Source organism: Phyllostomus hastatus, unplaced genomic scaffold (assembly GCF_019186645.2).
Source record: "Phyllostomus hastatus isolate PE091 unplaced genomic scaffold, TTU_PhHast_1.1 phas_scaffold_317, whole genome shotgun sequence".
Lineage (NCBI taxonomy): Eukaryota > Metazoa > Chordata > Mammalia > Chiroptera > Phyllostomidae > Phyllostomus > Phyllostomus hastatus.
In genome coordinates, this window is record NW_025334023.1 from 2,663,099 (window position 1) to 2,784,994 (window position 121,896).

The following is a 121,896-nucleotide window of genomic DNA, read 5'->3' on the forward strand; positions in this document are numbered from 1 at the left end:
ATGTGTAGCTGTCCAGTCTGTCAGCCACGGCCCTGCAGCGCGTCCTCTCCACCCCAGCTGCCCACCCATCTCCACCCCTCCTCCTGGTCTGGATGAATGTTTCTTCTTTAACTCCTTAGTTGTCAGACTTCCATACAGTTTGATTTTCAGGCAGTTCTGGTTGTTTTCTTATTTTTAAATTGGTCATTATCCTTCTTCTGGTTGTTTGAGGAAGAAAAGCATATCTACCTACCCTCCGTCTTGGCCAGAAGCTCTGAAATAACTTTTGAAGCAACATATGAAGATTGAAATTATAATTACATTATATTTCCTTCAGAACTTGATGAATCAATTCCTCTCTGCTGCTTTGCTTTCTGTAGTCACCTAGACAAGATGCTATTACTATTATTTTGAAGAGAAGTGTGGTATAATCCACCTTATCTGAGAAGTTTTAATGTTTTAAGGTAGCATTTTGCATTGACACATACAGTCTCATTCTCTTCTGAAGCTGTACTTCCATAGTTTGTTCTCTTTTCCCTTCCTTTCCGTTAAATTCTTACTCATCCTTCAGACATCATCTTTAAAAAGTCTTCAAGAAGACTTCTCTTTCTTCTCCCATCCAAAGCAATAGTGTAAGTACCCCTACATGTCCTCCCATTGTACCTATTCTTCCTCATTACTTAATTATTATCAGTTGTCAGTCTACCCCACCTGACTGTGAGCTCCATGAGGTCAGAGTTCAGGTCCTGCATCTCCAACACTTCAAAATGCTTACTACACAATAAGCATGCAACAGATATTTCCTGAATAAATGAAATAAATAAGAGGGATTGTTTTTAGCTTTCTTTAAAGGGTTGAGTGGAATTCGGGCATGTGGAGATAGAAGGAGAAGGGCACTTTGGAGAAAGCGAACACCACTTAAAATTGATGGGAGAGGACAGTGTTCTGTTGTTGTTGTTGACTTTTTAATTGAACATATTGTGATGACACTGGCTAATAAAATTATATAGATTTCAGGTATACAATTCTATTGGGTTGGCCAACAAGTTCGTTTGGTTTTTTTCCATAAGATGGATCTGGTAGCACTTCGTTGTCTTTAACTTCATTCTAAACAATTTTGTTCATTTGTATTGTGACAGCTGTCATATCAGCATGCATTTTAAAAAATAACTTATCAAAATTGGTGAATTTTTGTGTAGCCACTTTAATACCAAAGATGGAAGAAAATACACAGTATTTTCAGCATATTATGCTTTATTATTTCAAGAGAGGTAAAAACAGAACTGAAAGGCAAAAAAAGATTTGTGCAGTTTATGGAGAAGGTGCTATGACTGCTCAAATGTGTCAAAAGTAGTTTGCAAAGTTTCATGCTAGAGGTTTCTTGCAGAATGATGCGCCACTGTCGGATAGACCATTTGAAGTGCATAATAATCAAATTGAGAAATTAATTGAGATCAGTGTTGTACCACATGAGAGATAGCCAACATGGTCAAAATATCCAAATCAATAAAGCTGTTGGTGAAAATGAAAAGTGTCTTTTATTTTATGGAACTAAACGGACTTTTTGGTCAATTCAATATAATACATTATCTGTCTATTGTATTGTGTATTTACTACCACAGGTGAGAGAGGACAGCTTTTGGAAGCTCCAAATTGAAAATACCCAGAGCATATTTCTTTTATTGATTTAAAATGGATTGTTAATTTGAAGCCCATTAGTGTGTCCAGGAAGCTACCACACAGAAATTGTAATATTACAGCTTTTCTTTCTGCTCCAAGAGACACAAACCTTCTTGAAGGAGGACTGAGATTTCATCATATTCCTGTGGCAGACACAGTGGTTGTCTCTCCAACAATACATACATACACATTTCCACAATATGTATTGGAAATGACAGATACTTTTCAGGTTCCCTTCAGCTAAGCTACAGGCACCTAACTTGATCTGAGCCATTGGCAGATGAAGGAAGTATCCTGGAGACTTCTAAGATAAATTTTCTTCCCTGATGAAAAAGGATACATGAGGAAAAACTGCCATTTTTCTACCATTGGATATGGTTATATAAGGCTATATAGAGAGAGCTAAGAAATCTTGTGAACATTAATATGTAATCCTGAAGGAAAAAGCCAACCCATTGATGATGGGTAAGCAGAAAGCTTTTAAAAGGCATTGGTGAGCCACTGTACCACCCCCGGAACTGGCCTTCCTCTGGACTTCTTTTTAGCAAAGTAATAAATGTCTTTATATTTAATAACATCTTCGGAATATGTCTTTGTCATTGTTATTTGCAGCAGAAAGCACCTGACATTCTCATCTTTCGATCCCTTAAAACACTTTGCACAGTTCCTTGCACATTAGGCACTCAATACTGTGTATGTGTGTCTAATACAGTAGACTTTATCAAACTAGAATTGCCTTTTTTTTTACTACTCCTTAAAAAAGGATTTATTATTCTTGAAGAGGTAAGAAATCAATAGGAGAAAAACTATCCAGATAAAAGGACTGAAATCATATTGCTCATATTGGAAACAAAAATAGCTTTGGCAAGAATTCAAATCCCATAAAATGTGAAGCCCTTCTAACCCACTATGCAGGTTATTATAATCATTGATACTAAAAATAATGGTGGGTCAATATATAAAGCATAAAAATGACAAATGCTCAGTAATTGAAGGTGACCAATTAAAAGAGCACTACAGTATGTTTAAGCAACTCTTATTTTTGAAAGATTAAAAGAAAAAAAGGGGGGGAGGCCTTTTGGCGAAACCCATTTTCCAAATACTTTGACCTACATGGTAGAAGTACATTTAGTTAAGGACAAGGAGAAGGAATGGTCCTTCCTCTGATTATAGACAATTTATAAAGTCAGTCAGAAGGTATTTTTGTTACAGATTGATCTACAGAATCTATTTTTTGATAATTCCATTTCTGTTCATGTGAATCATGGTCCTTTTTATGAATAATTTGATTTCTCAGAGCCTTAGATGTGGGGTGTTACTTCCAAGCTTTGAAATTGCAGTGGGGGAAGAGGTTCTTCTTTTTATACTAGCCTAGAATGTGTAATACCTGAGACATTGCTGGAGCTCTCCTCTCACACTCTCTCCCGACAAATAATAAAGTCTCCCCGAAGATGTACATACAAAAGAGTGAATCATTCCATCTCCTACTAAGAAATATCACTCCCTGAATAGAAGAGAACAATTGCTTTCACTGTTGTTTGTGTAAAGAACAGTGCATCTTAGGACAGAAACATGAGACCAATATTGTTTGCCCTGAAATGCCAACAGACCATACAGCCAAATGGTTGTTTTCTAAGATGCCAAGAGAAACCATCCTTTTGTGAATGTTTCTTCAGATTGTTGGATAGCATAAAGTGATGCAAACTTTATTTTATGTAAAAATCAAAAGATATCAAAATTATTTCAGTAGTTTATTATCCAGTGAGATAATAAACCACAACATTATTCAGAAAAATTCAGCAAACTTCAAGTTTTAGGATGGTAGATGAAAGATGTTTCTGCCTCTTTCCTTTTCTGAAATTATTCCAAAACAAAAGTAAAAAATAAAAATGGAAACTCTGTCTTTGATATCTGTAACCCAGAACCATAATATTTTAAGTTGGGAGACAAAGATAGAGCAGTGGCAACTGACTAAACAGAGCATAGACAATGCTTACTGAAGAGGAAAGTAAAAAGAAGCAACCAAATCTGCCAAGCAGAACACCAGAAAGACTCTGGAATGTGAAGCACCAGGTACCACAAAAGGCAGAGGTAAGGAAAGGGGTCAAAAACAAGGGAATTGTATCAAAGACTATACAAACAGTAGTTATAAAATCCCTCTCTGTGGGGGAATTGAATGCAAGAGGCTCTGGACTCAGATAACTAAGTATACTAAAGTACTAGGGTGAGGTGCTATCAGAAGATAGGAGGATTAATCATTAAAAAAGAGAGAGTTTAACAACATTCTATACTAACAGAACTATACTAGCCCTAACAGACATCTGTAGAATGCTACATCCAATCACAGCAAAGTGTGTATAATAACTCAAGTGCACATGGAATATTCTCCAGGATAGACCATATCTTAGGTCATAAAACAAGGAACAATGCATTTAAAAGGACTGAAATCACACAAACTAGGTTCCCTAATCACAATGGAATGAACAAAAGGAAGTTTGGGAAACCCACACAAATGTGAAATTAAACAACACACTTTTAAATGAACAACAGGTCAAAGAAGAAAGCACAGGGCAAACTAAAAATATATGAAGACAAATGAAAAAGGAAACATAACATACCAAAACTCATGGGATGCAGCAAAAGTAGTACTTAGAAATTTACAGCTGTGGATTCCTGTATTTTTTAAAAAGGCAGACCTCAAAACAATAGCTTAACCTTCTACCTTAAGAAACTAAAAAAAGCCCTGGCTGCTGTGGCTCAGTGGTTGAGTGCTGGCCTGAGAACCAAAGTATCCCTAGTTTGATTCCCAGGAAGGGCACATGCCTGGGTTGCAGGCCAGGTCCCCAGTAGGGGGTATGCGAGAGGCAACCACACATTGATATTTCTCTCCCTCTCTCTCCCTTCCCCTCTCTAAAAATATAAAATCTTAAAAAAAAAGAAACTAAAAAAAAGGACACACGAGGAAGCAGAAAGAAGGATATAATACTGATTAAAGCAGAAATATGTGAAATAAGAATAGAAAACTATAGAGAAAATCAATGAAGTCAAAAGTTAATCTTTGAAGAGTGACAAAATTAACCCTCAGCTAGACTAATCAAGAAAAAAAGGAGAAGACTCAAATTGCTAAAATCAGGAGTAAAGAGGGGACATTATTACCAAAACTATAGAAACAAAAATGATCATATAAATTAGATAACCTAGATGAAGTCCCCTACCGGGAGCACACCCTTGCCTTTCCTTTCCCTTTCCCCGCCCCCACTCCTAGGTGCCTTATTGTACCTTTTTCCTAAACTCCCAGGGCCCCTCTTTTGTTTCTGTAACTTCTTTCCTGAGCCTGCTCAGCCCAGCTGGCTGATTTCTACTACCCCTGCAACTCTCTAAATAAACTTTTTCTTATAATTTGAAAAAATAATTAGATAACCTAGACGAGATGACCAAATTCCAAGAAAGACACAACTACCAAAACTGACACAACAGGAAATCTGAATAAAGCTATAACAAGTAAAGAGATAAAATTAGTAATCAAAAACATTCCAAGAACCAGATGTCTGCACTGATGAATTCTGCCAAATATTTACATTTGAATTAGTACTAATCTTTCACAGATTGCTCCAAAATCTAGGTGATGAGGTAACACTTCCCAACTCATTCTATGAGGCCAGTATTAACCTGATATAAAAGTTCATGAAGACTTCTAACGAAAAGAAAAAGAAAACTACAGAACAATACTCCTTATGAATATAGACACCCATTCCTCAAAAAACCACTAATCCAGCCACATGTGAAAAGGAGTATGCAACATGACCAAGTAAGATTTTCCCCAGGAAGGCAAGGTCTGTTGTGTTGAAATATGAAAAATCAATGAATGTAATATACCATATGAATTGAATAAAGCACAAAAACACAGAATAATCTCAATAGACACAGAATAATAATTTGACAAAATCCAACACCCTTCCATAAGAAAAATACTCAACAAACTAGTGATAGAAGGGAATTTCCTCAGCTGCATAAAGCATGCCTATGAAAAACCCAAAACTAAAATCATACTTAGAGTTTAAAGATGGAATGATTTCCATCCAAGATCAGGAACAAGAATGACCACTCTGACCATTTGCATTCAACCTCATAGTCAAAGTTCTAGTCATGTCAGTTAAGGAATAAAAAGAAATGCTAATTGGAAAGGAATAAATATAAAATGTAACTATATTTGCAGATGACATGATCTTGTATATATGCAATCCTTACACACACACACACATTCTTTCAGAGCTGATAGTAAATTAGTTCATGGAGGTTGCAGAATACAAAAAATATACAAAAATCTTCTATTCACTAGTAATAACAATAGAATCTGAAATTTAGGAAACAATTGTATTTACAATACATCAGAAAGAATAAAGTATTTAAAAGTAAATTTAACAAAATAATACAAGATAGTTATACTGCAAACTACCACTGCAAACAATACCATTGAAAGAAATGAAAGAAAACCTAACTAAATGGAAAGAGGTCCCTTGTTCATTGATTGGTAAACTTAATATTAAGATGGAAAGACTGCCCTGACTGGTGTGGCCCAGTGGATTGAGTGTTGGCCTGTGAAACGAAGGGTCACTGGTTTGATTCCCAGTCAGGGCACATGCCTGGGTTGCAGGCCAGGTCCCCAGGTTGGGGTGAGGGAGAGGCAACTGACGGATGTTTACCTTGCACATTGATGTTGCTCTTCCTCCCTTCCCCTCTATCTAAAAATAAATAAAAACAAACAAAAATAGATTGAAATATTCTCCAAATTGATCTACAAATTCAACACATTCCCTAGCCAAATATCAGCTGCGGAAATTTTCAAGCTACCCCTGCAATTCATATGGAAATTCAAAGAACCCAGAATAGTCAAAACAATGAACGGTGTAGTAATGCCATAAGGACACACATATAGATCAATGGAATAAAATTGATATTGCAAAAATAAACCCATACACTTATGGTCAATTGATTTTCAACATGGTGCCAAGACAATTTACAGGGAAAGAGCATAGCTTTTTCAATAATTGGTGCTTTGACAACTGATGTCCACTTGCTAAAGAATTATCTTGACCCTCTACCTCATATCATATACAAAAATTAACTCAAAATGGATCAAAGACACCCAGCCAGCTAGCTCAATTGGTTAGAGCATTGTCCCAATACACCAAGGTTGCAGTTCAATTCTCAGTCAGGGCATGTACAAGAAACAATCAGTGAATGCATAAATGAGTGAAACAAAGTGATGTTTCTCTCTCTCTCTCCATTCCTTTCTCTTTCCCTAAAATCAATAAAAAATATAAGAGCTAAAATTATAAAACTCTTAAAAGAAAACACAAGTGTAAGTGTGAGCTTAGATTGGATCTCTTAGATATAACACAAAAACACAAGTAATGAAGAAAACTGATAAATCGAACTGCATTATTAAAACCTTTATGCACCAAAGTATCCTGTCATGAAAATGAAAAGAAACACTCAGAATGGGAAAATATATTTACAAATTGTAAATCTGATAAGGGTCTAGTATCCAGAATATATAACAACTTTTAAAAAAAGATTTTATTTGTTTACTTTTCAGAGAGAGATGAAGAGAGGGAGAAAGAGAGGGAGAGAAACATCAATGTGCAAAAGGAACATCAGTTGGTTGCCTCTTGCACACATCCAACAGGGGACCTGGCTTGCGACCAAGGTGTTGCGCGTGGGTCACCGGCCAGCAGTGACCACGGAACGCTGTGGATGGCTCGACAAAACACGCGAGAAAAAACAACACATGCACAGAGACAGACTAGTTTCTGTGGGGAAGTAGGGACGAAATGGCCACCCCCCCTAGTGGGGAGCGTGCCGATTTACAGTCTATACCTGCTTTTATTGGGCTCATTCTGCATAATAATTCAGGTAAAGTACAGTACTCATTTGGGGGAAGTAAGGAACCATAGAAAACAAAGAACTCTGCCGGGTCTATTGAGTTGGGGGTCAAAGAGCTGTAAGACTGAGGAACAAAATAACTTCCTCCTAAGACCCTTCTCATTCAACTGAGAGCATTCTAAACAAAGGAGGTTTCACAGTAATTTACATGTTCTTTCTTAGGCCTGATCACCCCGGGAAATCCGCACTTCTCAGTACCGAGCTGCACCACCCTGTCATTGTTTCAGGCTTAGGTGGAGCAAGGGAACTAAGGCAACTGGGAGACAAGGAGGTTTTTTTTCCCAGACGCTGAGAACTCAGGCTATGTCAAAGCCGAGGAGCGAGGGTCCATCACCCCCTTTTGCTGCAGCCCTCCAAGTCCTTCTTTTGGGGGGGCCTCCCAAAGTGATCGTGTCTGTCTTAGGTCGTTCCCCGTGGGGAATCTTACCCGTCTTTGGCTAACCGACCAAGCTTTTTGGGGGTTCAGTCATGAATAAAGCAGCAGAAGCAGCATTCCTGCCAGGAAGATAAGCTTTTGTCTCCTTGCTGGCTTACAGTTCCAAGGGCGTTCCCTTAGCCTTAGCCTAGGCGGGGGTTTCAGCCTCTGATACCAGTCAGGGCAGTTCCCAACACCAAGGCATGTGCCCTCGGTATCGAACAGCAGCATTTTTCTTTGCGGAGCTACACCCAACCCACTGAGCACCCAGTCATGGCCAGATTATATAAAGAACTTTTACAACTCAACAATAAAAAGAAAAACAACTCAATTAAAAACAAAAATAGGATTGAATAGACATTTCTCCAAAGAAGACATTAAATGACCAATAACCAAATGAAAAGATGCTCAGCATAATTATTCACTAGGAAAACATAAATCAAAACCACAATAAGTATTACTTCAAACTCACTAGGATGGCTGATAATTAAAAACACAGGTGATAACAAGTATCAGAATAGATGTGGAGCACTCATACATTGCTGTTGGGAATATAAAATGGTGCAACCTCTTTGGAAATCAGTTTGACATGTCCTCACAATGTTAAACATAGGGCTATCAGCAATTCTACTTCTAGGTACGGACCCAGGGAACTGAAAACATATGTCCACACAAAACCTTGTACAGAAATGTTCACAGGAGCATTATTCCTACTAGCCAAAAAATGGAAACAACCCAAATATTCCTCAACTTCTAGGTGGGTAACCAAACCCAGCATATCCATACAATGGAATATTATTCAACCATAAGAAGGAATGAAGTGCTGATACATGAGATAACATGGCTTAAACTCCAAAACAGTATGCTAAGAAGCCAGACACAAAAGGTCACATGTTAGTTCTTCCATTTGGGGGTGATGAAATTATCTGGAATTAGATAGTGATTGTAGTTACACAATAGTTGCACAACATTGTGACTATAATAAAACCCACTGAATTGTACACTTTAAAAGGATGAATTTTATGGTATGTGAATTATATCTAAAAAAAAAAAAAGTAAAAATAGCCCTGGCTGGTGTGGCTCGGTGGATTGAGTGCCAGCCTGCGAACAAAAGGGTCACCGGTTCGACTCCAAATAAGGGCACATGCCAGGGTTGCAGGCCAAGTCTCCAATAGGGAGTGTGAGAGAGGCAACCACACATTGATGTTTCTCTCCCTTTCTTTCTCCCTCCCCTCCCTGGTCTAAAAATAAATAAATAAAATTTTTTTTAAAAAGTAAAAATAAATAACTACCAACGTATCATGTTATGTACATTGTCACAGGTATGGTTTATTATTTTCATTCTGATAGGGTGAAAAAGATTTTAATGTTATGTTAACTGGATGTTTATGTTGAATATTCATGTTTCTAGAAAAGCCAAAACTATGGAGACAGTAGAAGGATCAGTGTTGCCAGGGTTTAGAGGAAGGGAGGGTGGGTTGAACAGGTAATTTTTAGGACTAATGGTGGATACATGTCATTATGCATCTGCCCATATCCATAAAGTGTTCAACATCAATAGTAAACTATGGTCTTTGGGTGACAATAAGGTGCCAATGTAGGTTCAGCAATAACAAGAATTACTGCACCCTGGTGGAGGGTATTGATAACGAGAGAGGCTATACGTGTGTCGGGGCAAGAGACGTGGGAAATCCCTATACTTTCCTTAAAACTGCTATGAATTTAAAACTGCTCTAAAATAGAGTCTATTAAAACATAACAGTACAACAAATATGCATGAACCTATTCCCAAGACTGTATACATTGTTTAGTATGTTTCAACATTTGTTACAGACAAATGAAACATGAGGCAATGTGCTTTGTTTTAAGGAAGGGGGAGAAAAAAATAAACTGTGGGGGTTCAACTTCATATAAACACTTAAACAAATACTGTCTTATTTGATTCCCATACCTATTACCATTGAATTTCTATACACTTCAGGCAGTAAAGTAAGGATGTTTTTGAAATCCCAAATATCTGTTTAGCTCTCAGCAACAAAATACAAAGAAAATTTCTAATGAGATTTTTAACTCCTTTGCTAAATTTCTTCCCTCTAAACACTCTTAACAGTGTATATTAAAAATGTACAACAAACAATGATTTGTTTATTGGATAACTTAATAAATTGACAATTTGGTTTTCAATCAATGAGGTACTTTTGGGGGATACCTTGACATATATTCTGCCACAGAGGAGCTTACAATGTAATTAAACAGGAAAGACATATGAAAGTTAAATAATAAAGATTTGAACAACATTTCAAAACAATAAATAGAGATTTCACAAAGCACTGCATGACCAATTGTCAAATAATTAGTGTTGTAAGAGTAATTAGAGGAGAGAGAGGTTACATCATAATCGCTGTGCTTATGACAAGGGTGAAATCTCAGCTGTTTCTATACTGACAGAATTGAGTAGATGAAAGAGGCAGAGAAAAAGGTAAAAATACTGAAACTTGCATAAAATATTATAATAACTACAAAGAATCAGTGTCAACATACAGGGCCTGGCACGAGTAACACTCCTTTTTTATTACAAAATCTTTTATTACAAAATCATAAGCCCATAATTCTGTAACATAACAATATCACACTCAAGCACACCATATGCCATTTTAGGTGAAATATTCAAATTAAAACTATACATTATTACACCCATATTATTACCCTACCAACCACACTCAAGCTGGCCTTACTTCTGCTTGCATATCTTCAAGTGTCCTGAAACTTACTAGCAGGACTCTTCCCTTGGGTTGAAATGTCAGCATTGGGGTAGCAGAGGCAGACTGAAAATTCTCATTAGTTTCATCAGTAAAAGCAATTAGTTTCTAAATCACTGGTCTTAAAAATCTGTGTTTCTGGCTTTTCCTGACATGCTAATTGTTGCTTTTTGTTGCCAAGATGTGAGACTACCAAGGTTGGTGTGTGCAAACAGTCTTCCAGAGGAGGCCTGCAGGGACATCTACGCTGCAGCTGTGGCCCGACCCAGACAACAGATAACCACAGGACTGACACGCGCCCTTTGTCCAGCTCCACCGTCATCTGCTGAGGAAAAAACAAAGGCATAAGTTGTTTGCTGTGCTATCTACTTACTAACATGAGCACTTAGGTATTTTTCAGCTTAAAAAAAGAAACAGAAAATCCAACTCTAAATAGTTTAAATAATAGGCAAATTACATAAAGAAGTCTCGAGCTAGGACAGCTTCAGTTGGTTCACTTCCACTCAGCAATGTCCGCAAATACCAGGTGCTGCTATCTTTCTGCTGTGCTTTCCTCCTTGTATTGACTTTGTTCTTAGATACCACCTTCCTCAACAATCACAAGATGGCTGTCATAATTCAAGTTGACACATCTAGACACTATAAAGTCCAAAGAAAAAAGATGCTTCTTAGTATCTCTGTTTATAAGTGGAAAACGTCTTCCAGCACTCCTCCCAAAGGCTCCCCATGACACCTCTTTGGCCAGTTCTTCATACACCCATCCTAAATCTGTCACTGGCAAGAAAAATGGGATTACTATTACTGGATTACAAAAGCATACTGCTGTGTGGAGGAAGATGGATCATTATAATAAAGTTCTAATTTTGTTATAAAGAGGAACACATCAAAAATGATAGTTAGCAGCCCACCATCAATGTTCACTATAATAACACCAATTCAGGTTCACGTAAGCTCTGACTCAGTGCATTCATTTGTTTATTTATTCACTCTACCATCACTTTTGCCTACCTACTGTGTACCAAGCACTGTGCTTTCTTACTGGAAATGTTGGCAGCGAGAACAGCACCAGGTGTTACACTGGTAGGGTTAGACTGGACCTTGGTTCGGCAATCTGGTTACTTGAGTTCTTGCTAAGAAACAATCAGAGCCAAGACTCAAACTATAAGAGAAAGTTGATTTAGAAAGTCACAGAGGTGGAAGAAATGAGCTCAAGAAACAAGTTACAGAGGCAAAAGAAGGGCCCTTGGAACTCAGGAGAGAGAAAGGTGAATGTAACAAGCCTGGTAGGGCAGGAAAGCTGTAGGCATGCTTTGGAGAGGGGGAGCACACTGGGTTCTCTGTCATAAGGGCTCCTAAGTGTGGGGACATTAAGGGCGGTGGATCTCAATAGATCACAACTGAGGCCTACCTGTATTCAATGTGGGTCAGAACCTCATTGTCCTGGGGGCTTAATGCTTAAGGGCTAGTCTCTGTTCCCTTGTCTGTTCCCCCTCTAAGGGGGTCTAACCTGCATGATTAGCAACATGCCAGAGGAGGAAAGGTCAGGGGAAGGTCTGAACCTCATGACCAGTGATATGAAAGGTTGGGGGTTTTAAACTGCATGACGAGTGATATCTCAGAGGAAAGGTCACCCTGGGGGCAAGGTCCTTGTTTTCCCAGTTTTGTCTGTTGCTAGGCACCCTTGGCTTTCCACCCTGGTGACCTTCTGTACCTGGCCCATGATCCTTGCTTTCCTCATATCTGCCTAACTGCCCACCACAGAAACACAAACTAGGAAAAGACTTGGTTTCTGCTCTTGAGTTTACATCAATCTCCCAGTGAGACAAAAAAAAAATTTAAGTAAATTAGAATAAAGTAAATAATAGAGATGCAAATAAATTAAAACTCTAACTTATAAGATCTACTAAGAAGAGTATATTATGGTCTATAGACTTCAGATATCATCCACCACTTGAAATTTAATAAGATATAGGCAAATCTTAATTCCTTTAAGAAGAACAGATTTTGATATCCTCATTTGGTGAGTTTTCTATTTTTGCATTTTATTATAGACAGAACTCAAGAGAAGAATCATTGCTGATAGTAAGTATTTTTACTACTATACCAGCCTGGAGCCCACAGCACAAGTCCGAGCTGGAAATAAGAGATTTAGGAGTCATCCGCTTACAGGTGGCAGTTGTGGTCATGAGGATGGATGTGATTACCTAAACAGAACATAGGCTGAGAGGTCAGGACAGAACCTTACGGAGCAGCAACATTTAAATTGAGGCAAAGAAAGTAACTTCTGAAGGAATACTAGAAAGTTAGGAGGGAAGCAGAGAGAGTGGTGCCCAGAAAGAAAGGAGGAGAAAGTTCCAAAGGAAAGGAGTGGTTAGCAGTGCTAAATGTTAGAGCAGTTATCAAGTTGTGAACTGAAAATTGTTCACAGATTATGTTCTTAAAAAGTGAGTTACTACAAAGGGATAATAAAAATGTTCAGAAATTGGATTGTGCCAGTGGTTGTACAATTCTATAAATTTGCTTCAAATCACAGAATTAAACACTTCAAATGAGTGACTTTTATCATATGTAAATTATACCTTATTAAGGTGTGTTTGTTTTTTTAAGGGTCACTGGTGGCCTGAGTTAAAGAAGTTTCAATAGAGTGAGGACAGAAGCCAGGTTTGATTTTAGAAAGAAATAGGAGATTAAGAAATGGAAGCAAGGCCAGTGTGGCTGGGTTGGGCACTGTCCCGCAAAGCAAAAGGTCGCTAGTTTGATTTCAGGTCCAGGGCACATGCCGGGGTTGCAGGTTTGGTCCCTGGTCTAGGGCATGCGTTAAAATCAGTCAGTTGATTCTCTCTCTCTTTCTTTCTCCATCCCCCTCTCTTTAAAAATAAATACATACTTTTTTTTAGGAAATGGAAGGAAGAAGTGAAGACTCTTTTATTCAAAGAATTTGCTTCTGAAAAGAAGAAAAAAATGTAGCAACTAAAGAGGCATATAAGGCCAAGACAGGGAGAAAGATAGTGAGTTCAATTTTAAACATATTCCATTTGAAGAATCCATACACCTAGAAGTAGATAATTATTACTCTTTGTTTTAGAAGTAGAAATTGAAGCAGATTGCCTAGTACAAGTTTCCATAATAGGTGGGAGTGGAGTTGAAGCTAGAAAAAGCAACACACAGCAGATATACATCCCCTTTTTGATCTCCAGGCAAATGTCTTTTCCCGGAATTAATGAGGTCAGAGAATATCTGTAGGGCTTATTCATCTCTACCAGCTGCTAGGCATAGAAATATCAACTGATTTTTCAGTATGTATAGTGAAAATCTCCCCATTCTTCCTGTTCCAGTTCTTCAATATCACAAAGTTTTCCTAAATATTCAATCTCAAGTTCATAACTGGGTCTTTAAAACTCTTTAAAACATTGTTACATATGTTGTGTTTTCTATTACTAGTGTTAATAAGGTCACCAGAAATCTTCTAAAAATATAGGACCAGACCTCTAACCCCTCCAAACTTGGTTTCCCCATTAAAATTAAATTAAATGATGTTCATAAAGCATTTAGCACAGTACCTGCATAGAAAAGAACTCAAGAAATAGTCACTATCATTGAAAGGAGAGAGATGAAATAAAAAAGTTTCTGTGCAGTTGTCATTCTTCCCATCACCCTTGGGATATTATTCCTTTTATATTATTTGATAGAAAACATTATTATCTGAAATACTAAATAATTTTACTTGTAAATTCATAAGTTAGAGATAAAATTACTCACTTTGCAAAACAACTTGTTAGTTGCAAAGGTGTCACAGGGTTCCTGTAAGTAGCACCTTCCTGTTTATTTAGGAATCATCAAATTTCATTAAGACTTTACCAGAAGGTAAAAACCAAAAGTATAACAAACACTGTTTATTAAATATCAATCATAAATCAAGATAAAGCAAGTTTGAAATTATAATGAAATAAGTGTCCAGTTTTCTAATTTTTCACTTTATTGTACAGAGCAGGGGTGTCAAAACTCATTTTCCCTGGGGGCCTTCAAAGGGCCGAATGTAATTTTAGGACTGTGTAAATACAACTACTCCTTAATAGTTAAGTGGGAGCTCGGCACTGCCTCTGGGTAGAAACAAGGTGCCGGGCCAGATAAAACAAGGTGGAGGGCCGGATTCAGCCCTCGGGCCGTGTGTTTGCCACATGTGGTACAGAGAGTTAAAATATTGGACAATCCTATTTAATAGTATATGTTTATGCTTGGTGGTAATGAATGGGCAAAGCCACTCGGATTCTAAGACACAGCTTTACTGCAGAGGAAGGATTCTGTTGATCTTATAAATAAATACAGATTCCTGGAAGGGATCAAGACTCAAAATTCAAAGAAATAAACTACATAGAGACTGGCAGTCAGCTCTATGTAGTAATATCATTATACATGCAGTTTTCATTTATTTACATATAATTTCAGTGTCTTGCTTTATATCTTCTAATAATCACACACTTCTTGAGGACATAAATTTTTACCTTCAATCTGACCTACAAAGCCTAGCCCAATGTTTTATTCTAATGGTGTTCAATTAATACATGTTAAATTGAAATAACAAATGCATAATATTGGTGTATTACGGACTGGGTTGCCAAATAAACTACAGGGTGCACAATTTAAACTGTTAAGATTTTGTATTCAAAATTTAATCGGGCATCCTTATTTTTATTTGCTAAATCTAGCAACTCCAATTATAAGTAACCTTTCATTAGTAAAAAATCATATCTTGCAGCTCCACAGACTAAGGGCTTCTCTCCTTAACAGCAAGTCTACCCCAATCTGAAAACTTTAGAACAAAGTGACCTAACTTGCTCAGCAAAGAGACATAGATAGAAAACGCATTATCTGGAATGGTCTGATTTTTATAGGAAGGATAAAGTACACTACTCATTATAGTTCTTTGCAGAAATTTTGGGAAGGAGAAAAAGAGATACTTGTTAAACCTTTTTGTGTTCCTGAGAAGAGATATGCTCTGTAGATACAAAAATCTTTATACACACTTTCTCCCCCAGGTTTGTTTATTTTTAAAGGCAGTTCTAATAGGAGATTAGCTTAAGGTGTAGGCAAGTTGGTGGGAAGATTTGAAAGAGGGAGAAATAATTGGCAATTTCTGCACTTACAAAATTAAATGCTTAGTGAATTCAGTTTCTGTTTTGGATAAAAGTTTTTTTAATTTCCAAAAGTAAAAGCTTCCATATTCTTTTAAAAAACACAACATAATATGTGAATGACCCCACTGCCATTACCACCTACTCCGGGAAGGGTTTAAGAACTCCTCCCTCTTAACCTATGATTTCTAATTAATTGCTCTCTATCTTAAACCTTAGAGTTTTAAAGGGGGAAAAAATGATGCTATTTAAAACTGTCCAGGAGCATTTGAAATCTTGCTCCCTAGCATATGTCATCAGTTTGGCTCAAATAAACTATTGGGTTGGCTAAAAAGGTTTTTTTGGGGTTTTTTTTCTGTAAGTTGGCTCTAGTAGCACTTAGTTGCCTTTCACTTCATTTGAAACAATTTTGTTAGATTGTGTTGTGACAGCTGTCATACCAGTGTGCAATTAAAAAAACTTATCAAAATTGGTGAATTTTTGTGCAGACATTATAATATTGAAGATGGAAGAAAATACGCAACATTGTCGGCATTTTATGCTTTATTATTTTGAGAAAGGTAAAAATGCAACTGGAACACACAAAAAATTTTGTGCGGTTTATGGAGAAGGTGCTGTGACTGATTGAATGTGTCAAAAGTAGTTTGTTAAGTTTCATTCTGGAGATTTCTTGCTGGATGATGCGCCATGGTCAGGCAGACCGACTGAAGTTGATAATGATCAAATTGAGACATTAATTGAAAACAATCAACGTTGTACCACACTGGAGATAGACGACATACACAAAATATCCAAATCAATAAAGTCATTGGTGAAAATTTAACAATGTGTCTTTTATTTTACAGAAAACACTAAATAGATTTTTTGGCCAACCCATAAAAAATTTTTAAATAATAAAAATAGTAAGAATACTAATGTCCAGAAATGAACATGATGGAGAAGCACTGGCATTATTTACACGGCACATTCATCTGGACTTGCATACTTGATACAAGGACCAGCCTTGTTCAGGCCTTAACAGAGTGTATCATGGACATCTCACAGAAAGAGAAAATCCTAATATTTACTTTACAAATTAATGTATAAAGTAAGAATGAAGACCTTAATAAACTAAAGTTATCTGTAGATAGTTGTTGAGTAAAATAATTTTAAACTTTACATGTGTGTTCTATTAAAAAAAACAAATTTTGCAAGAGTATTTCTATTAAAGTACACTGGTGAAAAAAAATTCAAGTTAAATTGATATTTGGGCTCTTGGTTTCAACAAAGATCTATTAAGGTAACTCAGCCAGAAAAGATTCAGATTTCTAAAATCCTAGTATCCCAGGCCATGGATTAAAAGGCCATTCTATAAACTTTATGTTCTGTAATAAGGCAGGATTCTGTATGTTTCTTTATCAAAGACATCAACTTTTGTTTCTTTGTTACTTTAAAACTAACCCCAACATTATCCAATCAGAGTTGTGTATTGGTCCAATAATTTGAACTATTTATATAACCTTCTTTGTTTATTCTAAGAGCAAAGTTGTTCTGAAGGTTTACTCTATTATATTGTTTTTATTCTTAAAAATAAAATTCCACTTGATAATTTTTTAAAGTGTATTATCATTATTTTCTAATCACTGGCTGTAAATAGAGCTCTGGGTTTTAGTCCCAGCTGTCATTAACTTCCAGTGACCTTGAGCCTTCAGGCTTTCCCCCCACAGGCTTCAGTTTCTCCACCTGTAAAGTGAGATGGGCCACATAACTTTAGATTTGGTAACGGTTTCTTAAATATGACACCAGAACCACAAGCAAGAAAAGAAAAAAATAGATAAATTGGACTTGGCTAAAATTAAAAACTTGGTGTATCAAAGGACACAATCCACAGAACTGGAGAAAATATTTGCTAATCATATATACGTAAGGGTTTAATATCCAGAATATGTAAAGAACTACTACAACTCAACATTTCAAAAATGGACAGATGATTCGAATAGAAATTTCTCCAGAGAAGATATAAAAATGACCAGCAAACACAAGAAAAGATGCACATCATCTAGTATTAGTCATAAGGGAAATACAAACCAAAACGTGAGATACCATTTCTCATTTATAGGATGAGTTCTCATCACTAGGATGACTATAAAAATAAAAATCAGAAAATAAGTGTTGGTGAGGATGTGAAGAAACTGGAACCCTTGCACCGTGCTGGTGGGAATGTAAAAGGATGCACTATAGTCAAAAAGTTAAAATGTAGAATTACATGGCCCAGCAATTGCACTCTTAAGTATATACTCGAAATAATTAAAAGCAGAGACTGACAAATACAGGGTGGGGCAAAAGTAGATGTACAGGTGTTCACATGAAAAATAATATAGTAATTAATAAGTAATACTACAAGAATAAACTGGGTTTCACATACTCACCACGGTAAATCTACTTTTGCCTCCACCCTGTATACATATAGGAATGTTCATAGTCGCATTATTCACAAAGCCAAAAGGCAGAAAATCCAAGTGTCTATCAACAAATGAATAAATTTAATAACTATGGTATATCCATACAATTAAATATTTTTCAGTCATAAAATGGATCAAAGGGTTCTGGAAGTTGATACATGCTACAACAAGAAAGAACCTTAAAGACATTCTAAGTAAAATTAAACAAGAGGACAAACATTGAAGATTCCACTTACGTGAAATATCTAGAATAGGGAGATTTAAAGAGACAAAAGTTGACTAGCGTTTATAAGGGGGTTGGCAGGAGGGTTAATAAGGGAGTTACTGCTTAATGCATACAGTTTTGGTTTGAGATGATGAACATTTTTGGAAATGATAATGGTAATGACTGCACAATATTATGAAGTAGTTAATGCCACTGAATTGTACATTTAAAATGATTAAAACAGAAAATTTTATGTTATATACATTTTACCACAACTAAAAAAAGTATAACTGACTGAGGCTCAGGACCTGGTGATTCCTAAGTAGGGTGGCTAGGAGCTCCACAACAGTCCTCGTTTATGATTGTTGTGCCAATTGTAATTAGTAGTATCCCCATAAACTCCCAAAGTTGTCCTCGTTTGAACAATAAATTGTATGGTCACCCCATGTCTAAGGATCTCTGATTTTCAGCGGTTCTGAGACCTTCACCACGGGCATTAGGACCTTGTAAAAGTTTTGTAATGACATCACCTCTGGAAAACCAGGCCTCCTTCGCACAAAGGCCCAGCTTCCTAGTGGCAAACCTTCTCTACTAGAGCCTGAGAGCCCGCGAGTAAGGAGAAACACTGGAAGGGTACCGGCGAGGCGGCGAGCGAACGGCCCCACCCTCTCGCGTCCCCGGCACGCACAGCGAGGCCAGCCCCCTCAAAGTGGGGGCGGAGGCCGGGCCGCCCCTTTGGGCTGGCGAGAGTGGGGGCGGTCCCTAGTAACCAACCTTGGCTCCGCGGACCAATGGGGAGAGGCAAGGGATGGAAACTATTGGAGGAGGGGACATCAACCAGAGGGCGTTGAGGGTGGCCTGGACCGGCAGCCCTGTGGGCTCTTGGGAGCTGCCACGTAATTCCCGGTTTTTGCGACTGGATTTTGTCCAGTGGGGTGCCACCGTCAGCACTTCCGGGGTGAACTCGGGCGGAGCAGATCAGTCCCCACACTGTCCAGTGCTTCCAGTGCACCCTTCAAAGCCCTTGTCAAAGCCCAGCTGTCCCCGCCTCTCCTTTTAGATGACTGTCTACCGCGCAGCTCGGAGGTGAACTGGCGGCTCCAGGTTGTTCTGACACGTTTGAACTTGTTTTTATTACAAAATAAATGCATAATGTAGAAGATTGGGAAATTGAGAAAAACATTAATGTTAAAATGAAATAAAAATTGCTTATTATTTTGTCAACCATAAGCAATCGTGATAACCTTTGGTCGTTGTTGCTTTTATTTTTTCTTCTGTCTAACACAATTGGGACAATGCTGTAAGAAAGTAGTGTATTGTTCGTTATATACTAAGTGTTTTTCCTTGTTACTTTAATTATATGCATAGTATAAAGTATTCCATAGATGAATGTGCCATTATATCACATTTTCCCAATGGGTCTTTTTTTGTTCTTCCTCCCCACCCCCAACCAATGGGCATTTAAGCACTTGGAACGTTAAGTGAATAGTTGATTGGGGGTGGGGTAGGTAGAGTAGGAGAGACAGATAAGAACTGGCTAGTCCACAACTTCATCCTCCCTTTCTAAAGTTGTTCTACAAGAACCACAAGAATTTAGAGCCTTTATAGACTTCACAGTATTGGGTTTCTAGAGTACAATCTTGAGAAACTCATAATCATAATATTGTGGGGGTTGTAAGGACCTCTAAAGAAACAAGTCCAAACTTTCACCAAATGTAGGTGTATCTAACAATCAGAGCTTTTTCCAAAGTTGAGTACTTTACATCTAGAATGTCACCTCTTACTAGCTGTACTCAGTCTCTCTCCTGTATCAGAATGGCTCTAACAAGTCTTCACAGACTGGTAAAGAAATATGTTGGGACTTCCAGCCCCAACTTCTTTTTCACTAGGAACTAGATATCTAAATACTTTGTATCTTGCACTACCATTTCTAATTAAGTAAATAAGCAGGACAGGGAAGGGTGAGTTTTATATGGATTTATTCACTTATTTATTTGCTAGAAGAGAAAGAAATTTTGGTCTCTTTTGGTCCGTTCCATGAAACCATGGAAGGAAAGGGACTGGTTGCTCAGGGATTTTGTAATAATGAAAAATTGGCCTAAATGTGTGTGTCCAACTAACAATATTCAAATGAGGTAGCGTTGAGTGGAAGTTGGATAAAAAGAGCGCTGGGCTAGGAGACTAAAGCCTGGGTCCACTTTCTAATGGTGTGATGTTGAGCAAGACACTTTAACTCTCTGAGCTTTAATTTCCTCATCTTATGAAAAGGATATTAAGTCTTTCTCTGTTTGCTTCAAAGACTGTTGTGAAGAGCCATGGAGAAAATGTTTACGGACATGTTTTAGAAAAAAGAAGGCACTGTATTTTGTTATTATTGGATGGCATAAAATTTTTCAAAAGAATGTTTTGAAACCTTTAAAGAATCATTATAATTTATGTAATCGAGAGAGGAGATCTGGCAAAAGTCAAGTGATATGGTAAATTCCTAGACCTATATAACCATTTCTTATGCCACGATAGCATTATCAATTCAGGTAACTTGTTTTATTCAGAAGAATTTGTCCCTTTGGCTTGGAAGGAAGAGAGTTCTCAAATGATTCAGGGTGGAGATTTGTTGAGCATTTTGTTAGGATTATATGTACTGGAGGACCAGAAATCTGAGCAGCCCAGTTTCAGCAAGAGAACTCAAGAAGAGAAGGTGGTTTGGGGTTCAAGAAGGACCTCCGGACCACAACAGAGTTGGAAGGTCTGTCTTCCTCTTACTCAGACTTGAAGAATAATGGGTTCATTTGGGTTGAGCCTTAGTTTCCATTCGTAAATGGAAATAACAACAATAGAAATGTTAGCTAATTGTGTTTTACTGCCTATTTGTGGCAGAATAGTGGCATCCAAGATCATTAGAGATGAAAGGGCCTTAGAAATTTTATATATATAATTAAAGCAGGAGGCAAAAGTTCTGGATGATAGCCTGATCCACTTGGCCTGTCCCTTGATCAGAGAGCTCCCAGACCATCACCCCCAATTGTACAGATTTGCATGCTGAGGTCTGAAGAGAAAAAGTGACTTTATCTAAGTCATTCATGTCACATAGTGGTAGTGGTGGACTTGAGCCCAGATTTCTTAAACCCTAGTATGAGGTACTTTCCCTGAATATAAGCTGCTTCTTAAAACATAATCAGAGTGTGTATAAAAGGCTGAAATTGCCAGGAATAAAAGTATTAAGAATCCAAAGGTATACACAGGTAATGGACATGATCAGGCAATTCACAAAGGAACTACAATTGGATAAGAAAAAATGGGGAAAGGTTCAATCATATTAACAACAGAAAATGAAAATTCTTTTAACTTATAAACTACCAAATTTGCAAAGATTTTCGATATGCAATTTTTTACTTATCACATGTGGAAAATTTTCAAATACATTAATATTCAATGATTGTGAAGATGTGGTAAAACAAGAAATAGAAATAAAGTTATAGCAATTTGGCAAAATATACCAACAGCCTCAAAATTAATCTATATAGAACCAATTCTATTTCTCATGATAGCTATCATAAAGTAATATTAACAAAAAATTTAGTATAATGTGTAATGCTGAAAGTAAAAAAGTTAGGATCCAATGATATATCTTTACAACACAATATTGTGCAGCTACAAAATGTTATTCGCCATAAGTTTCAATAAACTAGGGAATAGTTTATGTCATAATATACTGGAAACAAAAATGCCTCTAAAATTGGGTGCAGAATATATTGCAACTATTTTTAAAAGACATGGAACATGGAGAACTATAATGAAATGTTAATATCTTGGCTGTCTTTGGGTGGTGTAGATTTAGATTTTTTGTTTTGTTTTACTTTACTTTTCTGCCTTTTCTACATATTTTATAGTAACTATGTTCCTCCTTTTTTTTTTTTCAAGGAAAAGTGCTGAGAGACTCAAATAGGAGTCGCTTATCATGAGGACCATTTGCATTTTGATTAGCAGTCTTTGGGCTCAAATGTGCTAGTGTTCTTCAGCAGTCCCACTGTTCATCCACAGATACTCTCTGGTGCCTCCCATGTGCGCCAGCTGTAGGGGTGCTGAGAGAAACACAGTGCTGAATCACAAGGATTTTAAAATCAAGGAGCATGGCCTGGTGATCAGGAAAAAAACATCTGCAAATAACTATAATACAAATGATAAGTTCCAGAAGGGAGGGATAGGAAAATGTATTGAACAGCATTATCAGTGTAGTAGAAGCCAAGGGTAGGTGAATAGCAGTAGCTGGAATGGTAAATTGGAGGTGGATCATAAAACCTATGAATGATGAGGTAAAGACTGTGTTGTTAAATTGGAGGACTGTATGCAGCTATTGAAGGTTTTGCTCTGTTTCGGTCTATATTGTTTTTGAAATCATGACCTTCATGACATGTGCTTCAGGAAGCCTGCTTTTGGAAGTAAACTGGAAGGTGGATGAGACTGAAGGCTGGCAGATCAAGCAGTAGCTAGCACAGTAGTTCGGGTGAGAGGCAGTGACTGTGGACTCAAGAAGTAGATTGGAAAGTAAAGAGGAGGAGGCATTCAAATAGAGACAGAGAATAGTCGGAGATGAAGGTTAGAAGCTCTTATTTCAGTAGATCAAGGAGGTATTACCATCTCCAAAGGAATTTATTTCAAAATTGGCCTCTCCATCATGATTTTGTAAAATCTGCACCTGTGTCTCCTAATCTCAGACTGCCAGGCAGGATAACTCCACTAGTTTTTCAGAGTGAAATTATGGTTTTTTCTGTTTCTATTTTTTTTCAGTACACATGTGATATCTGGGGCTTGCATAACAGCAACTACAAAGGATTCTTCCTAGTTTATTAGAAAAGTTTTTCTTATGTCACGTCATGGTGTAAGCTATAAAAGGTGGTATAAGCTATAGAAGGGATGGGACCTTGGCTGAGTAGCTCAGCTGGTTAGAGCATTGTCTTGATATTCCAAGGTTGTGGGTTCAATCCCTAGTCAGGGCACACACAGGAGACAGCCAGTAAATGCATAAACATGTGGAACAACAAATCAGTACTTCTCACTCCCTTCTTCTATCTCTCTAAAATTAATAAAAACCTTTTAAAATGAATGGGAAGAAGAGGGAGAGGATAGCCTCTACAGTGTCCAACTATTCCAGTACCCCTATTCTGGAGGGGCTCTGTGCAGCAGGTGCTCTCCCAGTAACCCGAACACAGGTTGTGGGCTTCTAGAAAGAGTCTCAGTGGAGTTGCACATGCTGCTGCTTGACGAGTGGTTCTTTGTACAGTTTCTCCCTCCCTTCCTACAGGCTCCTGTGATCTCACCAACCACTTGAGCTTCCCTCTTGCAGCCTCTTTCATCATCCTTTCTCCCTCTCTCTGGTGTTAGGTAATCCCTACTCACCCAGCCTAGGCCTGCACAAGCAAAAAACTCCTAGTAGGCTACAGTCTGGGGAGGCAGCACCTTTCTGATTTTCCCTAGGTAACCAGCTCTCTTGCACCTATGGCCTTGATTTTTTTAAAGTATGGCTTTCTTTGTACTAAAACCACACCAAAACATAGAAGCAGAAATGCCCTACCGAAGCTAAAATAGTTTCCAACTGGAGTTAGTTTAACACATATTTTCACTTAAGCCATACATTAGAGCTATTGTGTCACCCTTGGGAAACTTTTTATAATATAATAGGTACCATGGAAGGATTACTTTAAAGGAAGTTTAACTTGGGATCAAACATATTCTTCTAAAGGGCCTCCCTTTATTCTCTCTTGTTTCCTAAAGCTTTCTCTGATGTGGTTGTGCTGAAAACTGAAGCAGGTTTTTTATTTTAAAAAAAGCTTTTTAAAGAAAGTGGGCCTGTGAAATAAAGCCAGAAAGGCAAAGGTCCTTTATTGCTTTTATCTGTGGTTCAAGATCTTGGAAAATCTAAATTCCATAATAACATCTAGGAACTTTTAAATATTCACTCATTATTTCATTCAATATTTATTTATTTTATTTTTTACTGACTTGATAGAGAGAGGGAGGCAGAGAGAGAGAAACATTGATTTGTTGTTCCACTTATTTATGCATTCATTGGTTGCTCCTTGTGTGTGCCCTGTGACCAGACATAGAACCTGCAACTTTGGCGTATCGGGTCGATGCTCTAACCAGCTGAGCTACCAGGCCAGGCCCATTCAATGTTTATTGGAGCCTCATTGTGTTCTATGACCTGTGCCAAATGCTAGGAATACAAAGAAAAAGGAAGGATACTCCTTTATCAAAATTTATTTATTGATGTTAGTAAGAAGAAGGAAGGGAGAGGAGAGAAAGTGAGAGTGAGATTTGTTCCTCGTATTTATGCATTCATTAAGTGATTCTTGTATGTATCCTGGCCAGAGACTGAACCAGCAGCCTCGGTGTATGGGGGTGATGCTTTAGCAAACTGATCTACTGGGCTAGGACAGGAAGAATATTCCTTTAAGAATATGCTACCAGCTAGGGTTATATCCTAAGAACCCTGAAACATCAATGCAAAAGAACCTATGCACACTAATGTTCATAGCAGCACAATTTACAATAGCTAGATGCTGGAAGCAACCTAGGTGCCCATCAGTAAATGAATGGACCTAAAAACTATGGTACATTTACACAATGGAATTCTATGCAGCAGAAAGAAAGAAGGAGCTTCTACCCTTTGTGACAGCATGGATGGAACTGGAAAGCATTATGCTAAGCGAAATAAGCCAGGTGTTGAAAGACAAATGCCATATGATCTCACCTTTAACAGGAATCTAATCAACAAAACAAACAAACAAGCAAAATATAACCAAAGACACTGAAATTGAGAACAGGCTGACAGTGACCAGAACGAAGGGGGGAGGGAATCTCAGTGGAAGGGGGGAAGGGTTTGCAGGAACAAGTATAAAGAACACATGGACAATAACAAGGGGGAGCGTGGAGACTGCAGGGAGGAGGGGGTGGGCTGGGCTGAGGGTAAAGGGCAGAAAACTGTACTTGAACAACAATTAAAAAATAAAAAATATGCTACCAGGACTAAATTTAAAATCAACAAAGATTGGAAAACATCTGTTTGGAAATGGAGGAGAAATGTACAGGATTGAAAAAGAAGTTGGTGCTTCAGTGCATTAAGCTTCCATTATGATCTAGGAAAGGCTGATTCCATCATCAATTTCTCAGTAAAATTGCTAGTGGCCCAAGTTCATGTGTGCTGTGTAAATGCCAATTTACTGGTTTGAGATTTAGAGTTGGCAATGGGAGGATACCAAAGCTTCTAGTTTGCTTTTGGTATTGTTGACCATAAGAAGGGACTTCTAGAGCAAAACATCTATTGCCCTTACCCTGGTCATGTACAAGTCGTTTAAGCTTAGGGAAGCCATGTATCTTCTTCCCTTCAACTACAAAGTGAGAAAATATACCCACCATCCATCTTTTGGTAAAGTTTCATAAGGCTCATGTAAACAAATAGTTACAAGACACTGTGTTAAGAGCATGAATAATGGGCTGTGCAGATTACAGTGGAGGGACCACACCACACCATTCCTGTGAAGTGGGTGTAAGAGGCTAAATAGAAAAGGCAACATTTAGAAATGCTGATAAGGATGTGGAGAAAAGAGAACCCTTGCACACTATTGGTGGGAATGTAAATTAGTATAGCCATTAAGGAAAACAGTATAAACAGTACATATAAAAAATGGTAGATTACACCAGCCTTTAAAAAGAAGGAGAATCTGTCATTTGGGACAACATGGATGAACCTGAGGACATTATGCTAAATGAAATAAGCCATGGACAGAAAGACAAATACTCCATGACCGCATCTATGTGTAGAATGTAATATAGTCACACTCACAGAGGCAGAGTATAGAATGGTAGTCACCAGGGCTTGGGGAGTAGGTTGTGGGAGGGGAGAATGGGAGATGTTCAAAGGGTACAAAGTTCCAGTTATCCAGGGTGAATATGTTTAGAGATCTAATGTACAATGTTATGTCTATAGTTTAAAATACTGTATTGAAAAATGGAAACATGCGAAGACAGATTTTAGATGCTCTCATCATACACAAAAAAGGAAACTATGTGAGGAGAAGATATGTTAACTAGCTTGACTGTAGCAATCATTCCAGTATGTATATCAAATCATCTTATTGTAAACCTTAAATATATACATGTTTAAAAAGTGGCTCACAGAAATTAGTGAGGAGACTGAGTCATAAACAGACAGCTATAAAGTGATGCGGAATTCCAATCACAGAGATACAAAGAGTCCGTGTGTGAAGGGAGTACCTGGTCACATGAAGTCACTATCAAGTGAAATAACATATATGCAGTTATTCTTATTGCTGCTGTTACTGTTTTTAGTATTGCTGTTGTTTTTAGCAGGAAAAGGTGTTAAAATTGGTAAATATGAATGGGGCTTCAGAGATAGGGGGTTTGCTTTATTGTCAGAAACCTTGTCAAGATTTTTTTAGCCTATTGTTTTATCAATCCTTCCTATGATGAAGTTCCAAGGAGCTTACAAAGGGCTATGTAGGTAAATCGGGGCAGAGTTGCTAAGACACCATCTAAAGAGACAAATTCACAGTTAAGCCATGCACTGAGCATAATGCATTGCACACAGTGGTCACGCAATAAAAAATAGTTACTACCGATTTATTATGGGGCAATTGAATGACAGAAAAGTTCACTTAGGATCCATCAGCTTCCCTTCCCACCCATTCAGCTTTTAAATAGTGGTTAGAAGTCAGATTTCCATGTTCTGTGCTAGATGCTAGAATGAATTAATCAGACAGGATCTCAATCCTTGAGGAGCTCACACTTAAATACGGGAAAGAGATAGTAACAATATATAGTATGGTCCTGTCTGATTAATTCCGCTGTTTCAGAATTGTGCGCCACGTGTCTGGGCAACAAGAGATGGCAATTAATTCTGCCTGGAGAAAGCCGTTAGGGTGACACTTTAGCTGTAGTGAGCGCGGAGACTGCGAGGGATTTCTGGACAATGAGTCTCAGAAACTGCCGGAACCAAGGTGCTGCGGCAGTAGAGTGAGTCTCGGTCGGATATAGTTACTGGACCCGACCAAGGCCGTCCTGCCCGAATTGTCCGCCGATCCGGGAGTGCGGCTGCTTGCATGGATCTTCAGCTTCCACAATAACAGGCCGCCGCCGCAAAGGATGAACGGAGCTCTGGGAAAGGTAACGTGGGTTCTACGCACGCCAGGCGCAAGGGTTTCAGAGTAGAGCTGGGAGATGGCCCGCGCGATCGCCGCCTCTGCAGACATTCGGATGCAGACACTGGCAAGAACCTGGCTCTTCCCGGCAGCACATGCGGCGTCTTGTAATCAAAGGGTTGTGTTCCCCCCTCTCCACTCCGGGTGCACTCGGCCTCACACTCCCGCGCGCCGCGTACTTGCTGCTATCCACCCTCCTCGCCCATTGGCCTGGCAATAGAAGATTCCCACTATGGCAGTCACGAAACCAGGAGAGGTCCCAGTATGACCTTGAGCAGGTCACTTGATTTTTGCGTTAACTCATCAATTTCGATTTTTTTCCCCTAAGAATACCGTTTTGACTTGCTGAACTGATTGTGATGTGAGGCTACTTGGCGATGAGGAAAGGGTGGTGATAAAATATATTTTACTTATAAAACCTTATTTAAATGAATGCGGTAAAACCGTATGAACCACCATAAATGCATTCCTTGGCCTTCCCTTGTCCTCCTAACAGATTGAACAAATTTCAGTTGTGTTCTTTCAGTTGTATTATGCTGCTTGGTAAATTAATGACTTATTTTTAGCAATTTATGTTAAAATTTTATTTTATGTATTAATTGTAGAGACTCTTATCTCCATGATGCAAAGATTAGCATGCTCATGATCTACTAGTAGTTATCTTCTGGCAGCCCCTGAATTTCTATAGCTTTGTTTCCTTAAGGGCCCAAACTTAATCTGTACAAAATAACTCGCTGTTGTTCACCTTAGCCAAATTTTGAGAGTTGGGCCAGATCTGGTGAAAGAATAATAGAAAAAAAATCACGTTTCAAAAATCTATTGTTAAAGATGGTCAGATTGTTGACTCCACACTTCTGCTTTATTTGCCTTGATCCTGAGGAATGCTGAAAGGGAAGGATCATTTTTCAAGGAATGCTTTTTTTTTTTTAACAGTTCCATACTCCAGGAGAGCCCATAGAAATATGTCATTAGGCTATTACCTGAAGATACAAAGACAGATGGGGCCCTTCTAAGTCTGATGCCATTTTCCCCTTCCAGACTCCTTTGTAGACTACCCTTCCATTATTCTGCTGCTTTGTCCAGATAGTTTCTCATTTATTTTCCAAATGCTGGCTTCCTGATTCTAGATCCTGTGCAGTCTTCTCACTTGGAGTGCCCTCACCCTTCTCACCACTTATCCAAATGTTCCTTCCTTCAAGGCCCAGCTCATCTCATCTTTTCCAGAAAATGTTTCTGACTACTTCAGCTAATGTGCCTGTTTATTTTCTGAACTTCCAACTGGTATTATGTTTTGGTACTTAATCATGTGCAGTCTTATGGCCATCCTTGTCTCTGCCTGTCTGAAGTGTTAGTTAATACTTTACAGTTATAAGGAAAACCAGTGGGATTTGCATCAAACCTAGGTTCTATCTCTTGCTACTCATATGACCATAGGCAGGTTATTTGACCTCACTGTGCTTCAGTTTCTCATCTGTAAAATGCAGATCATGATGTTCACTATATGAAATTGTTGTTTATACTTTAAAAGATTATAGAAGACAATGTAAGAGTAGTTTGTAAAGTATGAAGGACTGTACACATGAGAATATTCATATTCTATAATTAATAAAATGCCTCATTTGCATAAATTAATTTGATCTTCATGATATTCTGAGATGATCCTGGCAGATGCAAGATGAGGAAATGGAAGCTACTGGCAGTGTCTGGTACCCAATAGGTTCTCAAATGTTCTCCTGAGTGCCTGAATGAATGAACGCCTTGCTTATAGGGCAATAGCCTCTTAAGTGGTAGTGCTGACACTAGAGCCTAGATTTCCTACCCCTCAAAGACATCACTGCCTTTCCTTTTCTGGGTATTTCACATCTCTCTAATTTGATCATAATCTTGGTTTTCCTCATCTGTGGAATGAAGAATGAAAGGCTTCCTTGACCTCCCAGTTGTCAGTCCTTTTATTTATTTGTTTGTTTATTTATTTATTTATCCATCCTCACCCCAGGATATGTTTATTGATTTTTGAGACAGGAAGAGGGAAAGAGAGAGAGAAACATTGATCCATTGCCTCCTGTATGCACACTGGCCAGGGATCCAACCCTCAACCTGACCAGGGATTGACGCTGCAACCTTTTAGTGTAGGGGACAATGCTCCAATCAACTGAGCCTCTCAGCCAGGGTGTCAGTTCTTCCTTTTTTGTGACCTATGGAGTCCACCACACTGCTCTCACATTGTAATACAATAAGTAATTTGCACATCTACTATCCTCACTAGAAATATATGGGGATAGTCAATTATATTTTCTTTACATCTGTATGCACTCAATCTACAGTGTACTTGGCTTAAAGTAGGTACCTGATAAATATTTAATGAATAAGTGACTGAACAAATGTTGACATTACATGGTATGTAGATGGCAGAGCTGATACTAATACTTCAAACTTTGAGTTCTCTTTCTTTGGGACCCTAAGATGTTTTTAGCTTCTAATCATCTCAGATTTTAGATGAGTGAGAAGCCCTGCTTTACTGGAATAAAACTGGGTGGAATCATGTACCTCTTTGGGTCAACAGGAGTAGTAGAGCAGAGTAGGCACTAAGACACTAATGCTGATTTTCATCAAACCCCAGAAAACATATTGACTGGCCAAGATGACAGCCCAGAAAGAGCAACTCTGGGGACAGATCTCATAGTTCAAGTGAAAATATTGAAGGCTAACATGGAGCAGAGTTCATATTTCATATGAGCAAGTGACAGACCAACAGATATGAATTAGGAGGACATAAGAGGATGGAAATGGGAAACAAATTTACAGTGTCTAGGAGGGTAGGGTGTCCAAAATCCCAGTAAAATTGTCAAAAAGTTCACTGTGTCCCTGGTCATTACTAGACTTTAAGTGGAGGACAAGGACATTTTTCTATTTTGTTCATGGTTTTGTCTTCAGCACCTGTCACACACTAACATATATATTGTTTAATAAATGAGGAGCTGGACCATCACCACCACCATCATCACTACTATGACCTTTAACAGTGTGTATTACACTTGCTAAGCCCTTTTTATATATTATCTAATTTATTCATGTCAACAACTCTGAAGTAAATATTTTTATAACTTCCATAGAGATAAGGAAGTAAAGTTTGAAGGCATTTATTAATCTAATCAGTAAGTAATTATTGAACACTTGATACGTTTAGAGAGTGTGCTAGATGCTGGGATGTAGCAGTTTTCTGTTTTCCTGGAATGTGTATTCCTAGCAAAAGAGACAGACTGATTATAACTCATTCTGATAAATGCCACAAAAGAAAGTTTCTGAGTGCTGTATGAATGTGTAACAACAGAATCCAAGCAAGTCTGCATAGTCAGAAAAGTATTCTTGAGGTTGTTACATGACTAAGACTTAAAGAATGATAGCATTTAGACAGGGATAGCATGTGCAAAAACCCTGAAATGAGAACACACTGGGAGTTGCAGAAGGCCCAGAGGAAGCTGGGAGGGAGAGAAGCTCTGGGGCTTGGATCAAGGAAGAGTGTGCAGGGAAGTATAGAGATGAGAGTTGGGGTGAGTAGGACAGTGGACTTAAATTTCAGGAGATGACCACAAGTATTTTGAAACTGAATTTAGTCCTGGATGAAGTTAGGGAATTGGGTTCAACAGAGCTCAGCTGTGGCCTAGAAGTATGATCTAGAAGTTATGATGTAAGACCAGATATTTCTTTTTTTAAGAAATTGACATATTGCTATGGCTGGTGTGGCTCAATGGATTGAGTGCCAGCCTTCGAACCAAAGGGTTGCTGGTTCAATTCCCAGTCAGGGCACATGCCTGGGTTCTAGGTCAGGTCCCCATTAGGGTGCATGTGAGAGGCAACCACACATTGATGTTTCTCTCCCTCTCTTCTTCCCTTCCCCTCTCTCTAAAAAAAAAAAATTAAAAATTAGAAATAAGTGAACAAAAAATATTGAGATATAATTTATACATCATAATATTCACCCTTTAAAGGTGGAAAGTTCAGTGGTTTTTAGTATATTCACAAAGTTGTACAGCCATTTCCACTATCTTAATTCCAGAACATTTTCATCATTCAAAAAAGAAACCCTGTACCCATAACAAGTCACTTATTCCCCAATCCCCGTGTCTACCCTCTGGTAGCCACTAATCTACTTTCTGTCTCTGTGGAATTGTCTGTTCTGGTCACTTCATATAAACAAAATCACACAGTATCTGAGGTCAGGTATTCCTTAACTGACTCGCCAAAGATCATACAGCTAGTAAAATGCAAGTGCTGATATTCACACCCACATCTTCGGAGATCTTTAACCTGTGCTCCTAACTGCCATAAAGACTCAGTGCAAAGACAGACTTTTTTTTAAAGGATTTTATTTATTTATTTTTAGAGAGGGGAAGGGAGAGAGAAAGAGAAACATCAATGTGTGGTTGCCTCTCACAATAGGGTTGCCCCCTATTGGGGACCTGGCCCGCAACCCATGCATGTGCCCTGACTGGGAATCGAACCGGCGACCTTTTGGTTTGCAGGCCAGCACTCAATCCACAGAGCTACACCAGCCAGGACTGAAGACAGACTTTGATAGTCAATGTATTAAACATCTTCAGAAGAGAATGACTAAAGGAAAACTACAAACAAAAGCAGGTTTGAAAGAACTTAAGAAAAGATCAGCTAGAACACATTTACTAGCTATGTACATTGAACAAATTAATTCACCTTTCTGAGCTTTGGTTTTCTCACAGTAAAATGGGAGCAAAAATATTTACCTAACAGAATGGTTGTGAGCATTAAAGGAAATGATGTTTGGTAAATAACAGGTGCTCAACAAATAGGATTATTTAGGGTATTATTAGTATATGAATTTTACTAATATAAACTGGTATTACTCTTTCAAGAGGTAGTGTGGCAGAATGGAAAATGTGAGCTTTGTATTCAGTCAGACTTGGGTTAGAATTCTAGGTACCTCTTACCAAGCCTGTAACTTTGGGCAATTTACCCAAGCTTCTGTATTTTCCTCTATAAAACAGAGGCAATTATGTCAGTAATGCTCTATCAAAGGATTGGTACAAAGATTAATTGAAATAGTATGTGTAAAGTGCTTAGCACAAAGGACGTACTCATAATAGTAAAAAAGGCATTTTAAATAATAGTTGTTAATATACAAATATATTGTTAACTTTCATAAAACAGCTTTCAGTTGCTTGCCTTATGGGCTCCTGACCCACCGCTGGCAGCCCCCACTCTGGAGCTCTGGTGTCTGAAGCTACTCAGGAACTGTAGGCTTTGCCTCGTGACTTAGCATTGGTAGCTGTGAAGTCCTTTCTCAGTTCTTGGCTCCCAAGTTCCTGCGAGAAGTATTTTCAAAACCCAGTGTAGCAGCTGTGTCCTCATTCATTCATTCACTAGCGTCACTGCCCTCCTCTTCCATTTGCTCCAGAGCTAGAGCTGCTCTTCCTTTGCTGACTGGAAGGAGGGGGTATTTGTGGGTACAGTCCCAAAATAGATTACTTTGGTCCTGATAAATACTGCTGATCATTGCAGGGAGAGGAAGCACATTTCTCAGCTGAGAGTGTTCACACCACAGTTTGAATGTCTTCCAGAAAATTGTCAACCTTTAAGCCTGGCTTTTAGATAATTAAATCCTTTGCTATTGTAGAGACTCAAAAATCTGAACAATTAAAGTGAGGAAAAATTAGTCTCATCTAGATCTTTCTTCCCATCCAGTATTTCCTCTGTTTGAAGTGACCCATTTAAGAATATATTCTGTTCACTGGTTTTCTTTTTATTTTTTTAATTTTATTTATTTTTTAGAGAGAGGGGAAGGGAGGGAGAAAGAGAAGGGAGAGAAACATCCATGTGTGAGAGGAACATCCATAGGTTGCCTCTTACACGCCCCCAACTGGGAACCTGGTCCCCAACCCAGACATGTGCTCTGACCGGGAATCAAACTGGCGACACTTTGGCTTGAGGGAAGATGCCCATCTCACTGAGCCATACCACTTAGGGCTGCACACTGGATTTCTCTTCTGCTTGTCATGGTTGGTATGTAGATCTTGGGCCTGGAGGACCCTTAGAGTCACTTGCTCTAATTCCAGAGATGGGAAGTACCAGCCAAGGTATGACAAAAGGTTGCTGCTACCAATCGAACGCCAATAGGAGTCCCCGATTTGGGGCACGGTGAAGGGCTAGAAAGCTTATTCACATGAACAGTTTGCAAACCCGGGAAACACAGTCTCTGATGGAAACTGAAAGTGTGCTCCATGAACACAAAGGAGAAGCCCATTTATATAAAGAAAGTCCTGGCCCTGCCCTGGCTGGTGTGGCTCTATTGGTGCATCATCCTGTGCACCAAAAAGTCTTGGGTTTGGTTCGCAGAGGCAACCAATGAATGTTTCTTTCTCATATTGATGCCTCTCTCTCTCAAAGCATTAGAAAAAAAAAGTCCTTAGGTGAGAATTAAAAAACAAAAAGTCTACCCTGGCTGGTGTAGCTCAGTGGATTGAGCACAGGCCTGTGAACCAAAAGGTTGCCAATTCAATTCCTAGTCAGAGCACATGCCTGGGTTGCAGGCCAGGTCCCCCATAGGGGGTGCATGAAAGGCAACCACACATTGATGTTTCTCTCCCTCTCTTTCTCCTTCCCTTCCCCTATCTACAAAAATAAATAAATAAAATCTAAGTCCATGCCCCATCCCTGCTTGGTCCTTTTTTATGCAAATGAGGACTCCAAATCCTCACAGTCTGATTGGTCCAAATAGCTTGTCCTGATTGGTCAGAATTCTGTGTTCAGATTGGTCAGGAAATATGCAAATGAGGATATAGTTGTGCAGTTCTGATTGAATGAGGCAGGTCTCGGCCCATTGGTCAAAATACAGTACAGGCAATCCTTTATAAGGGTTGATTGGAAAGTCAGGAACACAGTGCCAGAGGCTGGCAGCTCAGTCTATGCCTTTTCCCTGAAGCGTGGAGGGCATCAGAGGCCTCTTTCACTAGTGGCAGGAATTTTGGCCCAGTTAAACACAAGGAATCGTTTGCAATTACTGTCCTTCTGAAGGTCCACAGTATGGTGGTCAGTGGTGGGGGAGCCAGCTGGCGTTCCTGTCTCCTGGAGCACACAGTTGCCTACTCTCTATCTTTTATGTTAGGTTAAGCACTTTATATACATACATACTTTACAGTCTTTTAGTATCTGATTCAGTTGTGATTTCTAGGATTGTCTATATACTTTGCCCTTCCTACTGCCTATTTATATCCTTCCCAGTCTTCATGACCTCTTATTCTCTGGGAGAGTTTTCCTAAATGTAATCACTTCCAACGCACCAACACATTCATTTACGAGAGAAAGGGTGTAAAATAGTTAGAAAATTATTTGCTTTGAAGTCAGAGAAACCTAAGATCCTTTGCTAGTTTTCATAGTAGCTATTTGCTTTTGGGTAAATTATTTAATCTCAGTTTGCTCAACAGCAAAATGGGATAATAATACTTAACCTGTAAAGGAATTATGATTTAGAAGTGTGGTAGGTACTGAACAAAAGATATGTGTGTGCCCTAACTGGTGGGGCTCAGTGGGCTGGGCGTCATCCCATAGGCTGAAAGATGGTGGGTTTGATTCCCAGTCAGGGCACATGCCTGAACGGTGGTCCTGGTCCCTGATTGGGGGCATGCAAGAGGCAACTGATGGATGTATCTCTTGCACATCAATGTTTCTCTCCCTCTCTCTCCCCCTTCCCCTCTCTCTAAAAATAAATAAATAAAATCTTGAAATAAAAAGATGTGGGAGCATAGGAGAGGGTAGCATCGATTATCACTCATTCACTTCTTTCTAATCATATTTATTCAGCAAAACATACCTTGATTGAATGTCTACAATGCCTGGGAGGAACACAACATGACCCCTGCCCCTGAAGATCTCTTGGTTTAGCATAGTGGTCTATGGGTGATGTTAAGAGTTTCAGTCAATCTTTTGAAGTAGCATGCAAACTTTTGTATATCCATGTCTGTGTGTGTTTGTCTGGGGAGAAGGTTCATGACTTTGAGCAGATTCTCAGCAATGTCTGTAACAGGCCAAAAGCTAAGAACTTCTGGCCATCTTCACCTGGGTTTCCTGCCAGAAGTGCTGGTTGTTCATACCATTTATTGTGACTTAATCATATAATGCTTATACTATTGCTTAGCTCTTTGACAGAAATGTATACCTATATCTCCAATCTTTTGAACTAAAAATTAAGGAGTATGTTTATGACATCCTGTAACAGCTTTATTGAGATATAGTTCAAGTACCACACAATTCACCCATTTTAAGTGTACAATTCAATGGCTTGTAATATTCAGAGTTGTGCAGCCATCACTACAATCAATTTTAGAACATTCATCACTCCGGGAACAAACCCCCTATCCCTTGGCTGTCATCCCCAGCTCCTCAATCCCTCGGCACCAGCCAGCCACTGATCTGCTTTCTTTCCCTTCAGATTTGCCTATTCCCAGTATTTCATATAAATATAGTCATGCATTTGGCCCTTGTGACTAATTTCTTTCACTTAGCATAATGTTTTCACATTTTTGTTTTTATATTCCTGTTAATATTTATTACAGTAGTTGGCACATAATAGTTTTTTAAAAAATAAACTTTATTTTAGAATAGTTTTAGAAGTATAGAAAAGTTGCAAAGATGATACAGAGAATTCCCATATACCTCACATCTAGTTTTCCCTATTAACTTATATTAGTATGGTACATTTTTCATAATTAATGAACTAGTGTTGATATATTATTATTAATTAAAGTCCATTATTTATTCATATTTCTTTCTTTTTTTAACTGATGTCCTTTTTGTTTCCCAGAGCCCCATCCAGGTTATTATGTTACATTTAGTTGTCCGGTCTCCTTAGGTGCCTCTTGTTTGTAACAGTTTCTCAGACTTTGTTTTTGTGTAAAAGGCTTTTAACACATACATGTTGAAGGAATTGAAATTGTTACCCACCGTGGACAGGATTTTCTCTTTATGTTATGGGACCTAAGGACATTTAGTATTTATTATCTAGTTACTTTATAAAAATAGACTTCCTCTCTGTTAAACACTCCCTTAGTAAAGCTACACTGGTGATCTTTAGAGTGGGTGCCCAACAGGACAGGCTAAGATGGAAATAACTGGGGAGGGGAACCTCAGGGAGAGAAGCTTCTATTGTTACTGTCTCTCTCATTATTATTGTTTTGTTGATGTCATAACACTATTATTACTATTGAGAGAGACAGTGTGTTGTAATAGAGCAAATAGCCTTTGGAGTAAAACAGTTCTCTTAGCTACTTACTGACTATAATTTCTTGGACTATCACCTCCATGGGCCTTACTTGCCTCATCTATAAAATTGCTTTGCAGTGTTTTGAGAATTAAGGAAGAAGTTAAGGAAGTCTGTCGTATGGTATCTGTGCTTGGCAGAAGCATAATAATTGTTGACTGACGTTAGAAAAAAATGGAACAAATTGGAAAGGGGAAATAAGGTTCTTTTTTTAAAAAAGGCAGCATGGAAGTGGGGGGCTTTTGTTTTTTAAGCATTTTCTGTAGTGGATGGAATAAGAAAAAGAAGACGACCTTGGTTTGCCTGCACGTTTGGTATTAACTACGGACGGCCTCTTTGCTAGACAAGAGCCTTTGGGTCCTTTTGTTTGTGTTCATGGGTTTCTAGGCTCTCTGTGAAGAAGTGCTTGGAAGTTTATTAGTTTGTAAGATTTTCCTAACATGGCTGTTTTGCTGTAGGTGCTGTGTTTGAAGAACGATGTCATTTTTAAGCAAGCCTTTCCCCTCTTAAGGTAAGTATATTAATTAATAACAGTACTTAAATATAGCTAATATTTGCATTCTGCTAGGTAGTTCACACAGCATTTTTCTTTCATCATCTCCACTTCCACGCCTGCCGAGTACCTGCAGTGTGAACTCCCCTGCCATCTTGCTCTTTCCCCATTTTCAGAGAGTGACAGTTCCCTTCATCTAGTTGCTTGTGCCAAAATCTTTGGAGTCAGCCTTGACATTGTTATTTCTCTCACTCTACATCCAATTCTTTAACCAATCCTGTTGGCTCACCTTTTGAAATATTACAGACTTAAACCATTTCTTACCTCCAGTTTCAGGCCTCATACTTTCTGTTTTACTAAACTACTAGGGACCAGCTCCTTATCTTTTTTTTTTTTTCAAAAAACCACTTCTTTTTTGATGTATGAGAATTTTCTTCTTTATTCTTACCCAAGGATATGTTTACTGATTTTAGAGAGGGAGAAAGAGGGAGGAAGAAAGAGAGAGAGAAACATCAATGTAAGAGAGAAATATCAATCGGTTGCCTCCCATATGCACCCTTACCAGGAATCGAACCTGCATCCTAGGTATGTGCCCTGACCCAGGACTGAACCTGGAAACTTTTGGTGAATGGGATGATGCTCCAACCAACTGAGCCACTTGGCCAGAGCAAGCTTCTTATGTTTTTAACTACCATCATCCTTCCTTCTAATTGGTCTTCCTGCTTTTATTTTTGTCTTCTATTCTTAGCACTAAAATCAGAGTGATTCCTTTAAAATCAAGTTAGCTGATGTCACTTCTGTCTCAGAACTCTCCCATTGAAATAAGAGCTGCAGTCCCTACCATGGCTTTCAAGTCTTTATATAACCTATTTCCTCATTGGGTACTACTACTTACTCAGCTTTAGCCATGCTGGCTCCCTTTCTATTCCTTGATGATCTAAGCATCCTCCCACCTAAGAATCTTTGCATGTTCTCCCCTCAGACACCCATGTGGTTTGCCCTCTGACTTCATTCAGGTTTGTGCCCAAATGTCATCTCATTAGAGAGGCCTTCCCTGACTACCCCTCCGTGAATCTCTATCTCCTTACCTTGCTTTATTTTTCATAGCAGGTGTCACCACCTGACACATTTTATATATATGTATGTGTATATATATTTAAATCATCTGTCTTCCTCACCCTGCCCACTAGAATATCAGCATCATACGGATAAAGACTTTCTAGTTTTGTTTACTGCTATATCCCTAGCCCTTAGAATGGTGTCTTGACACATAATGGGCATTTAATAAATAATTTTTATTGAATTAATAGCTCTCCATAGTGATCTGGTGAAACAGATGATGTTATCTCAATTATATGCATAAACAACTGAGATTCAGAATGGTTAATCGATAGCTCTAAGATGACATAGCTAATGAATTGGAGTTAGGATTCAAACCCAAGTTGTTTTTCACTGTTCTGCATATACAGCATGCTGCCTCTCCATTGGTTTTTCTCTAGATGGTAATGAAGAGTATTTGGCAGTTTATTTATTTCTCTATTCAGCAGATAGCCACTGAGTGGCTTATGTGTGGCAGCCACATGATATAAAACAATGAACTGAGTATCTTCCTGGACCACGTGATGCTCGTGAGCCTGGATGATTTCTTTAATCATTTACATTTATTAATGCCTTTTCCCTGTTATTCCCTTTCCATCTTAACCTGTTTTTCCATTAATCAGTCAGCTATTCAATATGCACTTACTATGGCTCCATGCTAGGCATTTTACATATTCTCTCTAATAAACAAAAATACTACAGGACAAATGTAAATATTGTCATTTTACAAAAGAGGAAGCTGGCTCAGAGAGTTTAAGATAGATTTTCAGTCCCATGAGATTATACTATTATTATCTGCATTTTAAAGGTGAGATAACTGAGTTACAGAGATATAAAACAACTTGCTTATGGTCATAGTTTAGAAATGGTAGAGTCAGCATTTAATCACAGGTCTACTTGTCTCTAACTTGTTCCACAGTGTAGTGTCAAAGCTTTGCAGGATGCTTAACTAAAATACTCTGCTTACCAAGTCAGCCAGACAGAACCGTTTTATCCTCCTCCATGTTCTCTGGCTTCTGTCTCCAGTCTGGCTCTCATTGCTGTCCCTTCCTCTGCATCCTCCATGAGCTTGTTCTAATAATGCAAGACTCCTGCAAGAACCACCTCACTGGTTCTCTTGCCTCACCTCTTCCCATTCATTTCTCACCTACTGCCAGGGTTAACTTTCCAAAACTTACTTTATTTATTGATTTTAGAGAGAAAGGGGGAGAGAGAGATCAATCTGTTCTTCTACTATTTATGCATTCATTGGTTGATTCTTGCATGTACCCTGACCAGGGATTGAACCCCCATCCTTGGTATATGGGGACGATACTCTGACCAACTGAGCTACCCAGCCAGGGCAACTTTCCAAAACTTAAACTTGACCATATCACTCCCATGCTTAAACTCTGCCAGAAGCTTCCCACTGCCTACACAGAGTAAAGACCAAACTACTTAGCACAGTATACAAGTTTCTTCATAAACTGGCCCCTGATTACCTCTTTCAACCTGTATCATTTCCTGCTGCTTGAGTTCTCCTTACATGCAACTGCTTGCTGTTCCCCAAACATAACCACTTTTATCCCTCTGCCTAGAATGTTTTACCTGTAAGAGTAAATAAGGCAGTTTCAACTCCCTGGTAGAAATGGTCACACTTTCCTTTGTGTTCCACCAAATCTTGTCCCTGTTTTTGCTCTGGACCAGTATTGTACTGTGGCCAGCATTTGTTTACATATAGTCTCTCTCTCCTGACCGGACCACTGATAGAGACAGTTACTTAGTTTTGCATCCTCAAGACCTAGCACATTGTCTGGCACATTGTACAATAGGTCCTTAAAAATATTTGTGAAAGGGAGGGGGAATAAGGACATATCTAATATTAACATATCCTTTTTTTTTTAATTGTTGTTCACATTGACTTATCCGTAATGAGGATTTTACAAGTTTGGATAACTGGGCAAGTGAACAGTCAGTATCTAATTGTATTCTACATATACTCTCCCTTTTTTTAGATTCAAAAGTTCAGGAGAGAATCCCATCTGTTCTGCAGGTAAGCATTTATTTCCTGGTGTAGTCTGCCTGCTTTAAGTGACTCTCTAACACTCTAATAATTTTGTCTAGAAGGATGCCTAACATATCTTTGAGAACAGTGGCTGGGACCGCATCCTAGCCCTCTCATGGAATAGGACACTGGGCAAAAACATGCAGTAGAGGTTAACAGCAAGAGCTCTGCAGTTTGGATTCTAACTCTACCACATACTTATTGTGTGACCTTTGGCTACATCTCCATAGGTTGGTTTTCTCACTTAAATTTTTTTTCTCTTACTGATTTGTGAGAGAGAGAGAGAGAGAGAATGAGGGAGAGAAACATTGATTTGTTGTTCCACCCACCCATGCATTCATTGGTTGCTTCTTGTTTGTGCCCTGACTGGGGATGGTGCTCGCAACCTTAGCTTGTCAGGACGACACTCCAGCCAACTGCGCTACCTGGCCAGAGCCAAAGTTCATTCTGAACTACTGTGTATTCTGAGGAAGTTTTTTAAAAGTTAGTATTGAAATTATCATCTGTTAAAAAGGTCTCAAATGTAAATATTCATAAGAATGCATGTGGTAAAAACAAATGTAAACTGTACAAAAGATGTATGATAAAAAGTTGAATTTTCTTCTATTTCCCAGTCTTACTCCCTAGTGATATCCACTGATAGAAATTTTTTAGATATTTTTCAAGAAAGTTTTGTGCATATAATGGGAGGGAAGTGGGGAGGGTTGGGTGGGTGGGCTGGAATGGGAGTAAAAGGGAGAAAACTGTACTTGAACAATGATTAAAATAAAATAAAATTAAAATTAAAAAAATACATTGACAAACCAAAAAAGAAAAAAAGAAAAAGGAAGTTTTGTGCATACAAGAACATATATATAATGTATATGTATGACTATATCTTAAAGCTGGACATTTAGGTTGTATTTAGTTTTTGATATTTCAAAAAATGCTGCAGCAACCATTGTTATACTTCATTGCAAACTTGTTTTTGTACATTTGTAAGATTAATTCCTGGAATTGAACTTGCTGCATCAGTAGACTGTGAATTGAAAATTTTGGTAAGAGTTGTTAAATTGCCCTTCAAAGAAGTTGTGTTAATTTACATTTTTATTTTCTGGCCAAAACTGGATATTATAAAACATCTTATTTTTTTGTTAGTCAAAAATTATGTCTCCTTGTAATTTGCATTTCTTGAGTTTGTCACTTTTTCATATTGTTACTACCATTTATTTGTATTTCTTTCCTTGTGAACGGTTTATATTTTTTGCCCCTTTTTTTATTAGATTGTTTGCTTTTTCACTTTTGATCTATAAGAAACTTTTATCTAGGTTTTATATTCTAAGGAAATTAGCATTTTTCTGTTATATATGCTTTGTATGGTTTTCAGTCATCTGTCCCTTGATTTTGTTTTTGTGTTTTTTGTTAAATAGAAGTTTTAAATTTTTATACAGATATGTGTGTTAAGTTTTGATTTCCAGATACTCTTTCATGCTTAGAGAGAAAGATCTTCTGTACGCCAAGATTATTTTTTTAAAAATCCTTCATGTTATCTTCTTTATTTTTTTCCTTTAGATATGTGGTCCATATGGAATTAGAGTTGGGTGGTAATGCAATTTTATCCCCAGAATGAGTAGTCAGTTGTTTCAACATTAAAACATCCGTCTTTCCGTGCTTGCTTCAGTGGCACATGTACTAAAATTGGAACAACACAGAGAAGATTAGCATGACTCCTGAGCTAGGATGACACGCAAAATTGTGAAGCGTTCCCTATTTTAAAAGAACAAAAATACAAAAAATCCATCTTTGCTCCATAGGTTTGAAAGTATCACCTTTATCACATACTAAATTTTCATACAGGTACAGGACTATTTTAACTTTATTTTATTTCATTGATCTGTCTGTATATTTGATGCCAGTACCAAGCTGTTTTAATACTACTGGTTACATACAGTTTTGGAGTATATTTCAGTATTTGATAACTATCTAATTCTGAGGGTTTTATTTGTTTGTTTGTTTCATTTTGTTTTTAAAGCTGAGATCAAATAGAGCATGTTAAATGCTGTTGGAAAAGACCCAATAGGGATCCTTTTGAAGAGACAGGTAGGGGATAATAACGTAATTTACTCAGTGTCCTATTCGGTGAAATTTAAGTTGTCTCCAAGAATTTCCAGTGTAAACAATACTATGGTGAAGATCCTTATACATTAGTATTTGTTCCCTTGTCTGATTGTTTACTTGGGAAACATGAAATTGTTAGGTCAGAGGAAATGCACATTTTTAAAGTTATTGATGTGTATTACTAAACTGCTCTCCAGAAGACTGCACCATTTTATATTTCTTTGGTATTTCAGAATCCCTTTTTTATACGTTTGTCAGTATTATTATTTTTAAAATATTTGCTAATAATAAAAAATGCCACCCCTTGTATTTTTAATTTCCATGTGTTTGATTAGCAGTTGCTTAAACATATTTTCATACATTTTCATACCGGTCATTTATGTTTTCCTGTGCCCATTTTTCAATTGTTGTTAGGGAATCCCAATGTTTAGAAAGCTCCAAGGCCCAGGGTAACTCACCAATGTCGGCATGCCAAGATTCTACTTGAAAACTTGGCATTTTTTTCATGGGTTCTTTGAGATATCTTTAAAGTCAGAAATTTGAAAGTTGAATTGTAATGATGTTCAGGCGAAAAGAGCCGGGAGTAGTGTTGCATTCCTGCCTTCACCCTTCACGCTTGCTGTGGGCCCTGGGCGCCATCCCAGCCGCTCTCTCCAAGGCATGGGCCGGAAGGTAGTGAACGCCTTTTTCTCACTGACTGAAGCATACATAGAGAGGTAGAAGTAGATATTTACAAAGAGGTCTAAAGAGGTTAAGTGAAGGGAACTCGGAGTCCTCTCATTACAGCATGGGCAAAAAGGTGGAGTCAGAGAAGCAAGGTATATTGCAGTCCGCGTAGTTCAGTGTAATTAGAAAACCTGAAAAATGTTTGAAAATAGATTTTGAAACAAAAGTGGGTAGCTGCCAGGGCCAAATCATTGCAGAATCTTGGTAAACTATCTCAAGAACCTTAAAAAAAATATATATATATATATATATATACACACACACATATAATATATATAAATAAACATGTATTTTTATATATATTTACACACACACATTTTATGAGCACATACTACTTGCCAGGTGCTGGGTAGGGTTTGTCGGGGACGAGCAGTCTGTTGAATGAAGAGAATATCCTGTAATTAATTCTTGGCTGGGGCTACGCCAGTGTTTTTCTCGTTTTCTTCTGCATAGCTGTGCTAAAAATACTTGTTCCAATTTTGCAGGAGAAATAATTAAAGTGAATTTGTTTACCCGCACCCCGGGTTGATGGGTTGAGCACTGAGTTTAGTGACAAGGACACCGAAGGACAGCCGGCTCCGGCACGTGCACAGGCAAGGGTGCGAGGTGCGAGCAGCCCGTGTGTGATCACATCCTGGAGTCGTGCTAACTGAAAGATTTTCAAAGCCTCCTTTCGAAACCCTGGGGTTTTGTGTCTAAGAGAAAAGAGTTGCCTTTTCTCTTAGGAGGCTGCAATGTCAATGTGACAGCAGGAAACCCAGCTTAATGACACACAGCGAGAGGGAAATTCAGTTGAACTTATCAGAAATCAAAGGCTTTCAAAGTTGTAAATTTTATAATTAAAACAACTGGCTAATTAAGCAGGTTAACCACTGGTAATTTAAACAAAACCTTTCATTTAAGGAAGAAAATGGTTAATTTAACAGTAGTTTGAATTGGCTTCTTAATTAACCAGCTGCTCTAATTATAGGAATTGCCCCAAACTGAATTTGAAAGTGCCTCCTTGCCAGTGAATTCCAGTGCGTGAGAGGCTGAGGCGAGGCAAGCATTTGTGGCACTCTCACCTGACCAATGTCACTTTTGGTCCTACTTTTTAAAACCACTGGAGGGTTATTGAGTATCTGTGTATTTCAAGGTGGTGATGGTATCTGAGTTTTATTTATACAAAGGTTTTACTGTATACAGGGATGGGCAAAAGTAGATTTACAGTCATGAGTATGCCAAAGAGTTTATTCTTGTATTATTGTTTATTAATTATTGTATTATTTTCCACATCAACCACTGTAAACCTACTTTTGCCCACCCCTGTAATGGACGCATGGGAGAGAGATGAAGTGAACTCTCGGTGATCTTTGTAGGTTTAGAGCAGCAGAAGAGTTTCCCAGAGACTGTGACACTGGAGCTGGCTCTGAAGGCTTATAGGGTTTCACCAGGCAGAAGGATGCAGTCCCAGCAGGGGGAGTGTCCAGGGTGACAGGGGTATGAAAAGTGCATGGTTTCTACAGAGTGGCCAGTGTAGCTGATGCTGAGGAACAAGGTTTTAAAGGCCTGGAGGAGGGGAGAACAAGGAGATGAAGTAGTTGGAACTAGATTATGAAATCAAAGTTCTTCCATGCTCACCTAAGAAGTGTTAACTTTGGGCAGTAGAAAATCATCAAACATTTTGAAATATGGCAAAAGACCTTTCTTGTCTCATTCGTTGGTGTGTCTGTAGTGATTGGTATGGTGCTTTGCACATAATAACTACTTTTTAAAAAATTGTGTGTGTGCAATAAATAAATAATTGAATTAATGAAAGAAAGTAATTTGATTAGATCTGTGTTTTAGAAGGATTAATTTGTAAGCCCTGGAGGATGGAATGAGAGAGAGGGATGTGGATACTCTGAGATCCCCAACAATAACTTAAGCAAGGCCACCACTTGTATCTCTTACTCCTTCTGTCCACACTCCCTCTCCCCAGGACGACCAAAGTGTAATCTTTTCAAAATGTAATAGACATATAATTTCCCTGCTTGTGCTTGTTCAGTCAGAAATCCACACCCTTAACAAGGCCCACTGTGGTGTGTTCCAACTCGCTGTTCGAGTTTCTGGTACTCTCTGTGCCCCTCTCACTTTGCGCCGGTCCCACAGACAGCCTTTTTGTTCCTTGCACGTGCCAAAACTGTGTCGCACAGTGGAGCCTTCACATGTGCTATTTCCTCTGCCTAGAACATTCATCCTCCGTCTTTTCACTTAATAAACTCCTATTTGCCTTTCAGGTCTCAATTTATTTTATTTATTTTTTGCATAGGTAATGCATGTATGGAACAAGTTTTAAAAGACACAAGAATATAAAACAGTAAATGTCCCTCTCCTCCTGCCTTCTAGCCACTTCTCCTCCCTGGGGATAACCACTGTTACTGTTTCCCTCTGAATTCTGATCACAGTTCACATGTCATTTTTTCCAGACAGGCCTTCCCTGAGACTCCAGTCTAAAATAGATACACCGATTGTATTGCAATAGCCCGCTTGTGCTTTTTTTTATTATTTATCTCAACTAATAATTTTATGTTTACTTTGTGCCTTCCATTAATTATACCTTCCTCCCACTAGATTGTCAGCTCCATTAACTGGAGTTTTGTTGGCCTTGTCTACTTTTATATCCCCAATTCTTAGCATAGTGCCTGGCATATCATAAGTGTTCAATAATTAAGCCCTTCCTGAGCTTTGCCTGTTTCTGTAAACTCGTCTCTTGCCACCCTGCTCCTCATGTTCTGCCTTGAAATTCTGTCTGGCTTTTCCTTTCCCCATACCCTGTTCTCTAATGACTCTTAGAATCCTTCAAGTTTTATTTAAAAGCCACCTGCTCTAAGAATCCTTTCCCGGCACCTCAAGACCAGCTTCATTGCCCCTCCCATGTATAGCCCTTATCACCCTGCATTGGTATTACTGTTTCCCCAGTAGATCATAGGCTCTTTGTTGTAGGGACTCTGTCTTTGTCCATTGTTATAGCCCCAGCTTCTAGGGCATTGCGTGGTACCAATAGTGTTGCCACAGATAATGGGTTGGTTATACACCTCACAGCTCAAGTGTGTGCTATTCACATGACTATGAGGGTATAATTGTCACTGGCTACCCTGATGGGAATTGATAAATATTTATTAAGTGAATGAACATGGTTTGAAGGGTTCAGTGCTTTTTTCAAAGTCTTATTTTTGAGGTCATGATAAAATCTTGTTGGATAAGATTAATTTGCAAGGCTCTGGTCTGAGGATCATTGTGTACCCATCAGGAGGATTTGGATATGAGCTCCTTGGGTGGGGTCCCAAGTTGCAGAGTTGAAACTCAAAAGGCTCAAAGGATGAAAAGTCTTAGATTCAGAGAGCAATTTGGGGGCAGGGTCCAAGAACACACCTCAGTTATGTTCAGTGGTCTTTAGTAACGAATACCAAAAATACCTCCTTGTTCCTTGAATAGTATACTCTTACTCCTTCAAGAATGCAGCATTTACCTCTTCTGAACCTATTCCTCTGCACCCTTCCCCACTCCCACCCCATTAGGCAGAGTTAGTTGTTTCTTCCTCTAGGTACTTACTACCTTGCTCTCATCTCCACTGAAATATTTTGTACAACGTAAGATAATTACCTGTTTTCCCATCATCCTTGCCCAGGACACACTGAGTGAGTGTCTCTGGGGAAAGTAGCATATTTTAGTTATCTTTGTCTCAGGTTCTATGCAGTCGTTGGCATGTAATAGTAGATGTGGAATAGTGCATATTATAGGACTAATGCATATCTCAGGGCTGTCTGGATGAAATAGTGTGATTTTAAATATAGGATTGACTCTGAAGTCAGTCTCTGATTGGCCTGGCACAGAGCCAACTTGTGTGGGAACCCATTTTAAAAAGAGAAGCTTAAGAAACATTCCTCTGGAGACTTCCAGTTAAGATAGGGGTGTGGTTAAGCACAGCTTGCCTCCTTGCACAACCACAGCAAAAATTACAACTAGACTACAAAAAAAAAATTATCACCCAGAAACATCAGAAAATAGAGCTGTATGAAAATCTAACAACCAAGGAATTAAAGAAGTCACATTCATCCAGATGGGTAGGAGTGGGGGAGATGGGGAGATGAGTAGAGAGGTGCAGAGATACGGAGATGCAGAATGGGTGGTCCCATACCTATGTATGATGGATAAAAATTGGAAGGGATACCTTGGGAGTGAAGGAATCCCAGCCCCATACCAGACTACCCAGCCCAGGGCTCCAGTGCCAAGAAGATAAGTCCCCATAACTTCTCACTGCAAAAACCAATGGGGGTTGGGGTGGTGGAAGAAACTGTGGGATCCTCAGAAGTCTCCTTTTAAAGAGCCCACAACAGACTTAGGACTTACACAGGCTCATTCCCTCTGGACTTCAGCAATGGGGCAGCAGCTAGAAGGGCACCAGCAACATACCTGGAGAAACTGAAGTGCCTGACATCAGGATGAGTGCTGGGGACAGCTTCTTCCCCGAAAAAACTCCATACACATCCAGTGATGTCCCCTTTCTGAGCCCTCCCCAACACAGAGCCACAGAATGGCAACACCATTTGGAAACTCCATCAACCTGGTTTACATGATTTGCCCCACCCTGACAATTACCTAAGGCTCTGCGCCATCCACTTAAAGGTGCACTTTTCTACAACAGGCCATGCTACTAAGAAAAGGAGTCAAAGCAGCTCTATCAAATACATAGAAACACACAGAGAGTGGCTGCCAAATTGAGGAGGCAAAGAATTATTGCCCAGATGAAAGAACAGAACAAAACTGCAGAAAAAGAACTAAACAAAATGGAGATATCTGTCAGATGTAGAGTTCAAAACACTGGTTATTAGGATGCTTAAGGAACTCATCGGGTACTTCAACAGCATAAAAGAGACCCAGGCAGAAAAGAGGGCTACACTAATGAGATAAAGAAAAATCTACAGGGAACCTACAGTGGAGTAGATGAAGCCAAGAATCAAGTCAATGATTTGGAACATAAGGAAGAAAAAAACATTTGATCAGAACAGCAAGAAGAAAAAAGAATCAAAAAAACAAGGATAGGCCAAGGAGCCTCTGGAACAACTTCACATGCACCAACATTTGAATCATGGGGTGCCAGAAAGAGAATAGAAAGAGCAAGAAATTGAAAACTTATTTGAAGAAATAATGAAAAAAAACTTCCCTGATTTGGTGAAGGAAATAGACATACAAGTCCAGGAAGTACAGAGAGTCACAAACAAGAAGGATGCAAAGAGGGCCACACCAAAATACATCATAATTAATCTGTCAAAGGTTAAAGATAAGGAGAGAATTTAAAAGTAGCAAAAGAAATGTAGATAGTTACTTACAAAGGAGCTCCCATATGACTGTCAGCTGATTGCTTGAAAGAAATTTGGCAGGCAAGAAGGGACTGGCAATAAGTATTCCAAGTGTAGAAAAGAGGACCTACAACGTAGATTACTCTATCCAGCAAAGCTATCATTTAGAATGGAAGGGCAGACAAAGTGCTTTGCAGACAAGGTAAAGCTAAAGGAGTTCATTATCACCGAGCCATTATTATATGAAATGTTAAAGGGACTTATCTAAGAAAAAGAAGATTAAAGCCATGAACATTAAAATGACAATAAAGTCACAACTATCAATAATTGAATCCAAAATACAAACTAAGCAAACAAGCAGAACAGAAACAGAATCATAGATATGGAGATCATTTGAAGGGTTATCAGGTGGGAGGGTGAAGGGGGAGAATGGGGGAAAAGGTACAGGAATTAAGACAAGTTGGCAGGTACAGAATAGACGTAGGTTCTAAGTTGGTAGGTTAAGAACAGTATAGGAAATGTAGTAGTCAAAGAACTTACATGCATGACCCATGGACATGAACTGAGGGGAGGGATTGCTGGAGGCAATGTAGGGCACCAGATGGAGGAGGGCAAAGGGGAAAAATTGACTCAACTATAATAGCATAATCAATAAGATATATTTTTTAAAAAGGAAACATTCTAGCCCTGGCTGGTGTAGCTCAGTGGATTGAGGACGGGCTGCGAACCAAAGTGTCGCAGGTTCAATTCCCAGTCAGGGTACATGGCTGGGTTGCAGGCCATGGCCCCCAGCAACCACACATTGATGTTTCTTTTTCTCTCTCTATCTCCTTCCCTTCCCTCTCTAAAAATAAATAAATAAAATCTTTAAAAAAAAAAAAAGGAAACATTCTTCTAGATGTCATTAGACTTCTCCCACCATGCTGTGTTTAGCCCCCCACAGCATGATAACTCTGGGACGATGACAAGAAGACCATAGGAGCTGGGAGAAAAGGGAGTCATACTAGGACTAGTCCAGAAGGTGGACACCAAGCAAGAGAGACAGACAGACACAGCAGAGCTGTGTAGTGCTGGTTCCAGTGAAAGCATGGAGATAAGGAACTGAGATCTGGGCTTAAAAGATCAGATCTAGCTAGATTTTATATTCCAGAAATTCAGGGGCATAACACATCTGAGCATAAATTGCTTAATCAGAATGACCTGGGTTTAAAATGCAGTTCTGCCTTTTATCTGCTGGATGACTTTGGCCAGTTCACCATAATTTTTGAGCTGTAGTTTCTTTATTTGTTAATGAGAATAAAAATAATGAAGATTAAAGGAGAACACATATATATTAATAAGTCCTTCCTTAAAGGGGATCTGGGAGGCATGACTCTGGGCTAACCCAACGAAGATGCATATGGAGATCCTATTGTATACTTAGTGGTAGTATGCGCACACAGTTTGTACATTAGGTTTTTGTTTTTACTGTTAGTCACTTAGCAGTGTGTGTTAGAGATTGTTCCTTATCAGCACAAATAAATCAAATTAGACAGTTTTAAAGATTTTGTGGAAATCTATGATTATTCTCTTACCTGGTTATATTTGCCGCCTGTTACTTTCTCTATACAATTCACAGAAAACTTCAAGGAATAATTGCCTGTTGAGGGAAAAGAAAAAATGAAAACCCTGTGAGAATGTATTTTGTCCCTATACCACCAGTGGCTCTAGCAGAAGAGAGTTTCTCTGAGATAGGTAGTGGGGACTGGATAGAGTCCAGCGGCCAAATGGATAGAAATGGGGACTAAACTAAGGGTCAGCCCAATATAAAAATATATACATATATATAGCTCTGGTTCTTTAAACCAATAAGACACCTGCTACCCCAAAGTAGTCCCAGTCTTGCAATGGAGAATTGGTCTCCTCACGTGTGATCTGTATCTGGAGGAGTTTTGAAATATGTTTGTGTTACTTTCTCTTTTAGGTGGCATTTTGCTGAGTACCAGTCGGCACTACAAGACAAAGCCCACCCATGGCATTGGGAGATACAAGCACCTAATTAAAGAACAAGAGGTAAAGGGGACAGGGATCCTTTAGAAAAGGAGAGTGTGCAGCTTTTACGACACCCAAAGTCAGATTTGCATAGGCTGGCTGGTATTGGAGCTAGAAAGAATAGGGGGTCATCCCTCAGTCCTCTTTGTTTATTTAATTTAGATATTATCCATAATAGAGATGCTTCTGCCAGTTCCCAATCTTACCCCTAGGCCAGGTTATCACAGTAAAAAGCAAATGATTTGTTTTTATTATTTGTGATACTTTAAAATATGTTGCTAGTACTTGATGCAGTGTGGACCTCACAATAGAAATGATACATTCAGTTCAGCTGAGTGAATGACGAGTAGTAGAGGTGGACTGACTTTTTTAGCCAACTAGCTGAGCTTTATAGTAGTTGCAGATTTAAAATATGTATGTGTTCCTAGAATCCATTATCACAGATTATTGGGAGTTAGTTCTAAGCATTATAAGATTATTTAGCCCACTAAAAATGCAACTGCTTTTTGACCCAGCATTTCCACTGCTGGGATTATACCCTAAGAGCCCTGAAACACCAATACAAAAGAACCTATGCACCCCAATGTTCATAGCAGCACAATGTACAATAGCCAAGTGCTGGAATCAACCTAAGTGCCCATCAGTAAATGAGTGGATCAAAAACTATGGTACATTTATACAATGGAATTCTTTTTTTTTTAAATATATTTTATTGATTATGCTATTACATTTGTCCCATTTTCCCCCTTCCCTCCCCTCCACCCTGTACCCCCTCTCCCACCCACGTCCCCCCTCTTTAGTTCACGTCCATGTGTCATTCTTGTGAGTTCTTTAGCTTCTACCTTTCCTGTACTATTCTTGCCCTCCCCCTATCTATTTTCAACCTACATTCTATGCTACTTATTCTCTATACCTTTCCCCCCTCTCCTCCTCCCACCCCCCCTGCTGCTAGCCCTCCATGTGCCCTCCATTTCTGTGGTTCTGTTCCTGTTCTAGTTGTTTACTTAGTTTCTTTTGGTTTTGCTTTAGGTGTGGTTGTTCATAATTGTGAGTTTGCTGTCCTTTTACTATACATGTCTTTTTCTTTATCTTCTTTTCTTAGATAAGTCCCTTTAGCATTTCATAAAATAAGGGCTTGGTGATGATGAACTCCCTTTAACTTGACCTTATCTGAAAAGCACTTTATCTTCCCTTCCATTCTAAATGACAGCTTTGCTGGATAGAGCAATATGGGATGTAGGTCCTTGTCTTTCATGACGTGGAATATTTCTTTCCAGCCCCTTCTTGCCTGTAAGGTCTCTTTGGAGAAATCAGCTGACAGTCTGATGGGAACTCCTTTGTAGATGACTGTCCCCTTATCTCTTGCTGCTTCTAGGATTCTCTCCTTCGTTTTTACCTTGGCTAATGTAATTATGATGTGCCTTGGTGTGTTTCTTCTTGGGTCAAACTTCTTTGGGACTCTCTGAGCTTCTTGGATTTCTTGGAAGACTGTTCCCTTTGCCAGAATGGGGAAGTTCTCCTTTATTATTTGTTCAAATAACTTTTCCACTTGTTGCTCCTCCCCTTCTGGTACCCCTATAATTCAGATGTTGGAACGTTTAAAGGTGTCCTGGATGCTCCCAAGGCTCTCCTCAATTTTTTGAATTCTTATTTCATCATGCTTTCCTGCTTGGTTGATTCTATCTTCCTTCTGGTCCACTGTATTGTTTTGAGACTCAGATTCCTTCCTTTCTCTATTGGCTCTCCTCCGCGTATCTTCCTGCATCTCTTTTATGGTAACCTGCATCCTTTCATCTAAATTGCGTCCAAAACCAACCAATTCCGTGAGCTTTCTGATCACCAGCGTTTTGAACTGTGCATCTGATAGATTGGCTATTTCTTGGTTGCTCAAAAGGATGAGTCCTGGGGGACTGATCTGCTCTGTTGTACACATGTCTTATGTCTTTCCCTGTCTCTCCTTTTTTTTTTTTTTTCCGGTCTGGTTGCCCTTGTTACGGTGGGGGGCGGAGCCTTAGGTGTTCACCAGGGCTGGGCGCCCCAGTCGCTAGATTGTGACTGTTATATGTGGGGGTGGGAACGGGGACGGGAGGGAATCAATGGCGGCAGTTCAGTTCTCCTGGGCCCAGACCCTTCCCCGGGCTCCTGGGCTGCGAGCTCTGCCCTGGTCCACAATCGCTGCCCCACTGGGTCCGGCAGCCACAGCTTGCGTACTCAGGGATCACCGCTGCATTCTTGCGCCCCGGATGGCTGTCACGCCGATTCTGCGCCAAACTTTCTCCAACCTCCGCGCGCCTCCGACCCGCGCCAGCCCCACACCCACTCGGCTCGTTGTCTCCTACCAGTCTGGATGAACGGGTCTACTTCAACTTCTTGGCTGTCCGACTTCCATTCAGATAAATCCTCTGTCAGTTCTGTGTGTTATGCTGACCGTCCTTTATTGTTGTTCTAATCTTGGTTGTGCGAGGAGGTACAGTGCGTCCACCTATTCCTCTATCTTGCCAGAAGTCCGCCTATACAATGGAATTCTATGCAGCAGAAAGAAAGAAGGAGCTCCTGCCCTTTGCAACAGCGTGGATGGAACTGGAGAGCATTATTGCTAAGTAAAATAAGCCAGGCAGTGAGGAACAAATACCATATGATCTCACTTTTAACTGGAACATAATCAACAAAAGAAAAAAGCAAACAAAATATAACCAGAGACATTGAAATTAAGAACAATCTAACAATAGCCAGAGGGGCAGCGGGGTGGGGTCGACAGTGGGGAGAAAGGTTTTCAGGAACTACTATAAAGGACACCTGAACAAAACCAAGGGGGAGGGTGGAAGCAAGGGAGGGAGGTGGGTTTGGCTGGGGTGGGGGGCATTAGTGGGGGGAAAATGCAGACAACTGTAATTGAACAACAATAACATGATTAGAAAAAAAAAAGATTAGCCCATTTCTCTGGCCCCAGCTGCAGGATTGCTTAGATTTCTGTGCATGTGCTGAGGGTTTTCTGGTGGGGCAAACACAACACTGGGCAGAGTGTCTGAAGGTCTGGCTTTGAGTCCTGACTCTGTCACTTCCTGTGAACAGTACAGTTAAGATGATTTTGCTGTTCTACCTGAGGATTCCTCAACATCACTTTTGGTTCCTGGGCTTATTTTAATGCTCCCATGTAACCATGCTCATCTCCCACTGCCTCTGTCTCCTTGGCAGAAGTTCAATACCACTGTACTTGGGCCTCAGAAGCCACTAAACTTGCTATATTCTCCTGAGCATCACCCTTATGTCAAGGCATTTCACTATAGGAGCATTGCTATGTCTGAGGCCTGTATCAGGCAGCCTCCCAGCAGGAAACAGCTCAGTTAAAATGGTTTGTTTGTGGTGGGAAGACTATACAATTGGGAACCAGGAAACTTGTGTTCTAGGCTTGCTTCTGCAACTCATTAGCTTTGTGACTTTGGATAAGCTAACTTTTCCCCTCTGGGCATGGTAGGTCCTGAAATTCTATGGAAAATGTTTTCTATGTGTGAATTTTTCTGAGAAGAGAATCCCTAGCTTTTTTCAGGCTCTTCAAAAAGGTTGAGAAACCCTGGATTAGAGTATCTTTAAGAGTCTTTCTGCTTTGATATCATGTATCTCCACGATGCCATGAAATATTAATTGAACATCTACTATGTGCTAGGCACTGTTGGGGATGACTTGCTTATTCAGACTGGGTTGCAATAAAATTTTATAGGCTGGATGAACAACAGCTGGTTTATGCTTGGAGGGAGCTGGTAAATAATTTGAGATAAGACACAGATGATTATGCTGCAAGCAGAAAGTGACAAGTGCTAACAGAAAGAAAGTGCCATTAAAATTCAGAAGGAGAATTAAAATAAAAAAAATGTGAAGAAAAAAATGTACTTGAACAATGATTAAAATTTTAAAAAATGAAGAAAAAAAAAGGAGCTGGAAAGCATTATAAGTGAAATAAGCCAGGCAGTGAAAGACAAATACCACATGATCTCACCTTTAACAGGAACCTAAACAACAAAACAAAGAAACAAGCAAAATATAACCAAAGACACTGAAATAGAGGACAGGCTGACAGTGACCAGAGGGGAGGGAAGAGGGGATTTCAGGGGATAATGGGAAGGGTTCACAGGAACAAATTTAAAAGACACATGGACAAAAACTAGGGGGAGGGTGGTAATGGGAGGGAAGTGGGGAGGGTTGGGTAGGTGGGCTGGAATGGGAGTAAAAGGGAGAAAACTGTACTTGAACAAAGATTAAAATAAAAAAAATTGAAGAAAAAAATTCAGAAGGAGTGATTTACACCCTTTCTGAATTGTGACACCGTAGAGTAGTTGTTGGAGTCGTTTTATTTTAGGACGTCCCTCTTCTAAAAGTCCCACATAAATTAGCGGGAAATGAAATTGGTTTTGTTGGGGTGTGTGGTTTTTAATTTTCTTAATGTTTTGGGATCCTCCATCTTAAGATAATTTTTTGCATATACCATGCTCCAACACACTCCTTAGCTTGGTATAAAAGGAAGTTTAATGCCACCCGTCTGTCCCCATCTTTCTCTCTAGCCTCTGCTCCTGTCTCACGGATTCCGTGCTTCAACTGCAGTGGGCCTCTTGCTTTTCCTCCAGATCACCATACTGTTCCAAGGCCTCTCATATGCTGCTCTCTCTGCTTGGAAGACCTTCTCCCCCTTTTCACTTGTTAATACATCCTCATCCTTTAACTCTCAGTGAGAGGCAGGGTGAGGACAGAGGAAATAGCTCTGCCCTTCTGAGGAACCTTCCTGAATTCCCTGCACTGGGTCACTTGTCCTACCATGACTTCCGCAGTTCCCGTGTTTCCTCTGTCCTGGGACCTAGTGGTCTGTTTTAACCATCTGTGTTAATGGCCATCTCCCCTTCTAGATGGTGAGCTCTCCAGGGTGGAAGCCATGTCTCAGTTTTTCTGTATCCTTGGCGTCCAATGCAGGGCCTGGCATCAAATAGAGCACAGTAAATATTGATTGAGCTGAACTGAAATGTGGTTACTGAAGCTGCCCTGAGGTTTTATAAATCAGAACTGCAAACAGCCCACTAGCTGCAAACAGCTGGCTCTAGATGACCTTGGTGGCTTGAGGGGAGCAATGCTCTCTTTGTCGGTGTTACCACCTTTTCTCTGATGTCATTCATTGTTCTGGGGTTGCAAGCACAGTAGCTGGATAAAGGTGGAAGCTGCTGCAGGCTCCTCGCCTCCTGGACGGGACAACACAAGGAAAGCTCTTAGCTGCCAACTTGCAGAGTCTCTGTCCAGAGTTCCTGTCTCCTTACCCCGCTGGGGAACTGGGCTGGAGAAGCTAGAAGGCATCTTGTGATTCCCTTTCTCTCCTGAAATCTAAAGCCTAGAAAAAACACTCAATAGCCAGATTCCCATTTTTGCCTCTGTGGGTCTCAAGGTGGGCCCTCTATTCTTTAGAGCCCCAAATCCCTGAGATGAGAATTAATTTTCACACATCTAAGTTCCCAGCCCTTATCCCATTTCTGCTGGTCCCATTTCTCTTCATTCCTCCTTCCAAAGGTTCCACATGCAGTCTTCAGACTCCTGCACCTTGAGAAGGAAAGTGAGCACCAACTTCACCTCAGCTTTCCCTGGCAGTACTGGTTTTACCCCTTTCTTTCTGCAGTGGCCTGGTTGGTTCCCATTCCTCCATCCTGTGCCCATGTCTTTGTTACTTCTCTGAGGAGTGAGTGATGGGAGAGATGAAAATGAAGTTTCCTCTTGGGTGGCAACGTGAGGATGACAGCAAACCATGGGATTCCAGGTCTCTCAGAGCGTGGACCCAACCTCCTCCTCAGTGACTTCTCTTTTTGCACCCTGCACTTCAGACTCAGGCCTCATGCACCCATGCTGTCCTGTGCCTCTGTGCCTTTGCACGTGCTCCTTCCACTTTATGGAGTGATACCTTTCTTCTTCTCTCATCTCTAAGTCCCAGGTTGACTGGTGGCAATGAGAGATCACATTGCGGAGCACACCTGCACACCTAGTACTGCGTCTCAGTGTGTAGATCTCATTATCCTCTCAAAGGCTCTGCATTATTCTGTTAAAGTTAAAAGGCCACAGAGTGTTTGGCATGATTTTTATTAGACAGAAATGAAAACAATGTAGTCCTTCACATTTGTATCATGCTGGGTCATTTCTCCTAAGACTACTTCCTTACATGTCCTCGGTTGTTGTCCTGCCTTCAGCCTTGGGGTAATAGCAGCCGAAGAATCAGAGAATTGCGAAGAGGAAGATGTAAGAAGTTGAAACAGAGGCCACATATGTTGCTGTCAATTTGTAGTTGTTATATTTTCTGTCTTCTAGGCCCTGGGGCAAGAGAGTAAGGTGTACCTTTTGTAACATTGGTAATTTACTTCCTTTTTATAGAATGGCTCCCAAGACTCCAGATACCTTTACTCTCAGAAACTTAATGCTGCTTTGACTGTTGATATCCACCATTTCCGACACCTATTTATTTTATTGTAGCACCCTTAGCTCCGTGTGGAGACTGTGGCCTCCTTCCTGGAAACATCAGCAGCCCAGAATCACTTTATGGTGGCAGTCCTAGCTTCCTGGGAATAGAAAGATTGGCTTTGCCAGCCCAGGGACTGCCGGGCTAGACCTGGATTATAGGACTGGCTTAGGAAGCATTGTTTTAAACCAGCATCCATGTTTTCCGTCAGGTGTACCTCTTGTAACCCATTGAAAAGAAAAACCGTCATTGAGCATCTATTACTTGCCAAGCACTGTGCTGAACACGGATGGTTCTCAGGTGATGGGACACAGTCTCTTTCTACAAAAGGTGTACAGTGGGCTAGAGAAGATAGTGCTCAGTTTGGAAACTTCAGTGAGCAGAGACTATGGCTGTTTTATTTACTGCCCTATCCGTAATGCTAACCCTGGTCCGTCGCATCACTGGTGGTCAGTAAATATTTGTTGAATGAATGAATATACGTGGTAAGTGACAGAAGTGCATTGGGGGCTGCTGTGACTTAGCCTGAGGAATCAGGAAATGGCCTTCTAGAAGAGCTTAAGCTAAGTCTTAAAAACTGAGCAAGAATTTACTCACATTAAGGATGTGGGGTAAAGAGTCAAACACTTTGGAGGGAGGGGGAAACATTCTGGGCAAAGGTGGGAAGACACTGATCCTGGAGATGCAGTTAGGAAACTTTTAACAGTTTGTTAATCCTGGTGTTTCCAGTGGACCCTAGGGGATGAGGGGACATGAAACCTGAGAAGCAGGCAGATATGGATCAATCTTTTTAAAGATACCATTTACTGAGTAACTCCTACAGACCCTCGTGTGTCTCCGCTCACTGCCCTTTCAGCTGTACCCATCTGTGGCGGTGGTTCTCCGGTTCCCCTCAGGGACATGATTGGGGTGGCACAACAAGGTAGTTTGTGTTGGACTTGCCACGGGAAGTGGGCTGCTCTCCATGACTGAACTGAGAGGATCTGTTCTTTCATGCATGTCTTTTCTCTCTCCCTCTCTGAATTGTAAACTCTTTGAGGTCTGGGACTATGTTCTCTATTTCTTTGGTGTCTTAGAATGGTTGAATCAGCACTTTGCACACAGGAGGTGCTTAATAAGTGCTTCATTCTGTAAAGCATACCAATAGGATACCAGGAGCATGCTTTACTTCTAATTTATAGTGTGATCATAATGTCCTATCTGTGTACATTAGTCAACTTTTTAAAAGACGCCGTTTATTAACTACTATATACTAGATGATATAACTACTATTGACATATGTCAGGCTTTAAAAAACATTTCACTTACAAATGGTATATTTTGACCTGGGTGATGTGGCTTAGTGGACTGAACACCGGCCTGCGAACTGAAAGGTCGCTAGTTTGATTCCCAGTCAGGGCACATGCCTGGGTTGCAGGCCAGGTCCCCAGTTGGGGGCATGTGAAAGGCAACCAATTGATGTATCTCTCACACATTGATGTTTCTCTCCCTCTCTTTCTCCCTCCTGTCCCCTCTCTCTAAAAATAAAGTAAAATCTTTTAAAAAAACAAATGGTATGTTTTATTTAACCCTCAGATATCCTATGGTCATGAAAGACCTCATTTGAGGAATATAAAACTCTGAGAGATTAAATGAGTTGCCCAAATGGCTAGTAATTTCCAGAGCCAGTATTTGAACTGAGGATGGTCAAATTCCATCTCGCATCCATGCTATTTTCATTTCCTATAAATTGACTATTTCAAGCTTTACAAGAACCTTAGGTGTTAAAGATGAACAAACTGACACCCAGAGAGAACACTCGGTGTCATGTAGTGACTCAGCAGACAGGACTCGGGTCCAGATTTGTTTGGGCTTCCGTCTAAGTCTCATGTTCTTTGTGTGGCACCAGGCTTTGCCTGTGCCACCCCTGTCAGGGCCGGTCTGCTATCCGGTGTGTGTCCCGTGAGTACGCCACCTGGAGTTAGAAACAATCGCTTGACTTCTATGTACCTTACAGCTCATTGTGGGCTGTTTGGAGTACCCTCACCAAATTACTCAAGATCCCAAGTGTAAATCTTAGAGTTTCCATCGCCAGAATTTCTGGAAGCTAATACATACTTTAAATATATCAGTGTTCTCATTTGAAGATTAGGATGATACAATTCCTTCCCAACTTCCCCACCCTGTTGAATGCCATCTATAGTGATACTATTAGCAGAAGCTAGAGGAGAGAGCCCGGGCTGCTAGACAAAAAGTAGGTAGCGTTTGCCATTTCCTCCCTAACTGTTGTAACCTGAAACAAGTCATTTCCCCTTTCTGGGCCTCAACTTCTCCCTTGTGTAAAATGAGGGAGGGTAGGAAGAAGAGACCAAATTATCTCTAAGATCCCTTCCAGCTACAGCAGCCTGTGATTCTAGTTGGACTCCTTTCTTTATCTGCTCTTTTACAGCGAAGTTTCCCAGTAACCTTGGGCAAGCAGTGTGCCTTCACGGCATCTCAGTTTTCTGTCTGTAAAACAGGGTAATAATGTGGCCATTTCTGTACAAGAATGGTTTAGTAATTTATTCCACCATCCATTTTGGGGATCATAGTGCATTCCTATAGGGATCTCAGAATGGCCACCCTGGGCCACCCCACGGTGAATCCAGGTCACTCACAGGAGTGCCAGAGTTTGACGGTGGACAGCAGTTCATCTGGCCTGCTACCTTTCTCCCACCCTCCCTCTTCTTCCTGCCTGGCTCTCCTTCCTGTGCAGTCATGGTGGACCCCCAAACACAGCTCGAGTCAGGTACATCCCTGCACAGGTATCTTTAGTAAATCTCCATGGCAGTCACAAATGCCTAAACTCAGGCAGTCATAATGGAAATGCAGGGAAGGATGTGAGAAAGATTATGCAGATGAAATTATAGGAACTAGGGACTGAGCTTCTGTGCAGTCATCAAGCTCTGCTGGTTATTCTGTGCGCTGGCTCAGAACTGAAATATAATATCACAATGGGCTCCTGATGGTGGGTGTGGATCACTCCGGGCATATCTAGGCCAAGGAGGAAAAGCAAGCAAGATGCCAAGAGGGATACTGGAATCAGCTTTCTTTTTTTGTTCCCCAAAGTGATACCTTTGAAAAGCCCTGGCATTTTCTCTGGTTAAGAAAAGGCTTCTGAGAAGCTCCTCCCCTCCCTGCTGGAAAATTTCAGCCTCTCCCCATTGCATTCTGACGTTAGCATTCTCCACAGCTGACTGCAGTGCTGACCGTCAGGATGGAAAGCCTGATTGGTGCTCTTGGCCTTGGGGGTGGGGGGCTCTGAGGAAGAGAGAGCCAAGCCCCTGACCCAGGACAGTTGATCTCTGGAGGATGGTGTCTCACTCACTGCAAACTCTAGGATCCTGGGGTGGACACTGCTGTTTAGAACTTCAGGAATACAGAGGCTGCAGTAGGAAAATCCCTGCATGGGGGTGGGGGCGAGGGGGTGGTCAGGAAGTCTGGGTTTTAGTTCTTAGCCTCTGTGCTGTCTGGCTGTGTGACTTTGGGGGACTTAATCTCTCTGGACTTCATATTCTTATCCTGCAAAGATGAAGAACTAAGACTAAACCATCTCTAAATGCTGTCCTGTTCTAAAATTCTAAAACAGTGATTCATTGTATGTTTTTTTTTTCTGCCAGGCCCTGCGCTAGATATGAGGAATATAAAAATAAAAATAGTACTAAAATTTGATCTTTATCGAGTGCTTAAATGTGTGCTACAGATTATATTAACTACTTTGCATACAGTGTGTTCTTCAGAACACCCTCGTGAGATCAGGCCTGTCATCAGTACTACTGGCCTTGTGAAGGACTGTTTCTTAGTCCTCCCCTGGCTTCCCCACACTGGGTCCCGGCTCTTAGGCTGCCCTGGGGAGCAGTGATGTGAGAGAGCTGTTCTACCAACTACCTAGACTTATCATAAGTCTCCAATAATTAGGACTGTGTGGTTTTGGCTCAAGGACAGACAATAGAACAGAATAAGAAGTGCAGGGACAGACCTGGGTGTCTGTGGAGACTTAGGTGGTCAATGTGACACTGTAGCGGTGCTGGATCAACTGGGCTGGTGATCGTGTGGGGAAAAATGGCTCCTGACTCCTATTTCACACACCATACACGAAATTACTTAGAAATAGACTATACTGCCCTGGCTGGTGTGGCTCAGTGGCTTGAGTGCTGGCTTGCAAACTGAAAGATCACTGGTTCAGTTTCCAGTCAGGGAACATGCCTGGGTTGTGGGCCCATGTGCCCTGTTGGGGGCATGTGAGAGCCCACCAATAGTTGTGTCTCTCATCTGATGTTCTCTGCCTCTCTTTCTTCCTCCCTTCCCCTTTCTCTAAAAATAAATAAATAAAATCTTTTTAAAAAATGAGCTATAGATCTGTCCCCTACACCAAAAGGTTGCAGGTTCAATTCTGGGTCACAGCACATACCTAGGTTGTGGTTTCCATCCCTGGTCAGGGTGTGTACAGAATTTTAAAAAGTCACTATAACCATAAAAGAGTGAGTAAATTGAATTACATTAAAAGAACTGCTCATCAAAATACATCATTAAAAAGTAAAAAGGGAAGCTACTGAGAGAGAAGATATTTACAGACTTTTTGGATATACAAGCAAATAAATATGTATGTAATACACACATACACCCCTACCCTATTTTAATATATGTGACAGTATTGTGAACACATTATTCTACAGTTTGCTTTTGTCATCTAATTTACTTCAAAGGCCTTTCCATATCAGCACATAAAGAAGTTCCTTATTCCTTCTTATAACTCCATAATGTACTATTGTATGGATGTTCCATGATTTATTTAACAAGTCCCCATCTTGATGGGCATTTAAGTTTGATTATTCCCAGTTGAGAAATTTCACTGATCCTGATCTGTGTTCCCAGGCCTCATTTTAACTTTTAACAGCAGCTTGCACAAGCTGATATGCAGTGAAGCAACAGTTTACATGAAAGGGAAAAGTAGAAAAAGTTTCCCCTCTCTCAATTCTTAAAAGGAAGACTGTGTAAATAATCACAGAATTTTAAAGCTAGGAGGAGTAAAAGAGAACTAATGCTGAGTTACCTTGCAACCAATTTCTCTAAGATTCTGATGAAAGCAAAGCTTCTCAAAAAATGTGCACATGTGTAAAATTTTGCACATAAATTTTGGGGTTGACAGACTCCTTGAAATTCCTCTATGGGTTCTAAATTAAGAATCTGTTACCTAGCATAAGCCCACCAATTTAAAAACTGGGAAACTAAGGGCCAGATATGGGAGGTGAGTCTCAAAACAAGTTAATTATAGAAGACAGTCACTTGTATTCATCTTAAAGTCATGCCAGGAATATTCATTTCCTTTCCTTGGCTGATGTCACAGCCTAGACTGGCAAGGGAAGCTGCCCATTCATTTCCAGGAGAACTTTATTTTCTAGGTACAGTAACCTGAGAGAAAAGTGGTAAACAAATTAATATGAAAGATTAATTTTTAAAAATAATTATATGGTATGATTAGAATTTCTTGTATAATAGTTTATCTTTCTCTCTTTGTTTTCTGTTCAGCCCAAGAAGAAAAGGGGAAAAGTGGAAGTGAGACCCATTAATCTGGGGACAGATTATGAGTACGGGGTTCTGAACATTCACCTGACGACGTATGACATGGCCCTGGCAGAGAGTTTCGCCCAGTATGTTCATAACCTCTGCAACCATCTCTCCATTAAAGTGGAGGAAAGGTATGAAGGATGCCTTTGCATGAAATATTCTTGGTGTGGGTAGCATACTGTGCTTCATTGTTAATTGAGGTTTTGAGATATAACTTACATGTAGTAAAATTCACCCTTTTTAGATATATAGTTTTGCTACAGTCAAAATATATAACCGTTCTATTTAACTCTAGAAGTTCCCTGATGCCCAGGTGTAGTGTAGTAAGTCTCCTCCCCATTTCCCCCCAAGTTCCTCACAACCACCAACTGATTTTCTGCTCCTGGTGTTTTAAGTTCTCCAGAACATCACATAAGTAGAACCATACAGTACATAACTCTTCATCTAGCCTCTTTCACTTAGCATAATGTGTTTAAGACTCATCCATGTTTTTATAAGTATTTTATTATTGTGCAGTATTCCATTAAATAATGGGCTTTATTTGGCTTATCCATTCACTCATCAGTGGATATACATTAGCATGTCTCCAATTTATTGGTAATAATGAACAAAACTGCCATAAGCATTCTCATGTAGGTTTTGTGGGTCATTTGTCTTTTCTCCTGGATAACTACCTAAGACTGCACTTTTGTGATTGTATAGTAAATGTATGTTTAACTTCATAAGAAACCACCAAACTATTTCCCAAATTGGCCGCACCATTTTGTATTCCCACCAGCATCATAAGAGTGTTCTGGTAACTCCTTATCCTGGTTGGCACTTGGTATTGTCAATATTTTTAAAGGTATTCTAATGCATACATAATGGTATCTCAATAGTGGCTTTAATTTTCACTTTCCTGATAAATAAATGATGTTGAGTATCTTTTTGTGTGCTTATTTACCTTCTGTATATCTTCTTTGATGGCATGTCTAAATCTCTTGTCTGTTTTATAAATTGGGTTGTTTGGTTTTTTATTGCTGAATTATGCAGGTTCTTACAATCTATTTTTGAATACCAGTTATTTTTCAGTACATGTTTTGCAAATATTTTCTCCCTATCCATGACTTATCTTGCCATCTTCTTTTTATTTTTTCAAAGATTTTATTTATTCATTTTTAGAGAGAGGGGAAGAAAAGGAGAAAGAGAGGGAGAGAAACATCAATGTGTGGTTGCTTCTTGCACGCCTCCTACTGGGGACCTGGCCTGAAACCCAGGCTTGTGCCCTGACTGGGAACCCAACCAGCAACCCTTTGCTTCACAGTCCGGCTCTCAAACCACTGAGACATGCCAGCCAGGCCCTCCATCTTATTGTTAAAAAAAATTTTTTTGGCCACACCCAAGGACATGCTTATTGATTTTACAGAGAGAGAGAAAGGGGGAGAGAGAGAAAGGGAGAAAGAGAGGGAAAGAAACATCAATGTGAGAGAGAAACATTGATCAGTTGCCTCTCGCACGTGGCCTGACCAGGACTGAATCAATAACCCAGGCATGTGCCCTCACCAGGAATCAACCCGCAATCTTTTGGTTAATGGGACAATGTTTCAACCCACCGAGTCACATCGGGCAAGACTCTTGTCATCTTCTTATCTGGGTCTTTTAGAGAGCCGAAGTTTAACTTGGATGAAGTTCCATTTATCAGTTTCAATTTTTTTCTTTTATTGTTCATGCTTTTGGTGTCACATCTAAGAAATCTTTGCTTAACCCAAGATCACAAAGATGTTTTCTTTCTTCTAGAAGTTCTATAGTTTAAGTTTTACGTATAGGTCTGTGATCCATTTTGAGTTTTTTTTATCCTCACTCGAGGACGTACATATTGATCTTAGAAATAGGGGAAGGGAAGGAGAAAGAGAGGGAGAGGAACATTGACGTGAGAGAGAAACATCAGTCAGGTGCCTCTCATAAGCCCCCAATCAGGGACCAAACCTGAAATGTGCCCTGACCAGGAATCAAACTGGTGACCTTTTGCTTTGCAGGATGACACCCAACCAACAAAGCCACACTGGTCAGAGTTCAAAGTTCTTTTTTAAAAATGTACCTAACCAGCCCTGGCTGGTGTGGCTCAGTGGATTGAGCGCTGGCCTGCAAATCAAAGGGTTGCTGGTTCGATTCCCAGTCAGGGCACATGCCTGGGTTGCAGGCCAGGTCCCCAGTAGGGGGTGTGTGAGAGGCAACCACATAGTAATGTTTCTCTCCCTCTCTTTCTCCCTCCCTTCCCCATGTCTAAAATAAATAAATAAAGTTTTTTAAAAAATGTACCTGACCAATTGCTCGAGTGCCATTTATTAAAAAGATTTTGTTCTTCCATTGAATTGTCTTGGCACCTTCTGAAAGTCAATTAACCATATATGTATAGATGTATTTCTGTACTGTGTTCCATTGCACTGATCTATATATCTGTGCTTACACCAGTACTACATTATCTTGATTACTATAGGTTGATTACTGAAACTACAACTTTGTTCTTTTTAAAAATTATTTTGGCTATTCTAGATACTTTGTTTTTTCATAAAAATTCAGGATTAGTTTGTTGCTTTATCCAGGAAGGAGCCTGATAGAATTTCGTTGGGATCGTGTTGCATCTATTATATCAATTTGAGGAGAATTGATGTTTTATCTGTTTTAATTCCTCTGACCCATTAAGATGATATATGTCCCCGTTTATTTAGGTATCCTTTGCCTGCTCTGCTTTTCATTTACTCTTTGGGTTTGTTGGAAAACTGTAGGGGAGGAGAACTAATGTTTACTGACTTGCTACTCCAGACCAGGCACTTCATATATCTTATCTCAGTGTTTCAGAAAGTGTGAGATGCCCAGTGGTTTGCCTTAAATAACATTAAGTCACATCATGAAAAATTTCATCCCTTTTTACTTCTCATTCAACCTAACACGTCAAGGAGAAATTCTTCGTGTGGTCCTGGTATGTCCTTAACAACACTTTAGCACTTCCTAATCTTTATGACAGAGAGGGGACCTCTGGCTCACAGTCTTTGCCTTGCATTAGAATCTAGCTAGAATTTTACAACATGATTTTGTTTTCATTGTATTTATTTTATAACTTTCTATTTATGACAGCTGATACTGGTTTTTCATTTATGGTAGTAATGTAAAGTCAGGCTTATTGAGATACAATTTCCATTCAGTAAAAACTTACCCTTTTAGTGAACAATTTCTGAGTTTTGATAGAGACACACATTAGAGAGTAAATACTATCATAATCAAGGTATAAAATACTTCCATCATCCCAAGAAGTTCCCTCCTGTGTTTGTAGTCATTCCCTCCATGCACCCCCAGTCCCTGCAACTACTGGTCTATTTTTTGTCCCCATAGTTTTTGCCTTTTTCAAAATATCATGTAAGTGGACTCATACAGTATTTTTTCCCATGAGCCTGGCTTCTTTCACAGGATAATGTATTTGAGATCCATCCATATTGTTGCCAGTATCAAGCTGTTTGTTCCTTTTTGTTGCTGATTAACACTTCATTCAATGAATGTATGCTTATTTGTCCATTTACTAGTTGAAGGACATTTATGTTGTTTCCAGTTTTTGGCAATTATAAATAAAGCCACTATAAACACCTATGGATTTTTGTAAGCAGTTAAGTTTTCATTTCTCTAGGAGTGTGATTGAAGGGTCAAATGGTTAAGTGTAGTGTATTTTTAAATTCATAGGAAACTACCAAACTATTTTCCAAATTGGTTATACCATTTTCTTGCTCATCAGCAACATGAGTTCCGGTGATTCTAAATCTCAAGTTTCTTTTTTAAATTAATTTTTTAGGTTTTGAGTTAAAGGACAATTTTTAATAAATAATAGTTTGGGTGGTTTGCCATTGTGACAAGGTAACAGATGGTAAAATATATAGATATGGCAAAAATTATATTTTCTTACTCACTAGGTAGATATTAATGTTGTATATTCCCATGGTACAGATGAGGAAACCAAGGCTCAGAATAGCTAAAAGTAAACTATTCACAGCACTAGTAAATTGTCTGGATTTAATCCAATTCTACCTGACTCCAGTGTTTTTAATTCTGTAGGGTCTTATTTTAAGTCATTAAGCCAAATTTGAACTTTTGGACCTTTATAACTTAGATATAACTATACTAAATGCTATTTGGAAGACTGGATGATCAGGTGTGATTTTAGCTCTCACAGCAAATAGAACTTCAATTGTTTTAGACCTAAGGATGTGCTTTATCTCTTTCTGATGCCCCAGAAAGTCTGTTGCTCTTTCAGCACTTGACACTCACCTCGATCTCATCACTTAGCACTTTGGGTGTGGTGGTCTATTCATGTGTCAGCTCCCCTCCCCACTGACTAGATGGGGAATCTGTTCTTCTTTATTTCTTCAGCACCTAGCACAGGGCCTGCTGCCACATGGGGGGGCATGAAGCCATTTTTGAAAGAATGACAGGTTCTTGAATATGACTGCACAATCCAGGAAATGTATACATTTCCTAAAGTTTAATGACAGTGCTTTTAATTAATTAATTAAAAACTATTTATACTATTGATTGAGCCTCTTCTTGCTATGTGATAAGCATTGTACTAGGCATTCCAACTGGAGGATACTAAGGCAGATATCGCTGGAAATGTGTGTGTGTGTGCACAGAGAGATAATTTTAACATAATGTGGAAGGTGGTAAGTGAAAGATGAAGTGCAATGTCAGTTCAAGGAGGCAGAGTAGTATGATAATTTAGAGCAATGCCTCTCATAGTACCACTCCAGGAAGAAGCTTATGCCAAAATGTGCATTCACGTTTTGCTTCCTTCATCAAAAAAGTCTTGCCATTGAAAAAATTGTTGGCTGAATTCAGTATTGGGTTCGGTGACTGTTGCATGCTCCTCATCTTGTCCTGGACTGACAACGGACACTTTGCTCGCCAATGACTTGTCTGTGGACCACACTTTGAATAACACAGTATGAGCTCTGGAATCACACTGGCTGATTTAAATTCTAGTTCTACCAGGTATTGGCAAAATGATCTTGGGAAATTCTGAACCTCAGTTTCCTCTTCTGTATAAATAGGATGATAATTTTCTTATTTGAGAACTTGAAATTAAACAATGTAGCATATGATAGCACCTAGCAGAGACTGGAACATTTGGAAGATTACAACACCCTAAATAATAATTAATAATTAGTGAAGAGATTTTTTTTCAGCCTGCAGGGATTGTGGTAGCAAAGAAGCATTAAATGTCATTTACAGAATGTTATCTTACCTACAGTGAATCAGCTCCCTGGCACAGTGGTTTTAAATTTTCAGAAGGACTTTTAAAAAGATGCTCTTTTTAAAACCCAACTGTGAAAAGCTCTTGCTGCATTTGTTGAGCACCTACTGTCAACCAGCCACTGTGCTAATTTTTTGTATATTGTTACTTAATCCAAACAAGCATGTTGCACATAATGAATCAAAGCTCAACTCTGGAGCCAGACCACCTAGGTTTTACATGTGCTTTGCTGCATTCTCATTGTGTGACATTGGGCAGTTTGCTTAGTTTCCTCATCTGTAAAATGGGGTTAATTAAAGTATTTACCTAAAAAGGCTATAGTAAAAATTAAGGGAGTTAAAATATTTAAAGTGCTTATAACAGTTCTCAGCAACTCTTGCCTGCCATCATCATCATCATCATCATCATCATCATCATCATCATTATTACTTGGCTATAGTCATATACCTAATAAATGGCAAGGTCTGGATTTCAACCCACTTTTTTTTCAAATTCTCAATCCCTCCTAACTGGTTCACCACACAGCTTTCAGTGTGATCTTTCTAGAATGGAAATAAGATCATGTCACTCTCATGTTTAAATTCCTTTAGGATCAGATTGGAAGTCCTCATATGGCTTACTAGGTATCCATGGCCTGGGCTTGCTTCTCTTAACCTAACTCACACTTTCTTCTCCCTCTCCCTCTGATTATACTGGCTTTGTTTTTGTCACTTCCCACCCAAACACCTTGCATTTGTTCTCTAGAGCTTATAATACTCTTTCCCCTTCACCTAACTAATTCCTGTTTTTTCCTTAGGTTTCATCTTGAAAGTCACTTCTTCAGAGAACCTCATTAAATTAGGTCCTATGTTATATATTTAGTAGAAGCAAAGGTTACATAACTTCCCTTTCATAGCAGCCAATCCTTACCCTTGTAGTTACTTGACTTTTATTGGTCTTCCTTATTAGGCTATAAGATCATTAAGGCAAGGACTGTTTCTGTCTCCATCAGCAGTCTAACCCTACGACCTTGCCCAGTACCTGACATATAGTAGGCAATGAATAAATATTTGTTGACTCGGATTGAGATCCACTAGACATGGACATGATTCCTAGAATAGCAGAATGAATGGTGTGCTGTTTTTTGCTGGCTCTTTGTTCCAAATAGCACAGAGCATAAAGAGATATTTATTTTCAGCAACTCATTTCTCTGCACTGATTGAGGTTTTTAGACTACCAAATTGTTTGGCATTGTCACTGCCCAGCTTTTCAGAGATGAAATCATTTTTTCTCCTGATTTTCATTTCATTATGATCCATTTTTCCTCTGAGGGGGGCGGGGTAGGGCTTTGACCTTGAGAAGGAGAGCAGGGGAGCAATGTTCAGGCTTTTGTTCTATAAATGGTCTGCTTTGCTGTAGCTGCTACTCACCTAGGAGAGGAGAGGAAGGGGCCTCGCATGCAGGTCTCTTCATTTGCCTGCCTCCCTTGCTGAGCAGCTGCCTGGAGAGATGGAAGCCTTACTCAGCTGGGAGCAGCTTCTAAGCCTGAAGCTGATGTAGCCCCTGTGCTCTGTGGAGAGAAACATCATCACTCAGCATCACTCTCTGTAAGGCTACTCTTTCTGCTTTTTTTTTAAGTCCACTTACACTATTTAAAATGAAGGTATAATTTATATGTCGTAGAGTCCATAGATTCTTAAGTTCCCCAGCACCCCCGCCAGCTCCCATCTGTCACGTCTCAGGCAGTACTCCCAAAAGGTAGCATTATTTTGTCATGTTAGATTGAATCTTGAAATTCAATTATTTCATTTCTTTCTATCTGTCTTTACTGTGATCATCCAAGTAATGTTTAAAATGTAGAAAATTTGGAAGGTATGGAAAAGTATAGACAGTAATGGAAAATTACCTATACTTTTATGACTCAAAGGCCTATTCTACTTTGAAATGACCAGAGTTCCCAGTATTCCCCTATCAAACTATGTCTGGTTTTTCTGTTGGTTCTCTGAGGGTCTCTCATGCCTCCTTGCCTTTGTAATAACTGCTACACTTTTTGGGGCAAACACATCCATCCATTCTTTAGATCTTGATAAAGCACTACTTCACCTATGAAGCCTTCCCTGAACCCCCCTTCTCTTCCTATTGTCCCTATAATATTTGGTACATACCTATTATTGTCTTTGTCTTACTGTAGAGAAGATGTTCATGTACTTACCTGTTTCTCCAAAACACTCTGAGTGAACTCCTAGAAAGCAAGGGCTACATATATTGCCCACCAGAGTGCTTAGGGCAGAAGAGGCTCTCAGTAAATGTTTATTGAATGAATGAATGAACAAATCAATGAAATATTGATAAAGTATGTGAAGAATAAAATTATACTCAGTAGCAAGAATGGACAACTCCCTTTAATTAGTCAGACTTATCTGCAGAATGTCAAAAAGGAAAAAATAGTATTTTAGAGTGCTTTTTACCTTCTTGAAAGCTTTTACATAGTTATTTTACTTGATCTCCCATTACAAGGCTATGAATGTGTCATTTTTTTTTAATATAGGGAAGTTACTATCAAGTTTGAATTGGAAGAGGAGGAGATCAGAGGTTGTGCTGAAAAGCGGGGAATGTTATTTAGGGAGGCTACCTGGAAGAGTTTGCAATACCTAGCATTTACTCACTGTTCACAGGAGCAAAGGAACTGGCATTTGTGCCAGGCAAATTATTATGTAGTCTCAAGTAATCATTGCAACAACCCTATAACTAGATATCGTTATCTTCATTTTATAGCTGAAGAGTCTGAGACTCAGAAAGCTGATTTGTCCAAGGTCAAATGGGCAATAAGTGGCAGAGCCGACATTTAAATCCAAGACTGACTGTCACGTCTCTAACTCATGTTCCATCACACCAAACTTCCTTTTGTAGCAGTTCATCTGTAGAGAGCATGCCCCCCTGCTCTTAATTAATGAAGCTTTTCATGGCATGAAAATTCAGGAATTCTGTTATTATGATTCCACTTGTCTTCAGTTTGATGAACCTTTTGATAAGATGAACACTACTGCCATATTTCTGTGTAGCCAATCCAGCAGACCTAGCCCTCATAGTACTCTATTGATACGGGCCTAGATTGGAATCCTCTCCTGAGGGAGCAGCGACTTGCTGTAGTCAATATTGCTAATGAGTGGCAAAGCCAATATTTGACCCCAGGTCCAGTGTTCTCCCCACGGTGGCATGTAGATCTGCTGGAGCTGAGTATAGTGAGCACTGATTCTATAGCAGTGGTTCTCAATCGGGGGACATTTAACAATATCTAGAGATAATTCTGAGTGTCACCACTTGGGGGTACTGCTGGCATGTGGTGGGTAGAGGTTAGGGATGTGTAGGCCAGCCCCCCACAACAAAAAATTATCTGATCTAAAATGTCAGTAGTGCTGAGGTTGAGAAATCTTTCTCTAAAACAATTGGGTTTCAGGCGTTACTCCTGTAGAAGAGGTGAAATACCCAAAGTGAGCCTCCAAATCATACCTGTTAATGAGCTTGATTCTTTTAGAATTGGCTATTCTTTAGAGGCAGCAAGTGCTTATTAATCACCAGGCTTTATTCAGATTGTTATACTAGGCAAGATTAGGGATGTAGAAAAGTGTTAGACATCACATGTCCCCTCAGGGAGGTTAGAGACTTCTGGGGGAGGTTTAAGAAGATCTGAGTACGTTGCCCCAGCTGCAGAGAACAGCCCTGGTTTCCAGGAGCTGTGCACGCAGTAGTGGCTGTATCAGGGACTACCCTGACTGCAGTGGTGCTGCTGGCTTAAGGGAACCTTCCCCATAGCTGACTCTTCCTTTCCTCAGTTATGCGATGCCCACCAAGACCATGGAGGTGTTACGGCTGCAGGAACAAGGCAGCAAAATGTTCCTGGATGCAGTTCTTACCACCCATGAGCGAGTGGTTCAGGTAGGCACTCTGGGAGAAACCTGAAATGTATTTGCCTCTCCTGGTTCTTCTCTCTGTCCATTTTACCTTCTTCTGCCATGCCTGTCTCCTCCTCTTGCCTGTCCCTTGAATGATGATATTCTCCAGGTTTCAGTCCTCTACCTGTCCTTATGTAATATCTTTCCTCTACACAATCTCATTCATTCACCTGACCTCAGTAACTGTCATTATATACTGGTAATGTCTGGATCTCCAGTCATGATCTCCTAATATCCAGTTGTCTCCCAGACTTCTCCACTGGTGTGTTCCACAGGTACCCTACACTCAGGGCTTACAAAACTAATTTTAGAGGAATTGATGTCCTTTTATTTCTAGACTCCTCCCCACCTTTGAGACTAATGCTTGATCCTTTTTTGCTCTCTGATATCTATTCATTTACCAAATTCTAAAGTTTCTACCCCTAAAAATCTTTTAGCTCCATCAACTTTGCTTTATCCTCATACCACTGTCATCATGTCATTTTCCTGCTTAAAAGCCTTCAGCGGCTTCCCTTTAAAAGCTCTAGCAGTGGTTCTCTGTCTGTGCACTGCAGACAGGTGGGTGCAACCACACCACCATGAGAGTGCTCAGAGCTATTGAAAATTCACAGTTAACATCACCTCCCTTTTTTTAATAACAGCTTTATTGAGAGTTTTATTCCCATGCAATACAATTTACCCACTTGAACTGTACAGTTAAATGGGTTTTAGTACAGTCAGTTATGCAACCATCACCGCAATGTTAGAACGTTTTCATCGCCCCCGAAATAAACTCTACCCTTTTTCAGTCACTTCTCTCTCCCTGTCCTCCCGACGCCTAGCAACCAGTAGTCTACTTTCTGCCTCTATGGTTTTACCCCTTCTGGACCTTTCATTTAAACAGAATTATACAATCAATATATGGCCTTTTGCGTTTAGCTTCTTTCACTTAGCATAATGTTTTCAAGGTTTATCATGTTATAGCATGTGTCAGTACTTCATTCCTCTTTATTGTGAAATAACATTCCAATGGATATTACCCCTTTTTGATCCACTCAAGAAACATATCAGCAAGGTAATGAATGTTAAGGTAGTAACACCTTAAATCTATGTTAATTTTTAAAATAACTAAAGTACTTAAAATCTTCAATTCTTTAAATATTATCAGGAAAAAATTGAGATACATCTAATGACAGGTCTAAGTTGCTACCGAGGCCCATAGAATCAAGTCTGAACTCTAGGTTTGCACGCAACTGCCTTCATGATTCTCCTGCATTTTCTTCACGCTCCATTCATCCTAGCTACTCATGGAACTGGTTTTAATTCCCTAGTATTGTGCTGTGCTGCCACATTTTACTGAATATTGCTTCCTCCGTTTTGAAGACTCCCACTACTGTTGAATTCTCCCAGTTTACTCCCTTTTTTCTTCAAGACTCCACTCAGATGTTACCTCTTTTGGAAACTTTCCTTGACCTCCCCTGATTGATTTAGGTAGGTATTTCTCTGATGGGTTTCTGCAGGCCCTTCATACCCTTCTACCACATTATCTGATTCGCCTCTGGATTCTCAGCACAAGGTCCGACACCAATCAGTCATGGTCTATGTGGGTTAACTTGAGGTGAATCAGAAAGTCATCTTGGACTTGATAACCTCTTTGGTCCACTTATGACATCCATTGCCTACCATAGCAGATATAGGCCATGACCTTCTTGGCAAGCAGACATGTTGGCAGAGAGGAGGAGAAATCCTGCAGAGACTGGGCTCCGAAACCAGCTCTGGAAAATCCTTCACCTGAGGGTCGTCTAACTCTGCCGGAGCTGATCTTTGCGCCCATGCCATGTCTCCCTATCACCTAGCTTTCGGCACCTCTCTTAGAGCATTTTCTTTCCTTTTGCAGATAAGTGGTTTGAGTGCTACATTTGCAGAGATTTTCTTGGAAATAATCCAAAGCAATCTTCCTGAAGGAGTCAAATTGTCAGTGAAGGAGGTAGGTGCTGCTTTGAGAGGGGGCCCCCTGGTGGCTCACCTGTGTTCAAATATCTAGACTGCCTGGCTTTAGAAAAACAAAGAAATGTGGATAATTTAGCCCAGACAATAATCAGGAGAGGTGTGCAGGCTGGAATTACTGTGGTCATTATTTTGGCTTTTCAGAAATGATGCATTATAGACCACTAGCTGAAATCCACCACAGCATCCTGATGGTAGCGGTGAGCCCATCACCTCTCAATTCTCTCCGTCAGACAGCTATATAGCAAGAGCATGATTTAAGATCACATACAGTATAACTAATCAGAACACAAGTAGGGAAATGTACTTTAGAGAAAAGTTTCTTGGATCTTTGAGTCTTGACTATACTCTGACTGAATACATTTAATAAAGAATACCAGTAAGGAGGAAGTTTGGCATGGAAAACTTGGAATACATTAGGAACTTCAGCCTAAATATTGAGTATTTGGGTCTTGTTGCCAAGATGATCCTTATTACGACACAGATACATCAGGTTATCTTAGACCTATGCCATTTGCTGCATGCAGCTCTCTTGTTCTGAGTCCATGCTTGTTAAGCCTTTGCTTATTATTTTAGATATGTATCTAGGGAGAAAATGTACTGGTCATGTTGACTTGAAATATTCCAGTCTCTATGTCTGTTATTTCCTATTGTGAATGGAGAACTTTGGTATTCTCTTTTTTCTTAAAATTATTTTATTGTTGTTCAATTACAGTTGTCTGCCTTCCCCCCCCCTTTCCCCCGCCCCCAGCCAAACCCACTCTTTCTCTTTTTTTTAATGCTTCTATTGTGATACTTACAGATTTGGGGGGGGGGGGTTCAAAGATTTTATTTGTTTGTTTGTTTGTTTGTTTTTAGAGATAAGGAAAGGGAGGAAGATCAATCAGTTGTCCCCAGTATGCACCCAGACCAGGGACTGAACATACAACCCATGCTTGGGCCCTGACTGGGAATCAAACTGGTGACCCTTCGCTTTGCAGGACGCCACCTGACCAACTGAACTGCATCAGTCAGGGCTGATACTTATAGAATTGTGACATTAGTTTGTTATAAGTCTGTCTTCTCTCACCAGACCATATGTTCACGTAAGGCAGGGAGGAAGTCTAATTCAGCTTTGAATCTTTGGTACCTAATACAAGTCTAGTACATAGTAGACACTCAATAAAAGTTAGCTGAATTTGACTTGTTCTCTACAGAGTGACTGGTGGATCCTTTTTTGATGCTGTGCATATTTGAATAACTGATAGCTCTGCAATAATTCCCACTTATCTTTCTTCTCTCCAGCACTCTGAAGAAGACTTCAAGGGAAGGTTCAAAGCTCGGCCAGAACTAGAAGAATTGTTAGCCAAGTTGAACTAGCTCATCACAGACTCTTTCGTGCCAGCACTGGTGATACTGAGTACCAAGGGGAAGAGCTTGCTGTGTGGTCAAAGTTAGGCAGGGAACCCGGACCCTTAGATACAAGTATGAATCTCCACAGCCAGGCATGTGTCCTCTCCTCTGTGAAGGAGTACTTGCCACTTTCCTGAGAGCCAACCCTAGGTATCCTCCATCTAATAAAAATCTGCTGATAATGGGTGTGTTTTTTTTTTAAATAATTATTGAGGTGAAATTCACATACCACAAAACTAACCATTTTAAAGTGAATAATTCAGTGATGTTTAATACATTTACAATGTTGTGCAACTATGACCTCTATCTAGTTCTAAAACTTCATAACCTGTTTTTGTAATAAAGGTTTATTGGAACAGAGCCATGCTCATTCATTCACATCTCATTTATGGCTGCTTTCACACTCCAGTGGCAGAGTTGAGTAGCTGTAACGGAGACTATAAAGCTAAAACATTTATTATGTGGCCCTTTGTAAAAACGGTCAAATCCTGATCTAAGTCATTAGTGCTCAAATGTAACCATGCAACAGGATCACCTGGAGAGCTTTTTAAAACACAAATTGCTAGGCTCTACCTCCAGATTTTCTGATTTAGTAATTCTGAGTGAGGGCCCAGAATCTGCACTTTTTACAAGTTTCTAGGTGAAACTGATGCTAAGTGGCCTTTAGTGTTTTTCCTGTTCTGAGCATTCATTCATACTTTTGTATAGAGAAACTATCATTTATTGGGCTAGACCCTGTGTCAGGTACTACGTTAGCTCTAAAACTCTACCAGATTTTTAGGGTGTGTATAAGTGTGCAGGTGGATCAGTATCTATGTGTAAGTACATGTGAGTATCTTGAGTGTGTGTAAGTATATCTCACATTTATTGAGCCCTTATAAATGCTGTGTACTATATACAGATTATCCTTGAGGTTGGTGGTATTATATCCCAATTCAAGAGATGGAAAAACTGAGGTTCAGAAAGATGAGTAACTTCCTAGGGTCACACAGCTAATAGTGGCAGAACTTTCTCCCCTGTACCCCATTCCTTCTCTGAGATACTCCTACAAGTCTGTGGGAGCTCAGAGCATTTTACTATTTTAAAAAAATATTTATTGAATATATTGAGGTGACATTGGTTAATAAAATTATACATTTCAAGTGGATAATTCTATAATACATCATCTGTATATTGTATTATGTGTTCACCAAAGTCAGGTCTCCTTCTGTCACCATTTATCCCCCCCTTATCCTCTTCTACCTGCTCCCACCTCCCTTTCCCTCTGGTAATCACTATACTGTTGTCTGTGTCTATGAGGGTTTTTGTTTTTTTGCACTTAATTCCTTCAACTATTTCACCCAGCCCCTCAACCCCTCTCCTCTCTGACAGCTATCAGTTTGTTCTCTGTATCTATGAACCTTTTTTTATTTTGTTTGTTAGTTTATCTTGTTCATTAGATTCCTCATACAAGTGAAATCATGTGATATTTATCTTTCTCTGACTGGCTTATTTCATTTAGCATAATATTCTCCAGGTCCATCCATGCTGTCACAAAAGGTAAGATTTCCTTCTTTTTTTACAGCCGAGTAGTATTCCATTGTGTAAATGCATCACAGCTTTTTTTATCCACTCATCTACTAATGGGCAGTTGATCTGCTTCCAGATCTTAGCTATTGTAAATAACACTGCTGTGAACATAAAGGTGCATATATTCTTTCAAATTAGTGTTTTGGGTTTCTCTGGATATATTCCCAGAAGTAGAACTGCTGAGTCATAAGGCAGTTTCATTTTAATATTTTGAGGAAACTCCATACTGTTTTCCATAGTGGTTGCACCAGTCTGCATTCCCACCAACAGTGCACAAAAATTCCCTTTTCTCCACATCCTCACCAGCACTTGTTTGTTGATTTATTGATGGTAGCCATTCTGACTGGTGTGAGATGATATCTCACTGTGGTTTTTATTTGCATTTCTTTGATAACTAGTGACTTTACATATCTTTTCATATGTCTATTGGCCATCTGTATGGCCTCTTTGGAGAAGTGTCTATTCAGGTTCTTTGCCCATTTTTTTCAGGTTTTAAAGCTTTTTATTTGCATATTTTAAAAAAGTGCATTCTAATAATTAAAATCATTTTAAACAAATAAATGGCACTCCAATTAAACTGCATTTTACAGTCTACAGGACACCTTAGAACAGCTTGGCTTTTACTCTAGATTTCACTGTTGTTCCACCAGTTTCTTCTTTCACTAACATGCAAGTTCTTTTCCTTCCCTGCCAGCCAAATAGGCAAATGGGAGATTGGATTATTTCTTTTGGTGGTGAGTTGTGTAAGTTCTTTATGTATTTTGGATATTAACCCCTTATTAGATGCATCATTGGTGAATACGTTCTCTCATTCAGTGGGTTGTGTTTTCATTTTGTCAATGGTCTCCTTTGTTGTGCAAAAACTTTTTATTTTGATGTAGCCCCATTTGTTTGTTTCTTTTGTCTTAGGAAATATAGCAGAAAAAATTATTGCTATGAAAAATGTCCACGATTTTATTGCCTATGTTTTCTTCTAGAATTTTTTGGTATCAAGTCTTACTTTTAAGTCTTTAATCCATTTTGAGTTTATTCTTGTGTATGGTGTAAGAAGGTGGTCTAGTTTCACTTTTTGCACACATCTGTCCAATTTTCCCAACATCATTTATTGAATAGACTGTCTTTACCCCATTGTATGATCTTGCCTCCTTTGTCAAATATTAATTGACCACAAAGGTGTGGGTTTATTTCTAGGCTCTCTATTCTGTTCCATTGATCTATATATGTCTGTTTTGATGCTAGTACCATGCTGTTTTGATTACTATGTCCTTGTAGTATAGTTTGGTATCAGGTAGCATGATTCCTCCAACTTTGTTCTTTCTCAAGATTGCTGTGGCTATTCAGGATCTTTTGTGGTTCCATATATATTTTTGGAATATTTGTACTAGTTCTGTGAACTATGCCACTGGTATCATGATAGAAATTGCATTGAATCTAGATTGCTTTGGGTAATATGGACATTTTAATGATGTTTATATTCTTCTCACCCATGAACACAATAACACTTCCAGTTATTTGTATGTCCTTCAGTTTCTTTCTTTGGTGTCTTATAATTTTCCACGTACAGGTCTTTTATATATCCTTGGTTAAATTTATTCCTAGGTTGTTGGGTTGTTTTTTTTTTTTATACAATTGTAAATGGGATTGTTTTCCTTTGTTTCCCTCTCTGATGTTCATTATTGGTGTATAAAAATGCAACTGACTTCTGGATACTTATTTTGTATCCTGCTACTTTACTGAATTCATTTATCAGTTCTAATAGTTTTTTGATGGAATCTTTAGGGTTCTCTACATACAATATCATGTGATCTGCAGAGCATTCTTAGTATTGCATGTACCTTTCTGAAGATAAAAAGGTGGATAGATGTATACTCACATACACACTATCTCCTTATCCTGTGGGCAATGGGCAATGTCACATGGACCCCCTTGGAACCTGGGATACAGCAGTCTTTTCCAGTTGTTCACTTTCCCTTGTCAGTTTGTGAAAGCAGAATGCAGGATTTCATAAACTGACAAGACATTAAAGTCGAAGGACCTTGGGACCCAGACAACCTAACCCTCTCTTTTAGCAAGTGCAGTTTAGACCAGGAAGGGCAGTGCTTTACCCAGGTTCACAGGGCACCTCATTGGCAGAATTGGGAGCAGGATTCTGACCTCAATTCCCAGTCCATTCCTTTTTATTATGTCACTGGGGATGAGTCAGGCTTATCTCTTAAACCGGAGGAGGCAGCTGCATTCTGTCACCTTGAAGCTCTTGTGTCACTGATCTCACTGATGATTTCTCACCAGAGTGAAAGGGCTTCGTTGCTCATGATTAATCTGCCCTGGGACAATTGGAAATTGCTCATATGCCTTGTCCTGGTGAGAGGGACGGGAGAGATTTTGATTGCTAGAACCTCAGTTACAAAACAATTACAAGCTTCACTTGACTTTCTCCAGTGAAGCCCAGGGGGAAATGGACTTCCCTAGGATCCAATGGCAGTGAAATCAAGTGGAATACAAGTCTCCCAACTCTAGGTTGAAGTCTCCCTCCCTGGGACAACCTACTTTAAAGAGGCTGACGAACCAGGGCTATTCCTAAATTTCTACATGTATTAGTTTTGAGGACTCAGGTGAGTCACTTTAATCTCATTAAACTGGTTTTCTAATCTGTAAATGGGGATAATTCACTTTCAGGAGTTTGAAACGGAGACAATGTATATAATGGGCTAGCAAGTGCTCAGGAAATGTTATATTACCTTCCCCTCTAAACTTCAGCATACTTTTTAAAAATAATTTTTGCCCCATTGAGGTATAATTTATATACAGTGAAACAGATTTTAAGTGTATATTTGATCAATCTTGAAGTCAGTCTTGATCAACCACCCATGAAACCTATATACTTCTATCAAAATAAATACTTCCATCACTCCTTGGGAATTCAAGGAAGTTCCCTTACATTCTTTAATTTTTCCCCAGAAGCAACCACTAATCTCACTTCTATTTCCAGATTAGTTTTGCCTGTATAGTACTACACATATGGTATCACACAGTATGTAACCTTTTGTGTCTGAATGCGTTCATTTACCCTAGTTTTATCTGTGTTGCATGTATCAGCAATTCACTCCATCAGCGTACTTTGTTTTGAATACCTCAGTCAAGGTTAAACTACACCTAGTACTGCTGTCAAGACAAGGGAAATAGGCCACAGAGGGATGGATGCGGACCCTGGCTCATGGGGTCTGCATCACACTGTGGATGAGGCATGAGAAATTCACACGGACTACTGAATCCTGTGGAGGAAAGGGGACAGTATGGCTTTTCTCTCAAGAGGAGAAAAAGCCTCGGCCCTTGCCATGACAGGCCTTTATTTCTTTTCTGGGCACATTACATGATGGTCCTCATTTACTATGCACAGGATGGCTTCGGGTAATTACCTTTTACAGAAAACAAAGATGATGCCGCTAATCACATCACAGAAGAAGGATATTTGCAAATGCAAAGGGAAAAGTGGTTGAACTGGTTACACTCCATACTGGGGAGTTTTAGTGTTGATTTTAGGAAGTTACAGTAAGCACTTGCTGTCTCAATTCAGAGTGAGGGAGTTTTAGCAAAAGCAAGTCTCATAGCAGTCTAGGTACATTGCAGGCCTGATTCCCCACGGGAGAACCTATCCGTGGGCGTGGGTCCTGTCTGGGCCCGCACCACGCAGAACAGTCTCCTATAACAGAGAAGCGAGGAAGGTCAATGGATTAGGAATGAGGATAGTGGGGTGCTAGTTTTGGCTCTATCAACACATAATAACCTTTGGGATAATCTGTTTTGGTCTTCATTGTACAGATGAGCGAACGCACCTGGGAAGGGAAGAGACTTGTCCAAGGTCACCCAGTTAACCAGTGACAGCCAGGGATAGCTCTAGGTCACTCAATTCCTAGTTCACTATACATTACTGAGATTTTTTGAAATGGATTTTTATGTAGATCAGTAATTTTCAAGAAGAAGCTGGGGTCAAATGGTGAGTTTTACTAGTTACGGCCAGTAGATTCCTCAGCTTCATGTTAGTCCTTTTCCTCTGGCTGAGGATTCCGACTTCCACACCATACAGTTGGAAATTGCCAGCTGTGGATTCCGAAAGAGTATGTTTTAGTTGCTGAGAAAGAATTTAAATCTGGATATTTTGGCCACTCAGACACTGTAGCAATGCTGAGATCTCCAGTTCCCACTGTTTCTAGGATGTAAGGTGTACTTAAGGAAGGAAAGCTCTCTGAGCAGGCAACTGGACACGTCTAAAACTAGACCTGCTGGAACTGCGCTGCAGATGGAGGTGGCCTGTATACCTTGTGCTTGTTTCATATGTACTTTGATCTCTTTGTGCCGTTTTTATCTTCAAATGTCTGATCTCCCTGGAGAATCTGAAATGATTCATTTAGTTCTTATAAACCCCCAGAATAACTTTCATTCTCTGACATTTCAGGTTTAGGGAAATCAGCTCATCATTTAGACAAAATACCCAGGCTCTGAGGAATGAAATTTTTTTAGAAGACAGCTTTTCAGAAGAAAACTTTTCAGAAGAAAGAATCCTTCCCACTTCCTCTACCTGCTTGAAGTCCCTGCTGGAGCAGGGAGCCCTAGCATTCGGTATAGCAGGAAAGTGTAAGGTTTCAACCTGGACCTGCTCCAGCTCTCTTTGGATTTCTCAAGTCAGCAGCCCAGGACTTAGTCTGGCAACTTTACCTGCGGGAAGGAGAGTGTGAGCAGTATCTTATTACTCATCTAGTAAAATGCATTACAGTGCAGCTTTGTACTGAACACAGGCCAAGTCCCTAGCTAAGGACCTTGCAAAGAAGAGTCGAATCATGAGTCTGCCGTAGGCCTAGCCAAGGGGGGACAGCCAGCCAAGAAGTCTCTCTACTCATCCTTCACACTGCGCCTCTCTACAGAGGTAGGCGTAGACTATATAGGAACAGGCATGGACCACCTTAAACTCCAGCTGCATAGCTGTAGGCTGTAGACAAAAAAAAAATCTAAAACACTATAGGCAACTTACACTAATTTCCTTTCTGTAAATCACTTTTAAAAAATAATATTTAAATAGTAATTATGGTTACTTACTGTATTAAGTATCATACTAGGCACCAGATGCCTGTGAGAGTGCAGATGATAGCACAAGCTTTAGAAGAAGACACACTTGGAGTCTAATCCTCAATCTGACCTTTATTTCCTCCTCTGTAAAGGTGAATTAATGGAATGTTATGAGAGATTAAATGATATAACATAACACAGGATAGTGACTAGCACACAATAATGACAATAGCCAGCATTTAGTGACTACTTACTAAGTGCCCAACACTGTTTCTTAGCTTTTTATAGTAAGTCCTCACTTAACGTCATCGATAGGTTCTTCAGCTTTAAGAAAAACTATGCATAATGAAACCAATTTTACTATATAAGCTAATTGATATAAGCAGAGTTCCTACCACATTTCTCATCATTATAAAATGACATTGAAAGAAAAGACATTATTCAAAGGTCTGATGTACCAATATTAACTCATTCTTTTTACAACCCTATGAGGCAGGTCTACATTTATTTATTAGTTGTGAGGCCTATGAGAAAGGCATTATAACTGCATTTTTACAAGGAAAAAAAAAGCCTGAGATGTTAGGTAATTTGCCCCAAATCACCTAACTAGTGAGTAGCATAATAGGATTTGAAAGCATATTGTTGGGGGGGGGGCAGGGGTGGTGGGGATGGATACAACCGTACTTGAACAATTTTTTAAAATGTTTAAAAAATAAAAATAAAAAAAACGTATCACGGGGAGTAAGAGCACAGACTCTGGAACCGGACAGCCCGGGTTATATGCTCCATAAATACTAGTTAATAGTTCAATAAATGCTAACAATTTTTTATTTATTACATATTATCTCATTTAATTCCTTTCATGTGCCTATTAAATAGGATTCATCTCCATTTACTTGACGAAGAGGCTTGGGTGGCAATAGAGCAGGCTTTGCCCAAATACACTGATTACCCGCCCAGTGTTAGCTCCCTGTCAGAGCTGGAGCCCTCCGAACCTACTGCCTCCACAGAGCTGGTTTGGAGCTCTTTTCACTTACTGTCTCTGCTAGAATCTCCCCTTACTACTGGAACTATCACATTGTGACCATTTATCCACTATTATAAACAATGCTATAATGAGCATAATAGTATATACATCTTGTAAAATAACAGGATCTGGCAGAAGTAATGCTTGCTTGAGTGTGGTTGGTAGGGTAATAATATGGGTATAATAATTTATAGTTTTAATTTGAACATTTCTCCTAAAATGTCATATGGTAGGCTTGAGTGTGATATTGTTATGTTACAGAACTACATGCTTATGACTTTAATAAAAGATTCAGTCATAATAAAGAGGTGTTATTTGTGCTGGACACTTTATATTTAAGAGGATTCCTACTAGAGGAATTACTGTTTAAATATTTAAAATATTTATAGATCCCACCAAATTGCCCTGGAAAAGCTTTCCTAAATTATAATCCTTCAAAGTGTGAATGTGTCTGTTTCTCTCTATCCCCACCAATACTGGTCATTATAAATACTTCGATTTTTGTCAAGAGGATCAGCTAATTAAACTTTTTTAAGACTTTCTTTCTTGAGAGGGGAAGGGGAGATGGAAACATCAATGTGTGGTTGCCTCTCATGTGCCCCCTCCTGGGGACCTGGTCTCCAACCCTGGCATGTGCCCTGACTAGTAGAACCAACGACCCTTTGGTTCACAGGCCCACATTCAATCCACTGAGCTATACCAGCCAGGGCTCAGCTTTATTTTTTAAATCTTCATTTATCTTACCATCAGTGATGCATAATATATTTACATTTTCCTGTTTTTGTGAACTTTGTTCACTTTTCAATTGGCCTGTTTTCTTTTTCTTACTGAATTCTAGGTACTTATTTACTGCAGATGGTAATCCTTCCTGTTACATGTTACAGATAGATAATATCTATTTCATCTTTAAAGGTTCAACTCAAGCCTTGACTGGCATGACTCAGTTGTGTGAGTGTCATCCCACAAGGCAAAGGGTCCCTGGTTTGATTGATTCCTGGTCATTGCACATTCCTGGGCTAAAGGCCAGTCCCTGTTTGAGGTGCAAGAAGCAACCAATTGATATTTCTCTTCCTTTCTCCCCTTCTTCCCCTCTCTAAAAATAAAGGTTCAACTCAAACCCTTCTTTGAGATTCTTGCTGAAAGCTCCAGTCCACACTACTCCCTCTGATGACCCACAGCACTGAACACACATTCATCTTTATATATATGCTCATATACCCAGTCAGCCCCTTCTGCTTGAAGGCTGGAACTGCACTTTATCGTTCTTTAAACTGGTATTCCTCCTTTCTTCTGCCCTCTTTGCTTTCTCTCCACCCCAAATACCAACATAAAGGTAGTATTAGGGCTACTATACTTCAGATTTGTGCTTCTAATTTATATATACATAAAACAATAAAATGACATGTGTGTGATACACACAAACATACAAGAAATATTACTGGTGATAATGACAGCATATGCCCCTTTGCATTCCAGCTTCTATGACAAGGGTCAGTCTCCCAACTCCCTACTCCCAATGCCTTACAGGACTAGGCAAAGAGTAACAGAATGGGTAATGTAATTCCATGGAAGAAAATGAGAAGTGGTGGCAATTTATGAGCCAGAGAACACAACCACCTAAAAAAGAAACCATATTCAGCTCTAGCAAATTGTTGTCAAGTAACAATATGTTCAGATGATATGTTCATCTCTATTTTTCAAAAGCAAAAATCTGTATTTTATGTTAAATGTACTTTTTAAATGTCAAGCTAACATTGTGTTTGTTGGGTTGGGAGTGTGGTGAGGTCAAACTCTGTATCTGTCAATTCAACAGACTCTGAATGAGAGTCACTCCACGTTTTTGTTTTCACATTTGCTTAATGATACAATGAAACATCCAAAAACAACTTATAAAAGATAAAGGAATTTATATCACTGTCAGGATATAGTTGTTCCAGTGTGGTTTTATTTCGGTCTCTCAGACTACACCAAACAACATGAAGGCAGAGATCATATTATTTATCACATCAGTTTCCAACAGTGCCTAGCACTAGAGAAGGTCTGAGAAAAACTTGCTGTTGTTGAACCAATGACTGAATAAACGAAGACATGAATAGGTAACCAATTTACCTTTAGATTGTGAATTCTAAAATTCAATGTCCACGTAATCAGCTCAGTATTTGGCACACTGGCACAACTCAGTATTTGGCATACGGTAAAAGAGCATGCCTTAACCCTTAACCTCACTCTTCGTACTACATTGCGAATATTGGTCAATATTTAATATTCATAGAACAAGATGAGAGAGGATGTTTGGGTCTCACCATGAAAATATGACAGCTCTTTCTATGACAGTCATGTCTAAACTCATGGCTTCCTGGCTCTCAACTCCAATCCCAATGACCATCCCCAAGTTTTATACCCTTTTGGCCCACATGTCCACTGTTTAGGATTTCTCTCTCCCAGGATTTCTCTGGGTGCTAGTTTCTGCAAGCCGATCTGTGGGGATAGATGGTTTGGGGTCTCAGCTGTGGACACTGCCTTGTTCTTTCCTCCTCTGCAGCTCTTCCCGCCGCCTTGCCTGCTGCTCACTCATGCAGTCCCTGAAGGCCTGCACCTGTGGCTGGCACTGTCGCCAGTCCTGGTGCTGGGCCATGCACTCCTGCACTGCGTAGTGGGAAGCAGCACAGCCAGAGCGGGAGATCAGCTGGTCTAGTGGGTCCTCTTCCTCACCCTCCTTCTTCACCTGTCGGGCCCAGGTATGGCCTTGAGCTGACATCTTTGGGAGTTTCTAGACATTAATGGAAGCAAGGTTAGAATAGGAGCATGATTATATATGGGATTCCTCTACTATAAATAATACTGATCATTGCACTACTATAACTTACTTATGCATATGTCTCTGGAGACTAAGCTATTTGAGGACAGATAATGGGCCTCATTCAATCTGGTGTCTTCAGCACTAGGCCTGGCAGGCAGGCCTACAAAATGGTCTGAACTAAAAGGAATGACATAAAGTATGTGCAAATACTTAGAACAACACTAAATACATTCAAATGGATTCTGCTAATGGAATTTGAATTAGGTGAAATGTCACCTTTCTAAAGAAGATATCTCTGATTCACAAACCAAGAATTAATCTCATCCTGGCTGAGTGGCTCAGTTGGAGCATCATCCCATACACCACAAAGTTGCAGATTCAATTCCCAGTCGGCATACATATAGGAGGCAACCCATCAATGTTTCTGTCTCTCTCTCTTTATCCTTCCTCTTTCTGTAGAAGCAATGAACATATTGTTGGGGGAACATTAAAAAACTATAGAATCTCTCTTCTAATATTGGCCTTATTCTATGGCTGCAGAAAAACAAAGTTTAATGTTAGGGAGAGAACCCAAGAATGGGTATAGTTTGATATATGGGAGGAATGGAGAGAGTTGTGTGGCCGTAACATACAGCATGTAGTGGCCAGGCAAGAACTGAGTCTGTGAGGTAATTGAGAGTACTTAATGTGAGGTGTATTTGCCCAAACTTCTTCCAAAGAGCATCTGCTTCAGAACACTGAACAAAAGGTACCATACAGAAGGAACTTAAGAAAGGCTTTAAGAGAAATGATTTCAGCCTTTGTACATATTTCACCATGAGACTATAAAGGAACTAGAACTTCTTAATGCCTTTTCTGTGTCTCTGACTATTCGACAAATGATCACTGAGTCCCTATCATATACCAGACACTATGCTACAGTTGAGGATACAGAAGTGACCAGGAGAGATACAATTCCTGCCTTCACAGAATGTATAATCTAGACAAGTAAACAGGCAGCTTACTATACAGTTTATAGATGGCTCAGACTGGAAACACAGTGGAATGATATCTAATCCTGACAAGGGTAGAAACAGGCAGAGAAGGTTTCCTGGAGGAACTGATTTCTAAACTGACTCTTAAAGGATGAACAGGAGTTAGCCTGAGATGGAAAGAATATCCCCGTCAATGGAAGAGCAGGGAGGGGCGTGGCGGGTGGGGGTGGTAACAATTTGACATGAGAGCAACGGAAAATTCTGTATGGCTGGGGAATAAAGTATGAGAAGTAAACAAAACAAATGAAACTGGCAAGGTGGCACAGTATTTGATTACAGCCAGGCCTTGTTAGCCATGTTAGGGTGTTTACGGGGCAATGGGGAAGTGACAAAAAGGATTCAAGCACTCCCGTAGCGCTGCATAAACTTAGCCACTTTGGGGGCAGTATAACCTGAGGAAGGAGAAAATGGGCTTTGAAACAGACTTGTGTTGGAAACTAGCTTTGTCACCGACATATTGGGTGACCTTGAGCAAATCACTTCATATTGCTTTTGAAAAATACAGATAACACATACCCCACAAGATTGTTCAAGGCTGAATGAGATAATGCCTGTAAGGAACCTGGCATGTCTAAAACAGTTTAATAAATGATAGTTCCTATTACTGTACTGTTTCCTTTTCCTAAATACATTGTGAGCTCTTTAAAGGCAAGGTGCAAACTTTAGAGCAAGGCATAGTAGCAAACAAAGTGCCTTAAATCCTAAACCAAGAAATCCGAGTTTGAATGGCGGCACACGCCTTACCAGGCAATCTTTTTCAGTTTCCTCCTTGAGATAACATTTAACTAGCAGAATTACTGTAAGGTTTAACATAATGATGCCAAATGCTTGGGCTACAACTGGACGCAGGAAATGCTACCGTACTCTTTTACCAACTACATAACAGCTTCAGTCTCCCTGGGAGTAAAAAGAGGAATACCTTTGCTCAGAGATTAGGGCAAGCTAGATGGCCGGCCTGGACTAGGAAGGCAAGGAAAGAATGGGAAAGCACAGAAATCCAGGAGGCCAAATCACCTGAGGTTCCTCTCCCACCTTCAGGAGGCGCAGGCGCGCCCCCGTTGTGCACGTCACGCTTCACCGAGCAAGTTTGCGGTACCCAGTGCTCATCAAACAGGCAGACAAGAGGACCCGAAAGCGCGCTCCAGCACGTCGGTTTCGTAAGCAGTTGGCACTCTTCCGAAATGCCCGTCTGAAACTAGCCTCTGTAAGGAGGGCGCGCGCGGCCCGGAAGTTCGGTGGGGACGGAGAGGAAGGGACTCACCGCGCGTTTTCATTGGTGGCCTCTTGGTGTAGATCCCACCGTTCTTACTCGCCGCTGCTCTCTCGGAGGACACATTTCCGGGAAAGAGCGGAAGAGGCGGGCTGGTGCGGTGGGGTCAAGATGGCGGCGCCTCTGAGGATTCAGAGCGACTGGGCCCAAGCCCTCAGGTGAATCCAGACCTAGAACCAGGACAGAGGAGGCGGGTAGTTGATGTTGCCTTTCCATCGAGAATCATGCCCAATCCAGGATATCCATAGGGGTTACTCATCAATTGTTGAGCGAGCACTGGGTCAAGAGAAAGAAGTCTGAAACCCACGTGGTCATTGTTTTTTCATTCCCGGAAGGGATGCCCTGAAGCTAAGAGACAGGAAAACTGGGAGGCAGTTGGCTGAGTAGTTATAGTCATTTAGTAGATATTTATTGGTCGTCAGCTATTTGCCAAAGTCTCAATACTCACCACCACCGCATTGTCTTTGAGTATGTTTGTCGTTTAGACCACTGTTCAGTAAACCACGTAGCATCTACCATGTCCAGACTCTGACCTAGATAGATAGATGCTCGGCGCTTTTCAGATGCAGTTAGATGTGTACTTTGAACAGAAGTGGTGGTTCCTGCCCTAGAGCTTACAGTTTAATCGGGAATGCACAGCAAACGGTTCATTTATTTAACATATTTATTTCTCTGGGTACCAGGATGAGTACAGCAGTGCCATGAATGGCAACTATTACTACTAATAAGGGGTTTTTAATTGAAACAATGGTAAAGATGAATAACATTCTTGCATTTAAGAAACGTACACCTTACTAAGTGGGCTAAAATAAAATAGCAATTACTACAACACAGAATGTGTGATAAGTAATAAAGGAAGAACACATTTATTGAGGGCCACCAGGTGCCCATGAGAGAATGCAGCATCAGATTCAGAGGAAGTAAGTTGTCCAAGACTGTGCAGCAAATAAGTGATAGTTGCTGGCAACCTAAATGCCTAGGCTCTTCTGTACCCTAAGAATGTTAGGGTGATGAGATAATGATTTGAATGACTGGGGAAGTACATTCTAAAACATGGAAAAAGTCTGTAAGTTGGTAGAACACAGACCTTGTATAGTAATCCCAGGTTTCAATTCCTGCTTCATAGCAGTGACCTTGGGCAAGTCACTTCTCTCTGAGCTTCAGTTTTTAAATCTTTAACATGGAAATAATAAGATACCTTGTTAAATTGTTTTGAGGGTTATGTAATGATGCTATATGCAAAGTGTCTAGCACAGGGCCTGGCTTACAATAATTCCCAAAATATCTAAATATATTCTTGACTTTTCAAAGCTATGCAGCTGTTAATGAGTAGTGAACTCCCTATTGATGAATTGGTTGAGCTTCATTTAACCAACAGATATATACATTAAACACTTAATCTATGAATATTTCTTCAACAAATAAAGTTTGTCTTGGAATAATTTATCCTTGGGTGAGATGTTAGACTAGATTATATTTAAGTACTGTGGCCAAACTGGAAACCATATAATCTTTCTCCACTTGCATCAGTGGCATCCTTTTCAGTGTTGAGTGAGCCTAATTAGGGTTTGTCTCTCTTCATAGGAAGGATGAAGGGGAGGCCTGGTTGAGCTGTCACCCCCCAGGTAATGTCCTTAAATCTACACTCATTCCCTTTAGAGAAGGAGGATTTACCACCCCTAGAAGAAAGCTTCCTACTTTCTCCTGGCCCAAATTCCTTGCAGAGTGCTCATACTCCTCAAACCTTCTTGACCAGTCTATGCTGCACTGATATCACCCCAACTCCTCCATTCTAGGGGAAGGCCTTCAGATTGGTTTTCCATTTGTAAGCCATAAACTTTTTCATAGAGACATTGCTGATGCATCTCAAACAGTCTCTTACCCATATATTATTGTATTCTAAGCAGTTCTATAGTTTGAAGTGTGACCTTTGTGAAGATGACTCCTATGTCTATAGCTCTAGCCCTGACCTCTCTTCAATTTCAAGCAGTTGTATACTAGCTGTTTCTGCTTGAAGCTCTCGTCATCTTAAATCATCTAAAATCAAGCTGAGCATTTATGTCACCAAACAGGTTCTCTTTCTTAATTTTCTCATTTAAGTTACTATCATTCTAAGCATCAGAGGGTGAAACCTAGACACTTCACCCTGCCGTATCCAGAGCTCCCAAGTCTTACCAATTTTTCCTTGGAATGACACTCCTGTGTTATTCCCGTCCATTCATTTGCACATAGTGTGGTAACACTAAAAACAAAATAAAAGAAAAAAACTCCTAAATTTGTGAGAACATTTTGTTTTACTGATTATTTTTTATTTCAGATATCTTTGATGATTTTATATAATAATATATTCTAGTTTATGAGAACTAGTTTTAAACAGTTTTCTTTTGAGGAAACTGGTGCATAGAAGAGTATATGTTAGCTAGAAGGGCTCATAGTCAAGGGTATTGTTTTGTTTTTAAAGATGGGAACTAATTGGAGAACAATTAAAGTTATAGATAGAGGAGAGAAGGACTAACTAGAAAACCAGTGTCTTAGAGGACAGAAAAGGAGACTGAATTAATTTTAAAAGACTAAGATAAAAGAAGGTGAGATTAAATGCAGATACAAATAAATACATAGACATGGGCATGGAAATGTGAGAGTATCTTATAGTCTCAGTTTGTGATATTGGAGGGAGGGTTTCGGGTTTTTTTAATAACAGTTTTATCAAACCTAAATGTGTGCTATGTGCTGGATGCTTTACATACATTAATTATTCTTACAACCCTGTGAAGTAGGTACTATTAGTATTCTAATTCTTTTATAACATCTTTATTGAGATATAATTCACAAACCATAAGGTTGACCTTTTTCAAGTGTAAATTCAGTGGATTTTCGTATGCTCACAGAGTTGTATGTCTGTCACCAATATCCAATTTCAGAACATTTTCATCACCCCTAAAAGAAATCCTATACCCTTATAACAGTCACTTCCCATTTCCCTTTCCTTCTAGCCACTGACTGACTTCCTGTCTCTATTGATTTGCCCATTATGGACATTTCATGTAAATAGAATTATTTAATATATGGTCTTCTGTGTCTGTCTGACTTTCATTCAGCATGACATTTAAGGTTAATCCATTTTGTAGCATTCATTCCTTTTTGTGGCCAAGTAATATTCTATTGTATGAATATACCACATTTTTATCCATTCACCAATTGATGGATATTTGAGTTGTTTCTACTTTTTGGCTATCATGAAGGAAGAAGGTTTTGATGGCAGTATAGGTGGCATGAGAATTGGCTGCTGTGGGGAATAGAAAGGGCAAAAGGAGTGCAAAACTGCAGTGTTTGGGAACATGAATTGTGGTGTTAATTGTATAATTGTGCACTTTTCTGTAGCAGCCTGCACGTAGAAATCTAGAAGGTGGGTGGGTAGTTTGATTAATTCTAATTCGATTATATAGACCAAAAAAAAATGCCAAGACAGATCATGTCAGTGACTTTACAAATGCAGAGAGGACATTTGAGGGTGCCAGCAGGAGACTAGTTGAAATGATGTATCACGAGGGCCAGGCTTCATAGGGCTGCTGGTGAAGCCAGGAGGGGTTCAGAGAGTGGGACCAAGCACAGAATTCCTCAGTCCCGTGTTTGTGGCATCTTTCTTAACTAGCATTTCATGCCACTTCTTTGCCAAAAGCTTCTTCACTAGATCTTCCCTGGTCCAAACTTCTACCCTAGATTGTGAGTTCCTCTGTCAGTGCCTTCAACTTCCATTTCCATGAGTGTTGTAACCAAACTGGTGTATCAGTTGGTGCCTCCCTTCTTGTTCTTTCTGACTTTCTTTTGTTCTTGACATGCCCCCTCCTTTATCTCCTGCCTGGACCTATCTTTCTTTCAAGGTCCCACCTTCTCTATGAAGCCCCCCTACTCTGTGAATCCAGGATGGTTTTTACTTCCCTCTTACTCCTAGAACTTCAGTTTGGCGCCAACAGTCATTTGCTGAATAATTTATAGCAACCTGCTAGTTTCTGAACTCTAGGACTTCACAGTCCAATGGGAGGTCAGAAATGTAAACAGCATGTTACAGGCTGTTGCAGAAGTGTATATATAAAGTGCTATAGGGGATTAGAAGAGAATGTTTTTAACTCCATTTTACTATCTGCATATGCTAATATACAGAATAATAGCTTATTTAGCCCATATGGTTCTACTTAAGTACACTTTCCAGATTAATAAAGCTTAGCTCTCTCTACTGTGTATTACACATATACGAGTATACTGTGGATAAAGGCATCTGTATTCACATTGATCTTCACCTTTCATCCTGGAAGGATTTCATTTTACAGCCAGTAAAATTCAGGTTCAGATCACTTTAGTATCTTTCTCTACAAATGCTACATTGTGTCTCTAAACCTTTATTCTTAGTTTTTAGCCCTTCAGTGTATTCCCTCTCAAATTCCGGTCATTTAGGCTAGTATTCTTCCCACTTCGCCTCATTTTTAACACCAGTGCCTGGTTTTCTTTCATGAACCAATTTCCTACCATCTATACAGATACCTAAATTGGGTCTTCAAGGAGAAAAAATGTTAAATTCTTACTGTTTTTTGAGACATGTTTCTTTTGTGCTATATAGGGAAACCAACTTTGTATGGCAGCCTAACCTGTCAAGGAATTGGCCTTGATGGCATTCCAGAGGTTACAGCTTCGGAAGGATTTGTTGTGAATGAAATAAACAAGGTAGGTTTTTATGTCTTCTAGATGGCATTGTGCCCATGAATATGGTCGTACCCATATATCTATTTTAAATATTTATACTGTTATGTGTGTATCAGTGTCATCTCCATTTCATTTGTACAGTAATCACAGTTTTTACTGCCTTTGAATGTCAAAGTTTTTCTTTTGTAGTTACATATACTTTTAAATGCAATCAGACTTCCTCTTCTCTTATACCAGCACTTTCCAACAGATAAATAATGTGAGCCCCATATATCATTTTAAATTTTCTAATAGCTCCAAAAAGAAACAGTGAAATTAATTTTAATAATATGTCTTATTTAACTTTCATGTATCATGCATATTGCAAATATTTTCCAGAAGTTCAGTATCCTTAATTTATATCTCATAAAGGTTCCCTTTGGGTTGTGGTTGGGAAAAATACATATTTTATAATATACAAATATATTTAAATTTATATCTAATACATAAATACATAAAATATATAAGTATATTTTTATATTTATAAAATATTTAAAATATTTCTAACTGCAAATAAAATTAATGAGATAGTTTACATTTCTTTTTTATTAAGTCTTTGAGATCCTACGTGTATTTTACACTTACAGTGCATCTCAATTCAGACTCTAATTTTCTTATTAGAAATACTTGATATGCCCTGGCTGGCATAGCTTAGTGGATTGAGTGCGGGCTGCGAACCAAAGCATCACAGGTTCGATTCCCAGTCAGAGCACATGCCTGGGTTGCGGGCCAGATCCCCAGTGGGGGCCACATGAAAGGCAATCACACATTGATGTTTCTCTCTCTCTCTTTCTCCCTCCCTTGCCATCTCTAAAATGAAATAAATAAAGCATTAAAAAAAAAGATTAGTCCTATAGAAATTAAAAAAAAAGAAGAAAAGAAATACTTGATATGTATGTAGATTTTATAAAATTGAAGACATAGATCACATACTTAAAAACTTTCCTAAGAACAGAATCAAATATCAATTTTTATATTAAACTTTAAATAAAATTTAAAATTCAGTTCCTCATTTGCATTGGCCATATTTTGAGTGGTCGACAACTTTATGTGGCAAGTACCTACCTATTGTCAACACAGGACTATAATATGTCTGGATGGGCCTCGATGAAGACCTAGGCCTTCACCAGGTACTTAATAGTTTTTCTCGTTGGTCTTTGAGGTAAGTATCTAACCAAGCTAAGTGTTGCAGAACTCATGATCTGACTTTCCTTACTCATTTTGATGGCTGCAGTCAATATGCTCTGGTGAGATGGTTTCCAAAGGGTAAACTAGCCTTTCCTTTATTTTTCCTTTGGAATTAAACTGTTGCAGTTGTGAAATATTTCTGGTATAGACAAGAATAGAAAATACAGGACTGGCACAAATAATGCCCTTTTTTAATTACAAAATCATAAGCATGTAATTCTGTAACATAACAATATCACATTCAAGCACACCATATGACATTTTAGGGAAAATGTTCATATTGCTGTCCACCTCATGCGACACATTTGTGTGCCCTACCAACCACACTCAAGCAAGCCTTACTTCTTTTAGATCCTGTGTTTTATTTTCTGTGTGACGTATTTAGCAAATGTTTGTTCATTACCCTTTTTGCAAGGTGATAGGTTACATGTTAACACTGTATTTTGCTATGTATAATGCACACTTTTTTCCCCAAATTTTTGAGGGAAAAATAAGGATGTGTATTATACATGGGTAGTACTAATTCCATATCTATATAAATGTTTTTAATTCTTATATTTATGCTTGTGTGTTAAAAGTGTAACTCTAGTAAGCAATAACAATATCCATATGCAAAATGGATATGGAATATAATCATCAGTTTTGTTTCTAAATATAAATAAATAAATAACTGACTTTAAAAATTAAAACGAATATCCCTGGCTGGCGTAGCTCAATGGATTGAGCGCGGGCTGCGAACCAAAGTGTTGCAGGTTCGATTCCCAGTCAGGGTACATGCCTGTGTTGCAGGCCATGACCCCCAGCAACTGCACATTGATGTTTCTCTCTCTCTCTCTTTCTCCCTTCATTCCCTCTCTAAAAATAAATAAATAAATAAAATCTTTTAAAAAATTAAAATGAGAGATTTTTTTTCCCCTGAAAGTTTGGGCCAAAAATGTGGGTGTGCATTATACATGGGGCACATTATACGCAGCAAAATATGGTATATATATTATGTTTGTTTTTTTATGAGCAGCTATGGAATTGTAGAAAGTGTCAGAAGATCTGTCCAACTCCTAGTTAACTCTGACACTTACTAGTAATATGATTTTGGACAAACTCATAGACAAGACAGCAGTATGGTGATTACCAGAGGGAAAGAGGAATTGGGGGAGGTAGAAGAGGGTATGGGGGGATAAAGGGTGATGGAAGGAGATTGACTTAGGTGATGAACACACTCTACAATACATAGATGATGTATTATAGAATTGTACACCTGAGCCTTGGCTAGGTGTGGCTCAGTGGATTGAGTGTTGGCCTGCAAACCAAAGGGTCGCCGGTTCAATTCCCAGTCAGGGTACATGCCTGGGTTGCAGGCCAGATTCCCCCAGTAGGGGGGCGCACAAGAGGAAACCGCACATTGATGTTTCTCTCCCCTTCCCTTCCCTTCTCTCTAAAAATAAATAAATAAAATCTTTAAAAAAAAAAGAATCATATACCTGAAACCTACATAATTGTATTAGCCAGTGTCACTCCAATAAATTAATTTAAAAAAAAAAGAAAAATATATTATTTTGGACAAATAACTTAGTTTCCTGAGCTTCTATCTCATAGACTCGTTAGTGAGGAGTGAGACTGCATATGAATGAAACTATAAAATATTACAAAAATTAGTTATTGTTTATTATAAGAGTCTTTTCAGGTTGGCACTTTAAATTTCCATTTTGCAGATAAGCAGATAGACCCAGAAAGATTCATTAACCCCTAATAATCAAAGCTAATTAGACTGGAGTTCTATTAACTTCAGGTATAACACCACCTGGAAGCCTACATTTGTCCCAGATGTTTCACTGCTGTCCATCCATAGTCTGGGTGCTGACTTCTTTCTTCCCTTCATACTCAGGCCCTGATACAATTCTTACCTTCCAACGTCATTGCTAATTTCTGCTGTATACCTGCTGGGTCAGACAGTAAGTGCTTATGGTTGAGCATTCATTTGTTTCCTAATTCCCATGAGTCACTTTGTTATTTGATGTTGCTACATTGTTCTTTTAAACAGATCTGTCAATATGCTTAAAAACCTAACCCCAAAAGATAAAAGTTTCATTTTGAATTTTACCTTAGTGTAGAATACTCACACGCCCTCCTCCAACCCCCAACCCTAAATTCTGTCCGTGTTGATATCTCCTGCAGCTTTTCTTTAAACTCTTTTCATTAACAGCATGATTTTCTATTGCTGACATTTGAAGGCAGTTCAACGTTTATCTTCCTTCATAGTCTGTTATGGATTAAAGGTTAATTTACAGGACTGATAAACAGGAGAAAACCACTGATTCTTGAAATCTTTCCCATAATTGGTCCTGAAGAAATGAAGTCTTCTGAGCGTAAACCAGTGCTTAGGAAACTGGAACACTAAGTTTTCAGAGCCCCTTGCATCCTTGCTTGGTATGAATACTAGCTAGGAGAGTTTCGCTGACACTTTAGTTTTGGGTACCGGAGATCATTCCAAATCCAGGTCAGCGCTCTGGCAGCTGTAGGGGCTTTGTCATGAGGTTAGAAGCAAAAACTCATTTAATGAAAGGCCTGCAGGCAGCCAGGCATGGATATGCTGGCTAAGGAAGTACTGTTTGTATAGATATTCCAATTGCCTTTTTAAAGGAGTAGGTGACCAGTAATAAGAGCATATTGATTTTCAGTGATAAGACTATTATAACTTTAATTTTTTTTCTAATAAACTATGAGGACTGTGCTTGTTGTACATAAATTAGTCTTATAAAGAGGTTCAGAAAAATCTTGATTATGGAAGATATTTTCATTGTGCAACAGAATTTCCAGAAACTTTGAAGTACTGTTATGAAAGACATAACAGGTTAGGGGCCCATTTGTGAGTGCAGCTCCACAGCTCTGTTAGGAGATACACACTGAGATGACAGTGTTTTCTGCTAGTTAGAGTAAGGAATTGTCATATGAAATCCTTGAAGGGTTTGCATACTAAGCCTTTTATATCTCTGCACATACTACCTTGAAATACCAACATACTTACTTGGAATGACTACAGAGGCTGCCTTTAGCCGGTCATGTTTCCTGAATCTAACATCTGGTTCTAGGTGTAACTTCCTACTGTTGTCACTAGTGTTATCTTGCTATGGTAGCTGAAAGATCTGTGATAATGCCTAGGCCAAACACACAGGGAATCATAATACAGCTTTGCCTGTGGCAGCGACCAGTCTGCAAACACGTACAGCCAGTTTCAGTCGTAGATGGGAATGGGCACTGCCAGCCTGACCAGGCCCTACACACGCTGTACGAGTGTACCATTATTTACTATACCAGTGTTCTCTGGTAACTGTGGAGTGGCTCTCAGTGGTCTAACACTTTTTCAGAAAATTCTTATAGGCAGCAAACTGACTTTTAGACTAGTCCTTTAGACTCCAGGCTGGAGGGCTAGTGCTGTTTCCTCCCATCTGTTGATCCTGTTCCTTGCCCCACTGCTAATTAAGAGTACTGGTATTAGATTTTCTTCTAAAAAATTAATGCTATCATGTTTGTCTGTTGTCTCTTATTATTGGTTTGTCTTCTATGGGACAGTTTAACCTAAAAAGATACTGACATCTCAGTGGTACCAAATTACCTTGCAGCCCTGCAGTGAAAGGACTGCTAAGCTACAAGGGAGTGATTGTTTTGTGGGCGGGGGAAGGAGGGTTAGAGAGGATACACTTAAAAGATGAGAACTTCCTCTTGTCCTACTGTTCTATTTAAGAGGCTTTAATTCTGTTGGAGTAGCTTTACTGATATATTTCATCTTTCCCTCTCTCCTTAGAAGAGCATTCATGTTTCATGTCCAAAGGAAAATGCATCTTCAAAGTTTTTGGTACCATATACTACTTTTTCCAAAATTCATGCTAACAGTGTAAGTATTTTGATAAAATGAGGAGAAATGTAATACCATGTTAATTTTTTATTTTATCTACTTGTTGAGTGCTATAAACAATAATTAATGAGAACCAACTGTGTGGGAGAATATATTTGCCAATGATACCTCAGACAAGGGTTTAATCTCCAAAATATATAAAGAACTTACACGACTGCACTCTAAGAAGACAAGCAACCCAATTAAAAAATGGGCAAAGGACTTGAACAGACACTTCTCCAAGGAGGACATACAGAGGATCCAAAGACATATGAAAAGATGCTCAGTATCGCTAGCTATCAGAGAGAAGCAAATTAAAACCACAATGAGATACCACTTCACACCAGTCAGAATGGCCATCATAAACAAAGCAACAAACAACAAATGTTGGAGAGGTTGTGAAGAAAAGGGAACCCCAGTGCACTGTTGGTGGGACTGCAGACTGGTACAGCCACTATGGAAAGTAGTGTGGAACTTCCTCAGAAAACTAAAAATGGATCTGCCTTTTGACCCAGCAATTCCGCTGCTGGGACTATATCCTAAGAACACTAAAACACCAATACAAAAGAACCTTTGCACCCTGATGTTCATAGCAGCACAATTTGCAATAGCTAAGTGCTGGAAGCAACCTAGATGCCCATCAGTAAATGAATGGATCAAAAAACTATGGTACATTTACACAATGGAATTCTATGCAGCAGAAAGAAAGAAGGAGCTCCTACCCTGTACAACAGCTTGGATGGAGCTGGAAAGCATTATGCTAAGCAAAATAAGCCAGGCAGTGAAAGACAAATACCATATTTGATCTCACCTTTAACAGGAACCTAGGGCCCCAGCTGGCGTAGCTCAGTGGATTGAGCGCGGGCTGCAAACCAAAGTGTCGCAGGTTCGATTCCCAGTCAGGGTACATGCCTGGGTTGCAGGCCATGACCCCCAGCAACCACAAACATTGATGTTTCTCTCTCTCTTTCTCCCTCCCTTCCCTCTCTAAAAATAAATAAATAAAATCTTAAAAAACAAACAAACAAACAAAAAACAGGAACCTAATCAACAAAACAAAGAAACAAGCAAAATATAACCAAAGACACTGAAATAGAGGACAGGCTGACAGTGACCAGAGGGGAGAGAAGAGGGAATTTCAGGGGAGAATGGGAAGGGTTTACAGGAACAAGTATAAAGGACACATGGACAAAAAACTAGGGGGAGGGTGGTAATGGGAGGGAAGTGGGGAGGGTTGGGTGGGTGGGCTGGAATGGGAGTAAAAGGGAGAAAACTGTACTTGAACAATGATTAAAATTTTAAAAAAACAATAAAAAAATAAAAAATAATAGTTAATGTACCATTCACGTACTGTGATTATAACAGCTGATGAAGTATGAATGTTTAGCAAAACTGGTACTTAGGCCACATAGAGTAGGTGTATGCTTAGAGAAAGGAAATTTGAAGTTAAATTTACTTATATTTTTAGCAGAGCTACTCACAGGCTTTTGGATAATGATGGTAGTAGCTGATGCTTGCATAATTTGCCACTGCTCATATTTTTGTCCCTTTGCCTACAAGACGGGGACATTTTCTCAAAATTCTAAGTACAGCTTATTGGAGAATAATTTCCAAAGGTCTTTTTGAGAAAGCCCTTTCTACTACTGTGGGTTTTTGGAAGCAAAGGGAGAAATAGGTGGATAAACTGGTTATTTTAAAGCCTCCACTTCTTACTGTGTGGTACATTTTTTTAAAAAACTATTTTTTGCCTTACTGCAAAACAAATAACATGTTTAGGGATGAAAATCTAGGGAACAAACAAAAGTGAGTCACTCATCTTTCTGTAACTTAAAGATAACTGTTGTGAACTTTTTTATACAGCTTTCATTAATAGTCATCACAGTAGTAATGGCTAATATTTATTGATTGCCTACTGCATGCCAGCATCATGCTGAGCTTTGTGTATCATTATTTTATCCAGTCTTTTTTCTTTAAATATTTTACCAAAATAGGTTTTATAGTACTTGCTATTTTCTGACTTGCTCTTTATTCTTTAATAATATATTATGACCCTGGTGTTGTGACTCAGTTGGTTGGAGCATCTTCTCATAAACCAGAGTAGTGGGTTTAATTCCTGGTTGGGGCACATGCCTAGGTTGTAGGTTTGGTTCCTGGTTGGGCTGTGCACAGGAGGCAACCCATCTGTGTTTCTATCCCTTTCTTTCTCCCTTCTCCTCTTTCTAAAATCAATAAAGAATGTCCTTGGGTAAGGATAACAAAATTTTCTTTAATTAAAAAATTATTATGTACATCAATCTATGTCATCTTTCTATGTATTCTTTTAAGAGCTGCATAGTATTCCACTATAAGATTTTACTATAATTTGTTTTTCCAATCTTACATTATGGACATTCAAATATTTCAATTTCTTAAATTCCTGTTTTGATGATAGAGTTAACCCTTGGCTTACAAAAATAGGAAGAATTAGAATACATTGGTAAAAGTAGAGTAGCTGAATCACAAGGAATACAAATTATAAGGTACTTGGTATGTTCTGATTGACATCCACTTAAGTGGCCTATTCAGTCAACCCCTGCTCTGCATTTCCTCTGTGAAATATCTTGGCTGATGCCCACAGCATATTCACAGTCTGTAAGCTCTTCTTTGAGGTCTGCATACTTCTGACACTACTGGGTAAGTTGAGTGCTTATCACAGATCAGTTTCAGTGCCAGTTACACTGGTTTTGAAATTATGTTAGTTAATTAAATATATTAAATTGATGAAATAGTGTGAAAAGGCAGAGAATGATTATGTCTGAAAACCAAGTTGATTGCTTTGTAAAGACTTGGTAAAGAAGAGGAGTTTTTTGTTTGCTTGATTTTTTAAACTGCTATTATAGTATGAGTGAGCAAGATAAATGCAAACTATTAGGGGAAATATTGAAAAAAAAGAAAAACAACCTAGCCCTGACCAGCATGGCTCAGTTGGTTGGGCACCATCCCACAAAGCAAAAAGTCGCCAGTTTGATTCCTGATCTGGGCACATGCATGGGTTGCAGGTTCATTCCCCAGTTGGGGCACATCCAAGAGGCAACCAGTTGATGTTTCTCTCTCACATTGATATTTCTCTCTTTCTCCCTTCCTTCCCCTCCCTCTAAAAATAAATAAAATAAATCTTTTAAAAAAAGGGTTTAAAAAACCCTAGATGAATTTTTGTTTTTAAATTGCTTTGTAAGTGTGAATAAAGACTTAGCTTACTTCAAAGAAACTGGAAATTGTACATTGTGCCTTTTGGTTGTAGTTTATTAAAAGAAAGTCAAGATAAAGCTTCCTTGTAGTAATCAGTGAACTAATGAAAAGATTAGTGAATTTTAATGTACATTTGTATATTTGAGTTAAAATGTAGGTTTTATGCATCATTTTCATTATTTTCTACTTTAACTGAAATTGTTGATTAATTGACCTATCACTGGGCCTCTTCCATTGCCAAAAAGGTTCTGACTGCATTATTGCTTTTCTACCAGCCTGACTTAACATACTCTGTCAATGCTGTGTATTAAAATTTTTAAGTTTTACCTATTTGACAGATGGTAGTTCATTTTATTTTAACTTGCATTATTTTGATTAATCATGACTTGACCACTTTTTCATATATTTATTGGCCACTCTTCATGTCATTTGCCCATTTTTTTTTATTGACTTTTTAGAGAAAGAGAGAGAAGGGAGTGTGGGAGAGAGAGACAGAAAGAGAAACAGCAATTTGTTGTCGCACTTACGCATGCAATGACTGGTTGGTTCTTGCCTGTGCCCTCACCGGGGATTGGGCCTGCAGCCTTGGTGTGTTGGGTCAATGCCCTAACTAAGCCACTCAGCCAGGGCCTAAGTGAGAATTTTTTTCTTTATTGCTAAGAGATTTTATAATAAGAATACTGATCCTTTGCCAGATATATTGCTGATTGTTTTTTCTAGCTTATTGTTTGCTTATGATGTCTTTTGACATACAGATATTTAATATTTCTAGATATTAAAATATCTAGTTTATTCCTTTACAGTAACTGCATTTGGAGTCTTGCTTGGGGTAGTCTCTGATTTTATATATAATCTCATGTGAATATATATAAAATCACTTTTACTTGCATAAAATAGTGGGTAAGAGCATTGACTCCAGAGACAAACTCATTGGATTTGACTCCCAGGATTCAAATCTTGGTTCTGCCACGTACTAGCTGTGTAAACTTAGGCCACATAATTAACTCCATGTGCCTATCTATAACATGGGGGTGAAAATAATATTTATCTCTTAGGGTTGTTATGAGGATTAAAGCAGTTAGAATTGGGCCTGGAATATAATAAGCACAATATAAGTGTTTGTTAATTAAAATTGTAAATATAGTGTTTTCTTTGGATTATTTTTTTTTACATTTTAATTTTGTTATTTGGTTTGAAGTAGGGAATCTAACTTAATTCTTTTTGAAGTGATTAGCATGTCAGCACTATAAAATAATTCATCCTTTATTTCACTGGTTTGAATTGTCATCTTTTCCAATATTTAGGATTGTCCCAAATATCGATCTGTCTGTTCTTACGCTGTGACTAAGGAAGGGATCTTTAGCTTTGGACTCTGACCTGGGTTTCTGTCCTGGCTCTACCATGTCATGGTGGGAAAATTACTTAATCACTTTTTAAACCTCAAATTCCTCATTTGAAAAACAGATAATGCCTATCTTACAGATATCTGAGGGAATTACATGAAGGTAGTATCTGTTGCATGTCTGGAACAAAATACCTATTCAGTAAATGTTAGTCCCCTTTCCTTTTTCTTTAATAAAAGTTCAGAGGCAGGAAACAGCTGGTATGACCTATAGTCTACTCTTCAGTGTTTTGTCACTTTGAAAGAAATGGATAATTCAGACAAAAGTACTTTTTAGGTCTAGGAACTTGGGCCCCCAAAATACGTAACACATAAATAACACAGTATCCATGCTGCACTGGGAGGACGCAGTACAGCATATCAGACTGTCTCAACTGTGACAGCCTTGGCACTACTGATATTTTGAGCTGGACAGCTTTTTATTGTAAAGGAGCTATTCTGATGCACCGTAGGCTATAGCCTTGTTGGGAAATCGGTGATGATAAATTAACCTTTACCTGAAACATGTCCTTTGTGTTGGGATAAGTCTTGGAGGAGTGTGAAACGGGAGGTTTATGGCATATTTCAAGAGAAGGTGAGCATTTTATTATTTGTAACTCGGGTTATTTTGTCTTTTGAAACAGATAACATGCCTGGACATTTCCAGTGGAGGAGGCCTTGGTGTGTCTTCTAGTGCTGATGGGAGCATGAAAGTCTGGCAGGCTTCCAATGGAGAGCTCAGAGTAAAGGCTTTGGATACACTTTTAGGGTCTTGTACATGACAGATAGTCTAAGAAAGGGTGGACTGGGGCATGGAAAGAAGAGTGTCTTGTTCTAAAAATATAGTACCATTGCACTTCAATTGATCTTTGTTCCATTTGTTAATCTGAGAACCATCCTTGAGGTTGGTGATTTGCCACAACAAATTGGGGCTGGAAGAGTGGAGGAGCCAGCCCAGTGCATGTCTAAGTGGGTGGTACCCTGGAGTGAACTGTCTTCAATGATCAGTTTCTAAGACAAAGTAGCTAGGCTGTTATATTGATTATATGGCTTAGCCCCCCCTATGTGTACAGTGGATTTTAAGAAGAAGTAAGTAAGAGTCCTCAAGCTGCCCAGGCTGGTGTGGCTCAGTGGATTGAGTGCTAGTCTGTGAACCAAAGGGTCGCCAGTTCAATTCCCAGGCTAGGGTACATACCTGGGTTGTGAGCCAGGTCCCCACTAGGGGGTGTGTGCTAGGGAGTGTGTGAGAAGCAACCACACATTGATGTTGCTCTCTCTCTTCCTCCCTTCCCCTCTCTAAAAAATAAATAAAATCTAAAAAAAAAAAAAAAGAGTCCTCCAGCCTCCTCAGCCTCTTATATGTAGAACTAGATTTAGAGTCATGGAGTTCAAATCCACATCTGCAGCCAAAGCCAGAAAGGGAGCCTATAGCTCTTAGAACACTACCTGGTAGACAGATAAGCTAAAGTGATGCATTGGACCTCCTTAGATTTAAAACCCAGCATGTGCGTATATCATGTAGATACTTCATTTACAGGATCAAGGATACAGGAGGTATGATAACATCAAGGGATGGACAAGAGAACTAGCCTGAAATTTTCTTTTGTTTTTTCAGAGAATATTGGAAGGACATGTGTTTGATGTGAATTGTTGCAGGTTTTTCCCATCAGGCCTTGTGGTTCTGAGTGGGGGAATGGATGCCCAGCTGAAGATCTGGTCAGCTGAAGATGCTAACTGTGTGGTGACCTTCAAAGGTCATAAAGGAGGTATGAATGGTGATTTTTTAAGGCTTCTTTAATCATTCCCAGAGACAAATGGCTAAAGAAATAGAAAGAGAAGCTTGTTTTTTGCACAAATACAAATAATTCAACCAACTGGCCATTTAATGAGCTGTTATTTCCCCAAGGATTAGAAATTCCTTTGCTACTCAGTCTAGTTATTGCTACCTAGAACTAACTTTCTTACACAAATAGTTGTTTTCCACAGTTGATAAGGGAAAGAAATTCTCCCCAGGAGATCATCTCCTTGTGTGCAGGGAAAAAGAGAGAGAGATGAACCCACATTTTCTCACTATTAGTCCTTCGGCTGAGGCGACAGTAGAAGGTGGCACATGACTGTGTCACTACACACCAGAAATAGAGCAGGCACCAACTGTTGCTCGATGGATTTAAATCACAGTTCAGATTTTAAAAAATGGATAATCCATACAACCAGTTGATAGCGGATTATAGAAAAAGAATAAGAACATACTCCCTTTATAACTGATTAGCTGATTTGTTGGAAAAAACATTACATTTAGAGATGTTTTATCCTTAATTAAAATGGTAAAAAGGTGATAAATAATGTTATTTTTATTTTATAAGTTTGGATATTTTTGAAAATGTAATAACATTCTCAAATAATTCCTTAACTTGATCCCTCCTTTGGAACTATAATACATATCATCTATACCATTCATTTGGGAATTAATTATAATTAATTATGTATTGCTCTATACTTAGGACATTTAACCCAGTGTTTTTGCCTTGTGTACTTGACTGTATTATAAATATCTTATGTGTAAGGATTGAGTTTTAAGTTTTAATTTCTTTATAATGGTTTGTCAAACTGGGTAGAGATCATTTAGTAAACACGTTAACCTCAGCAAATAAATAGTTTACTTCTAAAACTGCAAGTAGGTGGCTGCATGGAGAGGGAACAGAAAGGATATTTGGAGCCTTCTTCACATTTAGCCTGAAGAGCTGACAGGTCTAAGGAGTCAGAGCAGCTTGCATAGTCCAGGAACCAAAGGAATCTGGAGGAAAACGGAGGGATCACCTATCTGGCTATGCTTCTGAACATCTAAGGTGTGGAGGAACTTCCCAGTGGAACCATGCATGACTGTGCATAGTGAACATAACAAACTGTGCATTCAACATCAATATGCACTTAACTCAAGTTAGGATACCTTTGGATTACTGCGTGTGCCCTCCACATGAATCCTCCACATGAATCCTAAGCCTCCCAACATTCTTCAGTTCTCCTTAAGAATACACAAGTGTCACTGGGCTTAGAGTGGATTATAGGATTTTTGTTAATCTGGTTTAATCTGGTTTCATTGTTTTGTTTTTTTAAAGATTTTACTTATTTATTTCTAGACAGAGGGGAAGGGAGGGAGAGAGAGGGAAACATCAATGTGTGGTTGCCTCTCATCCAATCCCTACTGTGAACTAGCCCACAACCCAGGCATGCGCCCTGACTGGGAATCAAACCGGCAACCCTTTGGTTCTCAGGCCAGAGTTCAATCCACTGAGCTATACCAGCCAGGGCTGATTTCACCTTTTATTCATATAGTTTGTTCCATTCTTTTGGCCTTGTGAGAAAGTTCTGGGGTGGGGGTAGAAAAGGAAAACTTTCTAGATGGCAGATTTTTGGTGAGCGTTACTTGAAATTTGTACATAGGTAATACCATTCACAGCTCCCTAACCATAGTTGTAGCAGCCAGCCATGGGTACATGCTTTTAAGAACTTTTTCTTTTTTCTGAAGCTTAAATCACTTCCATGAAACTCAATATTTTTAAATAGTTGTAACGTTCCAATAAAGACATAAACAGATCTTTGATTGCTTAATAAGAGCTGGAGGCCCTTCCTAATGTTCCTACTGGTGATTCCACAGGATTCTGAAAAGATATAAGATCCTTTTCTAGGTAGATTTATGCTGAATGTGTTATGGAGATAGAGTGAAAAGGTGCATTTTCTTTAACTCAAAATACTTTACAATTATTAATATAAGATACAATTAAATATTATATAAGGAAGCAGCATAACATGTTGCTTCCTTAGATCTGTTTTTGAGAGGAAGACTGTTTTTAAAACCTTGTTTATAGTAGCTTTTATCCAGTAGATGGATAATTGCAAGGATTACATTTTTCCAACTGTAGTCAGCTATCTAATTTGGAGTTAGTCCTTACCTTAAATTGGGTGTATTTGGAAGCTTACATCGTGATTAGCTCTTGTATGAGTTGTCTCTAATCATATTTTCTCAGACAGGCCCTAAATTGGCTACTTTTTTAATTTGTGGCATTTTCATAAATTCATCTTTTTCTGAAGAAATCTTTCAAGGTGAAATTTCCAGTAAGAGTTGAGGCATTCAGTCAGTTGCATGGGTTCTCCATCACCTATACCTTATGTTGAGTTGCTGTGAAGTTTTTTTATTAAGGTTTGTATATCTGAAGTCATCTCATCTTCAGAGCAATGGGAGCAAGACAAAGATCACTGATTGACTAAGTGACCTTTGGTCAGGTACTCTTGTTAGTCAATCTGCAAGTATTTACATAGGATCAGTAAGTAGGTTTTAAGAAAACAAGTACCAGCCCTGACTGTATCACCACAGGGTCGGATTACTTTCTGCTTTCTACAGCCCCATGTTATCACACATATGCCACTGTGTTATAACTCTGTGTCTATAACTACCTTTAACTTTTTACACTCTGTGCTTCTAAGGCCAGACACCATAGCAAAACTCAGATAATGGGTAATAAAAGGACTCCCAAAATTATAAAATCTACCCTGACCGATGTGGCTTAGTTGGTTGTGTATCATCCCACAAATCTAAAGTCATAGGTTCGAATCCCAGTCAGGGCACATGCTTAGTTCTCAGGTTCGGTCCCTGGTCAGGGCATGTATGGAAGGCAGCTGATCAGCTTCTCTCCCTCTTTCTCCATCCCTTCCCCTCTCTCTTTAAAAAGAAAGTATAAAATCTGGATATTTTGGATGTTATAACACTCTGGATCTTATTTGGTCTTTTTTTTAGCAGGCAGTCCCTGTCAAATTATGGTGTTAAGGCTTGTCAAATCTATGGTGGTAGATCAAATAGCTTCCTGCTGGGCTCCTATACCACCACTCTGGCAAGAGCAAAGCACTGTTCACAGGGCCTCTTTGTAAACAGGTGAGGTGGTAGTTCAGCTTCCCCTTGGCCCTGGTGAAAGTGGGTCCATGACTTGCAGCCACCTCAACTTATACCACCTCCTTGCCTTCAAGGGGGCTTGTCAGCTCACTTTCCTTCTGATTGACACCAGGGTGGGTGGGTGGGGAAAGTGGAGTGCCATCTCCCACAACTTTATTCTGCCTCTTTCCACCTGTTCGTGTCAGGTGGGGGTGGAGGCTCAGTTCACCTCTGGACCCTGCTGACAGTCCCCAGCTGGGCCTGGTTAGTGTCACTGGGTGGAGGGATGAGACTGCTACCTCTCACTTCCTTGGAGTTGGGGTAGAAGATCATTCCTGATTCAGCCCCACTGAAACTTTGGATGAGGGAGAGGTAGCGGTTTTTCCTATTGCTGTTTGAGTGGGGTGGGTTTTCTGTTCTCACAGGCCACCTCTTTCCCAGGCTTTTGCCTGGGGCAATAGACTTTTCTGGGAGTTTTTGGTGTGTGTTTGTTTTTTTAAACTGTGCCTAGTGTTTTACTCAGTTCCATGTTAGAGGCTTCTGCAGTGTCCCGTCCGGGATATGTGAGAAGCAATAAGGAAATCTAGGGAACTCATTGCTCTTCAAGCCCTGAGGGCCACCGGTGGTCTGCCTTCTTTCCATCTTTCAGTCTTCCTGCTTGTTTGTTGCATTACGTCCAGATTTTTATTGCTGCAAGAAGAAAGACCTGGGAGGAATGGGGCTACTCCATCTTGGCCAGATCAGAAGTCATACCCTCTCTTCTGAGATGGGGAGACTAACCCTTTCATTTAGTTCTCAATGAAAGCAGCAGGTCTTTTTAAGACAGTGATTTTCATATGGCACTCTCTAAGGTGTCTATTTAATTTTTGCCTAAAAAACAGGTTTTTAAGCCAAAATAAAATCTCAAAAAACACTACTCTAGAATACTCCACATACACCAAAAAAATCCAAAGCTGCTTTTTCTATGCCTGTCTCCCACAGGTAGTCTTTTTTTTTTTCTTACTTAGAAAAAACATTGATTTGTTGTTCTACCTATCTGTGCACTCATTGGTTGACTTCTACATGTGCCCTGACCAGGGATGGAACCTGCAACTTTGGCACGTTGGGACAACGCTCTGACCATCTGAGCTACCCAGCCAGGGCTTTCACAGCTAGTCTTTGTGCCCTTGGGAAGCAGGGACTCCTCTGTTCTATGTATTTGTTTTTCCAGCACTTGAACATGCCCAGCATGTAGACTATGTCCAGTACATCTGTGAAGAAATGGAGTCATTTATGTGGATCTGTGTTCTCTGCCCTTGTAATTTCTTTACTCCCTACTCCATCTTAGGGTCTTTCTTTTCCCTTTTGCCAGGTATCCTAGATACAGCCATTGTTGAGCGGGGCAGGAATGTGGTATCTGGTTCTCGGGATGGAACAGCACGACTTTGGGACTGTGGGCGGTCAGCCTGCCTGGGAGTCATTGCGGACTGTGGTTCTTCCATCAATGGAGTGGCTGTGGGTGCTGCTGACAACTCCATCAACCTCGGCTCGCCTGAGCAGGTGCCCAGTAAGTTCATATTTGCTTTAGTTTCTCCTTTTCTTCCTTTTCCTTTCCTGCTCTGTAGCTGGTATTTCAATTTCTACCATTAGATTAATATTTATTGCAAACCTATTGTTCCTGTTGCTTTGGAATCTGCAGAGGAGCTCTGTGTCATAGTTACTACACTTGAGTAGTTACAGTTTCATATCAGATGAGACTAATGCCTGTAAAACAGGACAATAAAATCTTAACTGAAATAACAGTGATTCTTGGAAGAAGAGAGTGCTTTAAGTCAGTGTCAATGAGAAATATGTCACAGAAGAAGTTGACTTGAACCTGGAAGAATGGGTTCTGGGTGAACGGACAAGCCTGGGCAGGATGGGAAAATGGAAGCTGGGGCAGGGGCTGCAGGGACTCCACTCCGTGTTGCCTGATCCAGCGTTACTGCTTTGTGCTTATCTTTCTGGATTCTCTGCAGGTTCAACGTAACCAGCTCCTCTTCTCAGGACTCTTTTTCTTCCTTGGCATCCATGATACCACACTGCACTGCTTTTCTTCCTACCTCACTGGCTGCTGCTTTTAAGTCTCCTTTTATAAATTTCCTTTATTCTACCTTTAAAGTATTTTTTTTTTTAATTTTAGAGAGAGAGAGAGAGAAAAGAAGTGGGGAGAGGGGAGAGAGAGACATCAATTGGTTGTTCCACTTATTTATGCAGTTAGTAGTTGCTTCTTGTGTGTGCCCTGACCAGAGATCGAACCCATGACCTTGGCATATCAGGGCAACACTCTAATCAACTGAACCCCCTGGTCAGGGCCTATTCTACTTTTAAATATTGGAGGGCCCTCAGCTCTAACTACAGTTTCTCCCTAGATGATCAATGGCTTTAAGTATTGTATTTAAGGTGGTGATTTCCAAAAGTATGTCTAAAGTATAGGCTTGAGTTTTTGACTATGTTTAGAAGCCTAATAGCTCAGACTTGCCCTGTCTGACAAGGAGTTTCTTATTTCCCATCCCCACCCCACCCCCTAATCTGTTTTTCCCTGTCTTCTGGTTTGCTCAAGCCCAAAGCCCAAGATTCATTCACCATCTACCCCCACCTTTCCTCATGTCCCACATCAGCAAAGTCTGTCATCTCTGCCTTCAAAGTGTTTCTAATTTTTCCTCTTTACTTTCTCCCTCCCACTCTCCCTCCTGCCAGCACGCTGGTGCAATCCATCATCATCTGTTCCTTGTACTCTTCTCCTTTGTGGTCATTTAAAAAGCACAAATCAAGCCCCTGTCACTGTTGTTTGTCGCTACTATTTTAGACATACATTAAAATCTTAACCTCTCACCATGGCTTATCACAAACCCTCACACTTGCTGACCCCTGCGTTCCTCTCCAGCCTCACGGCACACTGCCCTCTGCCAGGCTCACTGTGTCCCAGCCACAGGCCTTGTGTTTGTTTTTTTAGCACATGCCTTCTGCTGGCCAGTGCTTTTCGAAACTCTTCACATGACTGGCTTCTGTTTACTATTCAGGTCTCAGTTGAAAAGTGGACTCCAAGGAGCCTTTTTAAAGTTGAAGCTTATATTTAAAGTTACCCCCCCCCCCCAATCTTCCCACTGTCTATTTACTTCTGGTCATATTTTCCTGTTTTATTTCCTTTTTTAAACTCATCACTCTCTGAAAGTGTCCTATTTGTCTACCTATTCCACTGTTTCCTCATTCCCCTAAACTCCTAAAGGACCTTGTCTGTTTGTACATCACTGTTTTCCTCAGCACCCAGAATAGTGTCCGATACATTGTAGTCCCTCAATGAATATTTAGTGAATGAATACATTTTATTTCCTCCAGACTGGAAGAGACCTGAGGGCAGAGACTGTTTTGTTCAATGTTGTACCTCTGCTCCTAGTATGGTATCTTGTCACATTTTTTTACAAAGGACTTAATAATAATGTATTTAAGTTGTGTTTATTGAAATATATTTTACATGAAAGTCACTCTTTTTAATTGTACAGTTTCTGTGAGTTTTGACAAATGTGTATAGTCATATAAACAATACCGCAGTCAAGATATAGAACATAATAAGTGCTTTTTAAAATTAATCAGTGGCCCTGACTGGTGTAGCTCAGTTAGCTGGACATTATTCTGCAGAGTGAAAGGTCGCGGGTTTGATCCCCGGTCGGGGCATGTGCCTACTTGGTGGTTTCAGTTGCCAGTTGGGGACAGAGACAACAGGCAACCGATCGATGTTCTCTCTCATATCGATGTTTTCCTCTCTTTTCACCCTCCCTTTCCCTCTCTCTAAAAATAAACAAAACCTTTAAAAAAATTAATGAGTGAATCACTAACAAAGTAATTCAGTAAACAGCCATCAGTATCTGTGCTTTGTGGGTACTGCCAGCTGATTAGCCCATTACTGACATATAGCTCATCTGTCATGCAGGTGAACGGGAGGTTGGAACAGAATCGAAAATGCTGCTGTTGGCCCAGGAAGATAAGAAGCTTCAGTGCTTGGGACTACAGAGCAGGCAGCCGGCAAGTGGTTCCTCTAAGATCTTTGAATTCTTGAGGATGCTGGATCACTTTGACTCTTGATAAGCTGTTTTAGAAATATTTCTACATGCTCGCTGTATTCACCTTTTAAGAAAATTACATGAGTGAGAGGCAGTACGTTGTAGCAGTTAAAAGCATGGGGTTTGTTATAGGGCAACATTTAAATCCCAGCTCTTCCTTTTAATGGCTATGACATTGGACAGGTTACTTAACCTCTCTGACCCTCAATTTCCTCATTATTAAACTGGACCTGGTAGGACCTACCTCATAGGGTTATGTGATGAAGATTAAATGCTCTATTGCTTTGCGACCTTTGTTATTTGTTAAGCTACTCCTTCCCTCTTGACCTTCCTGCTTGATCCTCATATGTGAAATGAGGTTATATAGACCCCTTTCTACCTCTGAGGTAATGTGAAGAAATTCTGAGTAAAGCATCATACACTCAGGGCTCTAGATCAAATAATGATCAGAATTGTCTTTTATAGAAGAATTAGTTGGTTTTTTTCCTTCATCCTCTGGGGTTTTGCTGAGTATACTGTATTCTTAATTAAACTCTGAGTTCCCTGAATTAGATTTTTAAAATTTCTTTCCAACAGTCAGATAACTTTAATGATTTGGTTTAGCCATAGGGTGTGTATTTTCATTTTATTTTGCTATTTCATTGTGTTGGTGACATTTCCATTTTCATTGTTTGTTCCAGAAACATCACCATTCTTTATCATATTGTCTTTGCACTCTTGAATTTCCATGCTGGCTTTTACTTCTAAAGAGAAATCAAGGATTTTTGTTTGTTTTGTTTTGCTTTACTTTGTTTCTTTCCTTTGTAGAATATTCAAGGGAGAAATTATCAATTTGAGCTAACAGTAAGGAATAAATAAAAATCAGATCGTTTCCTTTTTCAAGTACATGGGAGAATTGTGGTTCTTTAAATTGCCAGTTTATTTAACTTTTTTCTGTTTGTTTTTTTAATCCTCACCCAGGGATATCTTTATTGACATTAGGGCAAGAGGAGGGTTGGGGAGAGAGAGAGAAACATCAATGGGTTGCCGCCCCAACTGGGGACTGAACCCACAATCTCAGTATGTGCCCTGACCAGGAATCGAACCCACAACCTTTTGGTGTACAGGACAATGCTCAAACCTGAGTCACCCCACAAGGGCTAAGCTTGTTTCTTTTCCTGCAAAGTATTTCCCTTCAAAAGGTGGTTAGAAGTGACGTGAAGCAAATCTTAAATGTGTGAATTGCAACTGTTTCTCAAATGGAAGGTTGTAATGAAAACAGGAAAAGGAAGGATTTTTGGTGTTGAAGATCCTGTGAGTCAGTGTGTTGAGGGTTAGTAGTTTGAAAATCGCTGCCTCAGAATACATTATGATATAAACTACTGAAGAAGTCCTCAGCCAGCCTCAGGTTCCTGAAATCTTGGGAGCGCTTCTTCCTCAGTTAACGAATGTATAGTTTAGATTAAGAATGCTTTACGGGGGAAGAAAGAAAATATCTCTACAAATAGTAAACTTTCTCTTTTCTTCATGCCTGTTTATTCTTGGAAACAAATTAAGCTTTAGCAGCATTTTTGTCTCTTACTTGTTCCCAGATATTCCACTTTATTGGCTCAGATGCCTTCAACTGCTGTACTTTTCTCTCTGGCTTCTTGCTATTGGCTGGGACACAGGATGGAAACATTTATCAGCTGGATGTGAGGAGTCCAAGGTGAGTCACCACGTGTCTGTGTGACGTAGACCTACGGAGTGGGGGTTTTTATTGACTGCAGCGTAGCATATGGATGACTGCTGAGCCAAGGGTATGTTTTTCCATTTATAAAGGTTTTCTGGTGTGAATTTTCTGGAGTTTTTTTATTATTCTTGGAGTCATATTGAAAGGAAATTTGACTCATACTGTCATGATTGTCCAAGTGTAGTGATTGCTTTGGAAATTAAGCTTAAATACTAAAGTAATATTTCACTTAAAGTAATTGTCAAATTTAATTTTGGGGAGCTCAGTAATTTTCTCTATGGTGTTAGATCTGGGTTGGCCTAAGACTGATCGGTTTTCAAGTTCAAGTAAGCCAGCTCTGGTTCTTCATTTAGCTTTTATAATAACCTATCTAAAACAGGCCTTCTTCTGGTCTTAAAGCTATCCAGAGAAAATCACATAACCTTGGTCCCAGGATTTTTCAGTGTCTACAGTTTCTTCCTCCTCCTACTTCCTTCCTTTGTTCAGCTGATACTGAACGGCTCTGGCTTGTGCAGGACACTGAAAGACAGGAAAGGAGGCATTTGGAATCTGATAGTCACACCGGACTGTCACGGTGCGGTGACCAGTGGGCTGAAAGGGCGGTACACAGGGATGGGCGGAAGCACCGAGGAGAGGCCGGAAGGTGAGGTTGCATCCCTAGGGAGCTGAGGCTTTCACTGCACCTTGTCCAGTAGGAAGTTACAAGTCAGGAAGAAAGGGCCCTGCCCTGGGTAGAACGGCACGTAGGGAAACACGAGGGCATGTGGAAGTAGTTTAGTATGACAGGTGTGTGCCCTGCAGCGGCACAGCAGTGAGAAGCCATGCCAGACAGGAAAGTGCGAGTTTGCTTAGAAAAGACTTGCATACCAGCCTAAGGAGCTTGGACTTTATTCCAAGAGCAGTGAAGAAATTCCAGCTAAAGAGTGACTAGCTTATACTTTTCTTTCATAATTTGTTACTTTATTTTTGTACTTGTTTTTGCCTCCTCAGAGACAGGGAATCTCTGATTACTATTATGAACTCTTACATATAATATATATATTGTTCTCACTTATCTTCCATTTTGTTTTACAAAGTCTGACAACTTTAATATTTCACTTCTTTCTTAATTGTCTATAAGTAAAAACGTTAACATATTGTTAACATTGTTGTGTTAAACCCTTGTCAGGCCTCCCTGACAACTGGAGATGCCGGAGGTGACCAGGTTCATTCAGCTCAGTGACATGTTTACATGTACTCCAAGGTGTGAATGCACTATCTTGATCTACCATTTAAGAGTCTTGCAGGAAAGAGGCTGTGTGGTTGTTGAATCTCCATTAACCTACGTCCTGTCTGCTGTCACGTGGTTAGTACTATATACTCAGGCATTGCTTTTGAAGAAAAAAGCTAAAATTGCCCCTTTTACCCTGAATCCTAGGGCTCCAGTACAAGTCATCCACAGATCAGGAGCTCCAGTTCTGTCCCTGCTGAGATTCAGAGATGGATTCATTGCAAGCCAAGGTGGGTCCAGGGGCCAGTGGAGACGGATGGTTCCATGTGGTTCAATTAAACATAGGTTTAAGTGCCTGGTCTTTAGGGCTAGGGGCACGGTCCTCCATGAATGCTTGGCATATTGTGCTTATCACATAGTGTTTATCACCCTGCGTTGTAATTGTCTGTGTCCCCCTCCAGTCCAGGTTCCCTGAGAGGAGTGACTGTGGCTTATTCATTGTACTACTATCCCAGCATTTAGATCGGTGCCCACTATGTAGTTGATGTTCAATAAACATTGGTAGAGTAAATGTATTGTTCCTTATTGTACAACATTGAGTTTCAGTAACAAATCAGTTACAGTGTGCCCTAAGGGAGCTTATAGTTAGTAAGACGGACAGCGGTGGATATGTGATTGAGTACAGTTTGATAAGCACTGCAGCCGAAAACTCTGTGGGAACGTGGAGAACAGCTAGCTTTGGTGGTAGGTGTGCTGCAGCGATGTCTTCACAGACCAGGCGATGTGTGTGCTGATGAGTATCTTACCAGCAGGAGATGGAGAGATGACCGTTGCAAGGCAAAGCTATAGTTTGTACAAAGTCACAGATGAAGGAAGGGAGCAAAAAGAAGGAATCTGTCATTTACTAGGTGCCTGCTATGCAGTAGGTCCTATGTTTGAGGCTTTACATAAATAGTCCAGGTAAAGTGGTGTAGCCAGGACAAGATATTTGGAGTTGGGGAGTGGGTTTGGGGGAAATGACTGGAACAAGGTGTTCACTAAGGGACACTGTGAATCTTCACAGGAGTGATGCAGGTGAGAAGATGAGACAGTATGGGCTGGAGGGACCATCCTACCTGAGTCTCTCAGGGTATCAGTTAGGATGTTTGTGGCTCTTGGTAACAGGACCCAATTAAAAATGGCTTCAATAATTAGGAAACTGTACTACTTCACTTAATAAGAAGTCCAGGTATATGGTGGTTTTAGATTAGATTCATTTAGTGATTCAAAAACAGTTAACAGGAAATTGAAGAAATTTGGCAACTAAGTCAGTGTGGTGTCCTGGATTGGGTCCAGGACATTAAAGACTGGTGAAACCCAAAAAAGTGTCCACTGAAACTGGCTGGCTACTCTGCAAGGTGCTGCGGAGGGAATTCTGTAGTTACTTCAGGAGTTGGAAACAGGTGATCTATGAGGCCCTTTGGAATGGTTTGAAAACAAAGACAAGCCTTCTCTCAGAAGGCACCCGGCCTGCAGATCCTCTCTGGCTCAGCATTCTAGGCAGCCACCCTTAAGTCCTCATACTTGACCTACGTCATGAGACCTGTTTGCCTTTCTGGGTCTTAGGATTATCTTCTGAAATATTGAGGTTTTAAAAAAACTCCTTTGCATGTAGCTGTCTTTTCAGTGTTCTCAATTTTCTTTCTGCTTTAGGTGATGGAAGCTGTTTCGTTGTCCAGCAAGACCTAGACTATGTCATTGAGCTCACTGGGGCCGACTGCGACCCTGTGTACAAGGTACAGGTCCGACTGCAGACCGGTCTCGGGGAGTCTCACCTGGATCTAGAGCTTTGGAGGGGACTGAATCCAGCTATTTTGTGATTATTTGGGTGATAAAATACTTAGGAATGAGATAGAAAGAAATCAAAATTTTGAGTCAGATCTAGAAACTTGAAAAATTACTTTACCTCCCCAGTCTGTCAGTTCATCTGTAAAAGGAGGGCAATAGTGACATAATGCATATGAAAGCTCTTTGTAAATTTAAAATATTCTCTAAATATTAACTATTATTATGATTAGTTCAAGAGTGATTGTCTTATTTGATTAGTCAGGAAAGAGAAAAATAAAGGGAGAAATAATATTTATTGACCAGATACTGTGATGGATTTTTTATATATATTATCTCATTGATTAAATGTTATAATTCCTTGAAGTATAGGTATTACTATTACTGTTTTTTTAATTTAAAAAATTATACAGTTATTACCTGCCTATAAAAATTCAAGCAGTACAGAATTATATAGACTTAAAAGTCCCCTCTAAGTCTATTTTAGTTCAGTTCTTTTCAGAAGTAACCAGCATTAACAGTTTGACACCTGTCTTTGAAGACTGTTTTTGTGTTTATGTATTTATGTAAATAATACAGTTTTATCTCAGTTTGTACATAATTGGAATCATCCTATATATGAGGTCTGTCCAGAAGGTACCCAGCCATGTAATATGAAAAATAGAGACATTTATTGAAGAAGATACAGGACATAAGAAACATTGTACACAGGACAATGACACCTCAGTCCCCTTCAAAGTAGCCACCTTCAGACCTCACACAGTGCTCCCAATCACCATAGCTGCTCTGTCACATTTTCCTGAATCTCATTGACAGTCTGAAATCTCTTCCCTTTCAAAGGTGATTTTAGTTTTGGAAAAGGCCGTAACAGGGCGCCAAATCTGGGCTGTAGCAGGGCTAAGTCACCTGGGTGATTTGCTGTTTCACAAAAAACTCTGCACCAGACATGATGAATGAGGGGGCACATTGTTGTGATGAAGCTGCCAGTCACCAGTTGCCCATAGCTGTGGCCTTCTGAATCATGCAAATAGTTTCTGTGGAGGAATGTTCAAGCTTAACGTAAAATTTCAACTCATTTAGTCATTTTGAATTTGATGGCCACACAGTACACATGCTCAGTCAATGGCATCTACCAGCCCTACTGACTAGTACAGTGAGGTTGTCATTGTTCACACATGTGCATTCCAGTCCACACTGGTTGGCTGTCACATTACATCGGTATCATGCAAACCATTCTCACTATATTAACAGTGGCTGGACTTTTTCCCGATAGACCTCGTATGTTGTCTTATGACTTTTTTTTTTTACTTATCATCTTGGAGCTCTTTCCGTACAAATGGATATAGATCCACTTCATTTCTAAAAGTTTCTGTATAGTGTTCTATATTGTAAGTGAACATGTCATTTTCTTTGTACAAATAAGGAAATGGGGAAACTAGAGGAAGTTGAGGAAGTAGCCTGTGGTCATGCCGCTGCATACTGCCCAACCTAAGATTCCAAAAGCTCACTCCTGAATTCATGCTATGTCCACTATTTAGGGATTCTTAACCCTCTTTAAGTTGTAGACTTCTTTGAGAAGTCAATGAAACTCTCAGAAAAAAGGCACGTATTGAGAACTGGTTTACATACAATTGTATGAGGTTCAGGGATACCCAGGGCTGTCTGTGGACCATCTCCTCCCCAGGTAGCTCAGAGGGTTTAGACTCTCTGCACTAAACCATGCATAACACTAGTGGGTTTGCTCTCCACTTGACTAATTAGGATCTCTGTTCTATAGCCATAGTGCACTTGACCCTGGCCAGCCATTTTTAAAATACATGTGGATATAGTTCTTTTCTTGTCTTTGGAGTCAGTAAAGCTTCTCAGACTCCCTTGTACTAGGAGAGGATGAGTGACTAGGCTGTATCTTTCTGAAATGGAAGAATTCCAGGCTTACTTTGGGCTGTGACCTCTTGTGTTCCAGGTGGCCACGTGGGAGAAGCAGATCTACACATGCTGCCGAGATGGTCTTGTGCGGCGCTATCAGCTCTCCGACCTCTGATTCCTCGGAAAGAGAAGTCCCACTCAACAAAAACCTTTGACCCCAATCAACAATGAGCAGAAACGTCATCAGTCCTTCCCAAGAACCATGCCCTTTATTGTCTTGGGCACCCTTTGGAAGTCACAGAAAGCCAACTCCATTGGCCATGCACAACTGTCATTCCATAACAAGACTCATTTGAGCTGAATAAGGAGCTCACATGTGCTCACTGCATTTGCCCCAACTTCTTGTATAAAGTCACCCCAGCAACACAGGGTGAGGTTATGGATTGCTTGCAGTTTGATCTCACACCAGTTGTGTTAAATGTTTATAGGACCAGAGGACTAAAGCCTGTTCTCTGAAGGAAATAAAGAGAATACATTTGGAGAAGTCTGAATTTGAAAAACTTTGTTAAATACTCTTGTTCCAGCAAAAACTCAGTCAAGCTGATGGAACTCCTTTCTCAGGTGCTTCTTGTTGGCCTGGCCATAGAGAAAGGCTACTTCACAGCAGCAGTAAATGTCCCATAAGCAGCAACCTGGGAAAGATTTTTATACAGGGAGGAAAACCAGCCACCCCAGTTTCCCTTGGACTGAGGGGTTTCTGCCACCTGTGACTTTCTGTCCAGGTAAACCGACTTGGACTGTCAGCCTGTACACAGGTGATTGTGAAGGCAGGGGCTGTCAGAGTGCGGGCTCTGGAACAGCTGTATCAGTATTGCCGGGGAACTTAGAAATCCATGAGCCCTAGTTCAGACCTAAATCAGAAATTCTAGGGGAGGGCCCACAATCAATATTTTAACAAGCCTTCCATGATTTGGATGTATGCCGAAGTCTGAGACCTAGAGGAAGAGATGATAAAGGGCACTTTAGTCATAGATGGAACCCAGGACTCATGGGGTGGCCAGGCTGGCCTGTAGGAAATGAGGCTGGAGAGGTTGGCAGGGCCCAAATAGTGAATGGGCTTGCATGCCAGTAAGGAGTTTGAACTTCACTTAGTTGGCAGTGGGGAACTGTGAAGGAGTTTTTAAGCAAGGGTGTGACATAGTTACTTCTTTTTTTCTCTAAACATAAGAATGAAATTATAAGGTATGTATTCCCTGGCTTATTTTCACTCAGTGACTGAATTCTTTTCATCTCAATACATGTAGACTTGACTCATTCTTTTTAACTTCCAGAGCATGAATACCATATAATTTACATTTTAGAGATTATTAAAGAGAAAGTTTCTTGGACCATGCCACATTTGAGGTGGGCCATGTAGGCAAAGCTCTGGAATTTATTTAAGGGAAGAAGGTAATTTTTGTCTGGGGTAATAGTATGATTTACAGAATTCTTAAAGGTATATTCTCATGTAATCTTTTTTTTATGTAGATAATGAAATTTTTTTAAAGATTTTCTTTATTTTTAGAGAGTGGAAAAAAGAGGGAGAAAGAGAGGGAGAGAAACATAGTGTGTGGTTGCCTCTAGTGCACCCACTACTGGGGACCTGGCCCACAAACCAGGCATGTGCCCTGACTGGGAATCGAACTGATAACCCTTTGGTTAGCAGGCCGACACTCAATCCACTGAGCCACACCAGCCAGGGCTCATGTAATCTTTATTACTACCTTGAGACATTTTAGTAGTGAGGCTTAAAGAGATGATGTGATTTGCCAAGGGTCATAGAGAACAGGAACTTGAACACAGTTTATCTTGACTTTTTAAAATCTTTATTATATTTTTTCCATTACCATTTAGTCCCCTTATACCCTCTTCCCCCCAGCAATCCCACACTGTTGTCCATGTCCGTGAGTCCTTTTTACTTCTTGCTTATTCTGTTTTAACTTTAAATCCCATTTTTTCTACCTGTTGCTAATTGCTAAACAAAATTGTGAAAATAAAACACTAATTAATTTACTGGCTACCTACTCTGTTCTAGGTGCTTTATTTATTTCTTTAATCCTCACAATCCTGTTTTACAGAAAAGAAAATAGAGGCTCAAGAAATTAAGTACCAGAGCCTTGATTTGGACCTTGCTCAGTCTGTCTGCAAGGTCTGTGCTCCTTCCTCCATGTGGTCACGAGTCCTCTGGGAATAGAGCTATTTCACTTAAGGGCATTATTTGTAATAGGGTCAGGTTACCCAAAGAGACATTCCAGAACACGGAAACATTGATTCCTAGGAGGTCCATGGGGTACCTCTAGGAAGTCAAATGAAGAAAACAGGGTGACGCAGGATGTGGCTCGAGTTCATTACATGGCAACTATGGCTGTGAGTCCCCATTCCAGGGCTCACTTTTCTCCATTTGCTGTCACATTCATGAGCTCCTTGTCATAGGGCTCCAGGGTTAGTATCCTGGCTGTGATGGAATTAACGACCCTTGACAGCTGCCATGAAACCCAGAATTAAACAGAAGGAGCAGAAACTAGCTCTCAGGTGCCCAAAGCCTTGTCCACTTTGAATGGAAAAATCCCTAGTTGGCAACAGACAAAGCTGTTTTTTCTTTTGGGTTGAGGATTTGGGTTGAGGAGTGCATTTTGGGTAAGGAAGGATGGACAACCCCCATCCATAACACTAAAGGCCCAGTGAGTTCTGTGCTAGACCCTGTTTCTTGGTTTTCTGATGCCCCCTTGTGACTTCTTGTGAGAAATACTACCTCTGTTTCTCAATCTTGTTGTGGCATCAGCTATTGAGTAAATACTCTGCCAAGCACAGTCCTCACAACAGCCTTGCAAGGTAAAGGTTTCTTTTTCTTGAACTCAAGTCTCTGTAGACCTCTTTTATATATTTCTTCTACTTTATTTTATTTTGAAGTTCAAATTTACAAATAAGTTGCAATAATAGTACAAAGGATTCCACTGTATCCCCACCCAGATCTCCTCCCAGTTAACTTCTTTTTCTTTTCCTTACCCACGGGCATGCACGTTGATTTTAGAGAAAGGGAAAGGGAGGGAGAGAGAGGGAGAGAAACCTCGATGTGAGGGAGAAACATCAATTGGTTGCCTCTCGTACACATGCTGATCAGGGGACCAAACCCACAAGACAGGCATGTGTGCTGACCAAGAATCCAAACCATAACCTTTCGGTTTACGGGACAATGCTCCAACAAACAGCCACACTGGCCAGGGTGACAGTTGTTAATTTCTTTCTTTTTTCAATCATCATCCAAGGACACTTTTTCATTACTTTTAGAGAGAAGAAGGGATAGAGGAAGAGAAAGAAGTATCAGTGTGATAGAGAAACGTCTGTTGGTTGCCCCACCTGCACATACCTGGACCAGGGATTATACCCACCTGGACAGGGGATCGAACCCCCACCCCCCATTAAGGGATGTCACTCCAACCAGTTGAACCACACCAGCCAGGGCAGTTGTTAACTTTTTATTATGTTTATCATTCATATTCTCTCTTTCTCTCTCTCCCTGTCTCTTCTCTGCTCCT

The 121,896-nt window shown here is 39.7% G+C and overlaps 3 protein-coding genes and 1 non-coding gene across 9 annotated transcripts; 3 read left to right on the forward strand and 1 right to left on the reverse strand.

The window, feature by feature from the left end:
• The first annotated feature begins 27,591 nt into the window (after positions 1–27,591).
• MRPL48 (mitochondrial ribosomal protein L48) lies at positions 27,592–75,705 on the forward strand. Its single transcript, XM_045817762.1, has 8 exons — positions 27,592–27,740; positions 37,523–37,575; positions 40,650–40,687; positions 50,807–50,895; positions 62,900–63,069; positions 72,026–72,128; positions 74,022–74,111; positions 75,416–75,705. Exons 1-8 carry the CDS (start codon positions 27,720–27,722, stop codon positions 75,488–75,490), a joined length of 639 nt encoding a protein of 212 aa, XP_045673718.1. The 5' UTR covers positions 27,592–27,719; the 3' UTR covers positions 75,491–75,705.
• On the reverse strand, positions 41,614–88,318 carry LOC123805282 (cytochrome c oxidase assembly factor 4 homolog, mitochondrial). Of its 5 annotated transcripts, XR_006783299.1 has the most exons (5): positions 88,029–88,254; positions 69,623–69,762; positions 50,418–50,482; positions 43,255–43,493; positions 41,614–42,370 (listed from the first exon to the last, which is right to left on the reverse strand). XR_006783299.1 is itself a non-coding variant. In XM_045817765.1 (2 exons), exon 2 carries the CDS (start codon positions 85,936–85,938, stop codon positions 85,684–85,686), a length of 255 nt encoding a protein of 84 aa, XP_045673721.1. In that variant the 5' UTR covers positions 85,939–85,950; positions 88,276–88,318; the 3' UTR covers positions 85,106–85,683. The 5 variants fall into 5 exon arrangements, 3 of the variants coding, with proteins under 3 accessions (XP_045673721.1, XP_045673720.1, XP_045673719.1); XR_006783300.1 differs by lacking the exons at positions 41,614–42,370; positions 43,255–43,493; positions 50,418–50,482 and adding an exon at positions 57,154–57,207; XM_045817765.1 differs by lacking the exons at positions 41,614–42,370; positions 43,255–43,493; positions 50,418–50,482; positions 69,623–69,762; positions 88,029–88,254 and adding exons at positions 85,106–85,950; positions 88,276–88,318.
• LOC123805662 lies at positions 42,347–42,453 on the forward strand. The gene has a single exon (XR_006783327.1). It is a non-coding gene; the product is annotated as a U6 spliceosomal RNA (small nuclear RNA).
• Positions 88,319–88,334: 16 nt separating the features above from the next.
• Positions 88,335–120,378, forward strand: PAAF1 (proteasomal ATPase associated factor 1). 2 transcript variants are annotated; one of them, XM_045817760.1, is made up of 12 exons: positions 88,335–88,442; positions 89,869–89,909; positions 92,900–93,003; positions 98,009–98,098; positions 103,352–103,450; positions 104,323–104,473; positions 108,983–109,177; positions 111,581–111,672; positions 113,282–113,397; positions 114,839–114,921; positions 116,324–116,406; positions 118,419–120,378. In XM_045817760.1, the coding sequence occupies exons 1-12, from the start codon at positions 88,396–88,398 to the stop codon at positions 118,494–118,496; spliced, it is 1,179 nt and encodes a 392-aa protein (XP_045673716.1). In that variant the 5' UTR covers positions 88,335–88,395; the 3' UTR covers positions 118,497–120,378. The 2 variants fall into 2 exon arrangements, with proteins under 2 accessions (XP_045673716.1, XP_045673717.1); XM_045817761.1 differs by lacking the exons at positions 88,335–88,442; positions 89,869–89,909; positions 92,900–93,003 and adding an exon at positions 96,099–96,158.
• Positions 120,379–121,896: the final 1,518 nt, after the last annotated feature.

Coding starts and splice junctions, on each gene's coding strand:
- LOC123805282 (XM_045817765.1), bottom strand. CDS start 85,938: ATGTCAGCTCAAGGCCATACCTGGGCCCGACAGGTGAAGAAGGAGGGT.
- PAAF1 (XM_045817760.1), top strand. CDS start 88,396: ATGGCGGCGCCTCTGAGGATTCAGAGCGACTGGGCCCAAGCCCTCAG. Junction 98,099..103,351: donor CCAAAATTCATGCTAACAGT/GTAAGTATTTTG, acceptor CTTTTGAAACAG/ATAACATGCCTGGACATTTC. Junction 109,178..111,580: donor CTCGCCTGAGCAGGTGCCCA/GTAAGTTCATAT, acceptor TCTGTCATGCAG/GTGAACGGGAGGTTGGAACA.
- MRPL48 (XM_045817762.1), top strand. CDS start 27,720: ATGAACGGAGCTCTGGGAAAG. Junction 40,688..50,806: donor GAATCCCATCTGTTCTGCAG/GTAAGCATTTAT, acceptor TTTCTCTTTTAG/GTGGCATTTTGCTGAGTACC. Junction 72,129..74,021: donor CCCATGAGCGAGTGGTTCAG/GTAGGCACTCTG, acceptor TTCCTTTTGCAG/ATAAGTGGTTTGAGTGCTAC.